Raw genomic sequence first — 144,179 nt, 5'->3', positions numbered from 1 at the left:
TTTTATGGAAATGCTTGGCCACGGGAGTGTCCACCCACAATCATCAAAGGGATGAGTGTAATCAGATTAAACATAAAATAAAGAATATTAAGGGGCATATCATCAAAAGTTGAGGGCAAGTTCCAAAGCACGATTTTATCCCTGCACTGTTAAATTGAAATAGCAAAGATATCAGTCAGATGGGGTGACCCCCAGGGCCATCACCAACCAACTGACCCTGCAATCTGAGAGTCATTTGATAATTCAGATCATAAATTGAAGATATTGTTTTTCCAAAAGCAGTTGTCTCCCACACAGTTTAAGCATTAAGTGCCTGATTTCATTTATTTTTGGTATATAAGATATTATCCAAATAGAAAATAGAATTTTGTAAGCCACTCTGTTGGTCATTCAAGCAGATGTGTTTCACATAATTAATATATCCTACAGAATATGGATTAACCCACATAGTTGAACATGATCTCCTGCACGGAGGACAGGTAAGATAGATTTCTAGGGCTTCAGGCGTCACTCTTGGCCTCCCTTTCATGTTCATTGTGCTGACAGTGATATTAGCTGCTATAATCTCAGCTCTTAAGTGTTGAAATGGTACAGGTTGCTCAAGGATTAGGGTACAGTGTCCAACCCCTGGGTCAGAAGGGTGGTGTGAGAAGAAAGAGTTCATTTGACTGACTCATTGCAAGCAGGACTATCAGAAAAAGAGTTGACTTCTGCATTAAAATTCATAGAATTATATACAAATAAATGTCCATTTTATTGTATGATGATTTAATAGATAGGTAGAACTTTACTTTTTCTTTTTCTTTTTTATTTGCTGTATTTTGTTTACTGCCTTATTTAAAGGGCTATACCCCCCAGTACAATACTGAATAGAATTTGTGGAAGTGGACGTTATTGCCTTTTTCTTGATCTTAGAAAATAATTCAATCTTTCACCACCAAGTTTAGTTAGCTTCGGGTTTTTTGTTCGAGGCAATTTATCAGATTGAGAATGTTCTCTACTATTCTTAGTTTATCATGTATTGTGTTGCACTTTGCCAATCATTTTTATGTATCTATTAAAATTATCATATGGTATTTATACTTCATTCTGTTAATTTTATAAATGAAATTTATTGTCTTCAAATGATAAACCAATCTTGCATTCCTGGAATAAACACAACTTGGGTTTCTAATTCCCTTTGCATATTGTTGAATTTGAAATGCTAATATTTTGTCAAGTATAAATATTTTAGGTAATATTGTGTTTGCTTATATTAATGAGGGGTATCTGTTTATATCTTTAAATATCTTTTGTGGATTTATTGAAGCAAATCCACAAGTCCACTTTACATATGATGAATTGCACAGACTTCAAAACAGTGATTAAATGAGTTTTGAGACGTGATAGACAGAGAGCATTTCTATAACCCCATAAAATTTTCTTATGCCCTTTACAACCAATTCCTACCTCCCAGAGGCCAACACTGTCATAATTGATTTCTATTAAAACTAGATGTGTTTTGCATATAATTCAAATGTCCATTCATTATATACTTCACAATACGCTATATGTAATTTTTGCTTTAAAAATTTTTTACTTTTCAGAAATTAATGTGCTTTGTATTTACCAACATATTTACTATTTCGTGCCCTCTTCATTCCTTCCTACACATCTGTTTTCATTCCGTGTTAGTTCACTTCACCCTGAAGAACTTCCTTTAGCATTTCTTGTGGCTCAGCTTTCCTGGTGACAAATTACCTAGTTTTCATTTACCTGAAAACGTTTTTATTTTGTCTTCATTTTTAAAGAATATATTCATTGGATATGGAAGTCTGGGTCGATAGTTGTATTTTTCTTCTTCTTTCTGGTTATTTGTCTTTCATTATTTTTAATGAAGAACTAGCATAGCCTGACCCATGTGGCTCAGTGGCTGAGCGTCGGCCCATGTACCAAGAAGTCACTGGTTCGATTCCCGGTCGGGGCACATGCCCGGGCTGCGGGCCCGATCCCCAGCAGGGCCGAGCAGGAGGCGGCCTATCTATGTTTCTTATCCCTCCCTCTCCCTTCCTCTCTCTCTAAAATCAATACAAACATTCATTTAAACAGCACAATTTTTATTCTTGTGTGTAAGATGTCATTTTTATCTGGCTGCTTTGAGCTTTTCACTTTGTATTTGACTTTCAGCTGTTTGATGTGCTGCATGTCGTTTCCTTTGCATATATATATATATGGCTTGTGATTTGCTGAGTTATCTGTATCTGTATTTACTGTCTCTCATTATTTTTTAATGTTCTCCATCATTACCTTTTCCTTTCCTCTGTGACTTCAAATGTGCAAATGTTAGACTACTGATATGTTCCCACAGATCACTGAAGCAGCGTTTATGTGTTTATGTTTAATATTTTTCCATTTATTGTTTATATAAATAATTGCTATTAATCTGTCTCCAAATTTACTTACCCTTTAATTTGCCATCATCAATCTGCTCTTCTTAAGCCCATTCATTGAATTTTTTTATTTAAAATAGTATATATTTCAGTCATTTTTTAAAATAGTTTACACATTTTGCTGAGATTTCTACACAATCACTCATTATGGTCATCATTATGGTTTTTATAGCCTTCAACATATTTATGACAATTGCTTTAAAATGTTTGCCAATTTAAACAACCGGACCAACTCAGTGTCCCTTCCTATACATTGCTTTTCTTTTAACTACAGGTTAACATGTTCTTATTTCTTTGCAAGGCTAATAAAATTTTTATTGGATGTTGGACTATTGTTTTGATGTTAGAAAGCAAAAAATATTACTGGCTAATTACTTTGAACATGTAGCACTTCAGTCTTACATTTTAAAAACATGGTTCTTTTCGCGTTTTGTCCTTAGTCTAAAGATAACTTTTTAGTCCTGTTTATAGGATTTAGTGTGAAGTTATGGCTTTCTGTAATTTCAGTGGAAATCCTAAAGTCTATAAAACAAAATTCAGATGCTATATTTTATCTCACTTGCATTTGACAGGAGTTGAGATATCTGGTCAGCTTTTTCAAATATCCAGCTGTTGTTTTCCACTGGACTTCTTGGAGTTTTCCTTGTGCCTTCAAAGGTCAGCCAAGGACTCCAGGAGAATTTATGTGCTGATCTGGGGACTCTTCTCCCTGTGGTTCCTACCTTCTCAGGATTTCCCCCTTCAGTTTACAGCTCATCTCATAGGCCCAAACTCTCCTCTGACACCTCAATTTGATAAAACAGCAGATTTCTGCTTGAATTGTAACTGCCCTCTGTCATATGAATTGGGAAATACCTTCACTAAAAAGTCAAATAAATGTGGATCTGACTCAGTGCAATTTAATTCTTTCAGGGGTTGAGTCTATCATAATTTCTGCCTGCTTTTGGTCATTTTAAAGTGCTTTCAAATTGGTTTATAGATTATTTTGTTATAGTAATCATTTGCAGGAGAGTTATCCTTGATATATAATATATAAGGTACTCTCTCTTTACCACAATCTCAACTTGTTTTCCTTCAGGACATTTATAGGCTCTTCATTGCCTTCCAGCATTAAAATGTCCTCTACACTTGAGCCCAAGTTATTTTTATCCCTCTCATAGTGGAACTTTTTGCCTTGACTTCTGAAGGGTTCTCTCTTTATACCCAGGGAAATTCACTAGGATACCTTTGGCCCACATTGCCACGTATCAGTTTGTTCATTTATGAACATTTGTCACTTAGTATGTACCAGCTATTCCAAAGACTGTTGGTGATACAACAATGAACAAAACAACACAATTAGATTATAATAGGAGACCTATTTGATAGTAAGAAGAGAAAAAATAAACAAGGAGATGTAAATGATATTAGAAATACCACTTCCAATGATATTTTCATATTTCTATTCTTTGTATTTCTATTTTCTTTATGGTCATCAGTTGATAAATATATCATAATAAACAATAACTAACAATAACATGCTGTTTCCTTCTTTATGTTTGTTTAAAAGTGCCCTAATTTATCAATAGTATTAAATACATCTATCATTTGCTTCTGTGGTGTTGATTGGGTTTATGGAAGTCTGGGGGTTTTTTTGAGTAACATAATTGCCTGCTACAGAAATTTTGTTCATATGACTTTTAGGAAAATTATTTCATATTTTATATTCTTCAATCCATACATGAATATTCATCAATATTTCTTAAATAGAATTCCCATGCTCCACTCTATATTTTTTACTGTGCAAAAGAAACCCCACAAAAGACTCTGCCATTTTAGGAAAACAAATGAGATGGCTTTGTTCTATGCTTACAAGGAAGCAAAGTAGAATTTATGACCAAGTAGAAACCTTCATCCAAAGTTACCAGTACTGATGCCTGGATATAAATGGTCACAAGCAGTTCCAAAAGAATGTCATAAAGAAATTTTCAATGGCTTTGGGAAAGATTGTGTGTTTGTGTGTGTGATGTATTAGTCCATTCTCCAACAACTCAACTTTCTTTTTGCTTCGTGTTGAAAGTTAGTATTGATATTCACATCAAACTTAAGATCAAAATTAATGCTACATAGTAATAGCTAAGGCGATTGTGTAATGAATAGTGTATTGATTGCTGTAGTTTTCACTCTTTAGTCTTAAATTAGCCTTTTCCTTCTTCCTCCTCATAGCATCCCTGCTCAACATGTCTTTATTTTAAATCAACGTTCAAAGTAGAGAGGTGTTTCCTTGAAGTCAAGTATCGCACTGGGGGCTTGTTGAGTAGGCTATGGATTGCCCCCCTGCTGGTGATTCCTCCACCCATCTTTCCCTTGCATTATACCTGCCTCTGGCTTCTTTCATATCTTTTCTTTCTCTGGACTAGAAAAAGTTGAAACCCTATCAACCTTGCACGAGCTCTCAGGCTGTGTCAACATTATCCTGGAAACAGCTCAGTCAGCCAAACAGCTGATCATTTCAGTCCCACCATGAGCTTCAATGATGTCTGTTCTAACTCTATTGACTGGTTACTTAGGAAGGACGTGATAACATGGAATAGATACAAACTCAGTCTGACTAAACCTGAGCCTGAGCCCGTCAGGAGCACAGAGCTCTTGCCCCAGGGGCTCCAGCCCAGCCTCCTGCTCATGGTGCTGTTTCGGTCTTTCCTGGTTTACCTCTACCGCAGCGCTCTGAAACTGAGAGGGTCTTTAATCCTGAATTTATGGAATTTATTGGGGTGGCCCTGGTTAATAAAATTATGTAGGTTTCAGATGTACAATTCTACAGTACATCATCTGTGTATTGTATTGCATTGTATTGTATTGTATTGTATTGTATTGTATTGTATTGTATTGTATTGACTTGACCCCAAGTCAAGTCTCCTTCCATCACCATTGATCCCTGCGATGGGTGACAATAGGATGCTGAGAACATATGAGAGAATAAAATTGGCATAGTCTCTACCTTCATAGCCCTTACATTTTATTGATAGATTGATAAATAAAATTAAATGAATATGTACTTTAGGGCATAAAAATTTTTGTATTGTAATTTGAACAGTAATAAAAAATAGCTACTGTTTTCTGCAAGCTAGGGGCTCTGTTAATATACATATATATCTTACCATTCTACAAGATAGCTATTATTTCCATTTTGCAAGCAAAGACATTGAGGCACATAGAGGGTTAAATAACATATTCGAGATCATACAACTAATGAAAGGCTACATCCAGGAGTGAAATTCAAGTTTTTCAAGTTCTAAACTCTCAGGTGGGTGTAAGGTATTTTCTGTCTTTAAGAATCCCTAATGAAAATTCTTTATAAGGGGAACATTTTGGCCTATAATTGACCCATCAGGAAAGATAAAGGAAGGCATAAATAGCTGCAGTGTTATATCTGTTTAAAAAGACCATACAAATGTTAGAAACATAAAACATTTTACTTAATTCATATTTTTACCAGAAAATTATACCTTACAAAACAAAGATCTGATTAATAATTAAATGTCTCCAAAATATGCCAAAATATGTAATATATGTAAATCTGAAATAAACCAAGTCCTTAACTTCAACTTTTTAAAATTAAATATTAATGCAAAAGCTTTGTTCTACAAGTGCATTTAATCCTCTGGGGATGTTGTACACATTTGCAAGCTGTAGTTAAATCATGGCCCTTTGAACACACTAATACTTTCATTTCCCTTTGGCATCAATTCTTGGTGTTCAATATTCTTAACAGAAAACAATTATGGATGAATTAGTTAAACATATATCCCCAGGCATATAAAATCACCCCTATTTATATAAAGGCAAAGACTCTAGCAGGCAATTAGAAAGAAAAAAATTTAAGGACTAATGAGAAGATCTTTTAGATGTTTTTTGTTAACCTTGGTCTGAGAACAGCTTAATCTAATGTTAAGATTACTATGCCACTAATCTAGCCTCTACATTTTCTTAATAACTTTGCTTTCATAAGGACTACTAGTTCATCTTCCATATGACCTTAATTTCTTTACTATGATGATTGGTTGAATTCGTATTTTATAATTATATTTTAATTCACATGAGACAAAGTTTTTATTACCAGTATTATATTATTTAAACCAAAATCTCAATTATAGCATTTGGTAATAGTGTATTTCATCACACCGAAGGTATAATTGACTGTAAGACACATTATATACCACTATAATAGAAATACACTGCTGCTTCAACTATAATACAATTTTTATCTCTTAGATTTTATATTCTTAAAGAACTATTTTGGATATATTTAGACATGATTTTTAAACCATATATTATTATTATTATTATGTTCATTTGAAGAGATAAATATAAGCAAAATAATGTTTAAAGTGTCTTTAAAATTTCATCCCAATCAATATTTAATTCCTCTGAATAACTTTTTAACTGAGTCATTAATGTCCAGATTTTTCTCCAAATATTATCTTCTCTGTAATGAAGAGCAATGGCAACACAACATTTCATAAAATAATGGAATTTATTCTAAGCCAAGCACCATGCACTTGCTATATTAGGCCCTATAAAGTATTTGGTCTTGGCAAAACAAATTATGGAATTATAGTTATTTCTAGAATTTATATTCGGTTCATTGATACAAACTGATATCCTGTTGTTCTGTGTCTGTGAATTGTTGGGTATCAATAACTTTCTGTTTCAGTGACAAGTGATTGGGTATAATCTTTATGAATGGCTTTGACCAGGTTCACGTGTGTGCAGGTTATGACAGCATTGTAAGATGCCATAAACTATATTTTACATTTGAGATATGCTAAAAGAAAAAGGGGAGAAATAAACTATTATGAGCCTCTACACATTTTTATGTGTACGCAGGATTGAAAGTGGTATTTGTTGTGTCATTTTAGTAAAATGTCTCCTTATAATTAAATATTTAATCTACTTGAACATACTAGCACTGGTTAGAGACACCATTTTATTTCAACTGTCATTTTGCAGCTAAAAAAGACAAAAAACATCATTAACAGTGTGCTTGTGGCATTGTTTAACAGCATGATATACCTAATACAGTTCGAGGCTCTGGACCTTAGGGCATGCTTCTCGGACCAGATGTATATGTTTGAATAACTGAAGAATTTTGGTAAATTCAGATGCTGATTCCCTAAGTCTGAGATAAGGCCTGAGATGCTGCTCAGGTTTCGCCCGCTCTGCTGGGCTGCGGTCCACGCCTGTGTGAGGAGCAAGGCCGTACCTAGGACATTCACTTTCCCTCGCTGGATCTGAACTCTCCTCTCCTCTACACGTTTGACTCTTCTGCTCAAATTTTCCCTTTTGTTGTGGGTTAAACGGTGTGTCCCCCAAAAGATATGCTGCTGCGCTAACTCCTGGTCCCTGTGAATAAGGCTGTAGATGGAAATAGGGTCCTTGCAGATGGCATCAAGTTAAAACGAGGACATTAGGTTACACCCTGAGCAATGTGACTGGTGCCCTTATAACAAGAGGGAAATATGGACACAGAAACTCACGTGGGAGACCAGGGAGAATTCACAGAGGGGACACCACGTGAGACGGATGCGGAGACCGGAGTGATGCATCTACGAACCAAGCAATGACAAGGACTGTTGGTGGTCCCCAGAAGCTGGCAGAGGCATGGGACAGATTCTCTTTCAGAGCTCTCAGGTGGAGCCAACCCTGCTGACACCTTGATTTTGGATTTCTAGCTTTCAGAATTGTGAGAAAATAAATGTCTGTGGTTTTAAGCCATCTAATTCTGAAATAGCTACCACAGCCCTAGGAAACTAATCGAGCCGTCCCTCCAGATCTGCAGGGAATCGGTTCCAGGACCCCCGCCGATACCAACGTCCGCAGATGCTCAAATCCCTTATATAAAAGCAGAGCGAAATTGATACAGTCGGGCCTCCACATCATTGGATTCCCAACCGTGAATCAAAATTACTGTTTTCAATCTGCAGTTTGTTTAATCAGATGCAGAACCCACAGATATGGAGGGCTGATGGTCAGCCTTAATATGCTATAATGTCAAGTTGCTATGGTTTTTAGCATTCTCATCTATCAGAGAATAAAAGTAAGTGAACAAATATCTTTCTTTTCTTTGCAAACAGTAAAGGAGTTAAAAATAATTCATATCTTCTCAGCACCCACTCCAAAAGATTTATCATCAGTGAATCGTTGATTACCTACGATGTCAAGAATGTTTAACTTCCCTGTGAACATTAAGCATGAGGAGCCTTTGTTTGTTTTTTTCCCTTCTGACATACAGTTTGCTTAGTGCATTTTCTACCTGATTACCCCCTTTGCATGGAAGATATAAAAATGACCTAAAGCTGCCTGGGGGCTCCAGAACTGCAGATGCAGTTACGCTTCTGAGAATCTGGGCCCTCAAACTAATTTTTCTCAGATTCCCAAATGATGAAACTACTAAGTATAATGTTTCCCTTTTTTGGTAAAGACTCTCAATGGATGTCAACTCCAGGACCCTGTTTGTTCCTATTCTATTGCTGCCCTTTCCTGGAGCTTTTCACATAGATACAGCTGGCAAAGAAGGGGAGATCATTTTCCCTCTGCCAATTGTATGGTAGGAAATTATTGCCCACTATTTTTTATTTGTATTTTTTTAGAGAAAGGAGGCATTTGGTGGAATCAAATAAGGAATCCAAGGTAATATATAGCATTTAAAATATTTTCCCTTTGTTATTCCAACGACAGTGCTGGAGGGGAGATAACACATTTTCATAACTTAAATACAGATGAGTAATTGCAGCATTGAAACTGATATCTGTTGTTCTTGCTGTTTTGGTAAAGTGTCTATCTATCATTATTAATTTAATTTATTTAATTAAACATATTAGCACTGGTACAAGACATCATTTTGTTTCAAGTGTCACTTTGAAGCAAGAAAAACATCAAAGAAAAAGTCATAAATGGTGTGCCTGTGGGAACAGATTATGTGGCAAAAACAGGAAACCAAGTTCAACTTAATTTATGGAGACTGAGTCCTATTGCTCTTTAATGAATATATTTAACACAAAGCATGTCCTCCTGGATTTTCCTTCAGTGAATAGTGGTATTAAAGTTTGTGTTGTGGCCTGGCCAGCATGGCTCAGTGGTTGAGCGCTGACCTATAAGCCAGGAGGTCACAGTTCAGTTCCTGGTCAGGGCACACGCCTGGGTTGTGGGCTCGATCCCCAGTGCAGGAGGCAGCCCCCAGATCAATGACTCTCTCTCATCATTGATGTTTCTCTCTCTCTCCCTCTCCCTTCCTCTCTTCCTGAAATCAATTTTTTAAAAAAATTGTTTTTTAAAGTTTGTGTTGCGCGGCTGGGCGTGGCTCAGCAGTTGAGCATCCCCTAGGATCCAGGCGATCAGGGTTTGATTCCCAGTCAGGGCACATGCCCGGGTTGCGGGCTCGATCCCCAGTCAGGGGCGTGCAGGAGGCGGCCGATCAATGACTCTCATCATTGATGTTTCTATCTCTCTCTCTCCCTCTCCTTTCCTCTCTCTGAAATCAATAAAGATGTATTAAAAAAAAAAAAAAAAAAGAAGTTTGTGTTGTGGATTCCATGCTGTATCCTTTCAGGATGGTGACTCATTCCCCAGGTGCTGGGAAATGTGGGTCACTGAGGGATCTCAGCGGAGTCCCTTTGGTGGAATCCATGGGAGGGTTCCCGTGGATACCCCATCCAGGGAGGGTTCAAGAAGCAACCTGTATCCAATGACTGTTTGATACAGGGGTGTCAGGCTCAAGTTCTATGCCTCCACGTGAGACAACTCGAAAGAACTATCCTGGCTCCACAGCGCCCAGGGGATTGGCCAAGACCTTTGTTGTGATTGTATCGTAGTTCAATGTCTCATATCCTATGTTCTTCTCTCACTGACTGCTGTTGAACCTAAGGACACTCCCCCAAAATCTCAGGTAACCAGGTTCACAACAGTTTATAAATTCAAGAAAAGTAAGATATAGTGAAGGATACTGAATGGTGATAGTGAATACTGGTACTGAGAGTGAATGCTGATAGTGAAGGATACTGATATTAGATCTAGTATATATATTAGATAAAATGATGACCTCCCAAAGATATTCAAGTTCTAATCCCTGGCACCTGTGAAAATGTTACTTTACATGACAAAAGTGATGTGGAGATGTGATTAAGGTTAGGATCCCGAGATGGGGAAATGATAATGGATTATCCAGATGGGCCCAGTGTAATCCTATGGGTCTTTAAAACTGGAGAAAAGAGAGGGAAGAAGTCAGAGAAAAATATGTGACAATGGAAACAAGGTCAGAATGATATGATATGAGAAGGTCTCAACCCACTGCTGCTGGCTTTGAAATGAAGAAAGGGGGGCACAGCCAAGGAATACAGGCAGCCTCTAGAAACTGGAGGGTCAGAGAAACAAATTCTCCCCTAGAGACTCCAGAAAGACATGCAGCTCTGCTGACCCTTCCATCATAGACTTCTAACCTAAAGAGCTGTAAGATAATACATCGGTGTTGTTTTAAGCCACCATGTTTGGGGGATGTTACAGCAGCAATAGAAAAGTAAATAACAGTAAATTTCCTGTGCATGTTCAATTGTGTGAGTTATATAGTAAAATCAGTGGCATCATTTATGACAATTAACACTGGAAAACATGGTCTGACTGAGCTTCTGAACTTGGTCTGAGTCAGTTCTTCACTGCCTGCCCAGTTCTGGTGATTGCTTTCCATTCGCACTCCTTCGTGCTCATGATTGATCAACAGCCAGCCGGACCATAACCGGATGTGTCTTGATGTCTAAATACAGGGTCAGAACACCATGGTGTCAGGGTGACAGTATCAGGTAGCTTCATAGGATAGTCTTTGTAGTTCTTTGGATCTAGGTCCAAATCCCAGCATCATAATTTACTCGCTGGGTGGCCATTAAGTCAGTCATCCAACTTCTCTAAGCCTCCTTTCCTTATCTATCAGATTGGGCTAATCCAAAGTTATAGAGTTATGAAGATTAAATTACATCATGTTCTTACAGTGTCTGGAGCAGAACAGGCACTTAATGAACATTAGTTATTTTTATTATCACAACACAGTTCAATGGTTCATTCTCTCAACACATATTTTGTGATCCCCTACTGTATACTAAAAATTGATTTCCCAAAGTCCCTAATCATCACATAGAGATAGAGCTGAAATTTTCAGGATTAGAGAATCGCAGGTCACAGGTACAATACCTATTGCTATATCCAGAATTAAATATGTATTTAATGTTTAATAAATGAATTAATTCATTGGCAAATGGCTTTGTGGACTGACTTCATGTTCTCTATTAGCAGACATGAAAATACCTTGCAGCAGCCAAAAACACATAAACACACAAAGAATCTGAAGAATACAGAATTTTCTGCAGAGTCTTTGGGGGGGAAAAACTGATTTAGTAGACTTCATCGAAAATGGAGGGGAAAACTTCAGAGCATTTGAGGTTATGACCGAATATGTATTTTTACCCTTAGGTCATTTGACCGAACAGCATATGCACATTCAGTATTTCATTAAAAAGCACATTCCTGCTCGGAGACATAACAGATACATTTGCAGTGAAAGAATTTTATTTATTTTCCTATTGCAAACTCTGCCAGAACCACATGGAAAAAGACCAAAGGATTTATTACATTTATAAATCCATTCACCTAGCTTTGAAAGACTTTTCTCTAAATACCCATTAAAATGATTTTATGACTTTCAGTTCTTGTTGAAATGTTTAGACTTAAAGTCATCAAAGAAATAATTATCAAAATGTAAGACAAATAAGAGTATAACTATATAGGCTCAATAAATCAAATGCAAAAAAGTACCTTTATTAATCAAAATATAGAAACTATTTTCATGAAATCTAAAGGGTCATTATAGGAATGAATAAGTATAGTGTTTGAGTACAAATAAACCTTTGCACATTTATTTATTTCTTTTACAAAGAGAAGTTCTAGTGAAATCAAACTCACAAAAGGAAAGGTAGGAAATGCTTGCATAATGGGCTTGTATTACGATGGTTAAAGTCACTAGTCTCAGTGGGGAATGATGCCATCAATGGATCTGGACATGGCTGAAATAATTCTTTAGTATTTTAGCGGATTCCAAAACCAGTTCCACAATCTTATGCCATTAAGGCTAATGTGAAATTATTTACGAAATTACTAAGAGAGCCGAAGGAGCCGTCAAAATAGGCTAGTAGAAACTCCTCATTCTATAGAAAAGGAAATTAAAGTCTGAAGAGATGTACTGAATCCAATTTATGAGTCACCCCAAATCAGATTTCGTTTTTGAATCTTGTTTTTGACCCCTAGTGTGTTACTCAGTTTTATCACCACCTCACTTAACAGGGTTAGTTTAAAATGATTTTTGACTACTATCCAAGATCCAGTCTACATTCAAGTGAGATTTGCTTCTAAAGTTTTTCCAGAAATGTGCCTCAAGGCTTTGAAAATAATTTTAAATAAGAGTAACAGAATGTCTGCAAGGGAAATTAGTATTGTCTAGAGCAGCATTGTCCAATAAAAATATTTTCTAATAGAATCATTGAAAATAAAAGGAAGAGATGAATAAATTTTAGTAATATTTTACTTAAGTCTACATATAAAATGTATAATTATTTCAACATGTAATAAAATGTTAAATTATTAATTACATATTTCATATTTTTAATAGTCTTCAAAAATCAGTGTGAATTTTACATTTACAGCACATTTCAGTTGGAACTTGACATAGTATTTCAAGTGCTCAATAGCTAATTGTGGCATGCGGCTACCATATTGGACAATACATCTCTAGAGTGACAATCATTCCAATTCTGCATTAAAATCAAACTTCTTGAGTTTACTGATAAGCATGAATAATTGTTGAATAAATATGCTTTTGGCAATTTGGGATACCTTGAATATTAGAAACCACTCTGTTCTCATGTTCTAGATTTCATATCACATGGATCCTTCATGTCTTTTCTCTTCCACCCCTCTTATTTATCTCTTTCCCCATTTGTGCTGTGTTCTGGGAGATTTCCTCTAACCGCCCTTCTAATTTATTGGCTTTATTTTCCATAGTGTCATCAGTTTTTCAAGATTTCCGTTGCACATTTATATTTGATAATTTTGTTTTTCAATGGAGGCACAATTTCTTAATCTGAGATTATTCTCTTTGACAGATTTATTTTATCTTTAGGTCTCCCTGATATTATAGGTTGTATATTATTAATTTTCTCCCTTCTTTGGATTTATGTCATTTGATTACTCACAATAAGTTTCCATTTTTGGTACTATGTAATTTTGCGTAAATATTATATTGGTCATTTATTTCAAAGTGCTGTGGCAAAAAGTGAAATACATGTGTTGGGTTAGCTAACTTTTCATTCATACCTGAGGCAGGTGTTGAAGCAACTAAGCAGATGGCTTCACCAGCAAAAGCGTTCAAATAACATTATCTGAATGTACACCAGGGGGAACATCAACATAAAGGCTGTTGCAAATTAGTGTGGTGAATTTTAGTGAAACTCAAGGTATGTGGTTCACCAGAGTTGCAACACATTTCTGGCATGAACAATATGGAAATATCTAGTTCAGCCCAGGTGCTGAACACCTTTGAAGTAACACATGACATCCACAAGTCTACATGGCTCAGAGCCTGTGTAACACATAAGACTGTGTAGCCAAACTCAGCTACAAACTAGACTGAATCTGTTGTTGGATGCGTTTGCATTCAACTTTGAGAGAATTTCTCAGGCAAGATCTTCATCAGTATGCCTGAGGACGGAGAATGCATTCATCTCCAAGTTTGCAAGAACATGTATGATTGTTTGTATCTTCCTATTAGTAAATGTAGTTCATGTGGCAGATTTGATCTAAATTTACTTTCATTTTCACAGACTGCCTGATAACCTGATGCCACAGAGTACACACTCAATGCCAATCTCCAACGGCCACCAATTGTTGAACAGTCCATTGGATCAGCTCAAATGACAGGTTAAATCTTTTTTCCTGTTCCTGTTCCTTTCTTAATCCTCACAAAGAAAAGTCTGCAGTTCTGTTACTGTTATGTAGTACCTCTTAGATGTTACCTGGCTTTCTGTTAAAGAATAAGTCTTAGTAAAATTTATTCTTTCTCTAGTCTTATTTGGTGGTTTGTATTGCTTGGGAGGTGTAGAGAGGAAGCACCTAGATTGAACAGCTGAGAAGCAGGGGACAATGTTTGTGATGGCAGACTGAAGACCCTCCTCTTCTCTGATTCACATGCCCACCTGAGTATCCAGGGAATGTCCCCGAGGCAGATGGATGTGCCTCTTCCAGGACTGGAGCAATCCCCGCAGGCTTAGGTGGGGTCAAGAATGCCTGTCTCCATGACATCCTGTGATAATTACTCACAGTTTCTGTCTTCGACCTGCCTGGGAGTCATCTCCCATGTAGCCATGGCTGCCTGGAGTTCTAAGATATTATGGACCAGAGAGAAACAGGTAAGTTCAAAGAATCTTAAGAGTTTTCGCTAATCACATGGTAATTTTCATTCCATGAGGGAAGGCCAAGAAAAGCTTTTTAAAGCAATGATATTTCAAAATATTTTGCAGTGTCATTTCAATGTTGCCTCTTCCTGTTACACTATAATCCAACCAAATTCCATTTTAAAAGGGGGTCAAAGCTGTATAACTCTCTTGCTATCTTGTCCGTCTGCAGTTTTGTTATTGGCATATAAGTTTAGTATCATATTTGAGATGACCCAGGATTATAGCAATTCTACAGATCACAGGGGATGGGTTCCTGCAGAGAGCTATAAATAAAACATCTGCACCTCTCTACTCCTGCTACCTTCTGAGGTCCAAGCTAGCAAAACATTCTAAAATGTTTATTAGTGTCTGATAAAGGAAAGTCATTATACAAATGTAGGACCATTCACAGCAAATATTCATCTTAAAAACATAATGGCAGAATAAATCAGTCCTTTCTAAACCACAAAAACCCCCCAAAACAGGATTTATACATTGTATCTCATTTACATATTTACTAATTCATTCCAATATTTTAATAATAAGCATGCTTATAATTAATATTTTGTCTTCATAATTTCAGGCCTTCAAAGTTATAATTATTGGTCTTCTAAATTTTAAAATATGATAGTTATTCTTTTTAATATATATATATCTTTACTGATTTCAGAGAGAGGAAGAGAGACAAAAACATCAATGATGAGAGAGAGTCACTGATCAGTCGCCTCCCGCACGCCCCCCACTGGGGACAGAGCCCACAACCTGGGCGTGTGCCCTGATCAGGGATTCCATCGAGATCTCCTGGATCCTAGGTCAATGCTCAACCGCTGAACCACGCCAGCCAGATAGTTATTGTTTTATTTCATATAATCAATCACTGAGGATATAGGAAAGGGGAAAGTTCAATATTAAATGAAATTAAAATCCCAACTTCAAAAACACACTGAAGATCACTTAGGATTCTTGACTTTTTCATCAACTCCAACTTCAAATATTTGTTATATGATGATTTTACTTCTTCCTTTCTCTGCCCTGAAAGAAATGCTAAAAATGTTTTAATATTATGAAGCCTCTGATTCACTCTTTCGATTGACTTCAGAAAATGCTTGCGTAGTCTCACTGGTCTGCACAACGCACAGTCATCTTTCAAGGCAGTGTTCTTTTTTAAGGCCTGCATTTAATAATATATAAACTGATTGAGTGCACTATTACTAAAAGACTCAACTCAGAAAGGAAACTGTCATCTTCTCATGTCTATCATTTCATTTGTAAAAGGCTTGAAATGTGTACTCCAGATGCATGAAAACTAGCTTGACACCTAATCTTTTATTTACTCAGTACAGTTTCCTATCTTGGATCTTTAGACTCTAATAGGATCAAATTGTTTTCCCTTGTGATGATCTTGTAATGAGGATGCTGCATAATTGGAGGAGTAATTGACTGAGAAAAACTGCAAGTCTCTGAAAACATGCAAAAAAAATCCTGAAACCATTAACCCTAAATGACTCCAAAAATGATACTTCATATTCTCGATGAAAATAAAAAACAAAACGTGATGCTATTTTTTGCTCTAAATGTTTTACAGCGTCGATTTTAAGGCCCAGCTGTTTGGGAGGATTGTAACAACAGAAGCAAAAGCTTGTAGTTCAGGTAGAATGAACATGGTGTCAAAAAAGGCATCTGTCAGGAGGAAAATTCTAAAGCCTGATAGTCCTCACTTCCAATTATAGCAGTAGATACAATATTTAAAAATGCTGCAATGACATCCAAGTGCTGTACTCAGCTGACGGTGTTTCTTGTGTTGCTTTCTTTCAGAAAATTAGTGCTTCCAGGAGCTATGTATTGTGCAAAAGTCTTGCATTTTTGCATACGGATTTTCCCTCATCTAAAGTGTAATATGTTATTATATTTAATCAGCTAATTTCTCCTTGAGTCTTTTTCATATGAGAAGACAGGACTCTGAACATTCAAAATCAAGTGTCTAGCTGTTACATTTTTAATAACTTCAGAGCAAGCTTGAAATATGGAAACTATTGGTAAAACTACCTGAAGGGTTATGAATCCTAATAGAGTTAAAAATAATGTGGAAATAGTTCAACACATCTCATTAATATTTCTAACCTAGTAAGCCAAAGGAACAGTCATTAAGATAACACTCAGCAGAAGATGAACAGATATTTTCCCTTTAATCTAAGTATGTAATTTCTCTGGAGCTGTAGGCATATAAAGTATATGCAATTATTTTGTTTGCAGATATATATGCCAATGTACTCAAACTCAGTGACCCATGGGCTTCATTGAAATGTTTTTTAGCTTTAGTTTTAGGTAAAAGGGGCAAGTATATATAAAAAGAAACAAATTCACAACAAAAAAGATTATATAATAAAAGAAAGAGATGCTTTTATAGGTGGAATTAAAGTTTACCTGTGTCCTTCTTGCATCTTTCTCATCTGCACATATAAAGTGTTAAATCATGAGAGTGACTGTAAAACTGTAGCATAGGGACACTGTGAAGTCCTTAATTAGTTAAGAAATGTTGATTATGTTTAACATTGCATTTTTCTTATGATGACAAGAAAGCAATAAAATATCTGATACATAATTTTAATCACAAGGTTTGAAACCAAAGGGTAGCATATAAATAATCAACAAAGTTAAGCTAAGCACTCTACTTGATTGAGGTTTAAAATAGTGCTGAACTTCCAGACTTGTTATCATTAAGGCTTTTTTTTTAAACTGCATGAAGGTAACTATGTATCTGAGAATGTGAATTTTTTTTTAACCAAAATCATGTGAAAGATAACCAGGTGGGCTCATAGCTGATGAGGAACAATAAAATATTTTTCTCTTGACTAGCTTGATCATCTATTTGAGGAAAAGCTCTTGAAAAGCTATATAATAAGGAATAAAGTATCCTTCACCAAAAGGTACATTACTAAAGATTTAGAAATGTGGTCCTGAGGATTAGAAATAATTTACTTAAGAAGAGAATTATATAGTGATTAAAGCACACTACTACTGCAAATTATATCCAGGGTTTTACCGGGAGATTCTATTTAATTCCTTAAATACTGTATTGTTAAAGCTTGGAGTAGGATGTTACCAAAGGGATTATACCATTAAAAAGATTGGTGGAACCATTTACCAGTAGGGAGGGATTACACTGATGCTTTTAAAAGGATAGTCAGATTGTTACTTATTACTAATGTCAACAGTAAACAGAGTAAGTAAAAGAATTATCTTGTATACCCGGAAAAATATTTTAAGTTCTCAAGTTATGGAATTTAGAAACACACACACAAAACACACACTCAAAGACATATATCCTTTTATTAACTTATTCACAGAGCCTAGTTCAATGATGTCTGAAAATTAGCACTACTCTAGTGTCAATAGCTCAGCAGTTTTTAATTTTAATCCTAACAGAATGTATCATTTCCTGAGAAATAAAATAAGTTTGTCAAAACTCCTTGCAGCTCCAAAATTTGTTCAGCCACTAAGACAGAATTTGGACTCTGGTAATTCAGCTTGAAGAGAAATCCAAACCTTTTTAAAAACTGATTTTATCCTAGGAAACATCCAAACACATTGCGGCCTTTATATCCGAGACTCGTTACACCAGTCTTGTTTATGGAAACAAGCAAAGTGCAAGAAATGTAGTTGAAAATTAGGATGGTATAGAGAACAAAACTGTAGTTAGTCTATACTGCAGTAGCTTATCAAACAAATTAACCTGTAATACATGAAAGCATTTTTGTTGTAAAATTTTCAAATAACCCAAAGCTTAATATTCCATAAGGAAAACATTCAACCAAATCTGTGTCTTCTCATGGAAAATAATCTCTGTAATTATAGGCTTGCTCTTAACATAAATGCAATATATATTCATCTATCTCTAATATGCAATTTTGGAAAAAAGAGTGCTTTGACTCTTTGAAATAGCAGGATATCAAAAAATTACAGGAATCCCCGCACATGCAGGAGATGTAACCGCTTTGTCGTTACATGCCATAGATTTGGAAAAGTTTCTGACAAGAATATGGGTGTGAAGGTAATAGGCTACTTATTTTCATTTTCATGCTGGTTGATAAAAGGGCATGAGTTGAGTCATATTTATAGAGTAACACAGATCATTTTTCAACTTTCCTTTTCTCCTGTCCAGTGACTAGAGCTTGGTAAGAGGTGCTTTAAAAATAAATTCTTTAAACAAAGAAAAGGTAGAAAGAGTATCTATTCCTCATTAATCTAGAGGAATAAGACTACTTAATAAAAACAAGCCAGAGGCATCCTCTTTCGCCCAAGATCATGCTGATGATACTTTCCTAAGAGTAGAAGCTATTACTGACCTTACCCTGGTTTGTATTTCAGAATATTCTGTATGTTCCTTATGACACTTCAAATCCAATAAAACCACCCTTGTGAGGAGTTGTAGAAATGGACCTGAGTATGGTTGCCATAGCTGACCCCATCCATTATCACAGTGTATGCTTTTCTTCAGCTCTAATACTATTCATGAGAAAAGGAATGTTTGGCTTATCTTTAGTATTTTCACACCATCAGGTGACTCTCAAGTCACTATAGCTAACTCTGCTTTTTCTTTTAGACCAAGAGTCAGATTGTCCATTGGCCATTTGTATGCCTGACTGATATTGACTGTATATTCCATAAGACCAAAGGGTATACTATATGAAATATATTCAAAAATAAACACATTAATTCCTCCTCCCCCTTTGCTAACTCACACCTAATAGTCTTTCAGTATATTTTTTGCATTTTACTGTTGACACTATTACAGATATCCCTCATTCCCCCCCTTGCCCACCTCCACCCAGCCCCTACCTCCCACCCCCGGCCTTCCTCACACTGTCGTCTGTGTCCATGGGCTATGCCTATAGCATATACGTTCTTTGGCTAATCTCTTCACCTTTTATCCAGTCCCCCCCGGACCCTCTCCCCTCTGACATTTGTCAGTCTGTTCCATGTACCCATGCCTCTGGTTCTATTTTGTCTGTCAGTTTATTTTGTTCATTAGATTCCACAAATGAGTGAGATCATACCGTATTTTTCTTTCTCTGACTCGCTTATTTCGCTTAGCATAATAATCTCAGTATACTTTTGTGGTTGTTGGTTACAAGATACTTCCAAAGAAAGTAATCGTTGCATAAATGCATAACCTATGGACACAGACGACGGTAAGGGGAAGGCCTGAGGCTGGGGCAGATGTGGGGTGGAGGGGATCAATGGGGGAAAAAGAGACATCTGTAATTCTTTCAACAGTAAAGATAAATTTAAAAAGATAAAGAAAGTAATTGTCCCTCTAATATCTCTTGCTCCTTGCGTAGCAATGCAACTCTAAATGTATTCAGTGGGAAAGTGTTCAGATAAAACACAACGCTTCCCAGCCACCCCTGCCACTCGGTGTGGCCACGTTACTGAGCTCTGGCCAAAGAGACACACGTGGCAGTTGGCTGGGAATTCTGTGGGCCTTGCAGAGGGGAGAGAAAAGGCTGGGCTGGGCTCATTTTGGCCCTTTCACCTCCCGCTCCCTTTCTGATATGTGGAAATGACGCTGGAGCGCCAGTAACCGTCTTGGCTAATGTAAATTCTAGTGAAGACGCCTACCAGATGGTGCCGCAGCAGACGGAAGCAGCCCGGCCTCTGTTGACGTCGCCGCTGTCAGCCGGGCCTAGCAAGCTGACCCTCGCAGTTGGCTCTCCAGGGAGAAACGAACTGCTACTTATTTTAACCGCTGATATTTCTGGTTGCGGTTACCAGCAGCAGAAGGCAATTTCTGACTAATACAATACACAAAGTCCCTAAGAGTCCTTCTAGAAGTTCTCCCTCCCGTAGAATCCACCCCAACAGCTAATGAATCACCGAGTCCTGTCAGTTTGATTTCTTAAGCCGACCTCAGACCTTTTGCTCTCTCCCATGCCCGCTTTCCCGGCTTTAGCGCTAGCACGCCTCGCCTGGCACCTTGCAGCTGGGGCAGGCTCCGCCGGCCGCTGTCAGGCCCCCCCGGGGCACATCTCAGGCTGCTGCCGGGGGTTCTCTCTGAAATGACTCTCTGATCACAATCCTCTCTCTCCCTCAAGTTCAAGTACCTTCAGTGATTAATTTTCAACCAGGTAATATTTTTTTTTTAGTGTACCAAAAGATAGGAATTTTGAGTATTGGCCTTATCTCTGGTGTTATGCTCCAGAAATATCAAAACACTGAATACCCCTCTCTGCCTTGTCGGTACATTTATTCTCTGGAACGCCTGTTCTCAGGCTGTTGGCTATGAAACTCTTACTCATCAATCAAAAAAGTGTTTAAGTGCCTCTCTGAAGATTTCAAAACTCTCTGGCTTGCAAAACCCAATTTAAACTGTAAAATTTGTTGTACACGATCCTAATGTTTTACATCACACGCACTGTTATTATTTATTTACATGCCTATTTCCTTTGCAAGATTATGGACAGTCTGAGGGCAGAGAGAATGCATTACTCCTTTCATACCACCAGTTTCCGCTTCAGGACCTGAGGAATAGTTACACAGGTCTCTCAGGAAGCCTTTCAGGCATTTAGATTGTAGTGTGGCTCCTCTCTGGGGACAACGTTGGTTAACAAACCCCCAAGAGATGATGGCCTCATGAGTCATCCTAGCCGAAGCCAAAATCTTTCAGGATTATTATCTACATTAAATGTCCATTGAAATTACCTTGTACTAAGCTGCTGCTGTGGTTGAGCTGGTCGGAGAAGGCAAGGGCCTCAAAAAGTTAGAAGAGAAACAGCTGGTGCCCTAATGATGGAAAGGCCATCCTGGTAAAATGAATGAGAGCTAGCAACACTGACTCACTTGGCAAGAAAACAGAGCGATTTAATTCTGAATTAATATTTTACTGACATTCTTTCTATCAAGTAGCATTTCAGAGACTTGATCATTCAGTCCTGTGTTCATAGACTTATTTCCTCTTCAAATCATTTGGTTGTGGTTATCTTATCATTTAGGCCCTTGCAATAAATGATATTTATAATTTTTAAAATTTAGTTACTCTTTTGTATTTAATTTGCTTTCTTAGACGCTTAGAAAATACTTAAAACAAGCTTTAATACAATTTCATAATAGTTACAGTTCCCTTCTCAGACATATTTTTTATTATTTTAAGAGGAATAAGGTAGTTTAAGTACATTTGGTAAAATCTATGGCATTCAATCTTCAGAATGGGGTGGTTAGTAGATAATCATTTTCTGCTAACGTTACTTCTTAGAATTGGGTACTTGATTTCCCCGATTCTAATCTGTGATAATCATTTTCAGATTGACTCAATTTTGAGAACAACTCATTATTTCCGCAATTCTATGGGTGTCCTCTATGTGTGCTGAATCAGAAAACCAAAAATTTCAATTTGGAAGCTTACTCAACCAATAACCTTGCTGACTGATCTACTCATTACACTGCTCTTTCAGGAATACTGGCTAAACTTGACGTAGGTTTTACCTTTTTGATGTAGGTAAAGTCGACCAAAATAGTATTTCTTTCACCTCCAAGGACTCTAGGCTGTCCGTGTACTTTTTATTGTAAATAAAATAGATTTTTTAAAAGTCTTTAGAGATACATCTTTAAACTCTATGATAGAATTTTTTCCCCTGTCTGCCTCAATACTTACGGCTTTAACTGAACTGAGAATTACTGGTAAAGAAAAAAATTATAGTCTCATTCCCCAAAGAAAATGAAACGTAAGGATACGGGTGGCAGGACTAAGGGCCATTTGAACCTGTTTTTTAACCGTATGCTTTGGCAGCTCCCCTAGCTGAATGTTAAGTAACTTTCCCAGGGTCATGGAGCAAGTGTGTGGAGGAGACAGGACTCTTTTATTGGTGACCTGGAATCTCCACATGAAACAGTTTTTGCTCTAGTGTCTGCAGAGGACATTACATTGACATTTAACAAAGTGTGTTCAGTTCGGTTAAAAAATGATTCAAGAACATTTTTGAGCACTTTCTATATCATTTAGGACCAAGATGCCTGACTCAGTAGAGCTCACATTTGAACAGGGGGAAACAATGGACAATTAACATGACAAAAAAGTAATCCAGGGGCTTAGAAGATTTAAGCACTGGGGGGAAAAGCAAAAAGCAGAGCAGAAGAAAGGCTGAATTGTTTTATATCCCTTAACCTGCATCCCCCCCATGGGAAACGACGCCATCCACTGGAGCACGGTGCTTATACACATTTATACAGATGATAGAAAATGAAGTCTCACCGTCTTCACTAATTTCCAGAGTTACTTAGGTCAGCATCGTTGTCTCCTATCCCTTCAGCGGGGTTATGGCTTATATTACAACATAATTAGAGCTTTAAAATCAAGGTCTGCATTCCATCCTGGGATCCCCTTATCTCCTAAATGGTTTTTTATTTAAAACACGATTTTTACACCAAGGCGCACTTTTCCTGCTATGAGTTTCTGTAAGTTTTGACACATGCATAATGTCATGTAGCCATCACCACATTATCAGGCAAAGTACATTTTCCCAGCAGCTTATGGGCAGGCTTCCAGCTGGAATCGAGAATCAGTCAGCAGGAACCGTGTCCCTCTAATGCATCAGCTTTTCTTGAGTCTCGGGCCTGCCAGCTTTCAGACTGGCACTTACATGGGGGGTTCTCTGAGTCCTCAGTTTAGACTCAGACTTGACCTAATCTTGTCTTTCTCGAGTCTTCAGCTTGCTGACTTCAGATCTTGGGACCTCTCAGCCTCCATAATTGCAGGTACTTATATATTTATAAAGATGTAAAGATATGATTTATTATAAGGAAATATTATTCTGTCTTCTGTTATATATCATTCTGATTATATATATTCTTATATATATTTATTTGCCATTTGCTTACTTTGGTGAAATGTTTGTTTTTATCTTTGAGTATTTGCCTTCTTATTGTTGAGTTTTAAGGGTTCTCTGCATATTTTGGATACAAGTTCCTTACAATTTGCAAATATTTTTATATCTTATTATACATACAGTTTTTTGGTCTTTATATTCATAACATGTTACAAAAAAACCCCAACCCAACATATAACCTCCCAGTTGCCAGGTGTGCAATAGTTTGAAGCAGCCAAAAAACAACAGCACTGTGGTCTCAATGGACCTGTTGACAATAAGTTTCTGAAGGTAACGTTTTCCAAAGATGAGAGTTCTGGTCCAAGGCCCAGATGCAGCTGCGCAGCCCTTTGGTGGTTTGTGCAACATTTCTACAATGTTATTATCCCACCAAGTGCCTATGAGAGACTAATTCAAGGTCAAGCAAAGTCAGGTGCCATAGCAGGGGAAGGTGGTTACGGTCCATTGACCCTGGAGGAGGAGAGAAGGGCCTTTTCTACTGATTCAGGATCGTGGTCTATTCAGGTGGTGTTGATGTACATAAAGAAGCCATTAGGATAATAGTGAAATTCATGGTGATGGGTCAGAAATACATCATCTTGAAAACTTCAGTGTGGAAATCATACAGCCTTAGAGTCTCCCTTTAAGACTTATAAATTTTAATCTTTTCCCATTCTCAATAAATAAATGAGATAAGAATTATTTAGGGAGCCTCAAAACTAGTATAATAAGGCTCTGGCCAAGTGGCTCAGTTGGTTGAAGCACCATCTTGTACACCAAAAAGGTTGTGGGTTCGATTCCCAATCAGGGCACATACCTAGGTTGTGGGTTTGATCCTCGGTCACAGCGTGTACAGGAGGCAACCGATCCATGTTTCTCTCTTTCTCTCTCCCTTCCTTTCTCTCTAAAAATCAATAAACATATCCTCAGGTGAGAATAAAAAAAGAAAAAAAACTAGTATAAAGAAATACTCCTTCAACAAGACAGAGAGCCTTGCCATCTCCATTCCCTGACTGCAGAAAGAATGAGAGCCTTAACTGGCCCCCAGACACTCACACAGACATGACAGTTAGATACACAACAGTCCCAGGGTGTAGGTTTAGGCAGTAACCCTGGAGGGATGGAGCCTAGACCCCTTACTGACCTAACCCAGTGAGTCATTCCTCCCCTCAACCCCCTTACAGCTTTTCCATTTAGATGATCAGAAACAAGATAGGATGCAAAGTGTCTTTCCTGGGTAATGATCCTTATTTCCCATCTTCTAGAACTCATGAAATGATGACTTCCATGCCCTCACCGCCCCATCTGGGAAAAGCGTACCATCATTACTAAGGTGTTAGGGAATCTGAAATACAGCCAGGAACTAGGTAGCGCTGTTCCCTCCTCCCTGCCCTCCCTGGGAAATGCAAACCATCTCCATGACACTAGCCACCGCCATTATTTAGAAAAAGATTTTCTGACTTAGAGCTGAAGCCTCCTGGACAGCAGTGACATCTTTTTGTGTCGTTTGTGGTTTACATTTTTCTTTTGGGGGGCATTGGGTAGAGGAGAGGCTTTCTATCTTGTAACAACTTAAAAATAAGGATTTTATAATGCATTACTTAGATGCTTTCTATTGTAATACATAATTTAATTATTCAGCTCACAAAAACAAAAAATAACTTATGAGAAATGATTGCCTTAACTAGAAACTGCTGCAGAAAAACTCAGTATTATGAAGTATGTCTAGAGAAAACTGAAAATCAGTCCACACAGTCAGAATTGATGACCCAAAGTCCTCATTAATACGCCCCCCAATGCAGCTGAGTTAGCCAGCTCCCCATGACCTACATGTGACGTCATAGTCAGAACACTCATGGTGTGAGAATTTTCCTGATGTGTCCAAGCCCAAGCGCCCAAGTCCAAATGGGGGATATTGGAGTCTTCAGCAAGGCTTCTCTCTGAGATCTGGCTGCTATCCCATTAAGGTTTCAAATTACCTTGCCAAGTCTGTGACTACCATTCACCAACTCTTCTTAAATTAGATGTTAGCAAAGTTTCCTTAGCACAGCAGAACTATTGTGCTGAACAAAAAGAAGAAAATGCAAATATGTGGGATTCAGAAACTCATTTTCAGACTTGCCAAGCAGGTCTCCAACTCTCAGGAGGGAGGCAGCTCTCTCCACACCTGGGCACCATTACATTTCATACCGTTATTTATGCCACGATGGAACCAGCTGAACTTAGACGCTCAAGATTTAGCAGTCATTCAGGACAGCAGGGCTGAGTAGGTAATTTTGGGAAATTTTATTCTCCTGAGTTTATGCCACTATCTTTTCACATAAGAAAAACAAAACAGTCTGGCCAGTGTAGATCAGGGACTGAGCATTGAGCTAGGATCCAGGAAATTGAGGTTCGATTCCCGGTCAGGGCACATGCCTGGGTTTTGGGCTCGATCCCCAGTCGGGGGCGTGTAGGAGGCAGCCGATCAATGACTGTCTCATCACTGATGTTTCTCTCTCTCCCTCTCCCTTCCTCTCTCTGAAATCAATAAAGACATATTAAAAAAAAATTAAAAATAAAATAAATAGAAAAACAAAATAAAGCAAAAAACAAACAAACACTGCCTGTCACTACTTAACTGACAACACCTTTAATTCAGTAGGAGGAGGCAGGTTCTACCATTGTCTTTAATAAAGGAAATCTTTAATAAAATAAAAGAAAGTTAAATAAGCTAAACAGCACTTCCAGTGGGCTGGGTAGGAACTTTATCCCTGATGGATGTTTTAAGTTCATTAGCAACACTTTCTTAGGGGGGAAAAAAAAAGTACATAAATGTTTACCTTCCAGTTTCCTCCCCAGAGTCTCTGTATGTTGGTGTTCTCAACTGGGAAAAAATAACTCTTGCTCATTTGAATGGAAACAGGTAATAATGCTCAACAAAACATTCCCTGTCCCCTTCACAATGGGGGATACATCAAAATCTCCTGGAGAAACTTATTTTTATTTTATAAATATCATGTTTTTATATTATAAAAATATGCAGAAAAGGGCTTAAGAGGTTTTAAATATGTTTTTATTGATTTTAGAGAGAGAGGAGAGGGACAGATAGAAACATCGATGAGAGAGAATCATAGATTAGCCGCCTCCTGCGCGCCCCCTACTGGGGATCGAGCCCGCAACCCCGACATGTGCCCTGACTAGGAATCTAAGCATGACCTCTAGGTTCCTAGGTCAACACTCAACCACTGAGCCACACCGCCCTGGCTTAAAGGTTTTAAATACTTTACTGCAAGATGTGACTATTTTTATGAGACTGATGCGCTACCTACTGCGCTAACAAGGTACCTTGGATGTGACTATTTTTAAATGGAACTGTTTTGTTTTGTTTTTAAATTGACAAATCACATTATACGTGTTTTTAAGGGCCTTATAATTTTGCTGAAAACATTTGGAAATATACACCAGGAAAGATGTAATGTAACTGACAAGCAAGACAAGAAAATTCACCTCTTCCCTTGATAGTCATATGTGTGTACCTATGACCCCTATTTGTATACCTGCATGGCCACCAAGTTAGGCCCCACAGCATTCTCTATGTTACCAAATCGTCTTTCAATTTGGTGGTTTATTGGGAACCTGAAACAGCTACAAAAATGCAAACCCCTGAGCTCCAGCCTGAGAAATTCCTATTCTAGGTATTTTAGATGATTCTGAGGTAGTTTATAGGGAATCATACACTATTATAAACATTCCTTTAGTGGGTGGAAATCTGCTTCCATTAAGGAAGGCTATATGATCGTGCCAAAGGCTCCGAAGACTTATCCCCCACAAATTCCGAAACAGTTTTGGGCAATGAAACCAGCATTCCAATAAGTACATGATCTCCCTGCTTAACCTTGAAGGCAAAATTTGCTTGACTCTATGAATTGTTATAAGTTTATCTTTCTAAGAAACCCACAGTATTGTCACATATGTTCCAGTCTAGGGTAAGCTATTTCTGGCTAGTCTGCTGGTTGCCTCTTTCCTCTCTCTGCCAGAAATCTTCTGGACCTGGCTTGTCATCCCTACATGAACTGCTGTCTTCTGTGATTTTTGCTACCTGCCCTCAGTCCAGCCTTTGTCCTCAGATTCCCCATCCTACCCACCCTTGATTTGGCATTTTCAAGCTAGTATTAGAGTTAGACTGCTACAAGTAATGGCCACAATACATTGAATTAAAAGCAGGGAAGTAGCTAAAAAAAATCATCTCTAAGTACTGGAGGTAGAAAAAGAGGAAGTAGCTTTAATGATTGTGTCAGTTAAGTATTTGCATTAGATATAGAAAACTTTTGAATGGGGATTATAAAACACTGAATGTGTAATAGTTTTTTCTGGAAGTCTCTAGGATGGTTAACATAAAATTCTGCTGGAAGTTAGAGAGATAAATGAGAGTTAGTGAAAGTTTTATTTTCTTCTTTTTATTTCTCTTTACCAGCTGGGAATGATTCTCTCCACCTGGACTTCTCTTGCTTATCTATAAGAGGCTAATCATCTTTGAGTGTCTTAGATGAAACTAAAGAATCAGGGAAAGGGAGGGAGGGAGTTATCATGGTTTCGTAACTCCAAAATTTTATCAGACATCCACATTTGATCTTCAGGATGAAAAACAGTGTAGTGCATATTCTAAAATATAAACAGTGCTGAATTCAAATTGGAAAAAAGTTTATACTTCTTAATGTACATTTTTTGAGACATTTCGTTATCATTTAAATTATAGTATCATTTCATTTAACAAAGTTAAAATCTGAAATTGATTTTTAATTCACTTTAAAAATATTAAGTCAATGACCTCTAAAAATATTTGTGCATTTTGTTTACATAGAAATAAGGGTGTTAGTTTATTTCTAGATGTGTTTTAGAATATTAACTTTATTATATTAATAAAAGTTACATAAATTTATTCCATTCCTTGTAAATAGCTTATAAAGCTTGTATATTTCTGGAGTTTTACAGCCAACAACACATCTTGAATTGTTTTTAGCATATTTTCTGCTAATTAACATACTCCTGATAACAATTTAGATATTTATAGTATTTATAGAGCCACCTCCAGAGCACTGAATTCTAATTAGGTTAATTTGGATGCTAAAAACCACTCCCTGGGTTTAGGTTAAGGTGAAGGGATTAAGAAAAAAATAAACAAACCAAAAACCTCATAGACACAGATAACAGTATGGTGGTTACCAGAGGGGAAGGAGTTGGGGGGACATAGGAGAGGGTAAATGGAATGAATGGCGATGGAAGGAGAATCGACTTGGGGTGGTCAGCACACAATACGGTACACAGAAGGTGCATTATAGAACTGTACACCTGAAACCTATATACTTTTATTAACCATGTCACCCCAATAAATTCAATAAAAAAAATAAAGTCCGACACAAAGAGCACAGCTAATTCTGAAGCATTTTAAAATAAATTACTACACAGACAATATAACACATTCTAAGACCATCAGCTAGTTAAATTTAAGTTCTAGAACAACAGCTATTTGATGTTTAAAAATTTAAGTGTCACCATAGGCATCTTCAGATTATCAGATAATTAATTGAATATTTTTACTCGGGTTTTTAATTATGCATGATTGTCATTTTTAGCTCAATTATAAAGTGTTCATTCTACTTCAGGAGGGTAAGTGAACAAAAATATGTTTTTAAAATTGACATTACAAAACAGTTAAAAAGAAAATGATATCTCCAGTCAGAACTTAATAACATAATGGCACTGACAATAAAAACAATAATCATAATAATGTACCATTATTATAATCACATATGTTCTTAATGGTGGTAGATTTTAATAAATAAGGTATCAAATATAATGCATACATTGCAGAAAGTATTTTATTTAAGCTCTTAATAAGTAACTCCATCCTTCTTAAAGTGCTTTTTTATCTTGTTTTCTAGAATATCATGTCCTCCTGGTTTCCCTTTCCTTAGATTTCTGGCTACTACTGCTCAATCTTCATTGCAGTCACTGCTTCTCTGCTAATCCATTACAGGTTGGAGATTCTCTGGGTTCTTTCTATCCAGAGCCTTCTTCTCTCACTGGATATTTCATTCATTTCTAAGTGTTCAATTGCCATTGATATGAATCCCAAATAAAAATTCCTACCCACAAATGTAGGTCTGATTACCCAACACTCCATTCTTAATTGTACTTACTTGAATGTTCTATAGCAGCTCAAACTCTTCATGTCCCAGCCAGCCAATCCTGTATCCCAATTTGCAGTGATCAAAGCATGGACATAGGTATTATGTTTAATTCTTACCTCTCCTTCATCTTACACATCAACAATTTCCAAAATACATTGACTCTAGCTCCTACACAAGTCCAGGAAACCAATTTTCTTCCCAGGGTTTTCATATTATTCTCCTAAAGGAGCACCTTGCATCCAATATAAGCTCTCAAAATTATACCACAACCCCAACAAACTCTAAATGGAAATCTCATCCTGTCACTCTAGTGCTTTGAACCAATTTTGGATGGAGTCCTGAGGTCTAAGGGTCTTCATGATTCCACCTCTGCTTACTTCTCTAGCCTTGAGTGTCATCACATTTCTTCCTTCCTTCCTTCCTTCCTTCCTTCCTTCCTTCCTTCCTTCCTTCCTTCCTTCCTTCCTTCCTTCCTTCCTTCCTTCCTCCCTCCCTCCCTCCCTCTCTCTCTCTCTCTCTTTCTTCTTCCTTCCTTTCCTTCCTTCCTTTCCTTCCTTTCCTCCCTTCCCTTCCCTTCCTTCCTTCCTTCCTTCCTTCCTTCCTTCCTTCCTTCCTTCCTTCCTTCCTTCCTTCCTTTCTTTTTCCAATTTTATTAAGATATAACTGACATATAATATTGTATAATTTTAAAATATAAATATGATGATTTGATATATGTATATATTGCAAAATAATTATACAATGCATTTAGTTAACACATTCATTACCTCACATAATTATAATTTTTTTGTGGTGAGAATAGCTAAGATTCACTCTCTTAGCAACTTTCAAGTATCTAATACCGTATTGTTAACTATAGTCACCAGGCTGTACATTAGATTCTCAGAACCTATTCAACTGGAAGTTTGTACCTTTGGATCAACATTTCCCCATTTCCCCTCCCCACCTGCCCCTGTTAACCACCATTCTACTCGCTGTTTCTATGAGTTTGGCTTTTTCTCTCTTTCTATGAGTTGGCTGTTTTATAAGTGAGATCACACAGTATTCGTCTTTCTCTGTCAGGCTTATTTCACTTAGCATAATGCCCTTCAAAGTCCATTCTTAGGTTAAGCCTTCATTTCTTTTTAGTGCTGAATAATATTCCACTGTCTGCATGTACTACTTATGTATCCATTCACCTGTTGAAGGGCCTCTTGGCTGCTTCCAAGTTTTGGCTATTATGAATAAAGCTTCCATGAACATACATATACAGGCTTTTGTGCGGACATAAGTTTTCATCTCCTTTGAGTAAATACCCAGGAGCATGATACCATACGGTAAGAGTGTGTATAGTTTTTTGTAAGCAGCCACAAAAGTGCCTTCCAAAGGAGCTGCACCATTTTGCATCCCCATCAGCAGTGAATGAGAGTTCTTGTTTCAAATTCTCACCAGCCTTTGGTGGTGTTAGTGCTCTGGATTTGGGCCATTCTCTTAGGCATGCAGTGGAATAGTTCATTTTGAGTATCACTTTACAGTTTACAAAAGCTGCCTCTTCTCATTTCATAATAATGCATGGGTTATACACTCAAAGTATAAATAGCAACAAATGTAATTGTCTTAAAACTTGGGATTACTAAGTAAATAAAAATTTGTAATGCTACTCAATATAAAATATGTGCTAGTATGAGTACTCTTTTTATCTTTATAAATAAATGTTCAGATTGACAATCAAATGTAAAAGTGTAATTTAATTTAATTGAATTAGAGGGTAATGAACCATTAGTCCACTTGAAATACATAAGGAATGGTCTTTAAATACATCCATAATATATCCAAACATATGATTTTTATCAAGAAATACTGAAAATATATGCAAGGAGGAGAAAGCAGCACAGGCAATTTTAACAGTTGTCAGAAAATTCTTTAAAAAACCTAGAAGCTAAAAATGCTTAGATAGAATCTACTGAAGAAAGTAACAGATGTCATCCTGAGCAGGGCCTTTAGGTCTGGGTAGACATGGACAGAGATTATGTGGAAGTTATGCTAAGGAAAAGCTACAACTTGAACAAGAAAAGGAGTGAAAGTGGGAACGTGTGGGATGTAGATAGAAAAGAGCCAACAGTTCAGTTGAGTGAGATCACAGAATGACTAAAATGCAATAGTAGACAATGTTTGGAAATACAGATTGGACTCAGACCTTAGAGGACCTTGAATAGCATAAGTGCAGTTCTTTAATTCAGGAGCAGTGGCTAAAATTTGGATTATGTAATGAATTTTATTGAGAGCTTCCCTGGAGAGTATGTGAGAATGCAATACTTCAGATCAGGAGAAGGACCAGTTCTCGGTTACAGATGTAGCAATCCTCTTCAGAGGGATCACGGCTCCTCAAGCTAGCATTGGAAAGGGCCTGGGACAGTTGTACAACCCTTTCATTTTAATTTCCTATCTCTTTCAGTTTACTAAGGGCAAGAATGTATCACCTTCAATTATTTGACATTTCTTGTCCTATAAGAGGAATTTGTTTATACGCTTATGCCAAAATTTCTCTTTCAAAAAACTAATTTCAACTCTGAATATTATAATAAAAGTGTGATTCATTGAGTGTCTGTAATATCCCAGACACTATGATGAACCTATTAAAATATTTCATGTAATTTCCATAACAAGTCTACAAGTACAGTATTATTGTTTTAATTTTAAACATAATGAAACTGAGGATCTGAGACAAAAATCACTCTTTCATTGTCTTATAACTGGCATGTTAAGATTTGAACACAGGATACTTTGACTCCAAAATAAACATAGTCTCTCCACTATGACAATAATTGAAAAATGCAGTAAATTATACCTCTGATCTTCCTGGCATGAAAAGCCTATAATTTGTTTTAGTCTGGATTGTGTCTTCCAATTAGTTCTGTCATGTGAATTTTCCTAATAGAGATCTTAGACAAAATTTCTCTATTCTTCTTTGTGCTCTACATATAACGTGGCTCTTTTCTATATTCATTGAGATTAATTGCTCCAGACTTAGTACCTTACCTGACTTTCATGGTTCCTAGAGAAAATATTCAAAATACTTAATAACTGATATGACATGGCAGCAACAAATCAGAACAGATCACCAAGAAATCAGACTCAGCCTTAAGCAAATAGAACAGCAGCTCTGACACAGGCCACATGAAATTACGTCTCTTGTCAATACCCCACTGAAACTGATAAACAGTGTTGCCATTGAAACAAGTTCCTGATTGGCTGGAACTCTCATCTTTTATGTACTAAATTAGCATAACAAGTTCTGACTACTGAAGGATTCACTCAAGGAACAGCGGAAGGACTTTGGTGAGATCTATTCTTCAGGCTCCCCGCTTAGTGAGAGCTACACGTGCTCAGGTAATTCCTTACTGCTCAACCTTATTCTAAATCCTGTTTTCTGCTCTTCTTTTCTAAACTTTGCATTTGTGGCTGATTTTCATTATGCTTATATATCTGAAATCTCAAGAAAACATCATCCCACAGTGTCTTTGACAACAGTTCCAGACCCTTTGTCTTACAAAATTAAACCTGCAGTGGAATGTCATTGAAAGGCCTTTTCTCCTTGTCATACTCATCCCCTAAGGATTCATTTCCAAATGATCTGTTCTTAGCCATATTCATTGCTTGTTTCATACTCTTATTTGCACCCATGACCTCAAGCAATGGCTCCCCATTCTACATCTAGAACATGTGCTCTTCTTCTAAGAACCTCACCTGCGATTCTATTTACTGCTTTTCTCACCCTGAATGTCTCCACAGCATTATTTACCCTCCCATTCCACATTTCCAAGGCTGTATATCATCTCCCCCCAACAAATCCCGCCCTAATACCCACTTAGTTCCCAAAATCAGAACCCTGGGAACCATATGAGATTCCTCTATCTCTAACTACCTCTCTTCCCAGATAAAACCTGGCTTTCTTCTCCGTTATTAAACCATTTATTTGCACATTCATTCATTCATTCATTCAGTTATTCAATGTGTGTGTACATTGACTGGCTCTTATGTTCCAGATACACTGAGAAAAATAGGAGACAAAGGCAGGCTTGGTCCCTGCCTTCATGGAGGAAGAGAGGAGTCCAGGTGAATGACTGGATTTGGGGGTCCTTATCTTACCTCAAATGATTTTCGTGAGACTAAAACTGGACATATACATCCAAAAGTTTGCAGCACTCTACTTCGTGTTATAGTTTGTTGTGTGTAGGTCTATCTTTTCCCCCCTCCAGATTATAAGTGAAGGAACCGTTCATCTCAGCAGAGGATCTCTCACCTAGTCCATTATTAATTGTTCGTTGAATTGAAAGAGTGAGATGGAATGCATTGCTGAGATGAAAGATGGCTGGATGTGATAAATACTCTACCTGAGGAACATAAACACAAACTTTCCACTTTAGGAGTTCAAAATTAAATAGAAAGTTATTAATATTCCATTCTTACACATCCATGAATGGAGTAAATCAAAGATTTAATCGCACATGCTTCATGAGGAAGAGTCTAGAACAGTGAACTGAAATAGGCCTGAAATCAACACCAGATTTGGGAAAGAGTGAAATGCTCCCTCTCAATAGCCAAATGATTCCCTAATTGGGTTATGTTTCAGTGGACCCTGTCTCCTGCGATGCAGCTTGGATTTATTCTTAAAAGGCACCATAGTCATCAAGTAGCTGAGAGCAAGGCCATGGCCTCTGTAGACCCCATAATAACAGCCTCCTAGAAATACAGCTTTGCAGCCCAGCTGGCATTGCTCAGGGGTTGAGTGTCGACCTATGAATGGTTTGATTTGGGGTCAGGGCACATACCCAGGTTGCTGGCTCGATCCCCAGTAGGGGGCATGCAGGAGGCAGCTGATCAATAACTCTTCTCATCATTGCTGTTTCCATCTCTCTCTTCCTCTCTCTGAAAACAATAAAAACATTTTTTTTTAATTAAAAATATGGCTTTGGAAACAATGGAAAGAAGCTACTTTGTTAATAGTCACAACAGGGCGGAGTTGTTACTTACCCAAGCATAAGGCTCAGGCCTGACTCCAGGGAAGAATATTTAATAAGATAAAATAATCGCTTCTCCATTCTTTGTACCCGATAGGATATATTATTATTATTTTTTAAAATATAAAATATCAACATGGACAAATTGTTGAAATAATGCCAAGGGAAAAAATAATATGTGCGTTCCATTTCAGATGACTCCTGATTTGTAAACTGTTCTGTAACCCGGACTCATAAAAGTTGCATGTTCAGTGTGTGCTCCCTCCTAAGGATACTGGAGGAGCTCAGTGAGCGTGAAGGGAATAGAATGAGTGATGAAATGTTTACCATGCAAATTTCAGCTGAACAAATAATGTGATCCTCCTTCTCTGGACCAATTCACATTTTATGAGAGCTATTTTTAAATGTGAGCCTCCTCTATTGACTTTTCCTACGCTCAAGGGAGTCTGCCGCACACAGAACATTTGTATTGATATTTCCAAAATGAACTTGCCCATTCATTTGGTAGACTATTTCTGATTCACTCCTATCTGTTCTTTTAATCTGTAGTAACACAACTTTGATTAGATGTGAGGTGACTACTCTTTTTCTCACCGCAGTCAGGAACTTAATTTATGATTGCTTAGGAAGGCGAGCAAGGTGCTCACCTCTGCCTCTCCTAAAGAACTGGGTAGCAAGACTTGTTTCAAAAAACTTGAATAGTGAAATAAGTCAGACAGAGAAACACAAACACATACAATATATGACCTCGCTTACACGTGGAATCTTAAAAAAAACACAAAAACGAATTCATAGACACAGAGAACGGATTGGTGGTTGGCAGAGGCTAGGGCTTGGAGGGGTGGGGGTGAAGGTTGGCAGAACACTAGGCATCCAGAACTTGGTTTCTAATACCATACTCCAAAACCAAGAACCAGGATCCGTGGGTAATGGCTGATTCTAGGACTAGGACTGGAACCACTAAAAGAGCTCTTAAGAGCCAAAGCCATAACAATTTGAGGAAAACAAAATTAGTATTGTATTATAACCTGAAATACAAAATAAATGTCCATAAGTTTATATTGCTATAAATAGATGATTGAATGAATGAATGAATGAATAAGTAGGGAAAAGGAACAAGTCTCCAAAGCAGAATAATCTCAAAGAATTTATGCAGATACTTAAGAAGTATAACTCTGTTATAGTTGCTATACATATGTGTATATATGTACATATATAATATAGTGCTTACATTATATATGCATATTTATAACATAATATTTATATATAATATAGTGCTTTTATATATTTCTATTTATAACATATTTATATAACATATTATAGTATATTATATATTAATTCTATATTATATAAATATTATATATTTATATGGAATATAAATATATATTTACAATTTTGTATATATAGTGCTTAGTATAGTGTCTGGCTCATAGTCATTATTCAAAAATGATAGTGGTGATGGTAGGAGTCATAACTGAACACATTATTAGTCATAGCGATACTTAATAATAATAATGAAAGATAGGCACTGGTCGAACCACTTTGGAAATTAGTTGGGCAGTATCTCCCAAATAATATTTGTACAGCTTATGCCTCAGCAATTCTATAGCCAGGAGGTGGGTGTGTGTATATGTGTATTTCTGAAATGTATACATATTTCATCATATGGCATGTACTAGAATGCTCATTCTAGTACTGTTTGTAATATCCCCATACTAGAAACATCCAGATGCCTATCAACAGTGGAGTGGACAAATAAATTGCGGTACATTTATGATTTATGGGATGGTATACAGCAATTAGAATTAAGGATATAGAATTATAATATGGATGCATTTCACAAACAAAATGTTAAATTAAAGAAGCCAATATACATGAGAGTATAAATATGATGCCACTAATATAAAATACAAAAGCAGACACAAATGTGGGTTATTGGAAGTCAGGACTCAGGTTACCCTGGAGGCTGGTGGGGTGTAAGTTCCTGGAAGTGGGCATGCGGAGCTCCGAGGCTCTTGGTCTGGGTGCTGGTTACATGAGTGTGTTCAACTTGCAAAACCCCATCTATCTGTGCACTTATTTGCACTTTCTGTTTGATATTCCTATTTAACAAAAAAAGTTAAAAACATAGAGGGGCACTATGATGTCATGTGGATATCATTTACAGTAAGTTTACCCATTTACAATATATAACAGAATTATTGTGAGGATTAACTAAAATCAAAGTGTGCAAGCATCATACACACATACACGCCAAAAAAATTCCTCAACCTGTATTAGCCATGCTTGCCTACGCAGTGGGTTTCGGACTGCTGAATTGTCAGTACCACCAATGTGAAGCCATGCATGGTACCTTATTCATTTTCAATTAATTTCTTTATTCTTTACCCAGAGAATGGTTATTTCAAGCTCACTCATCAAGGGGGGTCCTGTATTAATGAGCCTGTGTCACATGGCATGACTGCCAAGAGGATATAAAATGAAATAAGATCAAATAAAATTTGCTTCCCCAAGGTGTCAGAGGATGCCAAGGCTATTTTGGGCAGTGGCATGGTGAGAGGATTATTATCACTTTCAACATGACTGTGTTAAGATTGCACCTGGAAAACTTTTTTTGTTTTTTAGTTTTTTTGGCAGCTCAGGTGTCTCCAGCAGCCTTCGAAGTGGCGGGAAGCCTAAGAAGTAGTACAAAGAGTCTGTGAAGTCCCATGCCGGTAAGAAAAATAAAAGATGATGGGCTAAAAATTCATCCAGTCTTGCTTTGTCAGCAAGAATAAACACAATAGCTCAGAAATATGGGAAAGGAATCAATTCTAAAACAAGGATGAATGACTACGGTCAAGTGGAGAAGATATATCCATGTAGGATATCACTTTTTAAAAGAACAATGTACGTTAAACACCAGAAAGAAAAGTCTCCCAAAAGTAACAGCTATTCAACTCTGGAATACTCATTTAAAAGAGGCAATGGGAGTCTGGTCAGTGTGGCTCAGTGGTTGAGCATTGACCCAGGAACCCAGAGGTCAGGGTTCGATTCCCGGTCAGGGCACATGCCCAGGTTTCGGGCTCGATCCCCAGTAGGCGGGTGTGCAGGAGGCAGCCGATTGATGATGTTTCTATCTCTCTATTCCTCTCCCTTCCTCTCTCCCTAATAATCAATAAAAACATATTTTAAAAAATAAATAATGAAAGAGGCAATGGGAGCTCTATTTCTCAAGACAGTGCAAACACAAGCAGGCTAAACAGCCAGAGGCTGAGTTACAAGAGAAACACTTTGCTGACAAGATTTTGGTTTGGTTTAGCATCCAAAATACTGAAATTGGTCTCGTTTAAAAATATACTAAGAAAAAAATAATAAATAAAATAAAAAATAAAAATACACTAAGAGATACCTATTGTCTGTGTCCATGGGTTATGTACATATGCATATAAATTCTTTGATTAATCTCTCCCCATCTCTCCCCATCCACTCCCCCATCCCCACCTTCCCACTGAGATCCCTTTGTCTGTTCCATGCTTCTATGTCTCTGGATCTATTTTGTTCCTCAGTCTATTTTGTTTATTAAATTCCACATATGAGTGAGATCCTGTAAAACTGCATCAGGAAGAATTGGAAAACCTGAATAGGCTAAAAACAACTGATGAAAGCAAAGCAGTAACAAAAAAACTCCCAGCAAACCAAAGCCCTGTTCTGGGCGGCTTCACAGGGGAGCTTTCTCATTCTTTAAGTTGCAGGGTTAGATAGTTTACAAAAAATTTTTCTTGCTTTTTGAGGTAGGCCTGCAGTGCTATGAATTTCCCTCTCAGGACTGCTTTCTCTGTGTCCCATAGATTTTGGGTTGTTGTGTGTTCATTTTCAGTAACCCATGGGCACAGACAATGGTGTGGTGAAGGCCTGGTGGGGGGGCAGATGTAGGGGGGATCAAGGGGGGTAAAAGGGGGGATATCTGTAATACTTTGAACAATAAAGATAAATTTTTAAAACGAGAGAGATACCTAATTTCAGATATATATAATTTTTGCCTTTAGCTTGTCTTGTTACTGATTGTTTGTCTCTGAGTGGGTGGATAAAAAAGATAAAAGATCTAATTTATGGAATATGTTAATGTGTCTCTGCAGTGTCATTAAAACTAATGATATTTTTAAAGTTTTGACCAAAAAAAAAAAAGCAGGTTTTCTGTTCTACTTTCAGCTCATAAAACAGTGCCTTGCAGGCAAGCAGTAAATATTTTTCAGATAAATAATGAAAAGGTTGAACTTAGAGGAAATTACACATACTTAAATTATGCTCAGTATTTAAATATAAAGTGGACAAATGATCATGCCATGCCAACTCCAAGTTTCAGTACCATACTGAATACCAGATTCTGTTAGTGCTTTTCAGTGCTATGGAATAAGTTCAACCCTTACATACAGGGTGGGGCAAAAGTAGGTCTGCAGTTGTTTGTATGGAATACAATAATTAACAAATAATAATACAAGAATAAGCTCTGTGTTTCATGTACTCACAACTGTAGACTTACTTTTACCCCATCCTGTATTTGGAAATAATACTGTATTTTAACTTTTCTTGTTCCCTAAAGCTCTCTGAAGGTCAGGGACTAATACAGTATTAGATTTCCTATGTAAAAATTAAATCACAATAAGAATTTCTGATTATACCAAGTTCTACTAACCGAATCTTTTGTAAATATCATTGACCAGATAGATCCATAAATATAACTGTACTAGATGAAATGGAAAAGTTACTATTTTGCTGGAATACCACTTTTCCCCACAGAGTAAACCTGTTTTGCCAGGTTTTTCTCAGCCTCCTTCTGTATGTGAATGTTATACATAGAATACAAAGTATGACGGTAAGAATCTAAGACCAATTTATATCTTAGGAAACAACTGATTCATGTGAAAGTAATGCTTTTCACCCCTTTGCTCTCTTCTGTCTTATAAATTGTCTATTATATAAAAATGTCATAAACAATTTCCTTAAAACCTATATATATGAAACATCACTCCACTTTTTAATTCCAATAGCTCTGACTTAAGTCACCATTTCCAGAGTTTCTAATAAAAGTGATTATGATGAAGAGCTGGGGAGGCGTGTTTTTCCACCCAAGAATTGTTATATAAGAGTTCAAAAGATCTTACACAATCCCAAAAGCTAGGAAATTATTTTGTCCTTGATGCATCATGGTCCACGCTGAGAAGGTCATTGTCCAAATAAGCACTTCTCAATCAAGGGTTCCATAAGAGTTAAGCCTTAAAACCCAAAGGCATTCATTTGTTTATAATAAATTAACATTTTTCCAATGCTTCTACCTATACTACATATAAACCATTCCTGGTAGAATTGAAAATATTTTCATTTCCTATCAAGTTTAACTTTCTTGTAGAACCTTGGTTGGAAAGAGTTGGTCTAAATCCATATGGTCCATTTTAATTCTACCTTGACTACTTGCAGCTCCCATTAATCTCCTCTTGGTCCCTGGGACTTCCTGACATCTCCAAGACCCCTGTACCAGCAATCAAATATAACAGCTCCATAAGATGTCTTTGTACCTGCCAGGGACCAGATTTCATCACTCGCAGAGAAATTTCCCCCTTTCACTGTTCCCTAATCCTAGGAAATCGAGCCTTCCCCAACCTCCCTTTCCACCCTTCCAAGAGCCCTCCAGTTATTTCCCTCTATCAAAACAAAACCTCTTGCTCTCTGCTGGAGCAAAGGAAGTGTCATGATCAACGTGCTCTTTTGAAAGAAGAAAGAAAAATTGCCTTCTATGCTTTCCTGAAGAGCCTAAGAAGCAACAGGGCGAGATCATTTCTCAGTCTATTTAGAAACAAGCATCTGAACTGGCTTTATACTCTTAACCGTTCCTTCCTGAGGTGCTGTATTTCCCGAGCTTCCTGTTCTTCTTCAGTTCATTGCACATAAAGAAAATAATGGGTAATGTATGACCCATTGGGGAAAATTGGAGGAAATTTGGGAGATAATTCTATGAGGTTTTATTTTTTAATAATCATTACATTTCCTTTATACAGAATAATTATTTTAAAAATACATATATAAAGTATTAGAGAAAATATTACATTTTGAATTTGTGTAAAACTTTCAAATATAATCTAACAAACATTTTTATGGAAAAGATTATATCAAGTTGTTTTTCCCATGAAATGGATACATAACTCCTACAAAACTTTGCTAAGGGATTTTTTCAAATTGTTGACAAGAAACTACATTTGGATCAGTAGATAATAATAATTTTATATCATTACTATAAATCATAAATGATAACCTTTAAAATGTAAAAATTCTAACAGCTATTTTTCTGTAATTTGCAAATGTACTTGAAAATTTCTTACAGAAATAAAAAATCAAATTTCTTACAATAATGTGAATGCTTTTCATGAGTAGTTGTTTTTTTTTTTATATCTAGTGTTTCCTAATAAACATCTGTAATCTCAAAACTGTTTGCAATGGGCTTACAGTGCACGAAAAGGGTACAAGACCCGCAAAAAGTATTTTGCAATAAACGTGAAGACACTACTACCTAAAGCTGCACCCTCCAGAAGCTTCCACCTGGCCAGTTATTTCCCTTCCCCTGACTCTATCACCTTGTGCTGCTCCAGGGACCCTTAGGCACCTGCAGCAAGGTTCCCTCCACTTTATCCACAGAGTGTGTTTGCCCCAGGCTACTGAAGTAGATGCCCGAAAGATAGAGCACCTCTTGGCAATGCTCAGCATGCCATCACCAGCAAGCACTGGGAGATGCCGAACTCTGTGTTGCCTCTGCAACTGCAGATTGCAGGTGCGTCCAGCACTGAGAAGTACCCAGCAGTTACGGGGAAGGTGATGAGGGGAAGGAGGAAGGACTGCATCCACCCGACACCCCACCCTACCAGCCACTCTAAAGACTCCGCCGCTCAAACATTCCCTGGCACCTGTGGGACACATTTACCACACTGCAAAGTGGTGAGACACCAGCTCTGCCTTGGGCGATTTTACAGGAGTCACTCTTCCTAATGATCTCCGCTTCCATTCCTTGGCCTGGTTTCAGTTTCTCAACCCAGCACTGTAAAATAAGGTTGCAGTTGAATGCTCTCTATCTTTTTTAAATTCTGATTTCTCTCTTGCATGATAGTGTCAAATTGTACTTCTCACCACCTCCAACATTACCCCTCTAGTCCAAGCCTTTGTTTATAATGAACTGTAACAGACTCCCATTGTTTCTGTCCCCACCCCAGCCTTCAGTGGTTTTTATCTGGAGTCAACAGATTAGGAAATTGATTATATTAAAATATAAATTATATCATGTCACTTCCCTTCTCAAAAAACCTCTAATCTATCCACCTAGAATTAAATAAAATATATTGCCATGGCCAAGCAGCCTTAAATAATCTAGTCCCTGGCAACCTCCTCACTCATTTCCAACCACTTTTCCCCTAACTCACCAGGCTATAGCCATTCTAGAAACATGCAGTGCTCCTCTGTCCCCTTTACCAGCTAAGCTTTCTCTCCAGTTCTTCCTCAAGTTTACCCACTCACCTCATTTAGGTCTCTCTGATTATGTGTCACCTGCTGGACACTGTGTAAATTACCCATTTATCACTTCATTACCATACCTTGATTTAATTTATTCCACTATCTGAAATTTTATCCTATAATTATTTGTTGATTTGTTTATTGATGAATCCCTCACACATGTAAACTCTTTCAAGGGAAATATTGTTCATTATTTATGGGATCTCCCCAGTGGCTAGAATAGTGCCTTGTACATAGTAAACACTCCATTAATATTAGCTATTATTCATTTTTAATATTATCTCATGAATCAGTATTAACCTGTTCTCCTGCTCAGAAAGTGATTCAGGATCTGAGACGATACATAGAACCGAAAGTTAAGATCCGGTGTGTGAGTGAGGGTAAACTAATTAGAATAATACCAAAGAAGAATTAATTTAATCAAACATTGTTTTACATTAGGTGATATCTCTCTTCCTAACCCAAGCCCCTAAAAATAAAATTTGACCAACTTCTTTTCACACAATGCAACAGTCCAGTCAATCAATGAACCCCAAATTTTTAGTTCCTGTTGGCTACTGAGACCCATTCCTGGAGGAAACAAGAGGGCGGCTCAGGTAGCAGCTGCCCCCGCCGCCTCCCGCAGCCACATCAAAATCACAACTAAAATACAGAACCACCGTCACTCGGAGCCTCCTGAGACCTGGCTGCACAGAAGCCCCACAACCAGGGGACTGAAGCAGCACCGAGCCCGGGAGGAGGGGCGGAGACACGGGCGGGTCGGGGCTGAATCAGAGACTCTGCTGCGGGCCCACACCCGGTGCCGAGGGGGAAACCCGGGAGGGAATCTCAGGGGTGGGGGGTTTCCTGGAGGAGCGAGGAGTCCCAGCCCCACAGCAGGCCCCAGCCCAGGGCTCCAGGGCTGGAAAGAGACGTCCCCACAACTCCGGGCTGTGAAACCAGCGGGGACTGTGGCTGATTGTCACGGAGGCTGCGGGAGCCCCAGCAGCTCCTCTAAAGGGCGCGGCACGGACTCGCTCGGACGCTCCCTCTGAGCCCAGCGCCGGGAGCAGCCGGAAAGGACCTGGGACACTCGGGGAGGAACTAACCTGCCTGAGATCCGGGCGAGAGGCGGAGGGCGGCTTCCTCCCAGGCAGAAGGGCTGGCGGAGGCCGTGGCTCCTTTGGCGAGTCTCCCCCCCCCCCCCCCCCCCCCCCCCCCCCCCCGCACACAGCCGGCAGGCAGGCGCCATGTTTGAGTCGCCAGCACCTGACTCGCACCTTTGGCCCCGCCCCGTGATTCCCGGAGGCCCCGCCCCTCCCACCTGCAGCTCATCCGGGCCATTTCCAGGGGCTTTTCTGTGCAAGTGGCCTCTCGAGCCTGATGCTTAGGACTTTCCTAAAATCTCTCAAACAAGCAGCAGCTGCCCCATACGGCTTGATAAGCGGCCCCAGGCCTGGCACTAGCGGCAGCTACATTGGCTCATAGCTTGGCCTCTCCTGGGCACCTCCAAGCCCAGCACAAGTAGCAGCCAACTACGGTTTGCTGTGTAGCTCATGCTGGTGGCCCTGGGCAAGGCACTGGCACAGGCTGACTTTGCACCTCCCTGGAGGCCCCAGAGACAGTGCACCTGGTGGTCAGACTCGACAACTCTGGATTACAACCCTACCGCATCCACGAGTGACACTCAAGGGGCACACTTGGTGAACACCAAAGCCCCATTGAAGTAAATCCTGCTCCATAGGGGTGTCTCCAGCACAGCAGCTCTTTGGCTGTAGTTGCAGCTGGTCCTCACAGCCGATTGGCCTGGGGGTCAATTCCTCCCAGTGATGCCAACAGCAACCAAGGCTCAACTACAACAGGACAGTGCACACAGCCCACACAGGGGAGCACCTAGAAGGCCCAGCTCAGGGTGACTGGGGAGGCTGAGCCACTGGGCCCTACAGGACACCTACTACACAAAGCCACTCTACAAATTCCAGGAGACATAGCAGCTCTATCTAGTACATAGAAACAAACACCTGCAAGTGGCCAAAATGTGGAGGCAAAGAAACATGTCACAAAGAAAAGAACAGAAGAAATCTCTAGAAAAGTAACTAAATGAAATAGATCCAAGCACGCTAACAGATAGAGTTCAGAATTTTGTTTATAAGGATGCTCAAGCATATTATTACAAAAACAACTGAGAAAATCGATGACATAATAAACTACCAATTTGAAATGAAGGCTACATGAACTGAAATGAAGAATAATTTACAGGGAATCAACAGTAGAGTAGAGGACACTGAGAACCAAATCAGCAATTTGGATCATGAGGAAACAAAAAAATCCAACCAGAAGAGCAAAAAGAAAAAAGAATCCAGAAATATGATGATAGTATAAGGAGCCTCTGGGACAAATTCAAGAGGCCCAAAATTCATATTATTGGGGTAACAGAAGGAGAAGAAAGAGACCAAGAAATTGAAAACCTATTTGAAAAAATAATTACAGAAAACTTCCCCTACCTGGGGAAAGAAATAGACTTACAATCCAGGAAGCACAGAGGGTCCTAAACAAGAGGAACCCAAAAAGGCCCACTGCAAGACACATCATAATTAAAATGCCAAAGGTTAAAGACAAAGAGAGAATCTTAAAAGCAGCAAGAGAAAAGCAGTTAGGACTGTCAGCTGATTTCTCAACAGAAACTTTGCAGGCCAGAAGGGAGTGGCAAGAAATATTCAGTGATGGAAAACATGGAACTACAATGAAGATTACTCTATCCAGCAAAGCTATCATTTAGAATTGAAGGTCAGATAAAGAGCTTCACAAATAAGGAAAAGCTAAGGGAGCTCATCACCACCAGACCAGTACTACATAAAATGTTGAAGGGTCTTCTTTAAGAAGAAGCTGATGAACAAAAGAACCTGAAGAAATAAATAAATCCAGAGATACTGACATGTGCAACAGACGATCATATTTCAGAGGAAAGAGGGAAGGAGAGTGGGGGGTGGGAAGAGATTAACCAAAGAAGTTATATGCATATATGCACAACCGGTGGACACAGTCAACAACAGGGTGAAGGCCTAGGGGGGGTGGGAGCGAGGTGGAGGGGGTCAATTAGGGGATACCTGTAATACTTTCAACAATAAAGATAAATTAAAGAAAAAAAGAGAAGCATTCCTAAGTTATCAAATGTAAATGTTATTTTTATTACTCAAGATTTTACTAACTGGAAATGCAGGAAGTGAAATAAACACTAATTACATGTGTCTCAATGGCCTGCAAAAGTTAACAGAACTTCAGGTGGTTTTAAAAAATATATTTTTATTAATTTTTAGAGAGAGAGGAAGGGAGAGAAAGAGAGAAAGAGAGAGAAGCATGAATGTGAGAGGGAAACATTGATTGACTGCCTCCTGCATGTCCCCTACCAGGGATCAAGCCTGCAACCCAGGCATGTACTCTGGGAGTTGAACCTGCAACCTTTCGGTGCACAGGACAACGCCCAACTAACTGAGCCACACTGGCCAGGGCAAGAACTTCTGGTGTTTTTATTTCTTCCTAGCAATTGGAATCCATGCTGAAAGAATATAATGTTGGTTGAGCAGAAAGTGTTTCCTTATAAATCACATAGAGTTTATGCCTATTCAACCCCTGTGGCATTTGATCTACTACAGTTATAACTTATCACTGGAGGAATAAATCCTTCTATGTTATTGGATTTTCAATATTCCCTTCATTCCTAAAGGGCAGACAAATTCATTTTTTTTTTTTAAGATTAAATATTTTTTATTAAAAAAGTCTTTTTAAAACTGGTGATTTATTCCCCTGGCTTCTTAAACTGGGAATATTCAACATAATTTTAATTTCCAAACATTATCATTATTAACTTAAAATTTTAAATTAAATTTTAATATAATGATGTTCTCTGGAGGTATTGAGATTCACAGGCATTTTCCTATGAACACTAATTATCATTTTGAAATAAATATTTTCCAGTCCAATATGAGAATTAATGACCAATTGCACATTTTTGTTTACTATTGAGTCTGAACATTTTTTAATATGTTAGCTAGCCATTTGTAATATTTTGTTTGGGTATGAAAATTGCCTGTTCATACACTGTGACCTTTTCAATCAGGTCATTTTCTTTTTGGTTTGAAATAGCCATGTATATGTGAATAATGAAACTTGGTCATAAATGTTCCACATTTTTCCAGGTTACTATTTGCCTCTTTCATTTTATATCTAAATGAATCTGCGAAGGAAGTAAGGAGAGGAGTCACTATGCTGATTTTATTTTTGTCATTAAATATAAGTAGTTGAGTAAGTTGAAATGGATAAAGTCTTGGAAAAATAACATCTATCTCAGTTTTTCATCAATTATTTTAATTTTTTATGTATTTGTTTGACAGATATTTGTTAAGCATTTGTTCAGTGAGTTTATAAGTTAGTGTCAACTCAAAATAGGGACATCAGCATTGACACAGTAAGATCTACACCCAAATCTGGAAGATGAGCCCCTGGCCATATACTTTTGTAGTAAGACAGCTGAATCGGACAGGAACCTCTTGAAGCCAAAATTCTGATTATAACTACAAATTCCCCATTTGGGGGGAAATAATAAGTTAAAAACCATTAAATCTTGTGCCCACCCTGGAACGACTCCTGTATTTTGAGGGAAATATGAAAAGCTGAAAGGTGGGGCAAGGAAATGATGAAAAACCCTAGAGTGGCAGGAATCTGAAATACAGAGGCAGAAAAGCAAGAGGCATAAATGAGCAGAGGCTTGTTAAAAATGCCAAAGATAATAAAAGTGACCATTTTTAGAAATGTTCAGAACAAGAATGAGGCCAGAATAGGCCCACTGCTTGGGGGCATATGACATAATTTTGGAAAGAATAGCTAATGCATCAGATGACAGGGGGGTTCTGGAAGATCTCGACAGGAAAGAATGGCGGGCCAAAGCTAACAAGATAGAACTAAAAAGTGATAAATAAATCAACCTGCCCTTAGGTTAAACAAAAATCAGCTGTATCCTGCAAATTTACTGTATTTGTTCATTGTTTCTAATAGGTTTTTTTTTTTTTTTGGAGTCTTTAGAGTTTTCTATATACAGAATCATGTCATCTGCAAAAAGTGACACTTCTACTTCCTCCTTCCGAATCAGTATCTGCACAAAAAAGCTCAAAAACATTTATTCACAAAGATATATGCACCCCTATGTTCACTGCAGCATTATTCACAGTGGCCGAGACATGGGGACAACCAAAGTGTCCTTAGATAGATGATTGGGTAAAGAAGATGTGGCACATATAAACTATGGAATACGACTCAGCCATAAGAAAAGATGAAATATTGCCTTTTGTGACAGGCTGGATGGGTCTTGAGAATATACTAAGCGAAATAAGTCAGTCAGAAAAAGCTAAGAACCATACGATTTCACTCATGTGTGGGATTTAAAACTGAAACTCATAGACACAGACAATAACATGGTGGTTACCAGAGGGAAGGGGGGGGAGTGGGGGTAGTAATGAGTAAAGGGGGTAGTAATGGGTATATGGTGATGGAAGGTGATTTGACTTTGGGGGGTGGGTACACAATGCAATACACAGATCATATATCAGAAATTTACACTTGAAACCTATATGATCCTATTAGCCAATTTCACCTCAATAAATTTAAAATGGGGAAAATAAGCTGTACAAGTAACAAGATTGGGGAACTAGGAAAAAATACTCTGAGGTTTTCATTGATTGAAAACACAGTATGAACCAGTGGTTCAGAGTGTGGCCAAAAATTTACAAAAATATATAATTATAGAGGTGATTATCCTCCAGTACTTAATGCTGATCAGAACACACCAGTTGTACTTTACAGTTATAAGTGTGTTTTTTCTTTAGAGAAACAGGGAAAAGTTAAGACTCATTAGGATCAATGACCTGGATCTTTCTATATGATCTCTAAGGGGCTGGGACATTTCTCCTGTAATGTGAACTCTACACAAGGCATGACAATTATAAAATATTTGAATGACTATGATAATAAACATAGTTTTTACTTGTTCTCTGTTGTTCAAGGAGATAGAACTGAGTGCAGTGGGTGGAATTTACAAAAATATAGATTTTGGTTTAATGCAATGTGTTCACAGTTACTGGAAGAATTGAAGAAGAGGTCAGGAATGTTGTACTTTAAATTAAAAATTAGATGAAATCTGACAAGAGGGATTCTCATGGCCCTGTCAATTCTACCATTCCCTGCTAACCCACTTTTCATATTTGTTAATATAACCTAATAGCTTGGTCTCATTGATTTCTTTGTCTCTGAAATAATTTTGTAAAAGTTTGCTCAGTTAATTAATACATAACAAAATAATCACTAAATAAGTTAGCACTCATTTTTTAAAGTATTCAAGAGAATATCAGAAATGAATATGAAACCTATCTCTTTCTGGCTGCAAGAATTTGGGCAGAACACTGCATTTCACTGACCCTCAATAGCCAGTTAGCTGATTCTTTTTAATGTAAAAAGCAAGTCTCAGCAGGCATTGTTATCCCTGGTGTATGGGTTTATAGATTAGAACAGTTGGTTAGTAGGGTTGCTTATTTCTTCTATGCCTTTGCCAATCTGTTTTCTCTGTTTGGTCTATCAATTGGATATTAAAAAGTCTCCAAGTATGATTATGAAATTTTCCAGTTCTCTTTTAAATTCTATTAATTTTTGTCTCATATGTTTTGAAATTGTTTTTGGGAATTTCCACATTTATGATTGTTATGTCTTTGTATTAATTAGTCTATTGGTCTGTAAAACATTATGCCAAAACTTAATAGCTTCAAACAACATTTATTATCTCACAGCTTCTGGAGATCAAAATTCCAAGTGCAGCTTTGGTGGGCCCTTTCTTGCAATCGGGTATTGGCTAGGTCTGCAGTCATCTCAAGGCTTGTCTGGTCAAAGATCTACTTCCAAGCTCACTTATGTGATTGTTGCCAGGATTCAGTTCCTCATCCTGATGTTGGACTGAGGGTGTACATTTTTCATTGACTGTTGTTAGTCTGAGGTTGCCCTCAGTTTTTTGTCCTGTGGGCCTCATCACATATCAGCAAGCTTTCTTAAAACATACAGTCCAGAGGAGGCAACAGAGATGGCCAGAGGATGGGAGTCAGAGTCTTTTGTAACCTGATCTGAGAGGTGACAACCCATCACTTTTACCAAATTCTATTAGTTAGAAGGAAGCCCCTGGTCTAGTCCACACTCAAGGGAAGATGTTATGCAAGGATGTGGATACCAGGAGGCAGGAATCGTTGCAGTTAGAAGCTAACCACCACAATCTATTTGTTGAATTAACCATTTTATTCTTTTACGTCCATTTCTCTCAGGTTATAATTTTGTTTTGAAGTATATTTTATCTTTTATTAATATAGCCACAGTTTGCATAAAATATTGTTTTCCTTCCATTTTTTAATTCTATCTGCATTTTTATTTAAAATGTATATCTTGTATTCAACATATAGTTGGGTCTTTTGTTTCCCTTCGAGTCTTTCTGATAATCTTTGCCTTCGGGCTGTAAAGTTGATTTCATTAATGTTTAATACATTTAATTATTAATATTGTTGTATATTGGTGTACCATTTTATTTTTGTCTTCTACATGGCTCTTCTATGTTTTGTTTCTGTGTTTCTTTTTTCTTGCCTTTTATTTGGATCTTAAAATATTTTTTGGAATTCCATTTAAGTTTTCTATTCAGCATGTCAGCTATGTTTGTGTGTTTAGCTCTGTATTTTGCATTTTCTTTTTGTTACTTCAGAAAGGGCAATACACTCTTAACTTTGTGCATTTATAGTCAGTTATATATGACTTCATGTAAAAATCTTGCAAACTATATAATCATGTTTCCCATCCTTTACATGATTGTTTGTTATATATAATGTATCTACATACATTATAAATTCTACAAGATGGATGTTATGATTTTTGCTTTAAACAGTTTATAAATATTAAGAAGAAAAAGGCAAAAAATATATATAGTCTTTTGTATTAACCCAGATATTGACTATTTCTGATATTCTTTATTTCTTTCTTAGGACCTGGGTATCATTTTCCTCAGTTTGAAGAATTTTGATTTCTTGTAGTTCACATCTAAAGGACATGAATTTTTCGTCTTTTATCTAAAAGGATTTTTATTTTTAAAGGATACTTTTGCTCTATGTATAATTCTGGGTTGATTTTTTTTAACCACTTGAGACATGTTATTCCATTGTTCTAGTTTCCATGGTTTCTGATAAGAAGTCATTGATTCTGACACATGATACTCCAATTTTCTCTTGTTGCTTTTAAGAGATGATCTTTAGCTTTGGATTTCAACAATCTAACTTTGCTTTGTTGTACCTTATTGTTAGCTTTTTTATTTTTTTCTGCTTGGTGTTGACTTAGCATGTCAAATATGTAAATTTCTCTCATAAATTTGTAAAATTTTGGCCATTATATTTTTAAATATTTTTCTATCCAATTATCTTTCCTACACTTCTTCATTTATTCCCATTATATTTATATTTGACCATTTGATATCATTTAACAGGTCCCTGGGCCTCCATTTATTTTTAAAATAATTATCTTGTTTATTATAATTATTAGTTTTTATTAATCTCTCTTCAAATGAACTTATTCTTTCCTTTGTTATATTCATCCAGCAAAGTCCAAATTTTTATTTCAAAAATTCTATTTTTACTTCTAGAATTTCCATTTCGTTTTTTTTTAATCCTCACTAAAATTTCCTATTTTTCTGCTGATATAAATATTCATTGGTTGAAAAAAAATGTTCTCTTTTAGTTTATTGGGAAAAATTATGATTATTGTCTTAAAATACTTATGTTGATCCAACACTTGGTTTATTTTGTGGCCAAATTGCTTGATCTTTTTTTCTTTCTTTCCTTTTTTTTTTTTTTTTTTTTGTCAACTGAGAATATTCTCCAGTAGGCATTATATTTTTTGTTTTAGCTGTTAATTTTCTTGCCTGTGCTGCACCTGCATGCTCTGTTTCTTGCATGGCAGCTCTGGTCTCAGTGTATACCTTTGAGGCTATTTAAGACTAAAACTGAGAAAAAAATATTGCTTACATAATGCACCCTTATGAGTCAGCATTCCTTTGTATATACCCAAGTTGCCTTCTGGCATATTTTAATTCTGCTTGAAGAATATTTATTTTAATATTTTTTATGGTGAAGATCTTATGTCTTTACTATGTAAATTTACTAAGTAAATTCTCTCAGCTGTTGGTCTGAAAGAATCTGTTTTGCCTTTGTTTTTAAGGTATTTTTGCTGGGTATATAATTATAGAATAATAGGGTTTTTGTTTGTTTTTAAATGCTTTTACTTTAAAATGGCATTCACTTGTCCTCTGGATTAAATAATTTTAGATGAGAAGTCTAGAATTCTTCCCTCTTTTTCTCTGTACATTATATGTCTTTCTTCCTCTGGTTGCTTTTAGTTTTTAATTGTTATCACTAGTTTCCAGTAATTTGATTGTGATATGCCTTGCTGTGTTTATCTCACTTTCAGCTACTCCTGTTTGTCCTATATGCAGTTTGTTGAGTTTTTTTGAATATGTGGGTTTGTAGTTTTCACCAAATTTGGAAAATAATTGGTCTTCAAAACTTCAAATATTTTTACCCACTTTTTCTTCTAGAACTTAACTATGTCTCATTTCTTGAATTGTCCTACAGGTCACTGAGTTGCTGTTCTTTTTGTTATTGGGTGTCTTTTATTTTCCCTCTGTGATTTCATTTGTATTGTGATTGTTTTCTTTCTGTAATTTTATTTTATTTATTTAAAATAAAAATAAAATTGTTGATTTGAGAGACAGAAAAACATCGATTTGTTGTTCCACTTATTGATGCTTTCACTGGTCGATTCTTGTATGTGCCCTGACCAGGAGTAGAACCCACAACCTTGGTATATCCGGATGATGCTCTAATCAACTGAGCTACCAGGGTAGGGCTCTCTCTGTAATTTTAATTTCTTTTGTTGTGTTTTAATATTCACTGATTTTTTTTCCTCTTCATTATCTAGTCTATTCATCTCAGATATACTATTTGTCATTTTAGATATGTAATTTTCATCTATAGAGATTATATTTTGTCCTTTGTTATATCTTCAACTTATATCCTTATTACATTAATGTTTGTCTCTTCATCTTTGAATGAATTCTTGTATTTGTGATGGAGATTTTAAAGTGTTAGCTGATTCCATTATCTCTAACATCCTAGTTATGGATCACGTATTCCTGCTTCTTCATATTTCAGTTATTAATTGGATGGCGTATGTTGTGAGTTTTACATTGTTGAGTGATGGTTTTTGTCATCTTTTTAAAGATGTTTTTGACTTGGATAAGTTACTTAAAGAAAAATTGATACTTAAAGGGTCTGTTTTAAAGCATTTGAAGGTAAGATATATAGAGTTGTCTTTACTCCAGGCGTGGGTTAGCCCCACTAGTTATGTTTGTCCCACCTGTGTTCTCCACTGAAGGCTGAGTGTTGAGCAAGGACTCTTGAACAGTGTTGATTTGAATATATTGTATGTAGTGGGAGAATAAGTCCAATCCCAATTACTCCAGAATGGCCAGGAGTAGAAATACCCACACACTTTATTAAAGAACAGAAATAACTTTAAAATTATCATTTGATTTTCCCCCATATTTAAAAGTCATTAGTAATCAAAATATATTTTTGACATGAATGAAAGGTTATAATAAATACAGTATTAAGTACTATGCTTCTTGATCTTTAAATAAGGGGGGAAAATCCTCAAAGTTTTATTTTCTTTTTTCCCTTTTTGACTGAATCATTTTGTCAAAGCCTAGCTAAGTTTTTGGGTACAACCATTTTTAATCATACTGACAATAGAATTAAAATGTTAAATAGACTTGTAGCCATTAAAAACTGCTAAAGGTTTGTAACAGTTTCGTGATTTTTCTTTTCCTTAATCTTCAATACTACATTGGTCATTCTGCCCAGTGCCTAGGGTCACCATACAAATTTAATTTATCAGATCTCAAAATTAATCAGGTTCATATTTTGATCTTTTCAATCACTAATGCTTGTTAGTGGTTGAGTTAGTTCATTAACTTACTTCATTATATTAAAACAGGTGGTATTTGTTTACCAACTCCTAGATTTTCCTTTGTTCATGTATTAAAATGTCCATAAATCTTACTTGGGTAAATGGGTACAGAAGGATCTCAGAACTCTTAAATACTTGTTAGCAGAACTTAGGTCCTTAAAGAGAGCAATTATGAAGAATTTTATTCTGATTAGCTGCTATGTTTAATAAGATCACTTTGAGGTTATGCACACATTTATATCCATTGTGTCATATATAAGCCAGCAGGTGGCAAACTTGAGATTTTTTGTTTTATTGCTCGTGTTGAAGATGTATTAAACAATGTGTCAATGGATCTCATGAACAGCTCTTTTGGTGTAAGAAAAATTAAACCCTCTAATTGTAGAGCCGCTGGTATTTGGATAGCAAGGTACTTTAGTTTTCTCTTGAGTTACTATTATATCCTATAATTCATTCTCTAACAGATAGCTTTGAGACATGTAAGATGCCAGTTTGAACCTATTTTTTTGCTGTGATTTCCATGATTAAGAGTAAATTTTAGCTGCTCTTGCATTTACTTTGGTGGGGATCTTTACACAGTTTAAAAGATCGTGCAATATATACTTTGTCTCCCAGAACAGGTAATGTAATATTCTTTTGAAAGTTTTAACATTGATCCTCATGTTTTAAAACATAAACAGTAATTTCTTCTGTGGGGAATAATTTTTTATTTTATTCCTACAACTATTTCTTTTTTAGTGTGGCATATTGGTAGTAATGGATACATGAAGATGAATTTGACTTTTTTCATGTACATTTGATTTTCAAAAGGTTTGGATTTTGCACCAATAATAAAGGATCAATCAAGATTGGTTATGTTGAGGCATATGATTAGGCTTTGGGTATTTAAGTAAACATACTCTATCGATCACATTCAGAGACAAAGATTCAGCCATAATACATGATTTGCCCATTTCTTTCTCTCTGTGAAATTCATCTACTCTTTTTTTTTAAATTTATTATTTTTTTTAAGTTTTATTATTGTTTAAAATATTACAGATGTCCCTTTTTCTCCCCAATGACTCGTTCCACCCCATTCTTCCCCCTCCCCTGTCCCTCTCCCCACCGTTGTCCATGTCCTTGGGTTGTGTATATATGCACATAAATTCTTTGGTTACTCTTAATGCTATCTCTATGTTCTCTACAAAATTCATTCTCCTTTATATAAGTTACATTCCTTTCTATACGTCTGTTCTATTTCAACAATAACTATGGTTTGTTCTTCTCCTCCTAATGGGGAATTAAAAACAAACAAACAAACAAAAAAAACCCAACAGCAATGACTAAAGACAAACCAAAATTAGGTAATGAGATGCTTCCTGATTTCTACATATAAATTGGATCATTTAGATTACTTCTAAAGATTAAAATAAAATAATCTATGCTTCATTAAAGCCAAACACTATTTGAAGGATTCTAACAATTGACTTCTTGGTGGAATGAGACTTTAAAAGGTAGAAAGTGAATCCACTAATCAGTCAACGTAAATGTTTCAGTTAGTTCTCCAAATATCACAATAACTGAGGGCTCCTTAAGGCCTAATAACTTATAGTTCTCCCTTCCTTGCTTTTTTACTTACAAGGGAGGAGTACACAAACTTTTTTAAGTGTAGAGTCTAAATATAGCAGAAGGAAACTAAATTATAGTGTAAAATTGAATTAAACTATGAAACAAGCCCTGAGTCAAATTTAAGAAAACCGAAACTTCCACTTATGCTGTAGATTGCATATCGCTCAGCCTTCCTGTTCCCATCACTGGGGCTTTGCAAAAAGAAGCTTCTACTCAGAAAGGCGCCCACCCTGCGCTAGGCTGCGTGTATTCAGAGGTGAAGATACCCTGGTCTGGTTGGTGCGTCCCCGTTCCACCCTCTTTCTATTAGCCTTCCGTTCCTTTCCAACTGGGGAACCCACTTTTTGAGAAAGATGCCCCACACCCCAAAACACCTCCTCATTCCCCCTTTCGCGGGTCTGCTTGATGGAATGCCTTGTGATTTTTCACGGGGTCGAACCAGCGACGTGAGAACAGGGTCGGGACCCAGCGACCTGCAGCCTTGCGAGTCCCTCCGCAGAGGCACCCAGGCCGGGCCCGGCCCCTGCCCTGATGACTGGCCAGGCCAGGCTGTCCCACAGCTGTGCAGCCGGCCAGATTTTCGTCTTTAATAGGGTGCCCTCCGATGCAGTCCTTAAATACACGCATCTCCCGAGTTCCAGCGAGAGCGCAAGGTCCCCGTCCCGCCTGGTCTGGCCGCGCATCCCGGAGCCTGCGGTGGCGCTTCCAGGGGACAGCGGGCGTCTGCGGGCCACACCTCGGCGGGGCTGTGGCATGTCCCTCACCCCCGGACAAGGAAGCCCGGAGCCTGGCTCTCCCCGGGAGAGGAGTCCCGTGGGGAGGGTCCCTCCGCGCCCTAGCGAGCTGGGAGTCCGGCCTCCCCGCCCCCCGCGCTCTGCCTCCGGCCGCCCGCGGCGCCCCTTCCCACCCGCGTCCGCGCAGAAGTAAGTTTCCCCCGCATCCAGCCCGGTTGACGTAGGCATCCCTTCCCCTCCCATCTGGACAGGAGCCCAGGAGGCGGCGAGGGGGGGCGGATGCGGAGGTGGGGAGCGCGCGTGTCGCCGAGGTGAGGGTCCCGAGGCGAGGCCAGGCGAGCGCCGGGCGAGAGGATGGGCGCCGGGCCCACGAACAGACGAACGCGTGTCCCTCTTCCCCCTGAATCCCAATGAGGTCACTGCGATGAGAGAGAGTCGGATCCAGAGAGAGGGGGAGGCCGGCGACGACGACGAGGGAGAAGGAACCCAGACGGGGAAGGGCCACCCGCCAAGGTCGCCGCTTCTGGCCGCGCGGCGCTGACCCCGCCCGCGCGCCCGGCCCGGGGACCGCGGGACTCGCACAGGCGCTTGGTGCTGCCACGAAAACAAAGGAGAGGCGCGGGCGCGGGCGCGGGGCTCGGAGCGCTTTGGTGCTGCGCCCCGGCGGCAGAGCTCCTCTCCGGGCCGGGAAGGAAGGGCAGCCGGGCCGAGCAGCGGCTCCCCGCCGAGCCCCGGACGCGGCAGGACTCTGGACAGCGCCCCGCGGCCCCCGGTTCCCGCTCCCGGCGGGAAGCCCCGCGGCCGGTCTCGCCTCCTCCGCGGGGCTCCGGCCGCCGATCCTCCCCCATCCCCGTCTGAACGCGCCCGGGCGCGCGGAGCAGCTGTGTCGCCTGTGGCCCGATCGAGGCGAGAGGGTCTCCGGCTCTGGACACCCGGCCCTTGTGGATAATGCTTCGCTGGTGAAGAAAGAAAAAGTTTTGGGGGGTCTGGCAGGGGGAGGAAAAGAGGGCTGGGGGGGAAGGAGGAGAGTGGAAGAAAGAAGGCGGATGGTCGGTTTCCCGCTCTGATCTGGAAGGAATGATGCCCGAGGAAGGATGTGCACCAGCGGCCAGATTATTGGGAGCCTGCTGGTGCTCTCCGTGCTGGAGATAGGGCTGGGGGTGTCCAGCGTGGCCGTGGGGGCGGTCAGCTTCAGCCTGGCCCTCCGACAGCACAAGCCGCAGCTCGGAGACTCGTCCCCGGTATGGAGCGGGGTGTGTGTACGTTGAGCCATTTCACTCTTTACCTCTTTAGGGCGACGGTCCGCGCGCGCTAGGCACCCCTCCCCGGGGAGGCGAGGGGGCCGTGAATCTGCCCGGCCTGCCCGGGCTCCCCGGGCCCGCTGAGCCTCTTTATGTCGCCTTTTTGTTGAGCCCAGCAAGTGTTTCTCCTTTCCCCTCTCCTTGGCTGGAGACCAAATGAACCGCCTTTGTTCAGGGCTGGGGAGGGGGCAGGAGGCGCCCCGCGGTGCCGGGGGTCCCACCTGCCGGGGGCGGCGCAGCCTCTCGCTCCTGCGAGGAGGGACCTCTGAATGCAGACGTTAGAGCGTTGTCTGGTGCCGGGACCAGCGAGGATAGTTAGACATTTGTTGCTGAGGACGCTGGGGGCAAGCGAGAGAAATGGGACAAGAGGAGAAGTGTGGCGGGAGCGAGGAAGGCGCATTTCATCCCGGGAATCGCTGCCCGGAACGGTCCCTGGCTAGCTTTCTGTACCTCACGTCTAAAAACTCTCTCGCAAGTTCCAGGCAGTGCGTTGAACAGCAGATGGCACGGTATTTATCAACGGTCTAACTGGAGAGATGCTCAGCTCAGAGAGTGGCTAAGGCTAGGAGGAAATGTCATCATTTTCTCTAGGTCAGGAGGCTGACCCGAAGAGCTGCTTGTTTATTTGCTTGAGGTGACTGGCCAGGAAAGCCTGAGGGACCCATTCCTTCCATCGAGAATCAATAAGACTACTCAGCACTGTTCCTAGTATTGTGGAAATCAACTTTCTCCTTTGAGTTAGAAAGCTGCTGTCTCCTTCTGGGTCTCTAGCTCCCTCTTACTTTAGATAATTGGATAGGATGTTATTCTATCCCTGATCATCAATAGGTGTAATTAACAATCATGGCTTAGTTACTTGTGCTTTCAGTCACTGAAAAACAAAAACAAAAAAGATCATGTATGAGGTCAAGAAAAATTATTTCAAAGTAATTCACTTTTGAGAGAAATTCTAGCATTCTTAAAATTAGCATAATTCTGTTTTAGAAAATTTAATATTTTAATTTTTCAAAGTGAAGTGAATGTTTTTAAATTGCAGAAGTTAAAAGAAAACTGGTGCTCAATTCTAACGTTGAATTCTTCCAAGAACCCTTGTTCTAAATTCAATAAGTTACCACCAACCTCTGAATAATTACCTTTCTTTATTATGGAATTTTAATAATGCATATTTTAAACTTAACTAAGAAAGCCTAAAAGTCAAATCTTAAATCTGATTTTACATCTTATATTATTTTAAGAGCTGTAGTTATTATTATTATTTAACAGAAATAGCCAGGCTCTAAAACTTCTTTCAGTTGTCAAAATGAAATGTAATGTCAACATTTAAAGAAAGGGGAAGAAAATGTGATATTTTGGTGGCTTATGAGGGAGAAACCTCACTTTTCAAATCACTTTCCCTCTGAAAGGTAAGAGGTTGAGTGAATAAACTTAGGTTATCTCTAAATAGTATTGAAATATCCCATTTATCTTCAGGAATAAAAAAAAAAAAAAGTTGCATCTGCTTGACATCATGTAAGAAAAGTAATTAAATGATTTTATCTCTCTTCCCAAACTATTCACTATTATCTAGATGAGTTGATATATGTGTATATACAGAAAATGAAAATCTTGAATCAGCTCAGTGAAAAGCAAATAAAACAGTAATATATACAGTCATTATCATAAAGAATTGTTTCCATTTTTAACTGGTTCTTTAGAGTAACCAAAATTCACCTGTGGTTCTAGAACAATAGTATTGAATTCTATTGTCTGATTCAGTAAAATTAAAAAAAAACACTTGCCTGTGATTGAATGAATGGATTTGAAACTAGGAATGCTCACACAGTTGGCTACTTTTATAAACTCAAGTTTAAAAAGAAAATTTGTGAAGAATTCAATATCAAGTTATGATGGTTGTTTATCAAATAAGCTTGCTAAGTTGATTTTTTAAATTATTTTTCAGAGGCCATTTCTGATAGAGTCTGAATTATCTCTTAATTCTGTCAATGATGAATTCATAGAACCAGCATTTATAGAGGGATGGCCATGTGCAAGGCATTTTACTGTTGAACACAAAGGCTATTAAGATGGATCAGAATGCCTAGTCGAGGAAACTGTATCCCTGACCAGTTAGAGTTTGGCCTCAGAAAGATACAGGGGCAGGTAAAGGGAAGAGAGGTGGGGGTGACCCATGAAACATCCATGGGAAAACAATTATTCTTCTCTTGATCTTGCAAGTTTATTGAGACTTGGAATTAATGTTTCACAGTGTTGAGTAATGAAATCTGGAGTCTACCTGGGTGCAGATCCCAGATCTACCATTTACTATCTGGGTGACTAGCCAAAGATTCCTCATACATTGTAAAATAGTGTGTTAGAAGCACAGGTGAAATAGGCTCTTAGTAAAAAGCACAGCATGTAGTAAGCACCTAATAAGTGTGAGCAGCTAATACTGGGTGCACAGACTGGCAGAGAAGAGTGAGAGAAAGGAAAACCTTTCGGGCAGTGTGATGAAGGCAAAACCTGGGGCAGGGCGGGCTATGTTTCAGGGAGAGGTTCCTCTGGTTCTCCTGGGCTTAGGTGTGTGAGGGAGACATGGGGCCGGGAAGAGTGGCTGGGGCCAGATCCTGGGAGGTTGTTTTCCAGTTCAAGGCAATGGATTTATTTCTTCATATTTTCAAAATAAATAAATAAATAATAATAATGACAATTCTTATTTTCTAAAAAAGACTCCATGGAGATGCAAAGGAAAACTAGACATAAAATTATAAATCTCCCTGGTATTTTGTGAATTAAAAATCTGTATTATTTATGGACAAGGTTGGTATTTTATAATAACCTGTCAGGATAACCATAGTCTATCATCAGAAGTATTTTTCAGCACATTAATACCATTATTATAAGATTTCTGACTTAAATTTTAGAAGTCAATGGAAATAAAAACTATACTCTGAAAAGACTACTTCTTATATATGGAACCCGACATAATAAGATTTTTATCTAGGTCAAGTGCACTAAGAATTCAGATAACTATTTTGATTATATGCCCCCAAAATATTTTAAAATTTTTAAATGGCTTCCAAATAAAATTATACCAACATAAAGGGTTTAAAATCCATGAGATGGGTGCTTATACAGATTACTTTCAGTTACTATCTCATAATCAGGCAGAGTGCTTCTGTTATCAGTTTAAAGGAGGTGGACATTTAGAAGGAAAAAAATCATTTAACTATAATTCCATAGAGACAGAACTAGAAATGCCTTTATAACATGTTACTCTTCCTGATTCTGTTATAGCTGATATAGTCACCTCATTAAAAGCATAAAAGAAGACATAACTGTTAGATAACAATGAATGAACCATTGAGTAAAGTGCTTTGGAAAAGACATAGACATGTGAAGTATAATTGATGTGTAGGATTTATTAGCAGAGAGTTACATAGACAAGTCTATGTTTCCAGGTTGCTGTGTGATGGTCACTTTTGTCAGTCTCCAGTGCATCATCTATAATGGGAACGGACTGTGTTTACCAGCACACAGATTCGTGGAGCCAAGAGAAATGTACTTTGTTGCTCTAGGTTGGCAGTTGGAAATCTAGAGATTCAGATGATGGTGCCCAGAACAACATCTGATTCTGAATTGCAGTTGATACATCCCATGCTAAATTCCATCATGTATATCTGATAATCATTCTACAAACTAAATATATTAAAAGGATTTTCTAAGCCTTGTTTGTTGGCATATAAACATAGTCTTTTACAATATTCAAAATTTTTCTTATCTAAATCATATAAAGTTGAGTAATTTTATTGCTTATTTTTCTGGAGCATACTTGATATGTATATCATAACTTTATCTGCTTAATAAATCTGATCATGTAGGTGAGTGGAATGTATAGCATAGTCAAGGCACATACCTGTTATGTGGCCTCCTGGTTCACCATGGCAACAACTGAGCCAGTTTTAAGATTGTGGTGAAATTCGCCTACTGTGTATTCTGATCCATACCATAGCAGGACAAAGGATGTGCTCTATATAAATGATAGCTGCTCCAAAGTACTATTTTTAATATTAAAATCTGTCTAATTCATTTGAGGAAAAAGACAAAACAATGAAGTGAAAGAAATCCCTCAAACAATTACTGCAAATGTACAAAATTTGAAGCTAGTGAGTCTCTGACCAGATAATATATCATTATTCACCAGAGTCAAAATAGGTAACACAAGGGGTTCATATCCTTTAGCATGAAATAAAAACACTGCCCCATCCTAAGAAAAAATTACAGTTGTATATTTATACCTCATTTTAAAATTAATTTTAATTATCCAAGTAATTCGTAAATAAATTCTCATTTCAAAGGGTTAAATAGGATTAAGACTGAAGTTCTTTTTCCTACCATGTCATCTAAATTAGCCACAGTTATAAATTTAGTGTGTAATCTCATAGATATTTCTCCATGCATAAATAGTATTGTTTGAACATAGAGACCATTTTGATCAAGTTTCTGGATATAATAAAGCCTACTTATGAACTCTGTAGAGCCCAGGTAAAGAATCTCTTTCTTATTCTCAACTGCTACTTGCTATCTACTGGGGTTAGGTTAGGGTAATTATATAATTAGCAATTAAATAAGTAAGCTAAGCATAACTACTGGGAAATGTAGTTACTATTCAAGGGACCTGGGTCACCTTTAGTCATCTATTTGTTGACAATTTGCTTGATACAAACAATCCAAACAAAGTCAAAGTCTTTCATTTGGATGTTTTGCCTAAACTGTTCAAGCGTGTTCTCTACATTGACTTAATTATTAGTCAGATCATCTAATACATTCTTTGCACATGGTCAAGAAATATAACCTCTTTGTATATTTACTTGGCCCTGAGATAATACTTAATTTTCTTGGTAGATAGAGCATAGCCCAGCCATCCTAACTGAAGTGCTGGTTTTTAAAGTTCAATAAAAGCTAGAATAGGTTTGGTGGGTATGTACCCACCCACCAAAGGAGGAAAACTGTCGATTTGGGATCAAATGATGTTGGATCATTCACCTGTGAAGTGAACAGACTTTTATTTTACTACTTCACTCTTTCTCCATAAACACACACACACACACACACACACACACACACACACACACACACATATATATTCAATAGTATTTCTATACCTAAATAACGAAGTCCAGAGTTGTTCAAGATGCTTTATTTTCTTAGTAATTTAGTCAAATTACCATGTAGTCACTCTGCAGATAGATGTTGACTTCAACATGCCAAATGGACAATGCCAGAATAGTTAGATGATAGTATATAAGGACTCTGATTGATTGTCTTCCTAGGAGAAAAAGTGAGAGACAGAAAGAGAGAGAGGGAGAGAGAGAGAGAAGAAACTATGTGGCTACTTTCATCGGTCACGTTCAAAGCCACGCTGTCCTTCTCATGCATACAGATCTAATGTAGATATACTTTATTCAAACTGAATGATAGTTTGGATCCATACATCCCTCTCAGTGTAACTGTGGCACTAGATAATCTATGTATCTTCATTAAGTCAAGGAGAGAAACACCAGTACCTATTTCATGGGCTGCTGTGAAGCTGCAGTGAAAACAAGACAATGCTTACAAAGCTGTGGGGACCAAGCCTGGCGCAGAGTAAGTGCTCAGGAGCCTTCGCAGCCTTGTTTCTCTCCTGTCCTGATGCTGCTCCGTGACTGTCTGGGACCAACAGCACACCAGTGGTGCACTGCTCCTCAATATTTCTTCAACCCCCTTTACCAACTCTAGTTTGACTCATCTTTTTTTTCATGTATAGTACGTGCCTACTTAGCTTTTGATTTAATTCAGGTAAATACATTAACGACTACAAAAAATGTACCAAAATATCTGCATTAGATAAAGCTGCTGCTATGACATATCTCTCTCTTTGTTTTCTTTCGCAAGTGGAGAGGGTGATAGAAACATTCAGTAATCAGATAAATTAGACAGTTATGTAAGGCAACTCAGACAGTAGGGATACTGTAACTACTATTTATGTCATAAAACAAAGTCCTCGAAAAATATATAAAACCATGTAAGTCTTGTCATAAAGTCTAAATACAAATACAAATTAATACTTCTAATAAACATACTTAATATCTTGGAGGCTTGTACTGTTTTGCTTGAACTACCCAAGCAGCTTTTGAAGCAGTGTTTACTACATGTTTTATTATTAACGGATCCATCAATGAAGTATCTATATTTCAACGATTCTTATAATGTTAATTAGTGCCCACGATCTTTAGCATCAGTATTAAGACTCCCGAGAAGCAATTCTAAGTTCCATTAGTTCATGATCTATTATTAAATATTGGACAAAATTATATGGTCAAGGCAAAAAGAAAATATTAGTGCTTAAGTAGATCACCTTAGGAGACGGTGGCTTGAGCTATTTATCCTGTAGAAATAATACTAGGCAGGATGTTTTCATATATATTATTATTTCTAATCTTAACAACTTTGTGAAGAATGCAGTATTTTATAAAGTTTATGTGGAAAAAAAGAAGTTACCTAGTGTCCACTGTTATTTAATCAGCTGAGTTAGTATTTAAAGCGCTGTAGTCTTATTTCAAGATATGTTCTTTTTCTGTTGCATTGTGTGGAAAATTTTAAGGGAAAGTCATTCACTGAAGCCTGACCTCGTTATTTGTTCCCGCTCCTGAGTATATGAGTCAGGCAGGATGGCATAAAGGCCAGGTCCCAATCACTGTATCCATTTTCCAGAAGAGACTGGCATAGCCAACTGATCAATAAACTCAACCCCTGTGTTCTAAGAAGAGTGTGAGATTTTAGACTAAGTTGTTCTTCCCCTTGGAGCTTAAACTTTAGCCTTAAAAATAAGACTAAATTTTACATCTCAACGGATTGTTAAATATTATGAAGGCAAGTCGGGAAGACACAAAACAGCATATTTAAACATAGTTCATTCAAAATGAGAGGTTATCAGTGAGGGGTCAAGGATGACTTTCTCATGAAGGGAGAACTTTTCCAGGCCTTGGGGACTGGGCAGGTTTCCAGTGGATAGAGGAAAGATGTACTAAGCAAGCTATTCCCATGTGTAAAGTCATGGAAGGGACAACGAAACGGGGAGTTTGTGGGGGATTGAGGAGACCGGACTTGATAGAGCTAAGACATGTTCACCTAAAAACTAGTAAGTAAAGATCTACCTCATCTAGATAGGATGGGGCAGCTTTAAAAGTGTTCAGAAAGAATGGCTAGGTTAGTCTGCTCTTGATTCTCGACTAAGCTTGGTGAGCTCTGCTGGGTAGAACTTGATGATCATGAGGGAAAGGCTGTTGAAATTGCTGCTCAATTTCAAGGCAAAGCACCAGCCCTTGGTTCCAAGACGTGTATACTGGATCCAAAGAAAGACCTGAGGAAACTCTTGAGACTTGAGCAAAGCGCAAATCTACCATCTCAAACTTAACCCCAACTTCAGGTGACTCTTGTTATCCATCACCATTTATCCCCTTGATGCCCTGTTCCAGCTCCATTCACCAACAGATTATTTTTTAAAAAGAAAAAATATCATAACACAGAATTGGAACTGAATACAATGCACAATGAATTAAGTATAGGAAGGTTTCATTACATGAACATGGAGGGGGATTTGTGAAGGAAAGGCATCCTGAGGATCGAGGCTGATCCTTTCTGTACAGAGAAAGATTTAGGTCTTGAGCCTGTGGGAAGGTTCTGAGATTTGGGGGCTTAAATTCATTTAGAAGAGCTTGCATGCCAATCAGCTACATGCTACTTTGCTGATTTCTTCTGAAATTCATTCTTGTGTATTGCTGGTTTCATTCAGTTACTTTACAGTCTCTAAAAAGGTTTCTTTTAGTTCCTGCTGTGCGGACCATTTACCACTGTGGCGTTTTTATTTCCTTCTGTCCCTTGAGTGCTTTTGGTTTAATTTCTTTGTTTGCTGTGGTTTTGTGAGCCCATGCGCTCTGATAAGCCACCAAGATGACCTGGTGGTAATGGAGGACTTCTATCACATCAGCATACCTGTTGTACATATTATCGTATTTTATTTTTCTGTGAAGCTGGTTATATTTCTGAGATATGGTGGCTCTATTGATAAAAATGTACACTTACCCTTTTCCAGTTGAACTTTTGAAATTTTGAAAATTTCAAAATTTTCTGGAATAGAAGAAATATTGTATGTGGATCTATGTGCCTTGCTTTATTTTAGTGTTCTGTTTGGGGGTAGAAAATAAGAGATTGTTCTAGCTTAAGGGGAAAAAAGAGCAGTGCATAATTAGCAGGGTATTCCATGGACTAAAGGAGAGAAATATACATAGAAAAGTGGAAAAGTGAGTTCTTATAAAGATAAACACTAGGCATAAAATGCAGAAGAATTGGTAGAGGGGAGAGCAGAGGCCACTGAGGAGATCAGTAAATCTATCGAGGGCAGAACAAGCGCAAGGAACTGAGCTGTGAGCTTCTGTAACTCAGAGCCCAGGACTTCCAGGGGCAGGGCTATGGAATTGGGGCCGAATCAATGTTGGGGTCAACGGCAAAAGCACTTGATGGGCCTGAGCTCTATTGTCTGCACTGGGCTGGAATGAGTGAAAAGAGGAATGACAGCTCGGTGTGGGGGAAGGACTATGGAAAATCAAGAGAGGTTCCTGTTCCCGGTCTCGTGAGCCAAATGCTCATTCTCCTTAGCTCTCTTTCCTGTAAGGTTTAGTCAACAAATATTGATTCCTCAGCTATAGTCTATGCTCTGAGTTAGATTCGGAGGATCCAGCAGTGAATAAAATAATCATGATCCCTGATCTTCTGAAGCTTAATTTTTAAAAGAATATAGACAATGAATCAATAATGCACAGATTATCAATGACATATTGTGACATGTTAAACATGAGAAATACAGCCTTATGAAGAATATAACTGTTATTAATAATAAGAGCATCAGGAAAAGCTTCTCTAAGAAAGCAGTATTTCCTGAAGTATAATGAGACATTACGCAGATGAAGAGGAGGAAGAGCATTGTTCTAAGCAGAGGGAACAGCATGGATTGAGACCCTGAGGTAGGAAACCTTTGATGTGTCTGAGAACTTGAAGAAAGACCAGAGTGACTAAAATATGGCAAGTGAGCAGAAGCATATAGAAGGCACTGGTCCAAGTGGAGAGGCAAATGGGAAACAATCAATTAAGACACATGCTGCCATGCTTTGTTTTTTCCCTAATTTTAATAGGAGCCACTTGAGGCTGCAGTTTAGAAAACATTTTAGAGTCAGACAAATGATGAAGCCACAGGTCTAGTTAGGAGGCTACTGGGATGCAGGTACAATGGTTGGATAAGACAGAAAGAATAAAATAAAAATAGAGAAAGCACAGATATTTGACAAGACTCTGTGTTTGATTAGATGCCATTGTAGAGTCAAAGTAGTAAGAATGGGTCTCAGATTTAGGGATCCAGCAACTGGTAGGATCCCATTTACTCTTCTGAGAATTAGATGATTAGGAAAGGAAAAACTCCCATGTATGTGTGTAAGGGGGAGTGGCGGTGACTGTATAAGGTGGGGAGAGATCAAGGGTTTACTTGTGATCTGTTGAGTTAGAGGTGCCTGTGAAATATCCAAATGGAGAGATGCTGTGGACTGTTAGATGGGTCCAGAGTTCAGAAGACAGGACCATGCCAGAAATAGGAACATGGGAGTAGTCTGTAAATACATGAAATACATGTAAAGGCATTTAGAACCATGGGAGTGATTGAACAACCCAAGACAAAGCCATTTGTTGTTATAATATTCAGATGTTGAATAGTGATGCAGAAATAGAAAAAAGGGACTGAGCATTTGAGCCAGAGAAATATGCTGAAGACCAAGAGGGCATGGTGTCTGAGAAGTGCAAAGGAGAGGGCTTCCGTGTAAGATGAGCACTGAAAGGTGGGGTCATGGCTTACCTTAGGGGCAGCTCAAGTAGAACAGCGGGTGTGTCAGCCAGGCCCAGGTCCGCTAATGGGAGAGTGGGAAGGAGGAATATGGAAACCGTTCAGTGTAGATGCCTCCTGGTGAAGGGAAAATGGGCCTGTGTAGAGAGCTAGAGCAACAGACGTATAAAGGTCTGGAATCTGGGAAGGTTTTTATGTTTAAGGGTGGTATCGGCTCACTTTTGCACGCTGATGTCAGTGATGAAGTAGAAAGGAAATATAAACAGAGAGGAACCCTTTGAGCAGGTGCAGTGTGATTGAATTAAGAGCTGAAGTGGAGGTTTCATGTTGATAAGTTTTATCTTTGTCTATTGTAAAAAAGAGAGAGCAAGATGAGTGTGAATAAAGATGAGGAGTTTTTCACACTTAAAGGTGAGTGGTGAGAGGCGTCTCTGATGGCTTCATGTTTTCTGCCTAATCTGAGATCTGCTGATAGTAAAGAAGAGATAGAAGTCTGGTTTGAAGAGAATTTCATTACAATGTTTTCTTTCCCTATTGGCTGAGAATTATAATTTGCACGATATATACTGGATAGAGACCTAGAAATAATTTATTCCAAATTCACCACTTCAAGATAAGCAAACTGGAGCCCAGAAAATTAGCACTACTGATATAGAACCAGGGCAAGAGTCCAAGTCCTGGTCCACCACTGTTTCCACAGATCCTTCAAAATATTACGTATCCTTAAAATAAGTGCTCAACCAACAGGAAAGTGCAGTTATCTGGCTACTGCCCCAAACTAAAAAAGAATGATCTCCAATTATTGGCACGGCTAAACTATCATGGAGATATAATAAGCATTTTAACAGATTTTAGGGGTTTTCTTCCAGTTGGGAGTTTCAAGGGAACAGCTTTTTACATAAATAGTGGTGTGTTCTCCATGGTGCTTTTCCAAAGCAACTAAGAAATTGAAGCTAATTTTTAGAAGTTTGCTAATGTTTCCAAACCCACAAGAGCTAGTGATCAACTTAGGTAAGTGAATTTCCTTCAGGAAGGCTTTAGAAACAGATTCCAAAGCTCATTTATCAAGCTGTACACATTCGATGAGCTTGGACAGGGTATGTCAAAGTCCTGTAGCTCTGCATATTTTCTGTCTGAGTGTTTTCTTTTTAATTCAAACATATAGGAATCAAAATTAACAGTCAGATTTAGTATACTATTTGCCTAAATTAGCTAATAAGAAATATGTTTATATATATTATGCCTTCATCTAACACTTCAAAAATTTGTCAACCTATATATAAAGATAGATGCCTTTAAAAGGGTCATATGGACAAACAAGAAAAACAAACAAAAACAGACACAGACAACACTATGGTGGTGACCAGAGGGAAAGGGGTCAAATCTATGGTGACAGAAGATTTGACTTTGAGTGGTGGGCACACAATAGAATATACAGGTGATGTATCACAGAATTTTACACTTGAAACCTATGTAATCTTATTAGCCATTGTCATCCCAATAAATTTAATTTAAAAATTTAAAAATAAATAAAATAAAGGGCCATATTTTAAAAAGTGCTCTTTTTCATAAATGTATCCTTAGCCATGGATATTGAAGAGTGTTCTTACTAGTGATAGGGTGAGCTGAGTTTTCTAGTTTGACATTAAGAAATTAAAATATCATTATGAAAGATAAGCAATATTCACCACCTTTATACCCCAATCAGTTATGGTTGAAGTAAAGGATATTCTGAAAGGATTCTTCTGGGTAAAGGAGGGTAATTTTAACTCATGATTTTGCTAATTTATTTTTGGCTCCAGCCAAGTAGAAGTATCATCAAGCATCTTAGGCCCTCAAACCTTCAGAATAGTCTCTTAGAGGAAGACATGAGGATTTTGTGAAATATCAAGTTGAAATTTCTCTCTACTGAGTTAAATGATGTAAGTTTGAGAGCCACTATGCAATGGAGCATTAGGACCAGCAGAGAGTGAATAGCATTCTCATATAACTGAAATCAACCAGCTGAGGAAAGCACTGGATCTTCTGCTGATAAGATACTTGGGAAGAAACTTGTTTTTCTTTGACTTATGGCCATAGCTGACCTTTGGTATGATCTAGATTTACACAGTCAAGTAGGCTAGTCACTAACCACATGTGGCCACTGAGCATTTTCAATGTGGCTAGTCTGATTTAGATGCACTATGAGTATAAGATATACACACTGGATTTCGAAGGCTGATTATAGAAAAAAAGAATGTAAAATGGCTCAAGTTTTTTAAAATGTTGATTACACATAGAAATGATAATAATGAATATTTTAAATTAAATCTATTATTAAAATTTTATCTTTTTAAATGTGTCTACTAGAAAATGCCAAGTTATATATGAGTTTGCATTTGTGGCTCACATTAGATCTCTACTGGACAGTTCTCATTAGATACATTTTTTATCAAAAGAAAAAATTAACTGGTCAGGAAAATCTGCACGCTTTGTTTACCTAAGATATGAACAATAGATGAGGAAAGCCTTTAAAACAATTTGGGTTATTAGTGAACTAAGAAGGGTGAACTGGCCGGTTGACGGTAGAGACATGAAGTAGCTGAGTGCATACAGCATTTCCCAAAAGACAGCCAGGTCACTTGCTCCTGTGGCACAAGCCTCTCAACTGTAATTTTCTTAATGATAAAATCGGGTTTTGTGTGACTTTTTAAAGTGGGATTTTAAGTGTCATTTGGCAAGTAACAAACGTGTTTGGGAGAGGAGAGGTTTATTTCCCCACTTCTAGTAACCTGAACTTCATTCATTTATTCATTCATTCTTCAACAAATGTTCATCTGAACTTCTTATATGTGCTAGGTCCTGTGTTAGTACTAAAGTTGTAAAAATGGAAAAAACACCTTTTGGAATGACAGATATATAGTGACTAGTTACCATAAAATATGATCAGTGTTACAATAGACATGAGCATAATGTATTTTGTTAGGTTTTGACCAGGAATGCATAGAAGGGTTGAAAAGGGCTTCACAAGTAAATATTTACACTGGTTCTTTATATTTAAGAAAGTATTTTCAAATGGAAAGAGAAAATAAACATTTATTGGCACCTGCCATGTCCCACAGCCATGGCTAAGCACTCTCAGGCGGGTTGTGTCTTTTAAGTTCGTAATCATGTGATATTTAAATTAATCTCCTACTTCGTATAAAAGGAATGGAGAATATAATTTCATTATAACTGATATGTTCAATGTCACAGTGCTATGATATGTGTCAGGGTAGATACTAGAGAAACATCTGCTAAAAATTAGTAGAAAAAATAGGGCCATTTAGATCCGTGATCAGAGAATGTCAAGGCAGGAGGCACTCACAAATCCCATCCAATCCAGCTTCCTTCTTTTAAAGGTGAAGCCCATTGACTTGCCTACTGTAAGTAAATGGCAAAGGAAGAATGAGTGGGAGCCTGGGGGTTCGGCTGTAACTGCAGAACTTTTTTTCTCAGCGATACATAGCCACAGCCCATGACTACAGACAATCCATCAGAAGCTGCACGTCGGTAACAACACATACCCAACCCTACTCATCACTTACTGCAAGCTGTCAGCTTGTCTGTACAAGACCCCTTTCTGTGTTCTACTATTTAGAGTTGCAATTATAATATTAACATTTTTATCACATAATTTCCCCTTTTTAAAATTCTGATGATTTTCCCCTCTTTTTTCATTGCTTTTCTTAATATTCGTTCCTTTAACGGGACTGATCTGATTGAGATAGTTATGGTAACACAAAGCCCCAGAACATACAGGATCCTGGAGCTTCCCAATATATCAATTTGGCAAATAATTACTGGTCTAACATTAAATGAAGTGTTTTGCTGAGAATGTGAGAACAGATAATACACTGGACTTTGACTCCAAGGTCTTTATAGCTAGTGGGAGAAATTATCTTGCATATTAAGCACTTAAATTCTTCTAAGTCCCTCCCGACTCTTATTTTATCTAATATTTACAGCAACCCTATGGAGAATGTACTCTCATGAACCTAATTAAAGAGAACACTGTGGTAACATAATTTGATAATGTTCTCAAAGTAACACAGCTGGAAAATGATGGAGCCATGATTCAAAACCCAGCCAATTTGACTCTAGATCAGTCTCTCTTAATCACAAACTTATACTTCCTCCTACTACATAGAAAATAGATATAAATAACTGTAGCATGTAATGAATGCTAATGCCACGGCTGCACAAAGGAAGTGCAGAGGGAGACAGATGCCTTGGCAGAGTATGTGTCTTTGGGGGCAAGCTTGGAAGAATGAAGTAGAGAGGACCTGATGGCAATGAGGAGGGAAAGGCCTTCCAGGCTGGTGCAAGCACAACCTGTGGAAAGCTTGAGAACAGCAAAGGAAATATTGATTTCAGAGCACAGGAGGTGCTGGAAGAAGAGAGCCTGAAGAGGTTGGCGTGACCTAGTGTGAGGAACCTGAGTATATACTATGGAATTGAATTATATACTTTTTTAAAAAGAAATAGACAGGTACTAAAATGTTTTAAAGGCTATGAGGGTAGGAGTAACACTAGTCAATGTATTTCAGGAATAATTACCTAGTCAGCAGTGTGGAGAATTAGAGCCAAGGGGCCTATGTACATCATTCATATTAAAATTTAGAATCAGACTGAAGGGTAAGTCCAGTGGGAATGGAAATAAAAAGGGCAAAATTTTATGACCCATCCATCCACGCCCTGATTAGAAGCCAAGAAATGTGTACAGCCATTGAAGAAAAAAAATGAACAAAGGAGTGGGATGTTAAAAATCAAGCTTAGAATGAACTTAGAATGACATTGGGGAGACAGGGCAGGGCGATCCTCTAAGATAATCCAGGGCTGTGGATGTAGAATTAATAGCATGTAACTGATTTGACGGGAATGATATGGAAAGGGGCAGAAAATCCAAAGTGCCTCTGAGTTTTGAGAGAATACTAGGAAGAGTGATAAAAAGTGGGAAAGTCATGAGTAGAAGCAGATGTGAGCAGTGTTTTGTGAGTATTTGGTATTTGACAGTATCCCTGCGGATCTGTTCATTGACCGAGCTTCTGGCTGTGAGCACACTGAACTGCAGAATGATTGTAGGCTGAGCTAAAAATAGACGAAGCTTTCATGATGACCAGCATCCTGTGTCATTCACTGGTCTCTTGTAACATGAATCCATTTTAGACAAGACATTTTGCTTTGAAATATCACATTCAGAGGCGAGCGATATTGGTAACACTTAAAAGACTTCTCTGGTATCAAATAGAAATTAATACCATTTTATTACTACGTTCTAGAATGTTGTTCACTCATAAGCCTTAAAGTCTTCATAATTGCAGTTCAGTATAGCAGGGCCAGAGCTGGAGAGCATAGTAATACCCAAATCCCTGAGTATTAAATCCATGTTGATTTAATGTCAGACAACCCACTTGCACAAAGGAGGGGACATAAGCAAATATACACACAGGTTGGCATAAGGCAAGATTCTGTAAATCAGAAAAAGCACTAGGAATGTATAAAATATATTTTTTAATTTGTCGGGAATTCAGACACTGGTCTGTATCCATCAGATGCTCAAAAGTAGTATACAATTTTTATAATAGTTATTAACAAACCATTGAGTTATGCTCTATTGGGTATTAGAAACTGTACCAAGTTCAACACGCGAATTATCTCAATCCTTCTAAAAGCACTATAAGCATTAGACACTTGCAGTAGTATATTCATCATATAGACGGGGAAGTTCAAGTAGCTGTGTGAAGTCCCACTAATATGTTGCAGAGCCAAATTTAAAGCCCAGGCCTTCCTGGCTCCAAGGTTTGTACTCGGTACAGTGATGCTATCCTCCAGCCATTTCTTTTAAGCCCTGGCTATAAAGAGCGGTGCTGGTTCTACAGCTCAGACCTCAGTGGACAGCACCCAAAGATTAACATTTACTTAGAGTGAGAAGGGACCTGAAGCATAAATATGGCTCCTCTAATGCATCAAAGTAGCCAGTAACTCCACCTGAAAAGCCACTGCAGGTCCCCTTCTCCCCCTTGTAATCTCATCTATTAGCCGATGCACAACCGTCTTGTTATTTGTCAGGGGAAAGGGGTTATGTTTTCTTCCAGTATTTGTGTTTCCTCTTCATGGGATTTAGCAGAAAAGAAACATGCCAACCTACTTCTTCCTAGTTCTGCCCTAAACCCCAGAATAACCGTGATGCTCTTTTCCTCTAATCAGAGGCTGTCCTTATTTTCCCCCCAGAAATCAGAGTTAAAACTTAAAATTGTGTTGCATGTTTAACCATTCCCCTCAACGTGTTCCAAGTACTAGAGTTACTCCTCTCAGACACCTTTGAAAACAAAGCATTGTTCAAGGAAATGAGTATTGGGAAATGGTGACCTTTAAAACAAATATTTAAAATGACATAATACATGATATTTCCTCCTTCAGAGATTCTGAAGCTGTATTTTGGATATAAATTGTACAAGCCTCACTCTATTTCTGAGGGAATGCCATTAATTTGATTGAGTTCTGTAAAGTATAGAACAATTTGTAAAGGAAGGGAAGTGGATAATGGATGGTGTTTTTTTATAGATGTCTAAACATTGTAGATCTCATATATTTTAATCTTTGTTGTCCGTTTGGGAGTAGAAAATGGCCTGGAATATCCAACACCAGAAGGCCACTTCTTAAAAATATCTATCACCCAACAGCATACTTTCACTAGTTTAGGACATGTGTTAATTCTTCTAAGATACAAATACCTGTAAGGAGGGTAAATATTATGGACTAGACATAATGATGATTGGGACCCCAATGATCTGGATATTTGCCTGAAAGAAATCTTCTCCTGAGTGAAAGATGAAAGTCTGCCAATTTATTGATTTGCTTTCCAGGCAGTTAGAACGCTAACACTTTTTTCTTAAAGAGACTGAGAGAGAAAGACAACAGAACATTCAGGAGTGATCATGAAGATGGCCGAGAAACCAGGGCATGTTTGCCCCAGAGAAAACACAGGGTTAAGGGTGGACTTTCCTTAAAATGTGGACAATGGGTAGATACCACAGGGACAAAGTCTTCAGACTTAATGAAAAAAAAAGAAAAAAAAAAGAACTTTTTGACAACCAGAGTTACTTAAAGATGAAAAAGGCTGCCTTTCTTAATGCACAAGATTGATTCTAAACTGTAGACTCTTGTCAAGTAAGAAATGCAAATAATACAGTGATGTTGGTCACCCTATGATTGGAATGATTGCATGAGTCATTAACATACTAGTTTACTAAGTAGGAGAACTGTTTGTGAATGCTGTTTATTTGGAAGTAGGAGCAGGGCGTAGGAGAAAGAAGGATGATAAATGGAAGAGAGGAATCTGGAGGAGCTGTTAATGAATACATGGCTTGCTCCCAAAAACCCTTGACCTTCTATTTCACTGGAAACAGAACTCTCCAGGACGTTTAGCGATGCTCTGGATTACTACCAAGGGCTCTGACATGCACATAAACAAGGCAGTGATGTTTTCCCCATTTGGATACTAAGTTTTTTTGTGTGTAAAACCCACCCAAGTTATACGTTGGAATTTAAATGAGTGCCCTTTGGGGATTCTGTGACTTAATTCAAATATATATTCACTTGGTGGGAACTTAAAGCCAGAGAGGGAAATAGTTTTGATTAGTTCTTTCCGTATTATACTTTCTGTCCTTTCTGTTTTTAAGAAGGGGTGCCTCTGCTCGCTTATTTTCCATCCCATTCACATTCACTGACTTCTCTAAATGCTAAAGCCATACTCAGTGGCTTATGTAATGTGACCAGAACAAAGTTCTTGAAATAGTAAATTAAATCTTCTATTATTTTATATAAGTTTACTCTAGAGAATTGGGAAAATAAAAAAGAGCAGAAATAACACTGAAATCACCAATGACCCCACCGCCGCTCAGAGATAATCGCTATTTATGTATTGTGATGTGTTGCCTTAGCTTTGTAAGTCTGAACATAATAATTTTTGCAATATAAAAACAAAATACGCATAGCATTTTGTATTCTGTCATTATGTTAAAATTAAAATAGTGTTATAAGCATTTCATCATAGCCTAAAGTATTCTAAGAAAACATGATTTTAAGGACTAAATTTTATTATTTAGTCCAGTCTTCTTCTTCCAGGTAGTTCTACAGAATTATTTAAGGCTAATATTATCCATACCTCCTAAAAAATGTTTGCCTTTGCTCATTTTAGTAGACCCCTCTAACTTCCTACTTACACCAAAGCTAAACGAAATGTATTCTTTATCAAGATAAACTTATTTCTTCTTGTTTCTACATTGGAGAGTTGAGCATCCTTAGAATTTTGAGGTTCCATTTTGAGCTTGAAAATTAGAAGTCCTTCATAACCGCTTTCCTTAACGTGATAATACCATTATGAGAGAGTCGGCATGAGATAATGGAGAATGCACATGCTGTAGAGTCAGAAAGTTCCAAATTTAAGTTCTGACTCTGACATTTATTAACACCATCCAAGTATAGATTAGACAAGATCACTTACCTTTCTCTGAACCTCAGTTCATTCTTCAATTGAGACAACAAGCGTGAAGTTTCTTGGTTATTGTAAACTCATACTAATAAGTTACTACTCAATAATTGTAACTTCCCTTCCTTTTATGGCTCGATAAGCCCTCTTATACATTTTTCCCAAGCTCTGTCATCACCGTGTTTTGGTAAGCCACACAATGAACACTTTTAGCTATCAGGTTGAATGGCAGAAACTTTACTATTGTAATTATGCAAGGTCTTTATTCTAAAGGGAAAGCAAAGGACTTTATCTTAGGAGAGGCAGGAAGGCATCATAAATATACATGGGGGAGGAACTCGTAGAAGTAAATATATAAACATGAAAAGGTTGATTAATTGAAAGGAGAAATCTTTTTAAAAATCCCTCCCAGCTGGAGATAGAGAACAGCATTTCAGCGGTAGATTGAACAACAATCCAGTAAATTAATTGGTAGCTAGTGCCACCAAGTGGTAGAAAAATATTTCTTTAGAGACGGGAATCCATAGCCTTTAGGGGAAAAAGCTCTCTTATCACAATTTAGTGATTACATGGTGGACCTGAATTTATCCCATTTCTTCCCTTTGTGTCATAACCACCAAGCTCTGATCTTCATTAAAAGAAAGGCTGTCTTTGATTTCTATGACCCTGCTACGAAAATACCCTCCGGTCAAAAGAGAAACCTTAAGGCTTATTTTGATCTTTGCCTCAGGAGCTTCCTCTAATACAGAAAGATAAAAGAAACAGAACTGCAATGAGCACTGAGAGAATTGGGGGTGCAATCATGATCAGAAAATTCGGATTTAGTTCAGCCTCTAGAGTTAGAAAGGCCTCTGGTGTTCGAATACCAGGTCTGTCACTTACCAGCCATATCATGTGAAACAATTGGTCTCAGGATCAGTTTCCTCAGTTGAACAAGAGGATTAAATTAGATGATGTATGTAAAATGTTTAGCCCAGGGCCTGGGCCCTAGCAAGTGTTCAATAAATGTTAGCCCATTCTTTCTATTACTATGCCTATTACACTACATTTCCATTCCTTTAACCTAAATATTTCTTGTCATTACAATAATTATTAATATAATTTAACCCAACCCCAAAAAGATACAAGCTAAGAAGGCAAAGTCAGCATAACAACAAACTTTGCCAACCACGAGAGAGATGTTCTATGATTTCTCCAGTTCCAAGGAGAGAAGAACAGGAATGAAGAAATCCTCTAAATTCTAACTGTAGCTCTGGCAGCAATTACTTTCTGCTGAGGTTCTGGACAAGGCAATTAAGTTCCCTTGTTGCTCCCCTAACTCACTGTGCTCTAAAGAATATGAATTAGTTAATTCTTTGGAAAGTGGCCTGCAATGTAAAATCCATATATGGATGCCAATTATAATTTTATACACTAGGACACATAGACCGTCATCTATTATTAACTTTAAATAAAAAGAAAGGTAAAAATAGCAGGCCATTTCTGCAGTTGCAGTGAACTGTTACCTGGCATTCTATTTTCAGCAGCCTCAATTAAGCAGGACGTCCACACATTTATACATTGTCTTGACTAATTTATGGCCACAACAATAAATAGCTCAGGACATGAGGAGCCTAAAATTGAAATGTCTTCTGTTTCTTCAGAGATAGATTGCGTAGAGTCACGTGTTTGTCACCGAACCCCAGTTCTTTGAAAATTGATCATTTGCCATACAGTAAATTACCCTCAACCAGAGTGTCAGTAGATTTCACAGGATCCTGCTTCAACCCCTGGTCAGAATTGTACAAACCTGTCCTCTGCACCCCAAGAGGTGGTCATTCAGTCACTCCCCGAACATTTCCAAAGGGACCTAATTAATGTTATGAGGAAGCTCAAGCTACTTTGTGGACAGGTCTATTTATTAGGAAATTTTTCCTGGTAATGAGTGAAAATCTCCCTCCATGTAACTCATATCCATTATTCTTAATTCTAGAATTTAAATCCAAAAATAACAGTCCACATCTTAGACTACACCCATGTCCCACAGAGGCCCTGGAGCATAACTTTCGGTACTATTAGCTTCTTCCCATGAATTTGCACACACTGCCGCACAAAAATGTACCTGTTCGTAGCTTATCTTTCGCCAATCATGTAATCTCATGGACAGGTATTTTTATGTTCTCAGCACTTTAAAATAAATAAAAATAAAGATCCTTGAGGTATTTGATTTTTTAAAAATCTGCGTAGAAATCAGAAGGGAATGTAAAAAGGTCACTATTTTTATTAAGTCGACTCACAGAGTACTCCAAAGGATGAATTCCTTTGGAAGCAGATGATCACGGAGAAGCCTCTGCCCTTTGTGCCTATGGTTTGACACCCCCTTGGAATGATCAGTCCCGGGCCCTTCGGACAGGACGTGGATGAGCACGGCCTGCACACTGGATGAGCGGTGCACCGGGAGGGGGCCCACTGCACGCATCTTACAAGGTTCTGTTTAATTTTGTTCTTATCCCTTTGTTTTCTCATCAAGTTCTTTTCATCATATCAGCTGATTCTAGTTGTTTTGAGGGGATAAAGAGAAAGAGATTTATTAAGAGAGAAAAGAATTTAAAGGGGAACGTTAAAACTCAGGTGACAGGCACACTTGTCTAGCTGCTCTTTCCTCCAGAAAGGTTTCTCTCAGAGCTTTCCATTGGGAACATCTTACGACTTCTCTATTAAAAGAATGTTTTTTGGCAAGATGCTTCTAATACAGCTGTTTTGAAACAGGGTGTCCACACAACAAGCAATAATTTGGGAACCCCAAACTTCAGTTCTCATTGAACTTATGCCACTGACATGTTATGTGATTTGTTTTGGCATATTGATTCTTATAGCCACAAAATGGAAACATTAAAGAGGGTGTTTTTTTTCCAGGCTTCCCAGAAATACTTAGAGGGAGAATCCAAATAATAAGTGTTACATACTTTTGAAAAAGTAAACTGCGGAAATTTGAAAATTGATCTCAACAGAATATTTGAGAAAGTATTTCCGTTTGGGGGCCTTTAATAGGAATCAAAAAAAGGGACTGGAGCCTGGCCAGTGTGGCTCAGCGGTTGAGCATCGACCTAGGATCCAGGAGATCCAGGTCCGATTCCCAGTCAGGGCACGTGCCCGGGTTTCGGGCTCCACCCCCAGCAGGGGGCCTGCAGGAGGAGGCCGATGGATCTCTCGCCCTCTTCCTTCCTCTCTCTGAAACCAATAAAAATATATTTTTTAAAAAGGGACTGGGTGGTGAAGGGGAAGGTCCACCTGCTAAGACAGCTTGTAAACTTTCTCCCAGGAAGGCAATTAATCAGTGCCTAAATGTATTGAAGGAGAGGGCAACATTTAATATTTTCTTCAAAGACCCTATCCAAAGTGTTTTTTTATGCCCCCAAATTCTTTTTTTCCACATTATTATTTTTCTGCAATTGTGTAGGGTTTTCAGTAAAAGCACACCTTAAACTCCAGGAAATAAACAATCTGTCAGACAATCTTTTTGCTTTTTTAAGTGCCAGAACCTATTGTCTGGCTCTTTTGAGTGTGTACGTTATTTTTTACTTATTGCAGTATCATCTTCTAACACTACAAAGTCTTGTAAGTGTGTGTACAACTACACGGGCATAATAAAGTTGCTGCGTAATGAAGAAATGAATCAGGAAGAAGCCTGGAGGAGGGGTTCAAACTGTGATGGTCTCTCTTTATCCAGGGAAAGCGGAAAGTCATCTCATTAACAACACAAATCCATGAGAGCCATTCTGAAGCAACTCAGAAACTCAGCATCTTCCCTGAATCTTTTATTAGGCTAAGTTTATAAATTTTCCGCACTATTATTGCACTTCAATTGCAATGATTCCTTCCAAAATTTAGACCTCAAGAACCTCACTCTCCAGATTCACTTCCCAGAATCTGCTTGTTTTAACAGCCTGATTCATGTTCTTGTAAGGTACTTTTAAATTTTTAAGGCAATGAAACATTTATAATCAGGTTCGATTTTATAAGTTTTCCTATGACCTTTTTTGAGAATTGACTCAACAAGTCTCTCTATTTACCTTACCAAGGTTTTAGGGCTCTCTGGCCATCTACCTGAACCAGGTATGGGAAAGATGCAAAGCATGTTTGCCCTTGTTTAAAAACCAGTTTGAACTTAACTAAATAGCTTTGTGGAGAGAAAGGACACTTCCCTTTAGGAAAGTGCAGGTGATGCTTTGCAAGTCATTGGTTGCCCATGGAGTTTGGAAACACCTCATCTGGTTGATTCTTTCCAACCTCTTAGCTTTCCTAGTCTGTTTATGTTCACTGACAGACTTTTTGAATAAATATTTTCAAAAAGAAAACTATAATTTTCTACCTTATCCAAAATATTCATTATAAGAACTGTTGCAAACAGAAAGCCTGGCTAAATAATATAAACTATAACACTGAATCACAGAGTGGAAGTAAACATTTTCTGTTTATTTTGCAAAACTCTAAACAACTGGTCCAGTCTTTCTTACAAGATACAGGGAGGCAGATAGAGAAAGAGGTGAACAGAACTCTTGGGCAAGAAAACTTCCCTTTTGTTAACGCCCTTTGGAGAAGCAATTCTCTCATTCCTTGGAGGCTCTATGTGGAATATTGGTAGCCCCACCTTCACTTAAATCTTGGCGTTCTGATCACCAAAAATGATTCACCATCATGAGAAACAGAGAAAAAAAATTAAGCTTAAAGGACTTTAAAAGCCTAAATATACTATCGGTTCTTTGATGGGGAAAATGAACCTGTCAAAGACAAATCACTTAAAACTGGCCATGGAAAGGCATAAAATGTCTACAATAGGATCCAGAAAAATTAACATCAACTCCCCCCCCTATGGTTGATGGAGATATGTATGAACAAAACACTCCTACTTCTGCTCCAGTGATTCTGCTAACTGGCTTCATACCTGGGAATGGAGAAATGTGTTCTCTATGAGACTTTAAACCCTTCAGGAAAGAGAAGCCTTCAGGGTCTGATAGTAGAGGCCCATTGCTGCTTCCTTCAGGGCTACCACTCCCATGGTGGGCCCCACCTCCAGCCAGCTTATGGTGGGACTAGCTCATTAAACCAAACTAGAAAATTTAACCAGTCCTGTGATTCTACAGCTAAGCTTCTCAAACTATGGGGAGCTTAACACTTACCTTGGAATTTATCCAAGATGCAGATTCTTGGATCCTACCCCATCAAAATTTGATTCAATGGGAGCCCATAACTCTGCATTTATAACAAGTATCCCTATATCATTCTCATAAAAATGGTTTATGGGTGTCATTCTTTGAAAAATTCTTGTCAATGCTTTGTTACTCAGGCCATTTGAGCTAAATGCTGTTAAGACACCCGGTTGTTAAGACACCCAAAAACGTATCCTTGAAGACTATCCTTGGAGAAGAAAAGGGATGTGGGTGAGTGACTTTTATACACTGCCTGAAGCCAAGAGTGTTGAGGGAAATCTTGTTTCTTGAAATTGGGTAGATAACATATTCAGATGGAATTATAACATGAAATGTATTTCCTCAAATGAGTAAAAATTGCTTTACTTTGAGATCAAAGGATTTCAAGTACATAAAGTCAGGAATATTATAATTGTGACAAAAGCCCTAAGGTTTGATGGAGTTATTTTTAGGGGCCCTACTCTGCCTACCATAGCATGAAGGAGCACATAACAATAGTAAACATCTGCCTTGAGTCACAGCCCTTCCAGGACAGGCCATGGCTTATAATCAGAAAATGAACTCCTCTCCTTCCTTTAGAATCTCTGCTTTCAGACAGTTTTGGTTTGTGAGGTATAGTATGTACTGGCTTCAAAAAAAACCAAAACACCACCACAAAGTAACAAAGCAATTTTTAAAATTGTATTCTGATAGTTTAATGTCCCAAATCTTTTTGTGTTATCTTTTGATTGTTTTTACATTAGTTGATCTTGACCAAATGAAAAGTATCTGGATTTCTTCCAGGATCAAATTTCTGAATGGGATTGGGGTATAACGTGTGCATCAAGGTTAAACGGTGATTAAAGGGGAGATTGAACTATGATCATGAAGAACAGTTTACTTCAGAAGAGACCAGCTGATCATAGGTAATAGCATTCCGAGGAGGCTGCTGAGCTGAGACACTGCCCAACGTCTAGTTTCACCAAAGTGGAAAAGGCTATTTTGTGTGTATTCTGAAGCCAGTCCTGGTATTCTCAGAGGAAATGAACCAAGAGCTGGGAAATATACTCATAGGTTACTTTCCCAAGTCGTCTTGTGTTTCACATAATTAAGAACACAAGCTAACAATGTTATACATCAATTATACCTCAATAAAAATTTTTAATAAAAATTTTTTAAAAGATCATAATCTTTTCTAGTTTGGCAAGTGACTTCTCACCTTTAAAAAGAATGTGGCGATTATCACTCAGTGCCAAGGTAACGTCTTTTTCAGTGATTTTTGTGTAGAAAGGTCTAATGCTGACATATAAAGAGCATCCGAGGTTTGAGAAGGAAATTTTGAAACCCACAAAGATATGATTGTGACATTAAAAGGTCAATACCATTCAAATTATTTTAAAATGCTGTCATTGAGAGGAGAATTAGCCTTATCTGATAACCATGAAAATTTCAGAAAAAAAAAAAAAAAGAAGTTAATTAGATTTTATTCAGTGAAAAGACTAATTGCACCCAGTTATGTGTCTTGAAATTGGTTAAATTGGATTATTTCCCCCCTTCCTCATGCTATTGTAAATACATTCATCCAACCATCTATTAGTTCATTCATTCAGTTTGAAATTCCATGATGTCATCTAGAAACTTCATTTCAACAGCACAGCTTTGTTTGAGGAGCTGTGGCAAAGTTGGATATGAAAATAGAAGATCTCTCAACATAACAGTATCAATAATGGCAAATGAAATAATATATTCAATTTCATTTTTGTATAATATGAGGTTCAGAACTGTTTCTTTTCTTCATTGACTTGCCCATCATGGAGCAAAATTTCCTTTTCTAACACTTCTTTTTCTAGAGAGTTGAGAGACTCAAAATGCTTTGTGCAAGAAAAGCTTTATTTCAACTACTATAATGAATGTGTAGAACTGCAAAATCTTTTCTAAATAAAGATGAAGTGTGTTGGTCATGGAAGATGAAGCTACATCTACTTTAGTATGTAGTGGTTTATGGTTTGTTATATTTAACTGAGAATAAACCACATTCAGACTTCAATCTCAATTCACCACGATAGGCTCGGTTATTTCAGAAGGACTGAACTCAATTCTTGTAAACTACTTTGTGGCACTTTTGGATCTGTGCCTGAAAGTTCTGCTCATAGCAGGTTCCAAATTCAATACAATTCAACATGCAAAACCAGCCTTGCATAAAAGCAGACAAAGTGATGGTCTTCCGTGTTGAGATTGAAGAAATACTAAGCAGAGCTTCTTCACCCAAAATGTGGCCTGCCATTCTCTTCCTAGATGTACGTCCTGAAAACATACAGATTGGGGAGTTTTATTCCTTTGTGTGTTTTTTGTTGTTTTTTTTAGTACCCACAAGAGCACTGGACTTTGAGTCACTCACCAATCTATACATTTTCAGAATGGGTATTGGAAGATGGTAGCCCATATTTTGGAGTCAAGGAGTTCTGCCGGCATTTCTTCAGTCTCAACACCATGGCCATCATCTTGCCTGCCTGTACGCAAGGCTGGGAGTCACTCACTAGTAAGAAGGAACCTTAATGGGCAATTGTTTCCTAATACCTCAAAAATAGTTCTGCCTTCAACAAATAGAAGGGTACTCATTGAACTTTTTGAATAGTAACACCTACACATGGCTCAAACATAAATAACCAAAAGTACTCAATGAAAATTTAGCCTCCCTTCATCCATTTTCCAGCACTTCTCCAACCCAAGTAATCACAGCTATTTGTTTCTTATATGACTTTGAATATCTTGAGAAGTCATTTCTTTTTATGATTAAATAGTATTTTATTGTATGGATATACCACAGTTTATCCAATAACCTATTGAAAGACATCTTGGTTGCTATTAGTATTTGTCAATGATGAATAACACCGTTTTCCCAGAATTTCTTTATATATGTAAGAGCAAATAGGTATATAAATTATTATATATTTCTTGCACTTTTACACAAAAAGTCATTTGTTATGTGCACAATTCTACAGCTTACTTTTTTCACTTAACTATGTTGAAGAACTTTCCACATCAGTGTATAGAGAGCTTTCTGACATTTTTTAATTGATGCAGAGAAGTCCATTGAATTTAATCAATTCTCTATTGACTGACATTTGGGATTGCTCCTCTTGTGTTGTTACTAACAATGCTAAAATAAATAAATTGACACACAGATCACTTTGAAGACATGAAGCTATACCCATTGAATAAACTCTCAAATCCAGGATTGCTGAGGCAAAGGAGATATACATATACATTATAATTATACACACACACACACACACACGTATTTAATTTTTATCATTATTGCTAAATTTCTCTCAGTAGAGGAGGTATCAATTTTTGTGCCCACAAGCAATGTATGCCAATCAGCTTCCCATATCTTTGCCAAGATTATCATGATTTATTACCAAACTTTAGGATTACTACCAATCTCAGAGGTGAAAAAATATATATCTGAGTTAGTTTGAAATTGCATTTCTCTCATTACAGAGGAAGGTGAGCAGCTCTATAAGTAGATATAGCTATATTTATAAATGTTAAGCTAAAAATCAGTTCATGCTGATATCTACACCTCTAATCCATTACTATATGGATCATTCTAGCTTGTCCCCCTTGCTTATCTCCAAACTCTCACTCCAACAGTGAGGAACCTGCTCCCAGCATCCACTATCCATTTAATTTACTTACTCAATTTCAGTGTACATGTACAGTAGTCTCCGAACTATTAACCAGTAACCCTGTGGGGAACAACTTTGTTCAATAGAGTTTAGTGCTTATGTACGTGTTCTTTTGCCTTTAGTGTTACAGACGTCACTCATTTCCAAAGTTACTTAGGCCAGTATCTTTTCCCCCATTTCCTTCAGTGAAACCACTTCATACATTTGCTATACAGTTAGACTTATCATCACATTTTGCATTCTATCTTGAGATTCCCTGATCCCCTAAATAATTTTAAAAGTTGTATACATTAGGGTTTATTCTTTGTGTTCTCAAGTTCTCTGGGTTTTGACAATAGTATCATGTATCCACAATTACAGTATAATATAGAACAGTTTCCCTGCCTTAAAAATATCCCCTATTCATCCATTCAACTCCTTCTACCTTCCCCCAAACCCTGGAAACTACTGATCTTTTCACTGCCTCTACTGTTCACTGTTTTTCAGAATGTCATGTAATTGGAGTCATACAGTACGCAGCCTTTAAAGACTGTGGTTTTTCATTTAGCAGTATATGAATTTTTCATATATGCAATATATGTAAATTTCATCTAGTCTTTGATTATCTTGAGAAGTCATTTTTTTTTTTTTTAATCACTGAATAGTATTTTAACGTATGGATGTACCACAGTTCACTTACTGAAAGACACCGGGGTTGCTTTCAGCATTTGTCAGTGATGACTCACTGCTGTAACGTTTCAAATGAGTTGAGTAAATACCTAAAAGCACAGTTGTTGAATCATATGGGAAGTCTATGTTTGACTTTGTAAGAAACTGCCGCACTGTCTTCCAAAGTAACTGTACCATTTTCCAGTCTTACAAGCAAGGAATGAAAATGCCTGTCGCCCCACAACACCAGCAATGTGTATCACCAGTATTTTTGGATTCTAGCCATTTAATGGGTGTGTGGTGCTACTTCATTGTTGTTTAAATTCATAATTTGTGATGACAAGTGATTTTGAATATCTTTTCCTACTTTTATTTGACGTTGGCAGATCTTCTTTGGTCAGGTGTCTGTTCAGACCTTTTGCCCATATTTTAATTCAATTGTTATTTTCTTCTTGTCGATCTTGTTTGATTTCAGTCTACTACTTTCCAATGTTTTTAACAATGGTGATTATTCGTATGTGTGACTTTCTATGCTTATTTTCTCAATTCCCAATATAAAATTAGCCAGATTCTGCCAGATAATAGTGTGTCATGCTCAATTCTAGGTCTAGTTAACTAAAATTTGAAGAAAATTTTGAAAAGATTATGCGCTTAGGGGGAAAAAAATCTGTTAGCAATGATGAAAGAAAGGCACTGGGTAGAATAAGCTAAAAGATAATGAAATAATGGTCTCTATTTTTAAGATCCATTAGAGACCAAGCAGTTCTGACACTCTGACCTTATATTATAAACAAGCGCTTGATGCTTCTCCCTTGAAGAGCACTTTATGCAGCTTCACGTTTGCTCATGTCTCACTGAGAGTAATTAAGGGGAATATCGGTGCCTCAGTGGTGAGCTCTAAAGTGCGTAGTCCTGCTGATAAAGCACTGGCGAGCACCCTGCATGCAATTGTGGATGTTAGGAACATATTAAAGATTTAACAATACTGGAGAGATTTAAAAACACTGATACCTGAGTCCCAACCTAGAGATTTTGTTGTTTCATTGGTCAAGGTACCAGGAATTTTAAAAACTAATATGCAGCCAAAAATCACTGCCATAGGGCAGGCTTTCCAACTTGATAAACAGATCATTTATACCGGAATCACTAGAGACATGGGATCCCAAATGGAAGGAAGCCCATGGCAGAGAGGACGGCCACATGAGTCCGGCCAGGGTGTCATGGAAGAAAATCACAATCCTATCAGCACAGTATCAGAAAAAAATAGGAATTGCTCAGCACACTGGCATTTTTGTGTGCTAAACTACAAAATAGCTCTTTAAGAGAGTCCAGTTGTTATTCTTTAACCGGTGATTGAAGTAAAGTAAAAATATTTCAGAACTGGTGGTAGCAAAGCAAACCATCACTTTAAAGCCAGACACAAGGCTATAGATTTCTCCCGTGTCAACTTGTCAACATTTAACATTTGTCTGTGTGTTTTCCTGGTAATTTTTCTATACCTTTTAAAGAAACGGACTAATTTGGATGAAAGTGTATAATCTTTAAAGGTTATCAAAGTATTAAGTTCAATTTGTGATTCAGTTCATTATCTTGGCGGGGGGGGTGGTAAGCGCCGTTTCTATTTACTAATGAGTGTGTTTCTGCAATAGTGACTTTCAGTGCAAATTATTTCCTCCGAGGTGGGTAAATGTTATGTGGGGAAATTTTTCAATAAGCTGTTTTAAAACAAGATTGGCCCATTGTCTGCAATTATCCCATCTGCCCAACACTTGATTGATCTCCTGACCAGCTGACAGAACCACCGCTTTTATCTGCTTCCATTACGACCATGGCCCCCAAATTTTCCATTACATAATTGAAACTCAGAAATTCTACAATTTGCCTCCTGGCCCTTTTCCAAAATAAAGTTTCTTGGACAGGAAGAAATATTAATAAAGAACTCATTAACTAGCACGTAGGTCAGTGCTGAGAGGAAAGAGAGACAGGGAGAGAAAATCAGTGAGAGAGGAACGGAGAGGGAAAGGGCAAACTGATAAAGAAAGAAGAGGTTTGCATTTATTTGGGGGGCAGGTCTAACAACCCCTTTCCTTCTTTTTCTAACAGAGAGCCAGTCCCTTTCTCTCATTTCCCTCTTACTAGGAAAATTGAATGCGTTCACATGTAGCCTGACTGCTTACATTACTGAAATTATACCAATTTACTTTATAGCTTCATTTACTTCCTTTCAGTTTTTTAACTTTCCTGACATCTGTTGGCTGGTTCAGTCTTTATTGTCATGGTTGTTGTTTTTTCTCTTTGCTTTTTTTGTTTTGTTTTTCTGGTCTTCTGTATCTTAATGCACACATTTAAAGTTCTAGAATGAGCTAAGCCCTCTTTTGTTCTGCTAATGATACAAGAATCTTTAAACAGTTTACTGACCGTTTCTTTACCCCCAATCCACCACCTTTCATGCCAAATCACCATGGATATTCATTCTAAACAGGTATTAACTTTTCCCATCAATATTTTTCTATTTAAAAGATTTACTGTTTTGTTTTGTGCTTTTGCTCTACCGTCTCTTCTTATCTCCTGCCTCCCCCTATTTGTTTACCTGGAGAACGGCTTCTAGTGATTCCTTTAGAGAAACAATGTTTTGGAGCCTGTTGCTGCTGGAACAAATTACTGCAAACTCTGTGGCTTAAAGCAACAGAACTTTATTCTCTCACAGTTCTGGAGGTTGGAAGTCTACAACGGGTCTTCAGGGCTGCATTCCTTCTGGAGGATCCAGGAGAACCCCGTTTCCTTGTCTTTCCCACTTTTCAAAGGCCACCTTCATCCGTGGCCTCGTGGCTCTCTTTCCCATCTTCACAGCCAGCAGTGTAGCTCTTCAGATCTCCCTCTCTGTCCCTTGGTGCCTTCATGTAGCCTTCTGTTCCTTCTGGCCTTCCTGCCTTCCTCTTACGGTCCCTTGTGATCACAGGGAAGGACAACCTGGATAATCCACAATAATCTCCTCATCTGGAGATTATTAATTGAATAACGTCTATAAAGGCTTCTCTGCCACAAAAGGTAACATTCATGGATTCTGGGGACTGGGACATGTATATTTTTGGGGAGCCTTACTCCAGCCTACCACAGTGCTTTCTCCCAAAAGAGCCTGTCTTTCTTGTAATCTCTTGTGTGAGAGTTGGGCTGATGTACAGCTCAAAGTGCAAGGTCGTTTTTTCCAGAACCTTACAGTATTTTACCTTAGTATCTTCTTTGCACTGTTAGTGTGAAAGGTGGAGTCACTCTAGCAAGGAGTAGATTTTACTGTTCCAATGATTGTCTTTGGCGCACCACAGTCTATCAGTTTCATCAACCGTGAACTGTGATCGCCTTAACATTATTCAGTGTCAGGGCCTCACCCCCAGCTTTCCTGCGTCCCTGCTCACGTCCCCGCAGTGTCCCTCCTCCCCCTCTCGCCTCTCCCTCCGTGTAGGCTGCTGTTGCTTTTTACTCCCCCCCGCTGGGCTCTTGATCAAGGGCAGGCGGGAGTAGGGATGAGGCTCTTTGTTGTTCTAGTCCTGTCTTGGTGTAGGAGGGCCCTGTGATCTGCCTCAGGGGCAGGGCTTTCTCAGTGGGTTCTGTACCCTGCTCCCTGAGACGCCAAACTTGGCCTTGTATCTGTGGTTGGTTTTTGTACAAGGTGCTTGCCTCCCCCTAGTGGCTCATGACTCTCCTTTAGAGCAGGCACAAGATGTGAGGCCCAAGATGGTTTACCCCTTCCCCTACACAAAGAAGTTTTTCTTTTACTTTTTCTCTATTTTCAGTAGCATTTCATATTTGTAAAGGCCCCTCTGCCAAGGACTTGTAAGAAAGAAGGTCTAAGGAAAAAGCAGGGCTTTGCATCACTCCCCCCACACACATATACACGTATATGACAACCACTGTCTCCTCCAACCTCTCTGCAACACGTGACAGTTTGTGTATCCAAACTTTTTTTTGGAGGGGCATATCCCTATTTGAAATGGACTTATTCCATTGCCTTGGAACCCTAGCTCTCTGGTGGGCTCTAGAAAAGTTGTCGTTTATCTAGTTTTTCTTATTGTTAAGGTGGAAAGAACATCTTTGGACTTTCTATATCCTAAGCAAAAGCAGAAGTGTCCATGGACCTTTTATTTAGAAAATCCACTCAAAATATAGGATGCCACCTCCATAAGAGCTCTGTTTCATCGTACAATGAGTTCACAACCTTAGTTACCTATGGAATTTAATCTAAATTGGAATCAAATGAATTCCACTTCGAGGATTAACTAGTTTTATTATATAGTTGCACTTAATGCCTATCTTTAGATCACTTAACTTACATAATTTCATAGAGAAAAACAAATAACTCTCCCTGGATTTAAACAGCCCATCTTCTCACAAATAAAATTATATTTTCTCTTGTAGAATTGTATATCTAATTCAAGATATATATATATGTGTGTGTATATATGTGTGTGTGTATATATACATATGTGTGTGTGTATATATGTGTGTGTATATACGTATGTATGTGTGTACATATGTGTGTGTGTATATGTGTGTGTGTATATCTATATATTTTCAGTCATGAATTTTACTTCTTTTAACTAAATTGTTTTTCACTTTTTTTATAATTTCCATAATGTGAGTGAGTGCTTGGCATCCTGGATAAAGCTATGTTGAGCAACAAAAAAAGTATCTTGAAATAGTATAACAAATTCCCTATATAATAAGGTACTCTTAATTGTAGACTGTAATACAATTGAATAATCTCAAAATTATTTCATTATAACAAAATTAACAATGGAAAAGGCAAAGGAGAGCATTATAGATGATCAGGTGTCCACTGAACACCTCTGGTTGGATTTGCTAGTATCATACACTACACTAGCACTGAAAAATCCCTCTGAAAAGCATTTCTATTAGATTATTAGAATTAACTTGGACACTTAATAAAAAACCTTTTGTTAGTTTGTGGCTTGTGACCTTGATGTGTAAGCTTGGGCAAGCCACTACACCAGCCCTTTCTGGACCTCTGGTTCCCCAATTGCATCTCATGTAAAGGCTAAGTTAAGTCATCTTTTAAGATCCCTTCCAGTGCTGCTTGAGTAAAGACAGGCAATAAAATAAAATATCATTTTCTGCTTTTTGTGCTTGTTTTAACTTTCCAATAAACTGTGATGGCTAAACTTCATCTAAGATCCTTTAAACATCCTCAGAAATTCCATGATTTCATATACTTCTGATTACAGGGGTTTATTTTCCTCAGATTACAAATTTCCTCTAAGGAATGTGGATTTGGGGCATCCTAACAAAAGTAACTATGAGGAAGTGCTGCCATTCCAGGCCTGATTGAGAGTAAAAAAATATTATTCGATGCCCCTCCTACTCTGCCTTCCCCCTCCCAAGCCCTGAACTTCCTTTCCTTAGTGGGACAATAGAAAGAAGCAATTTTATTGCCATCTAGATGTTCCAACCAAGTGACTGGGTGGAGAACTCTGCTTACCCGCCTGAGGTCCCCTCGGGCTTTGATGTCAGTAAATAATGGCAATGTTTATAGATTTCAAAAGAGATCCAAGGAACTGCTTTCAAATTGTTCCAAGAATGAGTTCCAGGTGAATGGACTTTCAGGGTGAATGGAGGAAGGACATGCTGAGGCTTTGATCTGAAAGTTGGAAGCACTGAGAGGTACAGAATTGGTCCCATGGCTCGAGTCCAGCTGAGAAAGATTTGAGATGGGATCAGTAAGAAAGAGTCCATATGGGGACAAGATCATCTAGACTGAGGACACAGAAGGGGGTGAGAAATGGTCGCTCAGAAATAGCTTTTAAGACTTCTGGAAATTATGCAAGTATTCAAGTTTTATCAAGTTCTGAGTTCTATCTTCTCATGGTTTTATGGTATTACAATGATTTCGTTAGATCTATTTATATAGTATGTTAACCCTTTGTCTGTCATAGGCTTTCTGAATATAATCCCAACTTAATTTTTGCCTTTGTGAGTTACAATAGGAAAGGAGCATTTTCCTTTTCAGCTTTGAATGGAAAGTAAACTTGTCCAGCTTCCCTTGAGCAAAGGCCATGAGTGAACTATAGGCTAAAAGCTAGGCGTTCTCTCATCTTTGGATGTGAAATAATTGTTCTTCTTTTCCTTTTCAGTTTCTTCTCTGTGGCATATGTGGAATATTGTGCGCCAAAAAGAAATCTGGCCTTGTCGTAAGTTGCTGCCTTGTTTGTGTTGTGCATTGAAGTACTTGAAATGTCAGAGCTCGAAAATGGAAGTGGTGACTGGCCAGCTTTCATATGTTGACTGTGACTCATTTAGGATAGGAAAAAAAGCTGACAAATAAACCCTGGCTTTTTTATTTTCAAAGAAAACCATCAAGATTATTAGAGATTATGACAAAAGAAAGAAGGGGGGGAGAGAGAGAGAGAGGGAGAGAGAGAGAGAAGCTTTGATATACCCTTTAAATACACGAATATGCAATCTTATGACTCCTGTGGATGACAGTTTCCATTTTTCCAATTTATAGACTCCCAAACATTCACGTGAATCCTTCAATAAGCTGAAAAAGACATAACTTGAGTTCATGGGAAATTTAACTGTTTAAATATGGAACTGGGCCTAAGGATTGCTGGCTTTGTTTGACTGTGAAGTTAATTTTACAAAGCAGTGAAACAGCTGTGTTGTTATAGTTACAGTTAATTCCCAAAGATGTTTTACTTTATTTTATTTTATTACTGTGAATGCAAATGTAAGTGTTTTCAGATGTTTTATGGCACTATCATGGGTTTCAGGGGTATGGAACATGCTCCCAGTTAACTCCGGTGTTGGCTGGAGGACAACTTCTGCGTGCTCGAGTGTGGATTCCCCACTGCCTTGCATGTCATTTTATGAGAGTTTGGAAAGAAGGAAAAAGCATGGTTTATTTTATTGAGTACAATAGGAAAGTTCACAGACCTTTAAAGATTGGAAAAATGAATGCTACATGTGGACCCTAGGAAGTGATCTTTGAGCCTAAAAAGAGTTTCCAAGGGGAGACCAGTTATCTGAGGAGGGCAGAGAGTGGGGAGTAGTGTAGTTATTTTGTTTATTTAAAAGTTACACAAAGGGAAGCCTTTGGATAATTTTTTTTTTTTTCTTGGAGGCTTGTAATTTGCAGCTAGTCTTAGACATGGCTTTCATTCTTTCTATATATTTTCTACCAAGACTCTATGGCTATTAGAATATTCAATTAAATTTATTAAATATTCACAGAACATTTACTACACAGAAGGCGCTATACTCTGTTCTACCAGAGACCCTGTGATATTGATATTGAATAAAAAAACGAAACACTTTGGCTCTATCAATAGAGACCCAGATCAAGACAATAGCAAGATCAAAAGCAACCAGTCCATGTTTATTTTTGGAATATCTATTGTGTATGCTTCACTGTGGTGCCACATAGTAACGAAAGATTTATAAGATAAAGGGTCAGTTCATGGAGAATCCTTGAACCTCCTGTTGGGGAATTACTTTTTTAAAAAAAATAGGTCTTTACTGATTTCAGAGAGAGGAAGGGAGAGGGAGAGAGGGGTAGAAACATCAATGCCTCCCGCACGCCCCCAACTGGGGATCGAACCCGCAACCCGGGCATGTGCCCTGACTGGGACTCGAACCCTGACTGCCTGGATCCTAGGTCGACGCGCAACCGCTGAGCCATGCTGCCTGGGCCATTGGGGAAATTTTTATAAATTAAATACTCAACTACATTCCCTAAGATCACAAAGCTAGAGAAGGATAAAGATCTGAAGGCTTGTGGAACTAATGGTAATTCAACGAAAAGATCTTTAGACTTTGGGGGCGGGGAGCTTCACGTAGCGAAACAGGATCTGGAGTCAGAAGATACGGGTTCAGTTCCTGAGTCCGACCGTTACCTGCCTCTCAGAGGACTGCTGAGTGGGTTCATCGAGATGATGTCCATTCAAGTTCCAGCATAGTAGCCCACAACAGATATTAAATGCATATTATTTGAATCTGAATCTCCCGAGAGGACAGGTCTTGCTTACTTCAGGGTTTTCATAAGATGTGTCCCTGGCCTCACGCACAGTCAGCTCTGAACCCTGAGACCCTGTGGCCTATCGAGTCGCAGCGCACAGGGTCTTGGTGAAAGCACAGCCCCCGGGCTCTGGGGAGCCCCAAGAGCACCTGGCCCTTGCTGCGGCTGGGCCACCCCTTCTCGAGGTGAGCACAGCTTCCCTTTGTCTCATCAGATGATCCTCTTTTCGGCCTGCTGCATCTGTGGGCTCATCGGGGGCATCCTGAACTTCCAGTTCCTCCGGGCAGTGACAAAGAGGACCTCGTCCCTCTACCCTCTGCACCTGGCCTCCATGTCCCTGGCGTGCATCGGGATCGGGGGCTGCACGCTCTCCTCGTGGCTCACTTGCCGGCTGGCCAGCTACGAGCAGCGGAGAATGTTCTCGGAGAGGGAGCACTCGCTGCACCACTCCCACGAGATGGCTGAGAAAGTGAGTCCCCGGCCCGGTCCCCTGGCGGCTGGTATGTGGCCAGGGCCACTGTCCAACCTAGGGGGCCCGCTTGGAGCTTTAGATGAGAATGGGAGGAGTTAGACTTTATGAAATGTCCATCCTATTGGACTAAGGTTAGGAATGTATTATTTCTTTCTCTGCAATCCTGGCTACGCCCGTTTTCAACATAATTTTGTAGCCTCTTTATACAAAAACACAGTTCCTAAAATAGGATTTCATAAAATATTAAGTGTCTTATAAATATGGATTTTTGTGTGTATTTTACTGAGGAAAGGCCCTAAATACACTCTCCACTCAATAATGCCAGTTTTAGAAATCCAATGAATTCGCCTTTCTAGCCCACCCCTTGTGCCTGTAAGTAGATGCATGTGATTATGTAAATTTGATTTTCAAGCATAAAAGGGCCTTTTAATAAGGCGACAAAAAGCCTTGCCTATCAGTGCAGAAATTACAATTCACAGAAAGCTTCACTTAACTCTCATCTGCACTTCATGCATATTTGGGTGGCTTTGCCTGTGTTTTAAACAATGTTCCTTGCATAATTGTTTCATGAAACCCATTCAGACAGGAAGCGACATTTGCCACAGGAAAGGACAAAAGATATAGTGAGCTGTCTGTGTTTCTACTATATTTGTGCATATTTTAAAATTTAGTTCCTCCTACTGGATCTGTTAAGGAAAAGTCAAGCATCTGTGACATAAACTCACTAAGATAATGGCTACATCATATTTTACTTGATATCAGGGAAATAAAACTGCATAATAACCACAGAATAGAAGAAAGAATAGCAACAGTTACTGTTTCATAGTTCTATATAATGTTATTTTGAAGAAAAAGTATTTACTCTGTAGTTTTATGTGTTTCTATTTTGTACACAATCTAGGCATTCCAATGAGGAGAGTACCTGGTCTTAAATGGTTTCAAGGAGCAATTTTAAACAGATTTACATGTAACCTTCAAAAAAGGGTTAATAGTACAGATAGTAAGACTGGTCACTTACAGAAATGGGTTGTTCAAAATAGGTTATCTTTATATATTTGGATAGCGGCTATTTCATGCTCATTTTTTTTATGCTAGTGTGATTTAGTTTTTGTGTGTATATGTCTGTGCAATATTTACTGTGTAATTGTTATATTTATATTAGAGATTGAGGGCTATTGAAATAACCGACTTGCCCAGCTGCCCGGTGGTGCCCCCGACACCAGAGTTACCTACAAGGTACGCTGATTTCTAGGGAGTTACCATGTTGTAATGTCACTGCCCGAAGTGCTGCCTCTTTGAGGAAGCCATGGCGTCAGCAGATCACCCTCAACTGGTGCTGGATGTGGTTCCTCAAAGTACCGCTTTCACGAGAGTGACTTTGAGGACCCGACATAATCTACGTGCAGAGTTTTGCAGCTTGAAACTTGGTTGAGTATTTGAAATATTCAGCCTGCTTCTAAGCATCCAAACACATTTCTGCTTGGATGATTCCCAACTCCTCTCTTCTCTGCTACATCATGATCCTGACTCAGTCTCATCCTTCCCAGACCAGAGTTTTGTTTTTAATAATAGATGGATCTGATAAAGACACACTGTATCTGCCTTCTGCCAAAACTGCATGAGCGGAGAAGTCTGGCACTAATACAGTAAAAACGCTGTATGGAAACTTTCTTCTTGTAAAACTATCTGATGTCATACATTTCAGATTTCTCTCCCTTATTTGGGTTGCTGAAAATAGTTGCCATTCTTGGTTTGATTAAACAATATGATTGGAAATACAGAAAGTCGCAGAGATACTGTGGCCCAATTACAGGAAGTATGTCCATTTGCAATTGCTCCCATTTGGTCAGGCCCAAATTTAGAGTGTAATCTTCTCGTTAAATTGGACACGCCTACTTGCAAGTAAACAAGATATTCATCCATCTAAAAACTGATTTTCACTGTTATTTTCAATCGGTAATTTTATTGTATCTATATTAGGGTGAATTTAGTTTAAAAATTCTTTTGCTTTTGGTAAGATTTTTAAAAACTGGCTTTTTTAAAATCCTGCAATAAAATATACATTATTAGACTAGTTTTTAAAATGGTTTTGAAGCTACATTTTCTATGCAAAATCATTTTAGGAGACGAAAAGGAACCTAAGAAACTTACTTCTTATAAATTCATTAGGAAATTGTATTTTTGTTCTAGTAGGAGAAGTAGGAAAAGATGTATGAGTGTTTTGTTTTGGGGGGATTATTTCTACTTATCTTGCCATGAACACTGAGTTCTTGAATGAAGCCACCAATCAGCCTCTTATCTACTAATTTAACCGAAGCTCAGTAATCTCAGTGTATTTTTAGACCTACTTCCACATCACCCATTTCTAGAGCCAGTCCCTCAATGAGCTGAACCATCACCAGACCAGAGAGGCTGTTGGCTGGCTCTGGGGGATGTTCTCCATTTCCTGCCAGAGCCTTTATCCTAAAGGACTTTGAGTTTTTAGGTTTTTTCTTCCCTGGTAATTTCTTAGCATCTTACTAGGGGAGGTATAATGGATGCTCAGGGACAAGACAACCAACCCCCTAGAGTCTGGAAGGGACCAGGGCACTTTGCATGCAAAGAGAGGTCTTGATGTGAGAAGAAAGCTTTCCGATGCCTAGTGTCTCCATTCCCAGAATTTTCTTGGCAGAAATTCTACCCCATCTTCTAAAGACCCCAAAGTTTTCAAAAGTAAAGCTCCAATGCCAGGCCAATTCCTAACTTCAAGTCCTTCATTGCTCCTCCTAAGCAACTTTCCAAACCACCCCATCCAAAAAACCAAGCGTTTTCACTCTGTTTTACCTTCTGTATTGACTTTTCAAAGAGAGAAAAACTAAAAATGAGTCATGGATAACTTTTCATTTTCAAATAAATATTTGGGAGAATTTTTAAAGTTTATAAAAGCAAACACTTTACTTTGTAATTGTTAATTCATCTAAACTGAATGTAGATATAAACTGATAGGCATGAAATAATTGAGAAAATAATTTCCACTGGAATCATTCTTTACCGAGTTGTTGAAAATAGACTTGTTCAAGTGAGGAAAGATGTTGTCATCTACTTTTAGACAGTTTTGTCTAAATATTATTTATAATATGGTGCTCTAGCCATTGTAAATGTGGATGGCCTCACATCGCCTCACTACCTTGTATTGTGTAGGGAAGAGGTTAATGTTTAGTAAGACATGCATTCAAAACTTCTTAATTTTTATTAAATTAACATGTTTTCTATCATTGCAAATGGAACTTTTTATGTTAGGTCACCTTTTATATTTGAATTTTTATTGCCTTCCCATGTAGTTTTCCTTATTAACTAAGTAACTGATACTTTAAAAAACATGTCAAGAGTTTTACTTTTTTTTTTTTTAGTGCATGAGTGACAGTGTCATGAAAAATACTCTTCCCATTTTGATTTATTAGTGAGCCATAGTTACAAATAAGCAATGATCCCCTATGGGCCTTTTTCAGTTCTTAGCAAAAAGGCCACACACTTTTCTACAGAATGAAGGTCACCCCTAGTTGGCTCTTGGTTGACATGCTCAGCAGAGGAGCCTGTGCATTGGAGAAACTTGGGCATATAACCATCTTCTTCTTTCTAGGTGAGGTCTTTCCAAAAGAGAGTTGAGGAACAAAAGGGGAAACTTGGGACTGGGGAGAGGTTGAACTGTTTTGTGGCCTGAAGACTTTGGTCTCTTAGACTGTCACTTCAGCATTTTCATGTGCCCTGAGATGCCATGAAATTTCATTTCCTCAAAAGCAACACCAATATCAATCCTTGACCTTCCCCAAAGCTCAGCAAGTTTTTCAATGGCTTGAAATTTCTGTTTTGCAAACCCATTAACCAAATCAATGTCTCACTCTGAAAGAAACGTTAATTAACTCATGTTCTTTTCCTAACAGGAAATTACAGACAACATGAGCAATGGAGGACCACACCTGATATTTAATGGAAGAGTATAATCAATGTTTTAAAGAACTGAACATTTTTTTAGGATTTTTCATGAGGCAAGGAAATACCAAAGGACTAGGAGATAAAACTAAAACAGTTCCTGCATTTGCTGTTATCTCCCCTGAACACCCACTAAAATTATTCTTTCTCAATTTTGCCTCACTTATGTCTTCAGCTTTTTTTATTGGGTGGACAAATTTCCAGAAATGTCCTGGTACAGTAATTTCAACATTTTCCAGATGGTTCTAAAAAAGACTTTTCAAGAAAAAAAGGAATAGATAAAATAGAAAGATTCCTATTCTATACAAACACTATTTGACTAGCATGAGTGTAGATTTGTCATGACGTACTTCATTATCAGTAATCAAAAAGTGCAAATATCAAGAAACAACAACTTATTGATGTCTTTGCTTTGAAAGACGATGGCTTCAAGGACACCACGATTCAAAACCTCAGCAATGCCTTCTTGTAAAAACATTGTAATTATTTTCAACTTGTGAATGAACTATATTTCATAATTTATTTGTAAATGACAAAACACTTAAAGCCTAAAAAAAGATTTTTTTTAGAGAGAGAATACTAACCTGTATGATATTTTTGCATTTTTGCACAACAGTGAAAAGTTGTAAATGAATATCATTTAAGGCAAATGAACATGTGTGGATCATCCTGCGAAGATGGATCTGCACATTCATGAATGAGCCTAAGAATAAAATAAAGTATGTGTGTGTATGTGCGTATATATACTGTAAATATTGAAAATATATACAGCACATATTTATAGCATTTGTGAATGTAAGTAGGTAGTAGAAAAGAAATTGTGATGCTGTGGGGTTGTGTTATCAAGATTCCATACCCACAGAGATGGGAAAGCAATTGTTCGAGGGTTTTCTATGCCTACGAAATCACATTTTAATTTCAGCTAAATTTGTTCATTTTCATTCTTTTTATTATGTCTGCTGTGTGTAAAAATCATTGTGGCTGAGCTTTAGAGAGTTGAGTGATCTGAACAGTATACTACAAAGGTAATTTACTTATTTGGCTGTTTTACTATTATTATGGTATTTTATGTAATAATAATTAATATTGATTTATAAACATAACTTTAAATCACATACTTTCACATAATTATTTATGATTATTCATGATATTTGCATTTTAAACACTTTAGAGCCCAATTAAATTATATAAAAGAATGGATGAAGTAGGCCCAGATGGTGAGGCTACAATTAGTTTTGCTATAATTTAATTTACTGTTTTGTTTGCTTGACAGTTCACATGAAATAATACAGACAAAACATTTTTAAGAATGCATATATCCAAAGAACTTGAAAGAGTTCTCTGTAGAAGGAAATAAAAAGATAGGCTCACATTTACATAGCAAGACTCAATCCTTCCATGATGAAATGTTAAAATAGCAACCTGAGACAATATCTATAGGCAAGAAAACAGCATGGTTTTTGAAAATTTTATGAGAACATAACCTCTGGCAGCAGATAAAGAACTCTGATATTTTTAAATATATAACTCTCACTGCATTGCATACTTTTATTTTTCCCCAAAACTAATCAATTTTTGACTCGTTTTTTATGAGTTGCCTACTGAACCATAAGGTAAACTAACATCTTTAATATCCAGTATGAGAACATGTTATAACTTAGAAACAAAATAGGAGTTTTAATTGTGCTAAGAAAATAATAATTCCAGTTAATGGAAATGGAAAGGTCTTTTAGTTTTAGAGTGACACAACCATCACCTACCATATTTAAATCAGCTCGTAACAAATTTCTGGCTGTATCCAGTCAAAAGAAATAACTCGAGTATGGTTGTGTGGTGTAGATTTTGAAGTCTCCCAACTCACTTGGATAACTTCATTATCCAGTAGATTACAGAAGTTTCCATAAATGCGACCTCAGAGAGGGAATCGACGTCAGCACCATCCATCGGGTGTCACAAGCAGGCATGATCTTTGTTTCTGAGAATCTAAACTGTGCAATGAAGATATTTTATGTGTATGTGGCCCTACTGGATTTTTCCAAGGCTGTCATCTTGTACTGAAAGAATAGCCACCAACTCTAATTTGGGGTGGCATCTCTTTGTAGACATGTTTGCACAATAGAGAGTTATAATGCATCAGTCAGAAGTTTTAAAGCCTTTGAAATAATTTATGAAATCACACTTATAGGACAAAAGTAGGCATATCGCTGCTTTGACATAGAGTTAAGAAGAAATACAATCATCACAATTCCCCAAATAGTCTACAGTGTATTTAACCTAGTATAGCTATATCTTTAAATGTAAGTTATTTTAACCCAATATTTTCAGGGCTCAGTTATTTACAGTGATATGTTTGGGACGTGTAGTAACTCTTTCTGAGATAGGTAGAGGAAATTAGGAAGACGTTGTTGCAGTACTTGAAAATCTAATTTTCACAATACATTATTGAACTACGGACTCGAATATTTTTAAGTGTCTGCATTACAGCTTTCGTATGAGCCTGCCCTCGGGGAAAAGTAATGTGATCTTAAAATAGAAAAAAAAAGTGAAACTAGCATGGTGGTGTGCCGTAGAGACTAGCTACGAAAGGTGCAGTCATTATAAGCATCGAAGATTAAAAGTGCACTCCTCTTGGGATTTTTTAACCATATATGTGTGTGTATGTGTACACACCTACACACAAATATATACAATTGTTTAAAAGTAGAACATGGTATGATGATTCTATTGATATGTCTATGTAATAAAAATGGTGTGTTTTGAAACTACCTATGGTGTGGGCTTTCCTTTCATCATGATACAAAACATAATTTCTCCCAGTAGCTAGGTAAATAAATGTTCTGTTCTGAGACTGGCAGGGGACAGGAGGCAGAGATGGTCCCAGCTTGAGTATATGGAAAGAAGGAAAGGTATGATTTGGGATAGGAGAGGTTAGAGGGTGCTCAGATAGAGAGAGGGGGTGGTTGAAGGTCCAGGAAAAAAATGAGCATAATTAGAAAGCGGGGTCCCTGAGGAGGCAGAAGGAAATAAGGCCAGATCATAAGAGTCAGAATTAACTGTAGATAGGACAAGAGATCTCACAAATGAAACCACAATACAGACGGTCCCTCACTCTCAATGGTTCAACTTTGGATTTTTCAACTTTCCGATGGTGCGAAAGCTATAGACACTCAGTAGAAACTGCACTTTGAAGACTGAACGTCGCTCTGCTCCTGAGCTACAACACGAGGCGATGCCCTCTGGTGACGCTGGCCCGCAGCAGCGACCTTCACCCCCGGTTGGCCACAGGATTACAGGGGTGAACACCCATACTCTACAGTGCACCGTCTGGCCAGCATTTTCTGGATATTGTGCTTTATGGTTTCTCTCCCCATCATGTCTGCAAAACACCCATCTGTGCCTCCTGCTTCTGGTGAGAAGGAAGGCGATTACAGATGCTCCTTGACTTGTGGTGCCATCGCATCCTGATAATCCAAGTATTCTGAGCACGTTTAAGGAAGGCTAGGCTAAGAGCTCTGACAGCCAGTAGGTTAGGTATATTAAATGCATTTTTCACATGGTATTTTCAGCTTACGATGGGTTTATCCTGATGTAACCCCGAAGTAAGTTGAGGACTCTCTGTATTTAGAGGATTCTGCTAATCTATTGGGTTATCAAATTGGTTGCTACTGGCATTTGAGGTGGACAATAATTCATTGAGCAGACTCTCCTATACATTTCAGGCCATTGAGCACCTCTGGGCCCCACCTTCTAATGCCTGGAGGACACCCCAGTGGTAACAACCAAAAATGTCCTAACAAAATTTTACCTATCTCTTTGATAGAGAATCATTGCCCCTGATTTAAAACCACCGAGGAAAACCTCTGACCATGATCCAGAGCATCCAATGTTAATGCCACCCACGAATGGAGACTTGAACTGCTCAGGGTCCTAAACTCATTGTTCTAAGATTTGCCTACATTATCTGATACAGCAGCCAGTATCCTATCTCATGCAATTATTTACATTTAAATATAAATTAATTAAAACAAAAGCAAATATTCAGTTTCTCAGTTGAACAAGACACCTACCTAGGGCTGAATAGCTACATATGGACACCAGTTCAGTGTGTTTCCATCATCTCAGAAAGTCCTGTTGGACAACGCTGGTCAGAAGCACATAGAGGGGAACTGCTTCCTGACCCTCAGTACGTACACAGGTTCTGCCACAGCCAGCCAATCATCATTATAATACAACGTATGAAAGAGCACTCCATGGAATTTGAAGTTGATGGACCAGTTCAATCCATGAACTGAGCAAAACCAGCAAAAATTTGCAAAAATACAGTGTAGGCCAAAATCCACAGGAAAGCTGAGAAGTTGCTTTAGAGATTTCAAGTCTTAAAGAAAATTCTGTTCATGGCAAGATTTCACTAAATACTAAATATTTTCTGTTTGACAGGGAAAATGAGATGTTGCATAACTCCAATTTTTGAAGAAATTGATTCAGCCTGTTACCATGCGCCAATGAAAAATTCTACATTTCTTGTGCTTGGGAAGGTGAGAAGAACAACACACTGCTCTCTGTTCTTTTCATTGGTTTAGCTCAAAAGGAGCATACTTAGAAACCTTACGTTCAAACCGACTTCAAAGGTTCTTCAAAGATTATTCAGCAAACACGTTTCGCAAAGTTAGAGAGAGCATCTTAAGTACCATTTGGTTAGAACACAGTTTCCAAATAAAGTTTCAGAACTTGGCGTCACTTCAATCTTTTCTTCCTTAAATCATTTTTTCTGGAAACATATGTAATATTTCTTACTCCAAGTATATGACAGCCAAGAAATTCAATTATTCCAAATCCATAAATCACAGGTTGTCAGTTAGTGATAGCAGAGGAAACCAATTCAGAAATTGCTTGGAAATGTAGATGCCTAGTGAAATTATACAGAAGGATTTTTTTTACTCTTCTTGCCCGGAAAATTACTTACTGAATACAAGTCTTATCAGGAATGTATTTCCCAAGCAATATATTGTGAAAAGTCAAACTCCAGATCTAAGATAAAAATTATTTCAATATTTTAACAGTTAAATATTATCTATTTCAACTAATTATAGGCAGATAGCTTTCATTTAATTGAAAATCTTTAAGACCAGGGTTTGTATTCATTTCCTTCACATCAACTACGAACTATTGATTTCAAAGTTTTTTCTTCATTAACACCCAAAGGCTCTGCTTCTTTGCCATACAATATATTGCAAGCCCTACCCCAACAATTCAGAATGTACTGTGTTACTGAAAATTGCCAGAGAGACTCTAGATCTCGGCTGACGCTTCTCAGAAAAAGCTAAAATCTTGTCAAATTTGCGGCAAATCTTTCTTTAACCACAAGGAATCAGGACTCATTACTGCCCCTTGTAATTAATCCGTTAGGATATTGGGCCCCACCTTACTCAGTAAGACAGGGTGCTCCTCAGATGTCACTCCACAACATCCTGAAGGGGGCTGGAAGAAATGCCTCGGGCCCTCCAAGGTCACTGCACAGGGGGGTGGGAGTGGGGGGTGGGGGGTGGGGGTGGGAGAGCTACATTTTCCTTTGTGGGTGACTTTGCCAGCCAACACTATCCCTCACTCTCTTCCTCATTATAAATCAGCCAGGCAAAGAGGTGACATTCAACCTTATCATGACAAGCATACTCTAAAGGCCTGTGCTGTCTAGATGTCCACTGCCCTCATTACAATTCAAAGTCTTTTGAGATCTGAGCTCCTCTGTCTTCTAGGTATAGTAATACTTTTACATCAACCTCTGAGAAAAATGAAATAAAAGAAATGCTCTAAGTTTTTATTATAATGTACACTGTCTATAAGTGTAAACATCCCTTTGTGATGTTAATATCACTTATTTAATATGAAAAAAGGAAAATGTGGGAAGACATCCGTAGTTCACCTAAAAGGTGAAGTCATTTCTGGCTGTTGGCATGTATCTTAAAGCCATTCCACCGAACCATGCAACTTGTATACACTTAGGTCCAAAAAAACAAACCACAGCTCCGTTCCTGTGAACCACCCCTTGGCTTGTTCTGCCTCTTCTGATTTCAGATCCTAGTTTCTGGTTCTGTGGTGCCATCCTGATTTCAGTTTCTGGCCCCTGTCCTTGACCCTGAGACGTTCTCTCTCTAGTTGTCAGGCCTTGACGGCTACCCCCACTCGTTCACTGTATTCCCTCGGGCTGTTCAACAGACTCCTTACACCTGCCTCGGCCAGGGACACCCAGCCTTGGTCACTGAGCATCCAGTGACAGAAGTGGCTTCAACAACGCGAGTCACCTGGCAAACAGGCATGTGCTCAAATTGGAAACAGGGATTCAAAGGAAGGATCTCAGGTAACTAAAGAAAAAACGTGAGCTCCCTATAGCCTGAGAGTCTGCACAGTCCAGGAGATCACTGGAGACTGGCAGGAGCTGTCAGCTAGAAGCCGAGGCAAGACCATTTCACCCTGGGCTTCGTAAGGGAATTGGATCAGACAGCTAGAGAGAAAACTAATTTTGTCGTAACAGCATTCTTCCTTTGTATGTGAGACATGATTACGTCCTGTAGTATCTGTCTCTTTTTATTGAAATGCCTCGTTTGGCCCACTTACCTGCATAAAAGGACATTAAAGGAAGAGTTTTGTTCCAGCAGAGCTCATACTCTCAGTACCACACTAAAGCGGACGTGACACATGACAGCAGGAGTCACAAGAGATGTCAAGGGACAGTGAAGCACGAGGGGACAGGGGTGCTTTCCTTAGTCAGTGGTCCTCCTCACCTAGAAACACTACCCTTTTCAGTGTGACTCTTGGGGTTCCAGATCTTTTTTTCACTGACACATGTGGCTTTCATGTGTAAAGTCCTGCATGCCGCTGCATTCCTTTTTTTAAAGATTTTAAAAATTTTGATTTTTAGAGAGAGACGAAGGGAGGGGGGAGAGAGAGAGAAACATTGATCGGCTGCCTCCTGCATGCTCCCGACCTGGCATCGGGCCTGTAACCCGGACATGTGCCCTTGCCCAAAGTCGAACTGGCCACCCTTTGGTGCACAGGACGACACTCAACCAACGAGCCACATCGGCCAAGCCTGTTGCATTCTTTTATGACTGGGAAAGTCCACTCTTTGCCACTAGATAAAGATAAATTAATTATTGTCATAATTTCCAAAGCACAGGTGTATTAAGAACACCCTGTGTATTCTTATGAGGGAGTCTAGAATACGATCCGTTAATTTGCATTTTGTTTAATGACTTGAGAATGAATTACGTATCAAAATGCTCGTGTCTAAACTTCACCTTCAAACTTTCCAGACCATGTTCTTTGGAATATATTTAATGTCAAGGATCTTCGAATTCACACCCACGCAAACTCTGCAGCCAGCAGGTGGCTTATTAAACTCCAGCTTGAAAATAGTATTCCAAAAATAAAAAAGGAAATGGTGTTCTATTTTTGTGCTGCAGTGAGCTAAAGACAGATGAAAGTAAATGAGAACTTTCATAGGCACCCTTGAGAGCACCATGGTTAATTTTATTAGCCAGATTCCCGGAGTTTGAAAACCTTGAAAGAGGGATGTTGAAATTCCATTGGAGTAAGATCTAATTGGGAAGGAAATAGGGCCTTCCCAGAAATACTGGTTCTAGTTTTCGTGAAAGGACAGCATAAATTACATAAGCATCATACCCTTAGAAAGTGGCCCACCCAATTCTGATACCTCTTTACCCCTTCCCAAGCATCATTAATGCTCCCAGCTAATGTACACGTGCACATACACATACAAACATCCCAAATTGATTTTATTATTTAAGCTAATCCTTTTTAACTGGACTCTCATCCAACAGGGCTATGTAGTTGCTCCTTGATGGATAGATGTCTAGATAGATACTTGCAACTGCAGGCAAAGCTAAAACATTGGGATGGTTTTATCAAAGTCCATGTCTTAAAGTTCAGATTTAAAACATATGTGTATTATGTATATATGCACATGCATATATTTGTAGATAATATTCAGAGCATCTAAACTATGGCCAGGAGATAAAATCCAAGCATAAAGATCACGGTGCTTCAACATTATTATATCTGGTTACTATAAAAGTGAGAAAGACACAAATATACATATACAGAGAGTAGGAATACAATGTTTAACTTATGTTTTTTGCTCTCACAATTGCCCTCATAGCACCTACTCGTATATACAAATAACCCACTTATTAAAACAGTGTAAAAACTGTATTTATACACTGTGGACAAGAAGAAAGGTTGCTTCTAGACTGAAGAAGTTGAATAAACACTGCCATGGAAACTGGTAGTTTACGTGTTCCTTGAGAAATTCTGAATTAATGAAAAGAAATTTCAAATACTGTAGTAAGATAGTTGAGGCAAAGTAGTGTTTAGGATAAAATTACCACACAGGTAAACAATTGTCGTATACCTTCTCTTATTTACAAACAGAATGTGTGGCCTGAGCATTTGCTGTTAATTGAAAATGGATGTTCGTCTTATTTCACTTACAGAAGAACTACAGAAGGGTTTGGCTATGCCTGAGAGAGCAGAACACACACGTGTGCTGATACCAATGAGGATAACACATGATCTGTAGAGAACTGTTTTCCTTCCTGAAGATTGTTCTATAACCCTTGGAAATAATCATATTTTTTCTTAGTTTTACTTGTTTCAGTAGTTAAGTTTCGTTGCAAAATTTACCATAATGTGATCCCTTTCTGTGGAATCCCAAGGGTAAAACAACATGAAATTCCTTGCTCAGCATAAGAAATGTGTGGAAATTAAGTAATGGCATTCCACCTTTCTGAGTCTGCATAAATTGTGCATTATATTATGTTCCTTATTTTGCAAATTTTGCTGAGTTGGAACACTGAACCACATGAAAGACGTAACCAGCTACATTGTTAATTATCACTGTATTTACATCAATTATACCTGAATACAAAGATCAGTTCAGAGCCCCTGTCCTGTAAGGTTCAGATTCAGTAAGTCGGGGTGGGGCCTGAGAATTTCCATTTCTAACCACTTCCCTGGCGGTACAGCTGCTGATGTCCCAGGGGCCTAACTTTGAGGACCACCCAGAAAATGTAACCTTATGTGAGGAGCTGGGCCTTAACTTATAGACAGATGCATTTGAACCATTTCATTTCTGTGTATTTTCAGTAATAGCATATTTAATAAAATGTAATATTTTTTTTTCTTGTAAGCATGGTATGCATCTATAAGCTCAACAAAATAATAAGAAAGTGAGAAGGGTTTTCAGAGTCAAACACTGATCGTAAGTCCTCTTTTGAAGGATTGCAGGTAAAAACAAGCCATCAATAGTTGCCGTGATTTTTGTCACTCCTACAGTGCTTCCAGGAAAGTGGAACTTTACACATTTAAAGCTCACGTTTGCCATCTGCTGACATTTCTGTGAATTACAAGGGGTCTGCATCAACCCAGAGCTGGTGTATGTTGTGTTCAAATATTTTTTTGTTTTGTTTTTTGTTGTTGTTGTTTCTTGATTTCCAAAATCCATTAGGCAAATTTTAAACATGTATTTTCCCCAGAAGCACTGCATTTTACAAATTATTTCAAACAACCAGTTTGTGTTGAACGTATTTTAATTCTTCCTACTGAAAAGTGAAATTGCAAACTTGCACCTCAGTATACCTAGTGTATATATGCGGTGAATTTTATCAATAAAATATTTTAAGAGGCTACTATACTGAAATCTTTGTTTTAAGCTGAGTTAGATGTTTATGTATGTAGACTGCTTATAATAACAGTACACTGAAGAGGAGCTGAAATTAATCATGCTAATAAGAATACCAAAACAAAGCAAAGCAAAACAAAAAATCATTCCCAGAGATGGGGGACGAGGCATTCTGCAGTTTTTATGCATACTCTTTTCCAAAATTTTCCATTTAAGTCCAGGGCTCCACCTTGCTATTTATTTAAGAAGGTCCTATGCTCCTGCTCCCAAGTTCAGCTTTACAGCCTTAATTAGGCTGAATCAAGCGTATTATAACTGAAGTGCGGTTATGGACTCAAAAAGGGATACACTATAGAGCACTTCATATCGGCCAGTCACTGTGCTTAGTATTGCACTGTCATTATTCCTTCAATTCTCACAACTTCCCCGCATCTTCGTATCTCTACACCCCAGATTAGGGAGCTGGAGTTGAAAAACAGCGGGCAAGTCGTCTCAGGCGACTCCGCACCTACCAGCCCTGCCAATGTTGCCAGCAGTCATTCACTGAAGATACATTGGGGTGGTTGTTGTTTCGTGGGTTTTGTTTTTTTTAAGTCCTACCAGGGGTTGCAGGGTGAGGGACTCAGGCCTGGCCCCAGCTCAGTGAGCCTGGGTCTTCTGAAGGAACCCGCAGCCCAGCAGTTAACATACAATTAACATAAAACAAGGACTTGACGGTGGTAATTTACAAAAATGGGGGGCTACCCACTTCTTAGAGGGGAGAGAGGATGGGGGGCAGTAAGCTGGGGAAGAAGGTACAATTGAAGCTAAGATCTGCTGCAGGAGCAGAGCTTTCCCGTAGGAGAGAAGCCCCCGAGTTCTCGGGGGGGGGGGGGCCCGAGGAGGGGGGAGGGGGAGCGCGCCGCGGAGCCGGGTGCGGGCGGGTCGTGCAGAGCGCGGTGGGTGCAGGAAACTGCGGGGGGGGGCACATAGGGGCCCTGTAACGTAAGAGCCGTGAAACTCAGGGAGTTTGTGCTGCGCAGAAGAAAGCGGGGAAGCCTGTGCGGGGCCGTGAACCCGGAAAGTCAGGGGCGTGTCTGTGCTTCAGGGAAACCGGGCCTCCCCGAAGCGCCCCCCTGACCCTCAGGCCGCGCTCCCACCGCGCGCAGCTCCGCAGTTTCGGACGCGCAGGTGGAGAGACGGGTCCGAGGAGCGCGACGCTGTGGCTTTGTCCGCACGGGCCTCGGGGCAGAGTTGGTGTGTGCGGGACCGAGAGAGGCCCCAGCAAGGGATGGCGCCTGGACCGAGCCCGTGCAGAACCAGCGGCACGACGTCCCGAATCAGCCGGTACAGGGCGAGGCGCGGAGGCTGGACCGCAGCGAGGCGGGATCCTTTCCAGGTGGTTTCATTGGCCGCATCGAGGCTGCTTTTCAGGATTGGGTTTCCCACGTAAAATGTATCCCATAAGCTTGTAAAATCGACCAAACCACCTGACTCCTGGAAATGACCAAGGTGTGAACTATTAAGTCTACATACTAAATCCAAGGAGAACGCCAGCGGAAACTCAGGTCCGCCCGCCCGAAGGAGACCAGGTGCGCGGCGGCCCCGCAGCCTGCTCAATGCGGAGCTCCCGCGGCTGTCCCAGCGGGGGGACGGCGGGCGCCTCCTGCTGGTCGGAACTGCGTAATGCAGCGCAAAGGAGGGAAATTCACAAGGGGCGTGGCGGCCGGCGGATGACGTACAACCCGCGCCCGGGAACGGGCGGTTCCGATTGCGTCAGTGGCGCGCGCCGCGGGAAACCTGAGAAGCCGCATGGCGGCGGGTGGCGCGGAGCCGCCGCGGCCGAAAGCGGCCTCCGAGGGGCCGGTGGTGGGAGCCGCGGGCGTCGTGCCTTGCCTGGAGCTGCCGACCTACGCTGCCGCCTGCGCGCTGTTGAGCAGCCGCTACTCCTGCCTGGTGGCCGGGCCGCACCGGAGGCACATCGCGCTGTCGCCCCGCTACCTTAACAGGAAGCGCACCGGGATCCGGGAGCAGCTGGACGCGGGGCTCCTGCGCTATTCCGAGAGGTCTCTGAGCCTTTCCCTTCGCGGGGCGGCCGCCCCTTCTTCGGGGCGCGGGAGGGGTCCGCGGGCGGAGGTGCTGACGGCGCCGCAGGACAGGGGCGCGCCTGCCGCCGCGAGCTTCGCCCCCGCGCGCCCGGGGTCGCGGAAGGCCATTCCTCCCGCGTCAGGAGCCCTGTCGCGGGCAAGGAGGAAACGTGACGGCGGGTGACTTGGGTCGGGGGAGGGTTTGGGGGCGCTCGCCCCGGACGCTGGCCGTAGGCGTGGAGAGCAGACCCGGGCGCCTGGAGACGCCGCGCTGGCCCGGTTCTGTGTGTGGAAGCTGGGAACGCGGTGCTTCCCGGACCCTGCCTCATCCTGTAGGACATGGACGCCGTGGCACAGTTTTTATTTGTAAGCCGCGGAGGGCGGTTTTGTTGTCAGGGCCCCGGGACTTGCCTCGTCTCTCGGACCTGATCGGGGATGAGAGAAATACTATTAGCTTGTGTTTGTTTTGTCTTTAAGAGCAGTCAGTTTAGTTGGTCTTAACTGACCCGCCTATGGCTCTTGAGGGTGAAAAAGAAACCCCAAACCTGGTGCATCTGAATCAGGCATTCAGGAGTAACTGGGAAACAGGGTTGCCGGAGCAGCGGGGCGGGGGCGGGGTAGGTAGATGCGTCGACTGCTCCTCTGGACGGCTGGGCTCCAAGGCAGGGGCTCGACACTAGGGTGAGTGCCCTCTCTAGTGACTGCTTTTGTTACTCTTCAGGAATTTCCTACGTCAGTTTTCTTGGTCAAAGTAGCCAAACCTTTCGCCAGTTTCCCAAGGAATCCTGAACCCTGCACATGTTAAGAATCAAACAGAGTACACAGCTTCTTCCAAGCGCCAGCACACACTTGTGTCTGTTTTGTAAACGAGGGAGTTGGGGTGTAAAAAACAAAGAAGAAACAAAGATCAGTGCCTTAAGGAACTTGAAGCTCTAGTAGGGATATACAGGGTGTCCTCAAAAATGTATATAGACTTTGAATAATTATTAATTCCAGTGGGTTAAGTCTGAAAAGAAAGAAACATCAGTTGAGCTATCAGCTATTAAAGTGTATATACATTTTATTTTTGGCACACCCTGTACATGCAAACCAAATGCAATGAGGTGTTAAAATTTGGCAGAAATCTAAATTATAATAAGAGAAGGAGTTCTGAATTCGATCTTAGGACCTTTGAGAACACTTCCTAGGAGGAGGATTCTTTGAGATGGTAACATTCCAGGCAAAAAGAGTGGCATAAACAATGGGTGTGAAACAGAATGCTTTGACCAGAGCATTGTAGGTATTAAGTAACTGGAGTAAGGTTTACCTCGGGAAAGACGATGGGCACAGTTGGAGAGGAGCGCAGTGGGTCAAAGACCACATGGGGGACAACCCAGAGAGGATGGCCATTTTGCTCTTCTTTCCTGCCTTTGCCAGGTTTTTTTCTTTCTTCTTTTTGTTTAAGCAGGGTTAGCACAGTCCCCTCCAATTCTGAAACTAGGCACACTCTTGAGAAAGTAGTACATATTCCCGATCTCTGGGACATAATCTAATTTGCAGTTTAAGAAACTAAACTGCAAATCTGATTATGATTTGGTAGATGATGGTTGAAGGAGGGTGATACAGTAGACAGGAGACCAGTTCAGAGAGGATGGATGTACTAGGTGGTCATAAAATGTGGATACATCGGCAACTGTTGGATGTATTTTGTAACTTTCTGTAATCCAGGAATGCCCCCACCTGACAGGCCAGGGCAAGCTCACCCAGGTTTCTCCAATAGGAGCCATTCCACCAAAGAGACTAGGAACTGACTGACTGATGATTTCTATAAATGAATTGGACAATGTGGCCAATTCAGTTTATAGAGTAGGTTACACTGAATAGATCTAGACACACCCCCCTCCACACACACACACCTTCCTTTGGGGGTGTGCTAAAGACTCCGGTGTATTCAGTGCAAAGTCAGGCACCACACATTGAACTCTGCATTACTAATGAGGGACAAAACATTGAACCTAGCAGGAATTGTAATATCAATCTACTATATATCCATGTAGTGGTTTGTTTCCAGATGGGGGCCATCCTGTAGAAGCTAGAGGACTTGCTTCTCTTTGTTTAACAAATGAGGAAAAGGGAGGACTTGAGAATGGCTCTTATTAGTGTGTAAGTTATCTCAACAGCATACCCTATTTGACTTCCCACCCTTTTTCCCCAGTAAGTTTTTTATAAAGCCATCCCATATCAGTTTTGAAAAATCTGCTTAGAGAAAGTAGTTTTCTAAAATCATATTGTAACTTCTAAGTTATATCTTTGAGAGGCCATTAAGAAAAAAATCTTACTTCTCTTGTATATGACAGCTCCTGAGTTATTTGAAGGTGGCAAATACGTTCCCTCCCACTAGTTCTATAGAAGCCTTAAATGTGCAATCTAAGCATCCCTTAAACTTGATTTAATTGTTGTCTAACTGTCTAAAGTGAGGCTACCACCCTGACCTGTAACCTACTTAGGATGGAAGCAGAAAAACAAAAGCAAGAGAAGGTGAACACAGTTAAGGTATTTTAATTGCGTATCTGATGACTTAGTAAGTTTCATGCAGTGAGTTTCTTTCTCAAACGGGTGGATTTACACACAGTACAGTAAAATGCATTTCAATGTGGTAATGCTCAAGCATGATTACCTGGGAAGCCTGAAGTAGTTAGCTGCCTCCCACCCTATACCTAGGATCATTGTGAATGTGTCACTTACAGATGTACATTGATGTGCACCGGTTTTGGGTTGACACCTCACAAACACTGTGTCTCCAGTGGTGCAGTGCTTTTCTGAAACAATGGGGGAGTCTTGGTAAAGTTCCACACAAAACAGTCTATCCCCTGAATCCAGCTATATTCCTGGTTTTTTAATACATATTAAAACCATGCAAAAATGACTTTAATGTTTATATATATATATATATATATATATATATATATATATATATATATTTTTTTTTTTTTAAGTTAAATTCTATGCCCAGCTATTAATAAATCATTCTATCTCCTCATTCAAAAGTGATGTAGAGCTAGGGACATTTCTTCATTGTACAGGACTGTTCTGCACATGGCAGAATGTCTCATAGCCCGGCCTTAGCCAGTGATTGTGGCAACCATGATCAGCACCACAAATCCCCACATGCCCCCTAGGGGACTGCAGCATTTTGCCCACTTGAGACTCTAATCATTGATTAGGGGAAACAAAGTCTTAATTTTGTTTTTCTGTGTAACATGGCGGCTACCTTCCCCTCTCCCTTTGCTAACTCTTGTGTTTTCTGTGCCCCTAATTTTGTTTTAGTGATGGTGTAGTTCCTGCTTAGGAAAGCCACATGCAGAAATTAACAAGCCAAAAAGGTGCTTTCTGGAGGAAGTCTCTGAGTTTAAGTTTTTCCTGATTTAGTAGTTATTAAAGTTCCTTCCCAGTGGTTCCTGGCTGTTTTACTTAAATTCATAGGATAAATTCTTTCATTCTATGTGAATTATTCTAGATTATTGAGTTCAACAAAAATGTTCTCTACTCTCAAGGATCTGATGTGGAATCCAAACATATATACAGATAGATTCAATAAAATGAGATTAAGAACCATGAGTCCTATAGGAGTAGAGGACTGATAGGTTTCAGCCTTGTCTGGGGGAGTCCGGCAAGTTTTCTGGAACCAGTAGTGGGTGTGGTGGTGGAAGCCACCAGGTGTGCCTCTCTAGTAGCTACAATTCCTTGAGAACTTGGAAGTGACATTTTGCAACAGTGGTTGCCCCCTAATCCTGTCTCTCAAATGTGTAGGCTAAGATGTCATTTTCCAAAACTGATATAGTTGTATTTCTTAGCATTTCCACTTTCTAGCAACAGTTGCAGTGTAGGATTTTTCTCTATTACGTCATTGGCTTTAATATTCGGGGGCTTCAGCTTTAACCCTAATACTTCTCTTGCTATGTGCCATCTAGTACAGAAATTCGGTAATGCTGGATAATACCAAAATTGCTTTGATTCAGTCATGCTCACAAAAATACACAAGATATTTTTCTTGCCGAGTACTATTTTTTCTCTCTCATTCTAGCATGACCAGAATCCAAGTGAATAGCAAAGAGAAGACGGATCAACTTTTTGCTCATGCACAATTGGACATTACTGGGCACCTATCGTAATCATTTTTAACTTAGCCAAAACATATGGAAACCTTGGGAAACTGGACTATTAACATTATTACAGATTAACCATATGCTATATAGTGTTTTTGGCTTGGGTGGTTTTATTTAGGAGATATACTTTTTGGACTCAGAATATCTATCTAACCAGTATGACAATGGCTAGTTTAAAAAGAATAAAAGATACCATCTTTCTTTTTTTTTAAACAGCCTTTTGGGTGTGCCCATTGCATATGATAACATCAAAGTAGTGGGTGAGCTGGGAGATATTTATGATGACCAAGGACACATTCACCTTAATATTGAAGCCGATTTCGTTATTTTCTGCCCTGAACCAGGGCAGAAGCTTATGGTATGTATATATCTTTTTTTCTACCTTTCTTTGTATAGTTATATAATTATGTAATTTGGAAACTAAAGAGACTGTACACCTTGGGACTGTTATTGTGGGTAACTAAAAATTATTTGAAAAGATAAAAGGAATTAATTTCCATCAGTTCAACCTAGGTAAGTTTTAAAACTTCATCACATCACCCTAAAACTTATGTCCATGTATAGAGTATCTGTCCATCCAATTTATTATTTTCTTCATATAGCACCAGTTATACGTAAATACAGTTTCTTTGTAAAAGATTCAAACCATATAATAGTGTATAGAACAGGAGTTGCAAATTCAAATCATGGGACCAGGCAGGTAATGAAAATGAATCAGGAATGGAGGGCAGTTAGGGTACTCATACTATGCCTTCAGATAAAGGACCTGTGGGGAAGGCCTTTTAGTTTTTTCAAGAGAAGCTGGAAATGCAGAAATTGATGTGAAATCTACTGAAATGTCTCCGTTTATTCTCTTTGCTTGCAGTTCTGTGTGTATATGTCCATATATGTATATACTTTCGTATGTATATGTAAATAGTTCTTTCCTAAAAATTTTTATAGGAATTGTTTAATCTAATGATAATAACTAAGCCTTGATACTGTTAATAAAAATATAGGTTCAATTTCACTATGACAAAATCTACATGGCATTTCTAATTTGTTTTTCAGTATCAATTAAGCAGGAAGAAATAGCATACTGCCAAACTGGAATCCTACAACCAGCCTTCATACTATTAAAGTTGGCACTAGATTTGTACTTAAAAATTCCCAAATTTTACTGTCATCTGTTTTGTGTAAATTATCACAAATGTAAATATGTCCATGGAAATAACATTTTAATTGTAAAGAAAATGTAAAATGAAAAGTTAAATTATCCCTTTTACTCTGTCCTCTACAACAAGATCCAGTCCTTAAATATGCTTGACCAGTTTTCCAATTTTTATTTATTTTTAATAATATAATTTACATACAATAAAATGTACAGGTCATGGTGTGCAAACCAAAGAATTTTGACAAAGGCATATACCATTGTGTGTCCTTTCCTAATTAATCTTTTCTCTGTTAGATACAACCACTGTTGGGATTTCATTGATCATAAATTAGTTTAGCTTGTTCTATAATTCCATAGTAATAGAATTTTTCATTATACACTCTAAAATACCTCTTTGGCTCAACACGGGTTTCATTCATGCTTTTGCGTGTATTGTAGTTTGTTCCTTTTTATTGCTCATGATATTCAATTATATGAATATATCACAGTTTGGTTATCCATCTTCATTGATGGAGATTTGGGAAGTTTTCAGCTTGGAGCTATTAGAATAAAGCTGTTGTGAACATACATTTCCATTTCTCCTAGGTAAAAGACTAGCAGCAGTATTGCTAGGTCGCAGGGTAGAGGTGTGTTTAACTTTAGAAAAACGACTGTTAAATTCCCACTCAGCACTTGCAGTTGCTCTGCATTTTTCCCAACATTGGGTGCTATCCGTCTTAATTTTACTGGTGGACGTATAGTGGTTTCTTATAATAGTTTTAACTAGCATTTCCAGAAGCTTTTAATTTTGGTGAGGTCCAATTCATCATATATACTTTTATGGTTATTGTTTTATGTACCCTATCTAAGAAAGTTGCCTACTCCTAGGTTCTGAAGATATTCTTTAGAAGTTTCTATAATTTTTGTAGTTTTAGTTTTTCCATTTAGGTCTGTGATCAAGCTTTAATTTTTGTATATAGTGTGAGGCAGGCCCTTGAGATCCATTTTCTTGTCCATTAGCTATTCAGTTATTCCAGACCCATATATTGAAAAGACTTTCCCTGGTGAATATTTTTTAATTAGTAGACTTGATTTTTTACAGCAGTTTTAGACATATAGAAAAATGGAACAAATGCACTGTTTCTTCTATTGTTAGTGTGGTACATTTGTTATAGTTGTTGAGCTAATATTGATACATTATTACTAAATAGTCTGTACTTTAGAGTTCACTCTTTGTGTTGTATATTTTTGTGGGTTTTGACACATGTATAATGACATGTATCCCACCGTTACAGTATCCTATAGAATATTCGGTCCCTGACCCAAAACCCTCTGTACTCCACCTATTTATCCATGCCTCCCTTTGAAACCCTGCACTTCTGATCTTTTTGCCATCTCCATAGTTTTGCCTTTGTCAGGATGTCATATAGTTGGAATCATACAATATGTAGCCTTGTCAGATTGGCTTCTTCCACTTACCATTTATGCATTTAAGATTCATCCATATCTTTTCATGGCGTGATAGCTCATTTCTTTTTATATCTGAATAATACTCCATTTTACAGATGTACCACAGTTTGTCCAGACCATGTAGAAGGGGTCATTGTGGACACCAGTCTTCTAATAATGACTGACCAGGAAGTTTTATTCTATCATATGTATAAGGAGTTGCTGACATTAAACAGCATTGTATATATGTTAATGTTATTTATAATTCTATAATTCAAAATATACGATTTTAAAAATATTTTACGTTTTTATTCGTATACCTTATCTATGTTGATTGCTAGGGGAAGGACAGAAAACTAAGTACATTGAAAGTTTTCAGTTCAAGCTTAAAATTCTATAGCACATACTTTTATCTTAGTTTTAAAGCTTTTAGTATTTCTGTGATTTAGTTCAAACAACTGTGCTCAAGATTTACATATAAAGGGGAAGCAGTCTTCTAATAGGACTTCTTACATCATCCTAAACTTAATCATTAAAGAATGCTCTTGAAGCTTTGAAGTTCAGACTGTTTATAGATATACAAAGTGGATCCTAGTGATAAAAAGCATATGCTTCCTGCCTTGAAGCCTTTGCACATGTAGGTCGTATCAAAGAGTAATTTCTGCTTGGTTTCAGTATGGTTATAGAGTATTCTGCTCCCCATGGAATCTCGAAATGGGAGCTAAGGTGGGTTTTGAGGGGTGGAGGGTAGGGTAATTGTTTATCCAGTTACGCAATTGATAATGCGGTTACTTATTTAACCAAGTTTGAGCTTTCTAAAAACTCTACAGTGTTCTAAAACAATGCTTTCGTATAACATGTGTTAAGTTTTGAGATAAACTTTTTCCATATCAAATTATACCATTATTTTGATGTTTTCTCTTTGATGATCAGGTTGAAGCTTATGAAGTTTGATTTCCCTGTTAACTCTTTGGATCTCTTCTTGATGTTATACTCTTCTCTTTTCCTCTCAGGGTACAGTTAATAAAGTGTCTTCCAGCCACATTGGCTGTTTAGTGCACGGGTGTTTCAATGCCTCCATCCCTAAACCTGAGCAGATGCCAACTGATCAGTGGCAGACCCTGGAGATAAACGTGGGTGATGAACTGGAATTTGAAGTATTTCGTTTAGACTCAGATGCTGCTGGAGTATTCTGCATTCGGGGAAAACTAAATATTACTAGGTCAGTTTCTAATCACATTATTGTCATCTTGATACTTGTTTCTATTTAATTCTGAATTTAGAGACCATAAGCCCTCTTTAAAAGAATTAATTTTGCTTATTAGAATATTTATGCTTTCAAACCAGAAAGCCATTGTGAATAGTAATCTTAAGTGCTAAGACAGTATGTTAAATATTCTAAAAGCTCTGTATCTAGCTAACTGGTCTGTATTTTAATAACTCAATTTTGCTGTGTAGTTTCTAGTTTTTCTTAATTTTTTAAATAGTTAACCCCTGAGCTTGAAACTAAAAGTTTAATCATATTGCGTAACTGTTAGCCTGCTTTTATTTTCACATGATTGAAACAGAAATAATTTGATTATTGTCATGATGCCAGGTGGACAACTTGATTTCTGTGTTTCTCTATATTGAAATTCTTGTAAGAAGTGCTCTCATCTTGAATCTTGAGCTTGGCTCCATAGGAGCCAACTTTAATGGGGGCTGGGGAGCTCCTGGAATACTGCTGATGTTCATGTAACAACTTTTCTAGATTCTGGCCTGATAAGTAAGGAGAGTGTGGGTTAAAGCTCCAGAGCAGCTCTCCAAGAGAACTTTCCGTGATGTGCTGTGTTTGTGCAGTTCAGTAGCCTCACGATCGAGCACTGGAAACATGACTAGTGTAACCGAGGAACTGAATTTTTAAGGTTATCTCATTGAAATTACTTAAATTTAAATGGGTACGTGTGGCTGGTGCTGCTCTGCAGGACTCTGCAGTTCTGGAAAGAAGGCTGCTCCGTTGAGCCTTGTTTTTATTTTAGTGAAATGAAATAATTCACAATTGTGAAGGAACATGCTTTAGCACAGGTGAAGAACAGTGAATTATTATTTGAAACAAGAACAGAGAAGGTAGACAGGAAACTCCATTATTTTGATACATAACATAAGTTTATTTTCTCTCTGTTGTATGTCAGTGGTTGGCTAATAAGCTGGGGGTATTGTGATGTTTTGTGTTCAGTGACCAGATTTTTCTGAGCAAAACCAAAATTTAGAAGCCATGTTTTGATGGCCTTTTTGTGTCATTCTTATGCGAGAAAACAGTCTAGGAGAAGTGCTCAGGAGACAGTAATTTTAACCTTTCAAAGGGCTGAGGGAAATAGGAAGGAGTTTGTGAATGTGCACCATAGCCATCTGTCTGACTGCTGTCACTTGGAAAAAGCGCAGCAGGTTAGGATGCTCTTGATCTCTTTTTGTTCTCTTATTTTGGCTGATTGCTGTGTAAATTTTTAAACCCCATTTATAGTTTACAAACCAAGTGCTCTGCAGTTTCTGAAGAAGTAACAGAAACTGGCACCGAAGAGGCTGTTGAGAAACCTCCAAAGAAGAAGAAAAGGAAGAAGAAAGACCCAGAGCTGGATGAAGGAGACGGGGGAGCCCCCGAGCTGGCCCATTCCACAGAGGCTGCCCCAAAGGGGGACACAGGCGCGCAGGTTGCTGGCAACGGGAACGGCCTCTGGGAGGAAGAGCCGAAGGAGGAGAGGAGGAAGAAGAGGAAGAAGAAAGGCCCAGAGCTGGATGAAGGAGACGGGGGAGCCCCCGAGCTGGCCCATTCTGCAGAGGCCGCCCCGGAGGGGGACACAGGCCTGCAGGTTGCTGACAATGGGAACGGCCTCTGGGAGGATGAGCCGAAGGAGAAGAGGAAGAAGAGGAAGCAGCAGCAGGAGGATCAGGACCAGGACCCTGTTTTCCACGGCAGTGACTCCAGTGGTTACCAAAGTGACCATAAAAAGAAAAAAAAGAAAAGAAAGCACAGTGAGGGGGCTGAATCAACCCCACTTTTGGAACACTCTCCTAAAAAGAAGAAAAGAAAATGACCTGCTTCAGTACATTGCAAATACGATTCCACTTTTAAAATACTGAGTTATACACAGTAGATGAAATGTTTGAACGATATGAAATAGTTCTCAAAACAGGAAACTATTGATTAGGAGTGTTTGGTGCTAAAATTGCAAAACTGATAATTTGGGAAATGCCAATATTATTCAAGTGCCATTTTACTGTATACAGAGTGAAAGGTAAGATCTGCTCTCAGTCTCAACTCGCATTCTTCCAGTTCTTACATTCTAAAGAGTTATTTCTACAATGTCAGTACTAGCAAAAGGACTTTATAATGCAGTGTTATATTATTAAAGAATGAATTTGAGCTTGGGTCTTTGGATTATTGCCCTTTTTTAAAATTTCTTGTTGAAAGTATTCCCCCCCCCCCCCATTGACCCCCTCCATCCTGCTCCCCCTCCCCCAGGCCTACTGCAGTATTGTCTGTCCATAGGTTATACATATATGCGTGTAAGCTCTTTGGTTAATTCCCCCCCCCCCCCCCCCGAGATTCATCAGTTTGTTCCATGTTTCCATGTCTCTGGATCTGTTTTGTTCGTCAGTTTATTTTGTTCATTATATTCCACATATAAGTGAGATCATGTGATACTTGTCTTTCTCTGACTGGCTTATTTTGCTTAGCATAATACTCTCCAGGTCCCTCCATGCTGTCTCAAAAGGTAAGAGTTCCTTCTTTTTTATGGCTGTGTAATATTCCATTGTGTAACTGTACCACAGCTTTTCTATCCACTCATCTACTGATGGGCACTTGGGCTATTTCCAGGTCTTGGATATTGTAAATATCACTGCAGTGAACATAGGGGTGCATATATTCTTTCAAATTGGTGAACTGGTGTTTCGGGATTCTTAGAATATATTCTGGAAGTGGGATTGCTGGGTCAAAAAGCAATTCCATTTCTAATTTTTTGATGAAACTTCATACTGTTATCCACAGTGGCTACACCAGTCTGCATCCTCACCAACAGTGAGTGAACTAGGGTTCTTTTAAATTGATAAAACGAAAAACACAATTTCAAGTGGCATTACTTTGCCTCTGATGTGATCTTTTTAACCTTTTCACATTATTTCAATTAGTGCATCAAGTGCTTTGCCTATATATGATGTGGTTTTCGTGTATTTTTTATCCCACACTTGTCAGTGATAACTTAGATGGGAAACTTACAAATGGTCAAAATTGAGTCACTTGCTTCATACATTCACCACTAGGATCATCTTTGGACATTTTTCATCCAAAAAGAAGACATAGTGTGTTACCAAATTCACATGTATCCATTTCTTTAAAAGAGTTCCAAATGCAAAAGTATCTTCCCACCCTCCTAGTCATGATCTATCTCCACAACTCTCTCCCCCCAACAGACCCATGTAACAGTCTACACTGCAGGAATAAGTACTGTCAGTTTCATGTACAGTTTTAGAGTTTTGTTTTTAAATGGACTTTAAAAATATTTTAAAATATAAATGCAATCAAACTACTCATAGTCTTTGGACCTACTTTCTTTCATTTGATATAGATTACTTTCCATATGAATATATAAAGGTATTCTTATTTTTAATGTTGGCAGAATTTCAATGTGTCATTTGTTTCATTTCCTGATGGTGAACATTTAGGTTTATATTTTCCCTCTTATTAAATACACACATTGAGCATACATGTATAGACATCCTTATTTGACTAATAAACAGTTCCAGAAGTGGAATTGTATGAAAGGAACAAATAATTTTACTTTTTGATACAGACTGTCAGATGTCCTCCAGGACATTGTACCAATTTGCAATCCTATCAGCAATGTATGGTTGGAGAGTTGCCAACATGGAGATTACCGATCATTATCATTTTTGACAAACCAATAGGTGAAAATGTTATGCTGTGTAATTTATATTGATTTGGTTTTTAGTGATCTTGAACCACTTGTTTATTGTCTATGCATTTGTTTTCTTGACAGTTTTTGCTCATGTCCTTTGATGATTTTTGTGTGGTAGTTTTCCATTTATTACTCTTTTTTAAGAGTTCTCTCCATATTTAGGATGATAATGGTTTTTTCTATATATGTTCAAACAATTTTTGTAATTTGTCATTTATATTTTAATCATTTGCTGTTCATTTTAATTTTATTTAATCAATGACCTTTTTTGTTTTGAGTTTTAACTCATTGTTTTTCTTATAAAAGCACGTCCATCTCAGAATTATAAGATACTCATATTTTCTTACAGTACTTTTATCATTTTACTTTTTTACATTTAAAATTTTAATCCATCTGGATTGGTATGTAGTTTGATACAGGAGTTTTTTCCCAAGTTGATGTTCATATGTCCCCAAACTATTAATTCAAGCCATATTTTCTCTGTAGATTTAAAGACCTATAGTGGCTTCCACCTGCTATAAACAATCCTGTTTTTCTTCCTATGGGCTTATGTATTCTGTTACAGGACCACACTGTTTATTACTCTAATATGGTAGGCAAAATGCTTAGATGGCTCCTGAGATGTCCCACCCTTATTCTCATAACTGAAGGTGATGGATTTTACCTCCATGATATATTTATTAATTATTTATAATTATTATTATATTTATATGGCACAGTTGATTTTAAGAAAGAGAAAATATCTGGGTGGCTCTAACCTGAACCACATGAGCCCTTATAATATTTTATTTTTTTAAAAGATATATTTTGCAATTTAAAAAATTTTATTTTTCAGTTACAGTTGACATTCAATTTTTATATTAGTCTCAGGTATATAGCATAATGGTTAGGCAGTTATATAATTTACAAAGTGGTTCCCCCCAACCCCCGATAATTCAAGTACCCATCTGGTACCATATGTCAGTATGAAAAAATTACACTCTTAATTCCTCTCCTTGTACCATCTTGCCACTTTAGGGCTAGACTATTAGGGGGTATACAGGACAGTCATGGAGTCGAATGTACTCCTTTAGTCCAGGAGATGCCCTGTATAGAACCCCTGTTCTGTTCCCTTTTGAGTGCAGGCTCAAAAAGAAGAGCACTTCTTAAGTCTGATATTATGTAGTTCATAGGGGAGCTTTACCCTCTCTAGAGCTATACGCCAGTAACATTTTTTGTTTTTGCTCTGTTTTTCCAAGCTACATTGTCTTGACCCACCACACTAACATTTTCTATCTTGACAGGCTCTGTTGTAGCAAACAAGAATTTCAGACAATTTATTGAATTGTCTTCCCATAATCCCAGTTATAATTTAGAATTATTTTTTCCCCAAACAGTAAAGCCATAAGTGGGAGTAAGAGTTGCTATAAAAATTCAGGGGTGCCATAAGAATTCCAGGACAAGAATGCAGCTGGACCTCAAGAAATATTAGAAGTTACTGGAAAATACCAAGGGTTTCTCTTGATCCCTCATAGGCTTTCCCTGCAGACTTGCTGTCCCAACCATATGGACAGTGAGTCCTCAGCTCTCAGTCCCATTGGTCAATTTTCAACAGAAAGAATCTGGCCCAGTTTGGGGATGGTGTCCACTCCTGGTAGTACTAACATAAGCCTGGTACCCAGACTTACAAGAACTTGTAAGCATGAGTCCCCCAAAAAAGGGAATCGTTTTCTGGCAGATATTCCAAAAGGTGATTTCTACGTTTGGTACTCAACAGTATTTTCATTTTAAATGATTTTTGAAATGGTGAAATTCTCATTTTGTAGTTTTTCCCCCATAGAATTCTTGACTGAGTTATATCTTGTAAAGAAGGAGATGGAAGTAGCAGCACTTTAGTTATGGAGAATCATCTTAATTTATACATTATTAGCATCTGAACCTACCAGCAAATTGTAAGCTCAGGCTGTTGCTAAGTGAATCATTCAAGTTGGGAACATACAGCTTTGAGAAGAAGTATGTTCTGTTTTCATAACCCAGAGGTAATACGCCTGTGTCATCACAAAGGGGTCATACGTGGTGGGAGGATTAGGCGAGGCATTTATAAATGTAGTAAGCTATAGTTCTGGAAGTTTGTGTTTTTTGGTATGAAATACAAGGCCCACTCATTTCCTCCTTTCAAAAATCATAAATTAAAATAAATGGGAAAGAAGCCATGTATTTTTCAGGCCACTCATTAGTTTCAGCCAGGCCCAGGCAGCACAGCTATCCCAGCCTCCCCATTCCATTGTGCGATTCCGCATTCATTGCCCTGGAGGCTGTGGCCTGCGGTGCTGGCACACTGTTTATTGCTCTGTGCAAGAAAAACAAATGAAAACAGAAAGAGGACTGCCAACGTGCCTTTGTGGGTGTAGTCAGCAGATTCAAGAAAAGCCAAGAGAAGCATTGTTTTCATGCAGCCCAATGTTGGAGATTCTGTATATTTTCCCAATCCACATGTGACAGGGAGAGAAATATGTGCACACAGCCTGGATTTGGGTTCCTTTGTTAACTGTCTCTACATTTGAGTTTGATTTATTTCAAAATATGGAAAACCTGTTCTGCCAACACATTTAAAAATAAATGGTGAAAACTTCTCTTTGGTCTCCAAAATGTTCAAAATGAATACTTCAGAGGCAGACTTGGACTAGACGTGACTAAAACTTAAAATAAATAAATAAATAAAAGGACTATGACCAACTTTATTTTTGAACACTTTTTTTTTATGTCTTGAAAGTAATTATGTAGCGAGACAATTTCTAAAATGTGTTTTTTATGTTCATTTCTCTATTCTGTTAGCTGTAAGAACATCACTTATGATTTAAAGACAAGAGAGAAGATTGGAGTAATAAGTAATACTCCTCCACCTACATTTTAAAGTGGACTTTGAATTTTCTCCAAATAGAGTTTATAGACCGAAACAACTCAAATCGTAAAAGTGACAGCTCTGATCTCAAGTAGAGATCAGTATGGTTCCACAAATCATAACTGAGGAGTTTCTATCAATTTGTCTTGGAAACATTTATAATACTAATAAAACTGAAGAGCTTTGCATTTATCATGTGAATTTTTTTTTAACTAAAATTGCATTTAAAAAAAAAATCCTCACCTGAGGATATATTTTTGATTTTAGGGGGAGAGAGAAACATCGATATGAGAAAGATCAGTTGGTTGCCTCCTGTACATGCCCTGACTGGGGATCAAACCCACAACCTATTTATGTGCCCTGACTAAGAACTGAACCTGCAACCTTTGGTATACGGGATGATGCTCTACCCAACTGAGCCACCTGGCCAGGGCAAAAACTACACTTTTTTGTTAATTTTGGTTTCAGACGACATAACCCTATTTGATGTCACATGTTGGTGTACCGTAAGGCCTAAAGTTATTTTGTGAGGTGGAATCTGAATGTACCCATACCTTAATAAAAGGCCAATTGCTTTGTTATATTTAGGCAGTTTCTGGTTTTCTTTTTCTTCTGAGCCATTCATTCGTGCAACCAACATTTAGTGGATGCCTACTATGTGCCAGACCCTTGATTTAGGCACTGGAATTATGTCAGAGAACAGAAGAGACCACATTGCCTGTCAATGGAGGGTACATTTTAATTGCAGGAGACAGACAAAAATATAAGTACATGGCCAGTATGTCAGATGATGATAAATGTTACGAGGAAAAATAAGGCAGAGGACATGTTCGTGTGGTGAAGTTTACAATTTTCAACAGGATAGTGAATAAAGGCTCCATTAGAAGGCAAAATTTGAGCAAATACTGAAGAGGATGGATTCTAGAGAGAGAATTTTAGAGTTCCGGGGAGGCCTAAAGATGGGAGAAGTGCTGGGTTTCAGATTTCTGAAAGAGTTCCAGACCAAGGATGCCTGTGCGGCTAAACTCGAGTGAGCGAGGTGGAAAGTGAGACAGACGAGTTCAAATCTTTGTATCTTGGACATGACTTAACCTTGCACAATCATCTAGACTAAAGAAACTACTTTGAAGGGGTTAATAACGGTGTTTGCTTAATAATTGTTTTAATATCCATTATATGAAGGATAACTAAGACTGTAACTGGAAAAAAATAATTAAAATGTAAAGCGTCACGTGAAATACGCTTTATCTGTTTTGGTGCCATATTATAAAATAAATATATTCATGGTTTTCAACCTGTATGCAATAATTAGATCAAATAGCATTACTCCTGTTTCACAGATGATGTAATAGGTTCCAGATGTTAATTTTTGGTTATTTTATTCTAGTAAGTTTAATTTATTGATTCACGTATGCTTTCTTTATATGCTTAGACATATTTAATACTCAAAAGTCTATAAAAATACCTACTGCAATGAAACTACATGGCAGTAGCTTAAAGAAGTGAGTGTGTAATTTAAAATCCCCATCACAAATAAGTGGTAAGAGAAATGCACTTTAGATATAACTAGAAATGAAGTTCTCTTCCATGCGCACCCTCTTTAACCCAATCAAGTCTGGCCCACAGCCCCAGCAAGGGCAGCCTTTGTGTCACACACACAACTACAGTTTTCTAGCCATGTTGATTTGAGCCAGGATGGACAGTGACTCAAGTAGAAACAGGAAGGTTCTCTTTCTGAAGAACTTGGGATAGAAAAACAGAAACCGAATCGGCGTATTATATGGATTTTGGAGCTGTAAATTCATGGAGAGTAGAGATAATGTCAGCTAGATTCTGGTGCAAGCTAAATTACTGACAAGCAAAAATTAGGACCTTGCAAAGAGAGCTGGTTATCTGTGAGAAGATGATAGATTGTACGTCCCCGGAGGGATAGGCTTTGAGAGACTGGCTGCCAGCCAAGTTTCTACCTCATGGAAGGCCTGGCAGTATTTCCTGCTTTTGGCTTCCAAGAGAGTACTCTCTCTGTGATAAACATCCCTTTCGTTTGAATCCTTTTGAGGGGGTTCTGTTTCTTGCAACCAAAGAGCCTTCTACTATTGTTAGGGACTGGTTCTTTTTAGGGATTTGATTTATGTTAATGAAATAAGCTTGGTGCATTGTTTAAGTATGATAGAAAGTTGCTCAGGTTTCTGATAGATATCCATACCTGAAATAAATAAGGCCTCTCTCCTCCTTCCTCAACTGAGTAATGTTGCGTTTAGTGACTACTCTGCTGCGCTGGGCACTGCAGTTACACTTGTGAGCATGTATGGCATGCTCACTGGAGGAAGTATCTAGACTGGTGACTGCCTTTATTTGGACGTGACTAGGTCTCATTGCTTCAGTAATTTGGAAACATGCCTTTCCTTCTAACTACCTCCTTTTTTCCCTTCCCCCCATTTTATGGATGAGTGACCAAAGTATGCAAAAGAACATGGATGGGGTAAAAGGTTTTGTGCTGCGTTTAATTTTTAAAGCTTTAAAAATAATGCGTTAAAAGCTTAAAATTTGCAGGTTTTATGGGAAGTACCAAGAAGGTTACAAGTGTGATTAACAGGTGGTATCCACACTGCTGCTTCCCCTGTAGAGGAACTTTTGAACTAAAAACAGTATTTTAAAATGCAATGTTGCACATTCTGGATTATAAAGAACTCTGTTCACTATGACAGCCACATAATGTGAATTGGTTAACATTCTCTTACGGTGGAAAACCATCGTTAGAAAGCTGATTATGTCATCTTTCTCACAAAATGGGCAAGATGTGTGGAGTAAATCTGAAAGTCACTGTAACATTATTTTTATAAAACTTTTAATAAGTTTCTCAAAGGACCCACAAAACTTCACTCAGTAGCAAGATTTAGGTTATTCTTTTAAAGACCAAAACCCCCAAACAGATAAAATGTGTACTGGGGGTGAGGAGGGGGGGGATAACCATGTTTTTAATCATTAGTCAACTATTGGATCAGTAACTGATATTGTAGAAATAATGTTTGCTCAATGAAGTGAAGGAATAAGGAGTTATAAGATGAAACCATGTTTAGAGTAATATTTGCCCTCACTATTTATTACAGCACTGTAAGGCAGTCAGTCTGTAACATTAAATTTCAGTCCTAAATTTTTGTTGCTCAGGTTGCAAATCTATGATATGATATTTTGACCTACATTTTTGCAATTATATTTCTATATATTTTTTCCTAATGAAAACTATGTCTAATCCTAAAATTCAATATGAAAAAGATCTTAAAAACTTTCAAGGAGTTATTATAATTAAAGGTAAAAGCCATGCTGCTATTATGGTGAAAAGTATAATACTGTATATAAAAGTGGATCCAGTTAACAAATTGAAGGTTATTTTGAGACGAATAGACATAATTTAGGACCGGAGAGATTTGTGCAAGATTACAATGACTTAATAACTGAATTTTAGTACCTACTTACAATTAACTAGGATGACAGTAATCACTAAAATAACTTAAACGTGTAAAAATTAAGACAGAAGTAAAGTTGATTATAATTATATAAAATTGGACAAAAACTTAAACATTAGGTAAAAATAATGATAAATTTAACTGGATTGATAATTATCTTCCAGAAGAAGTAATTTTATTCATGCAGAGTCAACTGTGTTATCATTTTTAAGATCTGAAATAAACTTAAGACATCATATGATTTTTCTTGATGGTAACTAGGAAACAAGTCCTAATAGCTCAGGTTTCTGTGAACAGAATGAGACCAAGGAAAGAGGCATGCTTGGGCCCTCCCAACACTACCAGGGAGTGAAGAGCACCGGCCATTAATAGGGATCTTTAATTTCTCATATTCGCACTTGAGAGAATTGCATTTCATTATTTTAAAGTTTCTTCTGTAGAGCATTTAAAGAAACATTCCAGTTGTACAATTCCCAGGGTACATTAACAAATCCTTTTTCACTGCTCTCGTCTGTTACATCCTCTCACTTCCCCTTCTTCCACTGATACTCTTTTCTCATCAGCTTCTCCACTCCTCCCTGTTTCCCTTCACATCTCCTGGCTTGAAACCTTTGTATGCTGGAAATAATCGCTCCTGTAGCAGATGAGCCGTTGAAATCCCCTCCAGTTACTAAATGTACAATACAGTTATTCCTTTCACAGCATCTTTCCCATTAATTTACTCCCCCTCATAAATGTCCCTAAATTATGAGAAACTGAAGTCATGAAAAGAACCTTAAAAGTCAATAAACACATGGGAGGACTTCCAGTTTCTGGCTTTACATACAAGGAACCAGGAAGTCGACACTCCCTCCTAACAAAAAGTAGTAAGTTGAAAAGACTGGAAAATCAACTGTTCTTCTTGGATCCAAAGAGAGAAGTGGTCATAGGATAAACCACTGCTCCCAAGACTGGAGAGGGACAGGCAAATACAGGGAGTCCGGCTGTGCCCAGCAGACTCAGGCGTGGCAGCCACCGCAGGAGCCAGTGCTGGAGCAGGAAAACCTGAGCTGTAATTGACAAATTGCTGGAGGCTCAGCACAGACAAGTCTAAAATTTAAAAACTCCAGGGGGCCCCAGTCATGGAGGAGGGGGGCGCAATATTGAGAGACTGACCTCCAGGAGCTAGACCTGGTTCTCACAGTAAATATTAGAGAAAAATCCCCCTGTGTGGCTGGGAGGGAAGGGAAAGGGACCACTTTGAAATAAGCAAGAGCACTCTGTTCCTAACAAGGCCTATCAGGGGAAAGTAGATCACCAGAGCCTACCCCTCTGGGATATATTCAAAGTCTGACTCGGGAAGGAAAATAACCAACATTATTCAGGTCTAGCTGAAGAGCTAGACCAGCTCGAGCAAAGCAAAACCCAACTCCAGCCCACTCTGGCCATCCTGTACCACCACCTAAGAGGCGGGAAAAGAAAAATCCAAGGAACTTGTGAGGTTCACAGTCCAGAGGCACATGCTCACCAAAACAGACCTACCTAACCATAGGACTATAGAATGCTTCCCCTCCCCACACAGATTATCACAACATTGCTAACGGCCTATGTACTTTTTACCTGGTACATCATATCCAGCTATCAAGAAAAATCGGCAAGGCATACTAAAAGGCAAATAACACAATTTGAGAAGACAGAGCAAGCAGCAGAACCAGGCATAGCAGGGATCTTCGACTTATCTGACTAGGAAATAAACAACTATGTTAATATGCTAAGAGTTTCAACGGATAAAGTGGACAGCACGCAAGGACAGGTGGGCAATGTGAGCAGAGAGAAATCCAAAGAAAGAGCCCAAAAGAAATGCTGGGCATTAAAAACGCTGTAACAGAAACGAGTATCTTGGGTGGCATGTTAGATACCAGGCACGGCTGAGGAAAGAATCTCTGAGCTTGAGGAACTCTCAGTAGAAACCTCCAAAACTGAAAGGCAAAGAGAATAAAGACGAAAACCAGAACAGAATATTCAAGGACTGGGGGACAACTACAAAAGGTGTAACATACGCGTAATGGGAATATCAGAAGGAGAAGAGAGATCAAAGAGCAAGAGAAATATTTGAAAAAGCAATGACTGAGCACTTGTCCAAATTAATACCAGACACCAAACCACAGATCCAGGAAACTCAGAGAACACAGAGCAGACTAAGTGCCAAAAAAACACCTAGGCATATCACTTTCAAATTATAGTAAATCAAAGAGAGAGAAGAAAAATCCAGAGGGGAAAACACCTTACCTATGGAGGAACAAATAAAATAATTACATCCAATCTCTCCTCAGAAACCATGTAAAAAGAGAGTGGGGTGAAATATTTAAAGTGTTGAAAGAAAAATACCACCCACCTAGAATTCTGTACCGTGTGAAATTATCCTTCAAAAGTGAAGGAGGTATAAAGACTCTCAAAAATTGGGGGAATTTATTGCCAGTACACCTGCTTCGCAAGAAACATTACAATAAGTTATTCAAAGAGAAGGAAAATGAAATAGGCCAGACACTCAAATATACACAGAGAAAGGAAGAACAGCTGACATCTGACATAAGGATGGGTTCTTTCATTTAGCAAAACGCATTTAATACCCATCTGTGTCTTTTGATGGCTGGAGAGCTCACTCCCTTTTACTGCAGAAATGTATCCAGCGTTGGGATGTATCATGGTTTGTCCATCCTTTGGAGGACATCATTGTTGCATCTACTTTTGGGCAATTATGAATAAAGCTGCTACAACATTTCAAATCAGTTGGGCAAATACCTGAGCGCAATTGTTGGACTGTCCGGTAAAACTGTTTAACTTTTTACGAAGCTGCCAAACCGTCTTCCAAAACAGCTGACCCATTTTACATTCACATCAGCAACGAGTAAGGGTTCCTGTTGCTCTGCATGCTCGCCAGCCATTAGTACCGGGAGTTATTTTTGTTTTAGCCATTCTAATAGGCAGGCAGTGGTATCAATTTCACAGTATTTAATTTAAAATGACAGGGTCATAAAAATTCTATTGTTGGAAGTATTAAAGTAATATATACTCTTCTTATAGATTTTACCCTCTTGTTTTACATGCACTATTTTAAATAAGAAAAACATGCATTCAGTATTTAAGACATTCAGATTCCCTATCAATGAATGCATGTTTGTGTGTAGCATTCCGTAACTTCTCACAGTGCTTGTGACCCTCTTCTGCACCGCGGTGTGCACAAATAAATGTGGTCCAAGCACAGTTCTCTCAAGCTCCAAAATTACATCTTCAATCATGTATTCTAGTATAAACTTACCCAATTAGGAGAGCATTCTCTCGAGTTAAAAAAACAGGTTTTCAAAAACGATGCGATCAGTATTTCTTTTCTTACGTCTAATTAGAACTCTTACAAAATAACACTTACATGTTTCTTTAGTTTGACTCCTAAAGGTTGTTTTTTATGCTATTAATCTAAGTGGTTTGTGGGTATGGGTGATTTTTCCTAATAAAATGTCATGTCTACTATATTCTATATAAATGTGTTATTAATTTAAAGAGGTCTTAGGATACCAGATTTCTGAGTGAGGACCATGATTGTAGCTTTTCTCATTTCTAAGAGAATTCTTAAGACTTGATCCACTGGCTGGTGATGGCTGCTCACAACTAATGGTAACTATTTAAAACATCAATTACTTCTTGCTATGCACAGATTTTTCTAAGAAAACTTTGTTCTTGCAAAATGTATTAACATACTTTAGAGGTGTTCTTCCTTAAAAAGCAAAAACAAAAAAATGCCATAGGAAAAAAAAAAATACCCTTAAAAAACCTCAAGATAAAATACTTTTACTACTAAACTTCAAAATGATTAAGGTCAGATTGTACATTAAAAACTGTAATAGCTATACAGATTTCTGGATAGTAGTTTTTTATTCTTTTTCTAAGCATTGGGTTTCTTTTCACCATAAACATGCTACTTTTGTTATCAAGTATGCTTTTTGTTACGGTGTAGCCATGATTTATAAAATCATTTATATTAAAAATGTGTAACGTCAATATATTAATTTTAGTTTTATACTTGTCTTTCCTAATATTTTAGAAAGTCTCTGCCTCATTTTTTTCATTAGAGAAAACAAAACCAGCACCTCTATTTTAAATGTTAAGTGTATTTTTATCAATGCATGCACATTAAAATTAGTCAAAAAGATCACAGAGTGGGTATTTTATTCATATCAAAGGTCTATTTTCTTCTAATTAGATGGACATTTTACTTATAAATGCTCATTATTTGAGAAGGCATTATAAAAAAAACTATACATCTTCTAGCATTTTCTCTAAGAACTCAAGGGAAAAAAAGGCCTATTTCAGAGTCATTAAATTTGTAATCATTTCTTTGTAGTTGAAAAGAACTTCTATGCATTTTTTATACTCTACCACAGGGTGGAGTATTGCTTTAAATATGGGACCTTTTTACACCATGCTTTCCAACTAGATTAATTCTATTATGTGGCTAAATAGTGAAATGGGGTTTTAGTGAGTGTTGATAAAATTTGGGGTACTAAAATTTTGAGCTTTATAGGTCTCATTTGAAATATTAGGTACAATTAAGAGAAAGTATTAAACATTTCATCAATGACCCCAACAGAAGAAAGCACAGAAATCTATTCCAATACTGTGTAGATGTGATGGCATATTGTCTTGAAACAGTATTTAATTTTCTTTAAATCATGTATGTTTCTTCTTCAAAGGCAGGGTGTCATGGCATACTCTACTGTTGGGATGACTTACTCATATTTTGTATATATGTATTCATTATAATGCATACTTTGTGCTAAAAAATATTTGTTAAAATAATGTGCTGCATTATTTTGAAAATATGGCTGTGCTACTGAATTTCTTTAGAATCATCATGCTGAATACTTGACTTACCCAAACAAAATCAGTTTGTTGACATTAAATAATTCCCAGCTGAGATATAGCAAAAGTCATCTCCTTTCAGTTACTCAACGCTGCTTTTAACTCAGAGACTCAGAGCGAGCACAAATGATCTCCCTGGAAGCTAAGGCGACGGGGGCCATTCTTACGGATTCGACGGCGATGAAATTACATGCCAATGACATTTCTCTGCCCGATGCCCCTTGTTTGTTACTCAGTAGACTAAGGGCAGGAGCTACGACTGGGCAGCAACACAGATATAATACAAACACGGATGCCAGTTATTCATGGAAAGGCGGCGAGCATGCTGAAGTATACGCAGCGCCTCACATCTCAGCCTCTAGACCGCTGGGGTTTCAGTGCTACACACGACTTAGGACGCTCATCCAGACATATCTACCTTTCCAAAATATTTCAGCCCTGATCCCTGAAGGAAGCAAGAGGACGCTTTCCAGAGCTCCGCTCCCCATCCTGAGCGGGTTTCCGGAGCCCAGACTAAGGCTCTCATGGAGGGCAAACTCAGATTTGGAATGAAAAGGACATTTAAAGCCATTATTTCAGAAATGAAGACCTGTTTCATTTTTTCTTTTGTAATTGCTGAGTGGTAAGAAACCAAATATTTATATGTTTAGCCCAACAAGTTGATTTTTTATTGAAATGTAATTCATGTAACATAAAACCATTTTAAAGTACAATTCAGTGGCAACTAGTGCATTTAAAACGTGCAACTACCAACTCTCTCCATTACTTTGTCACCCCAGAAGAACCACCCGTACTCATTAAATAAGCACCCCCATTCCCCACTCCCTCTATCCCTGGACAACCACGAACCTGTTTTCTGTCTCTATGGATTTGTCTTATTATGGATATTTTATATTATACGTATCATACAATATATGACCTGGCTTTTTCTACTTAGCATAACGTTTTTAAGGTTCATGCATGTTGTAGCATATATCAGAATATTATTCCTTTTTAGGGTTGATAACATTTCATTGTACATATATGTCACATTTAGTTTATTCATTCATCCATCGATGGGCACTGGACAGTTTCCACCTTTTGGCTACTGTGAAAAATGTTGCAATGAACATTGGCATACAAGACTCTGTCTGAGTCCCGATTTCAATTCCTTTAGGTATATACAGTAAAACCTCAATATAACGGACTAATTAGGGCAAGAGGGTGTTCGTGAAGGCCAAAAGTCCGTTATATAATAAAATAGGCTTTCCGAATGCACATGTTAAAAATTGACAACTAGTTCACCTGTTTTTCGTGTGTAGACATGTTTGTGTAATTAAAGTTAAGTATGTATGAAAAGTTTAATTTTACAGAAAAGTTTTCTTCATGTATTACTGTAATTTTAAATTTACACTGAATAGGTCTCGTGAATGGGTGCACTCACCAGTCACGGAGAGTAAACAAAGGCACGGGTGGGGTGGGGCTTAGCGCACGTGGGAACATCGGGCCCACCAGTTAAAACTGCTGCAGAAAGTCACTCCACGTGCCGACAGAACCAATTACCGGGAGATGCGGTGTGATTGAGTGCTAATCATTCACCAAACACTGTACAGGAGTGGTGATTCTGGGATTTAAATATGTAGACTCTAGTTGCAGATATGTAATATTTATTTCAGTGAAATTACTACAGTGTTTTTTCCAACATATGGCCTATTCGCTAAAATTTGTTTAAAATAAGTGACTTAATAAAAACAAAACAAAAACCCTGTTAATTTAACTATAAGCAAATCTTGGTTAAAAGCATTTTAAAATTAACAGTGTCAATTTTCACATGACATACAGATCATAAGTTCTGTGGGTTAAATCTAAACACTTTTGATTTCTTACTGATTCAGTGTCTTCGCTTGATATTTTCTGTGGAGATTTTTATTTCTTCCTCAGTTTTGGTGATTTGTGCGTTTCTAGTAATTTGTCCATTCATCTATATCATATATATATTTAGCCTACAAGTGCTCATGGTATTTTCTTATAATCGTTTTAGTTTACTTAATGTCAGAAGTAATGTCTCATTTGCATTTCTGATTGAGTTATTTATGTCTCTTACTTTTTCTAAGGTTAGCTAAAGGTTTGTCAATTTTCTTTATCTTTTCAATCAACCAACTTTGTTTTTATTAACTCTCTCCATTGGTTTCCTATTCTCCTCTAATCTTTACATTTACTTCTGCTGACTTGAGGTTTAGTTTCCCCTCCTTTCTCTAATTCTTTAGGGCATAAGTTGAGTTGTTGACTTAAGGTCGTCTTTTTTGTCAGTGTAGGTATTTATAGCTACAAATTTCCCTTTGAGCATTGTTTTTGCCGCCTCCCATGTTTTGGTAATTTTCATTTTCATTTATATCCAAGCATTTTCTAATTTCCCTAATGACTTATTCTATGACTCATTGGTTAAGAGTGTGTTGACTAATTTCCATGTGTTTGCAAAATTTCCAGCATTCCTTCTGTTCTTGATTTCCAGCTTCATTTACAGTGTAATTGGAAGGCACTTAACATAATTGCATTCTTTTCAAATGTATTGAGAATTGCCTTATGGCTGAACATATCTTCTAACCTGGGGAATGCCCCATGTGTACTCTCCTTTTGTTGTGGGAAGTGCTCTATTTATAGCTGTGAGGTCAGGCATGTACTTTCTGTCTTATATGCATGTGACTGTTAGGGCTAGTTGCTTTACAGTGTTGTTCAAGCTCTTATTTCCTTATTAATTTTCTTTCTAAATGTTCTATCCATTATTAAAAGTGGGTTATTGAAGTCACTGTCTAAAATTGCCAAACTGCCTATCTCTCCATTCAATTCTGTCAATGCTTGCTCCATATATCTTGGGGTCCTGTTGTTTGACGTATATTTGTTTATAATAATTTTTCTATCTTCTTTTATTAATATATAATTTTCTTCTTTGTCTCTTGCAACAATTTTTCACTTTAACTCTGTTTTGTCTGATATTAGTGTGGTTACACTCAGTCTCCCTTGGTGACTATTGCTATGGAATATCTTTTTCCATCCTTTCACCGCGAATCTATTTGTGTTTTGGGGTCTATAACAAGTCTCTTATAAGCACCATATCATCCGATCATGTTTTGTTTTCCATTCTGTAAATCTCTGTCTTTTAACTGGTGAGTTTAACTGATTTACATTTAAAGTGATTACTACAAAATCAACATCCGGAAATCAATGGCATTCTTATACACCAACAATGAACTTTCAGAGAGAGAAACTAAAAAAGCAATACCATTTACCACTGCAACTAAAAAAATAAGATACCTAGGAATAAACTTAACCAAGGATGTAAAAGACCTGTACTGGAAAACTACAGGACACTGAGAAAAGAAATAGAGGAAGATTTAAACAAGTGGAAGAATATACCATGTTCATGGATTGGAAAAATTAATATCATTAAAATGTCCATACTACCCAAAGCAATTTATAAATTCAATGCAATCCCTATTAAAATACCAACAGCATATTTCACAGACCTAGAACAAACATTTCGAAAATTTATATGGAACCAAAAAAGACCCGAATAGCTGCAGCCATCTTCAGAAAAAAGAACAGAGTGGGAGGGATCACTTTACAGGACTTCAAACTGTATTACAAAGCGACTATAATCAAAACGGCCTGGTATTGGTACAACAGGCATGTAGATCAGTGGAACAGAACAGAGAACCAGAAATAGACCCACGCCACTATGGTCAGTTAATATTTGACACAGGAGGCAAGAGTATCCAATGGAGTAAGGACAGTCTCCTCAATGGGAGGTGCTGGGAAAACTGGGCAGATACATGCAAAAGAATGAAACTAGACCAACTCTCACCACACACAAAGTGACTGCCGACAAGGAAGGGCTGGCTTCTCCCGGTTTGCTATATGGCTTGTTTTCCATGTCTTATATTTTCTCCATTCCTCATCTCCTCCGATGCATGAGTTGTCACAAATACATACAGTAATGTTAACCAGCACGGCACTCAAGACAGAGCGGCGTGCTCTCCCTCCCCGTCCCCACATCTGTCTCTCGCTTCAGGAATTTGACGGCGCAGACCCAAGAACGCGCCTTTCTCCAGCCTCGGACCGCCCCCGCCTCTCCCAGCGCCCCCCGCCTCTCCCAGCGGCCCCCCCCGGCCTCCCCCGGCGGCCCCCCCCGGCCTCCCCCGGCGGCCCCCCCCCGGCCTCCCCCGGCGGCCCCCCCCGGCCTCCCCCGGCGGCCCCCCCCGGCCTCTCCCGGCGCCCCCCCCCGGCCTCCCCCGGCGGCCCCCCCCGGCCTCCCCCAGCGCGCCCCCCGGCCTCTCCCAGCGCCCCCCCCCGGCCTCTCCCAGCGCCCCCCCGCCTCTGGGCCCCGCACCCACCTGCCTCTGGGCTCCTTGTTCCTGGGCCCGGCCGGGCGCTCCTCCCGCGCGGGTGCGGAGGCTGCGGGCCGCGAGCCTCTCTGAAGACGCCCAGCCGGCGGGCGGCCGCGTCCTCCCCGAGGTGTGCGGGCGCCGCCCCGCGAGGAGAGGGCGACGCTCAGGGCGCCGCAGAAGCCGCCAGGGCCTCGGGGGGGACCCCGGCCCCGACCCCGACCCTGCGGGCCCGCGGCTCTGATTCCTGAGAACCGCGTCCTGGGCGAGCGGGTGAGACTCGTCGGGAAGACGGGCCCCACCTGCGGGCCCCACCTGCGGCCCCACCTACAGGCGGCTGGGCCCGCGTCTCCCCGCAGGCTCCCCCGGCGCGGCCCAGAGCCCTTGGAGCCCAGAGGCCCCTGAGGGGCCCTGGGCACCCCCGGTGTCTGCCTGTTGCCTGAGCCTCTCCCAGAAACCGCTGGCCATTCTCCCTCAGCACCCCGGGGCGCCCGGGCGCTGGACCCAACCGAGACGAGGAAGGTTTGCAGGGAGGGAGGGAGGGGGGAGGGGGAGGGGGAGGGAGGGGGGAAGGGGGAGGGAGGGAGGGAGGGGGGGAGGGGGGAGGGGGAGGGAGGGGGGGGAGGGGGGAGGGGGGGGAGGGGGGAGGGGGAGGGAGGGGGGAGGGGGGAGGGGGAGGGAGGGGGGAAGGGGGGGAGGGAGGGAGGGAGGGAGGGAGGGAGGGAGGGAGGAAGGAAGGAAGGAAGGAAGGAAGGAAGGAAGGAAGGAAGGAAGGAAGGAAGGAAGGAAGGAAGGAAGGAAGGAAGGAAGGAAGGAAGGAAGGAGAAAAGAAAGAAAAAGGAAGAACCTTCCCCTCTCCCCCACCAATTATTCACTTGTGCCTTTTGTAGTCAACCCTCTCCACAATCCCGGGTCTTCACAACTACTGATCTCTGCCCTGTCTTTATCAATTGTCCTTATAGAAGAATACAGCATGTAGACTTTTTTTTTTTTCCATGGTGAGAACACTTAACACAAGATATACTCTCAGCAAATTTAAAAATATATAATACAGCATCATTAGCCTGACACAGGCCAGACAAGGACAGTCCAAGAAAAGAAAATTACAGGTGAATGCCCTCAATTAACATATATGCAACGGTCCTCAAGAAAATATTAGCAAACCAAATTCAACAGCAAATTAAATGTATCATACACCAGGATCAAGTGGGATGCTACCTGGGCGTAAGGAATGATTCGACATAGGCAAATCAATAAACGTAACACACCACCTTAACAAAATGAAAGATAAAAGCAAAATGAAAGATTTAAAAAAAAGTTCACCAAAATAGGCACAGAAAAAGCAGTTGACAAAATTCAATGTCCTTTCATGATACAAACTCTCAACAAACAGGGTAGAGAGGGAACTTACCTTTACATAATAAAGGCCATGAATGGCAAGCCCACAGCCAACGTTACAGCCTGTGGTGAAGATAAATACTTAGGCATAAATTTAACCAAGGAGATGAAAGGTCTATATGCACTGAAAACTGTAAGACATTGATGAAATAATTTGAAGAAGGCACAAATAAATGGAAAGTTATCCCTTGTTTATGTCTCACTCAAGTCACAGATGAGTTTAGAAAGATCACAGCAGTCATTCTATGTTCAGCTCATACACCGTTTTCTGTTTATGTCAGTCATTAGGTGCTGTGCTCACTAAGTATTTCCATGCATATAAGCTTCAACTATTAATAAAATGGCATATAATTTCTGGAGTGAATTTTGATTTGTAATTGAACTTCTTGTCTTTTTACCTAGAGTACAAACGCACTAAGGCATCGAGTTTCATCTTATACTCCCAGTTCCCTCCCTCTGAAAACTCTCTCTAACCAGTGCCGGATAGTTGATGGCTTCACTGGTTTTCCTCTGAACAGTTTCCATTAGGTTTCCCTGTAAAACGTGGTGGGATCTGTGTCAATGTTCCAACTGCAGGTGGCACTGACTGACTTAATTTTTCAGGTCTGTTCTTGGTTACTCTTTCTTAACCTGGGAGTGAACAGAACACTGCACATCATGAATCATGTTGAAGGAAAAGCCTGAAGAATAGTTCCTTCAGGCGGGAAACCATTTCCTCTTTTTACCTATTGTGCTCCTAGGAGTTCAGCCAGGACCGCATCCGTTTAGTTTGTTTGATAGATCTTAGCGTCCAGCGCGACGTAAACGTGGAGACATTTGATAAGTGCTGTATCGTGATAGCTGAGGCTGTCATTGTCATTATTAGGCTTCATAAAGGCCTTTTCAAAAAGTGATTTGATGGTGCAACTTCATGGCAAGGTATATTTTGTTTCTAGATTTCTTTTAGTAGAAAGCTTGAAGGAACTGCATTTGTTTAAACCTCCAGGGAATCATAGGAAGGAATCGTAGGGCCCATGTAGTCCATGTACTTTATGTTACACAGGAAGAATCTGAAGAATGGAGAGGTTTGACTGGTTCAATATAAAGAGTGTAGTTGGTTCCAGATCTAGGGGGGAAAAAAACTGGTTTTCTGATCCCAAACACAGAGACATTTCTACCATACCAAAGCAAGAAGTTACTTTTGCTATTACAAAATGGTAATTCATAATTCATACGAAATGGTAATTCGTAATTCAAAATTGTGTCCTGAAGTCATGCTTTAGAACTCAAAATGGGATACCAAGAACACCGAGAACAGCTTGCTATATCCCTTCCCAGTTTGGAGATGCTGATAGAGCGGGTGGGCTCATCCTATTTTAGTAAGCATTTATTGAATAATAATAAAATCCAGAGTTAATAGAATACAACCTAATTAAGTCTAGCTGGGTAGCCAATTTCGACCTCAGCTGACTAAGGAAACTGGAAGAATTTAAGTGAATAGAACTTCAGAGTCTGTGTTACTATTGGCTTTGGAGAATTAAAAAAAAAAAAAATTAGAGACTTACCTCCCTGGTGAGATGGCCAGTGTTGAAAGCAAACCTCCTTTAGAGTGACTCAGGTATCAATTTCTGTTGGGGTTCAGGGAAACGACTGGGGATTTTACAATACATAATATCGTATGTATTCTGACACTGATGATTTTCATTGGCTGAGGCAAATTGATGTAGTCTAAGATGAAAATCCTATCCATCCCAAAGTAGGCCTGATGCAAAATGCAGCTACCACAACAAACCTCAAAAGACGTTTGTTCATTTGGTTAATTTTGTGGCCAAATGTTTTATTTCATAATTCTGGAAGTCAACCAATTCCCTGTTCCCTCGCTACATTTCAACACTGAATAAATACAGTGCCGGACTTGGCCCACCGCGAACGACCTGCTATCACTCACGCAGGCCAAGCCGCAAGGTCTGAATTGACTTTGCCCTCCTTCTGGATTGCGGTGGGGAAAATAAATGCACACAGTGACTTATGTCTGTTTCTTCAGGTGACTTTCACCTTGGCTGACTTGATTTGTGCTGAGGGGACCACAGAGAGACCTTCATCTGCTTTCCAGCAACCAAAGGTCAAGCTATTTTCATGCTTCTCTGTCTCATTTTCCTTCCTTCTGGGGTTGATCCTGTTCTTTCAGTCCTTATATTATTGTCACACCTTTTTTTTTACACATATATTTTTATTGATTTCAGAGAGAGGAAGGGAGAGGGAGAGATAGAAACATCAATGATGAGAGAGTCATTGATCTGCTTCCTCCTGTACGCCCCCCACTGGGGATGGAGCCCGCAACCCGGGCATGTGCCCGGATGGGGAATCGAACCGCGAATTCAACGGCGATCTCCTGGATCCCAGGTCGCTGCTCAACTACTTTGACACGCCAGCCGGTCATCACACCTTTTAAAAAAAACTATTTTCACTTTGTGATTGATGGCAGGCCCTTTTTAAGTATAGTATAAACCTATTTGGTTCTTTTACAAAAGAAGAATTCTCATGCAGAGTCTTCTCTTTGCCCCTGGCCCCAGCCACGCTGAAGGACTTGCTACTCTCCGAAGGTCTGAGGCGTCTGTATCGCCTTAGGCTTCTGCGTAGGCGGCTTCATTTGCCTAAAATATTCATTCTTTCCTTCTGTGCCTGGCTGATCTCCAGTACCCTTCGAGAGTTAGCTTAGCTATCGGTGCCTCCAGAAAACCTCCCCTGGCCCATTCAGTCTGCGTGAGGTGCCCCTACACTGTAACCTGGGCTCAGCAATCTACTCCATACACCACAGTGTCGCCCCGTGTAGCCACCACCACCTCATAAGCCAACGTAGAGCAAGCACTGGCTGCTCTTTCTTTCTATCGCCCATGCCAAGCATAGGGCCTGACACACAGTAGGTACAAAACACACGATGACTGAAAACATGGATGGGCATTTGGAAGAAGAAATCGGCTTGCTGGAGTGTTAATTACAAACTTACATTTTATAGCAAATAGTTATATGATATAGATGGAAGAAAGTGCGATTTGAAATCACAAAACATGAGGCATGACCTAGATATGAATCCTGGCTCTGCCTCATTTCAGTTCGTACCTCTGTAAAACAGATCCCTAATGGTGAAAACAATTCTTAGAGACAGGTTACTTTTTTTTTTTTTCATTGTAAGAGACAGTGAAGTGGCTTGGTGGTTTCCAGTTAACTAAACAACTATATATATTGAGCCTTTAATTTGCACTTGTCACAGTACGCAATATATAGCACTCTCAAAAATAATTCAGAGCTGAGCTGACATATAAATGTTCAAATAAATAAATGTTCCAACTTGGACAAAACCAGTCTGGCCAAGACCACAAGTTCATATGCTAATGTGTAAAGGGAAAGTACCAACTCAGGATGCTTAGGGGGAGGAGTGTTGCAAGAAAGGGATTTTATAGCTTCAGGGCTGAGGACAACAAAGAATAATAAAATTTGATAAGTGAGTGGGTCCTTAAAGCCACCCATCTTCTTTGATTTAGAACAAGTTTGGTTGAGGTTTGGTGAATCAAAGAATTCACAGTCCTGCCTGGAATTCAGAATTCTCAGTCTGGTACTCTTTCCGCCATAACGTCTGACCTCCTATATGAAAGGTTGAAGCTAAGGCCAATAGTCACAGGCGCATGCAAGGCCAAGCGTAGAGTAGTGACAGGCACATGCAAGGCAAAGCGCAGAAAGAAAATGTAGCGGAGTCGAGGCCCCAGGAGCACATGTAGACTCAACGCTCCAGCTAGACGCACTAGACAAAATTCATAGCTATTTCAAATGCTACCTGAAGTAAATATCTGCTTTTATTTTTCCCTCCCAGCATCATTTTCTTTGATAAGAAAACTCCATTTTTCCTCAATGGATTGTTTCTTCCAGACTCAGTCCTTGTAACTTAAATGGAGCCTCTCCATCTAGGAGCACCTTGTTGCCAATCTGCATATTTCTAGATTTAGTGCCTCAGAGTCTTAGATATTTGTAGAGTAAACATTACAAAGTGGATACAAGAATATTCTATCTAACCTTTCGTAATTCTGAGATCTGACTTGGTGATCTCTTCTATAGTAGTGTATTCATGCTGTATTTCATTTACGTGCTTATTGAAACATTTTTCCACCTTTCACATTGTGAACCTTTGCCTTTACCTGACAAGATCATCTCTAAAATATTTAAACTTTATTTCCAACTCCCCATAAATGCAGTTTTCATCACTAGGCTTCTGCTAGAACCTGTTTCACCCAACTTCATAAGGTCCACACTCCATATTGTCAATGGTAACACTATGATTTTCCTCTTTTTCAGGTGTGTTTTTGAACCCTGCCTCTTTCCAGAAGAGAGCCGGCTCTGCCGATACACACCTTGGGTTTGGATGCCGGCTGTACCACATGACCTTGGGAAAGCTACTTCCCGCCTGACAATCTATAGCTACCTCATATGACTGTTGTAGGAATAGACTGATATAGACATCGTATGTAATGCATTTATTAGAGTTCATGGTACTTAGTAAGCACTATAAACATTAGACATTATTATTATCATTGTTATTCTTGTTCCAAAGCAGTCACCCTGGGTACTCTTTTCCATATATTTATTCCACTTTTGTTTAAGTTGTTAAAATTATAAAGCTACTTTCAATATTTTGAGGAATAAAAACAGGTAATTTTTACTCTAAGATACAAACTGACTATTGCCTTTACCGGCCACTTAGTGAGAAAATAATATTTCTATTAACTCTAAGCAAGTTAGATGGATGATAGACAGATGATAGATAGATGATAGATAGATAGATAGATAGATGATTGATGATAGATAGATAGATAGATAGATAGATAGATAGATGATAGATAGATAGATAGATGATAGATAGATAGATAGATAGATAGATAGATAGATAGATAGATAGATAGATAGATAGATGATAGATAGATGATAGATAGATAGATGATAGATAGATAGATAGATAGATAGATAGATAGATAGATAGATAGATAGATAGATAGATAGATGATAGATAGATGATAGATAGATAGATAGATAGATAGATAGATAGATAGATAGATAGATGATAGATGTTGGTGTGTCTATCTCTACTCTCTACTACTACATTTCACCCTCTGTCTTAACAAAGGACTGAGAGCTTATACATCTTATTATTTCCAGCTCTTATAGCATATGACCTGGCACACAGAAAGAAGATAGGGAGGGACGGAGCTAGGGATGAGACACTAAAGAATTACCTCATAGTATTTCCAATTTTTTTGCACTCTGAAGTCAAGAAAACACTTTAAAGTGGTGCATATGTGTGTGTGCACGTATTTCTCCTTTTTATCAAAATGTTAAGAAACTGTCCAACTTTCTTTTTCATTAAACTGTAACGTGTCCAATATTTAAATGAATGTGCCTATTGATGCTTTTTAAAAGAGCATATCAAAAGAGATATTGCTTTGTTATATACTTTGGGCAAATACATTTCATTCATTCAACATAAACTTACTGATCACCTACTGTGGGGTAAGCAATATGCTAGATGCTGGGAATAGTATGATCTCTGCTCTCCTATAGATTATAGACTGATGCAGCAGAATGACTATAGGTGGATAAACAGTGACATGACAGCAAGTGTGTGATTCAGTGCAGTTGTAAATCAGCACAGATCCTGAGGATAAGGTAACTAACATGACTGGAAATGGAATGGTTGTCCTAACGCTATCTCTCGGTTCTCTTTGCTAGAACAGAATGCGCTCATTTATAAACTTTAAAAAATTAATATTAATTTTGTTCTCTCACATCTTAGCTTTTGAAGACCACTCAGGCGTGCTCTCCCTGCCTTCCCTTTACAGGTGCCCATGTTTACTTTTTTAACTCAACTCCTTAACTTCTGCCTCTATCACTTCTTGACTCCCAAAAGTGGACAGTAAGGGCATCGCCATAGGAGAAGGCAAGAGGGGGGTCATGACAAAATTATTGGGGTACAAGCTCATGTATCTTCTAGTGCTATGACGGAAACTCAACTCAGACTTGTTTAGGCAAGAAAGGTGATATATCACCCCTCACTACCAAACTGTAATGATGAGGAATACGCCGTCC

The 144,179-nt window shown here is 38.7% G+C and overlaps 2 protein-coding genes across 15 annotated transcripts; both read left to right on the top strand.

Annotated features, from left to right (window-relative positions):
* The first annotated feature begins 55,743 nt into the window (after positions 1-55,743).
* Positions 55,744-100,385, top strand: TMEM196 (transmembrane protein 196). 13 transcript variants are annotated; one of them, XM_081146955.1, is made up of 5 exons: positions 55,744-56,115; positions 91,298-91,354; positions 93,395-93,649; positions 94,815-94,888; positions 97,573-100,385. In XM_081146955.1, exons 3-5 carry the CDS (start codon positions 93,395-93,397, stop codon positions 97,589-97,591), a joined length of 348 nt encoding a protein of 115 aa, XP_081003081.1. In that variant the 5' UTR covers positions 55,744-56,115; positions 91,298-91,354; the 3' UTR covers positions 97,592-100,385. The 13 variants fall into 13 exon arrangements, with proteins under 13 accessions (XP_081003081.1, XP_081003083.1, XP_081003092.1 ...); XM_081146966.1 differs by lacking the exon at positions 55,744-56,115 and adding an exon at positions 56,198-56,885; XM_081146959.1 differs by lacking the exon at positions 55,744-56,115 and adding an exon at positions 56,211-57,167.
* Positions 100,386-108,335: 7,950 nt separating this feature from the next.
* POLR1F (RNA polymerase I subunit F) lies at positions 108,336-120,675 on the top strand. Of its 2 annotated transcripts, none has more exons than XM_081147294.1 (4): positions 108,336-109,363; positions 113,746-113,887; positions 117,124-117,332; positions 118,611-120,675. In XM_081147294.1, exons 1-4 carry the CDS (start codon positions 109,110-109,112, stop codon positions 119,179-119,181), a joined length of 1,176 nt encoding a protein of 391 aa, XP_081003420.1. In that variant the 5' UTR covers positions 108,336-109,109; the 3' UTR covers positions 119,182-120,675. The 2 variants fall into 2 exon arrangements, with proteins under 2 accessions (XP_081003420.1, XP_081003421.1); XM_081147295.1 differs by lacking the exon at positions 108,336-109,363 and adding an exon at positions 109,383-110,065.
* The last annotated feature ends 23,504 nt before the right edge of the window (positions 120,676-144,179 follow it).

Source organism: Miniopterus schreibersii (genome assembly GCF_964146895.1).
Source record: "Miniopterus schreibersii genome assembly, chromosome: 9".
NCBI classification, from domain to species: Eukaryota; Metazoa; Chordata; class Mammalia; order Chiroptera; family Miniopteridae; genus Miniopterus; species Miniopterus schreibersii.
Note: the sequence above shows the minus strand (reverse complement) of the source record. Positions and strands in the feature narration are given on the sequence as shown.

Excerpts from the sequence above, each read along its gene's own strand:
- TMEM196 (XM_081146954.1), top strand. The coding sequence starts at position 57,021 with ATGTGCACCAGCGGCCAGATTATTGGGAGCCTGCTGGTGCTCTCCGTG. Across the intron at positions 91,355-93,394 it reads AAAAGAAATCTGGCCTTGTC|ATGATCCTCTTTTCGGCCTG; the intron begins GTAAGTTGCTGC and ends TTGTCTCATCAG. Across the intron at positions 93,650-94,814 it reads CCCACGAGATGGCTGAGAAA|AGATTGAGGGCTATTGAAAT; the intron begins GTGAGTCCCCGG and ends TATTTATATTAG.
- POLR1F (XM_081147294.1), top strand. The coding sequence starts at position 109,110 with ATGGCGGCGGGTGGCGCGGAGCCGCCGCGGCCGAAAGCGGCCTCCGAG. Across the intron at positions 109,364-113,745 it reads CTCCTGCGCTATTCCGAGAG|CCTTTTGGGTGTGCCCATTG; the intron begins GTCTCTGAGCCT and ends TTTTTTAAACAG. Across the intron at positions 117,333-118,610 it reads GGAAAACTAAATATTACTAG|TTTACAAACCAAGTGCTCTG; the intron begins GTCAGTTTCTAA and ends CCCCATTTATAG.